Source organism: Chiloscyllium plagiosum, unplaced genomic scaffold, assembly GCF_037043375.1.
Source record: "Chiloscyllium plagiosum isolate Xiang-an unplaced genomic scaffold, Cpla_swu_hap1 HiC_scaffold_29, whole genome shotgun sequence".
Lineage (NCBI taxonomy): Eukaryota > Metazoa > Chordata > Chondrichthyes > Orectolobiformes > Hemiscylliidae > Chiloscyllium > Chiloscyllium plagiosum.
The window spans coordinates 39,025,392-39,169,570 of record NW_028270167.1 but is presented as its reverse complement, the minus strand read 5'-3'; the positions used below and the strand labels follow the sequence as shown (position 1 = coordinate 39,169,570).

The 144,179-nt window shown below is 41.5% G+C and overlaps 1 protein-coding gene across 7 annotated transcripts; it reads left to right on the top strand.

Moving 5' to 3' along the window:
- The first annotated feature begins 54,073 nt into the window (after positions 1 to 54,073).
- On the top strand, positions 54,074 to 133,717 carry fli1 (Fli-1 proto-oncogene, ETS transcription factor). Of its 7 annotated transcripts, XM_043676917.2 has the most exons (10): positions 54,082 to 54,402; positions 55,069 to 55,152; positions 61,083 to 61,288; positions 62,670 to 62,824; positions 63,258 to 63,461; positions 80,822 to 80,890; positions 113,344 to 113,406; positions 118,213 to 118,272; positions 118,971 to 119,018; positions 131,728 to 133,717. In XM_043676917.2, exons 2-10 carry the CDS (start codon positions 55,114 to 55,116, stop codon positions 132,255 to 132,257), a joined length of 1,374 nt encoding a protein of 457 aa, XP_043532852.1. In that variant the 5' UTR covers positions 54,082 to 54,402; positions 55,069 to 55,113; the 3' UTR covers positions 132,258 to 133,717. The 7 variants fall into 7 exon arrangements, with proteins under 7 accessions (XP_087832625.1, XP_043532852.1, XP_043532856.1 ...); XM_043676921.2 differs by lacking the exon at positions 54,082 to 54,402 and having other exon boundaries at positions 55,071 to 55,152; positions 61,083 to 61,391; XM_043676922.2 differs by lacking the exons at positions 54,082 to 54,402; positions 55,069 to 55,152 and adding an exon at positions 58,140 to 58,297 and having other exon boundaries at positions 61,083 to 61,391.
- The last annotated feature ends 10,462 nt before the right edge of the window (positions 133,718 to 144,179 follow it).

Below are 144,179 nucleotides of genomic sequence, written 5' to 3'. Positions count from 1 at the left end.
CGGAGGAAAAGGTGGGGGGTGGTGCCAGTGTAGCTGCGGAAGATGGACCGTTCAACATATCCGACGAAGAGGCAGGCATAGCTGGGGCCCATGCGGGTGCCCATGGCTAGTCCTTTGGTTTGGAGGAAGTGGGAGGATTGGAAAGAGAAGTTGTTCAGAGTGAGGACCAGTTCAGTCAGTCGAAGGAGGGTGTCAGTGGAAGGGTACTGGTTGGTTCGGCGGGAAAGGAAGAAGCGGACGGCTTTGAGGCCTTCGTGATGGGGGATGGAGGTGTACAGGGACTGGATGTCCATGGTGAAGATAAGGCTTTGGGGGCCGGGGAAGCGAACATCATGGAGGAGGTGGAGGGCGTGTGTGGTGTCCCGAACGTAGGTGGGGAGTTCTTGGACTAAGGGGGACAGGGCCGTGTCGAGGTATACAGAGATGAGTTCGGTGGGGCAGGAGCAGGCTGAGACAATGGGTTGGCCGGGGATGTCAGGTTTGTGAATTTTAGGCAGGAGGTAGAAACGGACGGTGCGGGGTTCTGGGTCTATGAGGTTGGAAGATGTGGATGGGAGATCCCCTGAGGTGATGAGGTTATGGATGGTCTGGGAGATGATGGTTTGGTGGTGGAAGGTCAAACCAGCAGAAAGGGAGGCGTGGTGGTAGTTTGGTGCACCACTCTTTACACCACTGAGACTAAACGCCAGCTCATGGACACCTCCTTCTACTGCCCCCTTGACCATGACCCCACCTCCCACCACCAAACCATCATCTCCCAGACCATCCATAACCCCATATTCCCAATTCCTTCGCCTCCGCCGCATCTGCTCCCAGGAGGACCAATTCCAATACCGATCAACCCAGATGGCCTCCTTCTTCAAAGACCGCAATTTCCCCTCCGACGTGGTTGACGATGCTCTCCACTGCATCTCCTCCACTTCCCGCTCCTCAGCCCTTGAACCCCGCCCCTCCAATCGCCACCAGGACAGAACCCCACTGATACTCACCTACCACCCCACCAACCTCCAGATACATCGTATCATCCTTCGTCATTTCCACCACCTCCAAACAGACCCCAACACCAAGGATATATTTCCCTCCCCTCCCCTATCAGCATTCCGGAAAGATCACTCCCTCTGTGACTCCCTCGTCAGGTCTACACCCCCCACCAACCCAACCTCCACTCCCGGCACCTTCCCCTGCAACCGCAAGAAATGCAAAACTTTCACCCACACCTCCCTCTTCATTTTCCTCCAAGGCCCCAAGGGATTCTTCCATATCTGTCACAAATTCACCTGCACCTCCACACACATCATTTACTGCATTCGCTGCACCCGATGTGGCCTCCTCTAAATTGGGGAGACAAGCTGCCTACTTGCGGAACGTTTCAGAGAACACCTTTGAGACACCCGGACCAACCAACCCAACCGCCCCGTGGCTGAACACTTTAACTCCCCCTCCCACTCCGCCAAGGACATGCAGGTCCTTGGCCTCCTCCATCACCAGACCATAGCAACACGACGCCTGGAGGAAGAGCGCCTCATCTTCCGCCTAGGAACCCTCCAACCACAAGGGATGAATGCAGATTTCTCCAGCTTCCACAGTTCCCCTCCCCCACCTTACCTCAGTCCCAACCCTCGGACACAGCACCGCCTTCTTGACCTGCAATCTTCTTCCCGACCTCTCCGCCCCACCCCCTCTCCGGCCTATCACCCTCACCTTAACCTCCTTCCACTTATCACATTCCCAACGCCCCTCCCCCAAGTCCCTCCTCCCTACCTTTTATCTTAGCCTGCTTGGAACACCTTCCTCATTCCTGAAGAAGGGCTTATGCCCGAAACGTTGATTTTCCTGCTCCTTGGATGCTGCCTGACCTGCTGCGCTTTTCCAGCAACACATTTTTCAGCGATGATCTCCAGCATCTGCAGCCCTCACTTTCTCATTCTGTCCTATGTTTATTTCATCAAACGTTTACACTCCTCTTCCTTAAAGGCTTCAGATTGTACAAATATGCATAAATCAGAGGGAATCCACAATTCTATAACTGACACTAACACACAGAGAACAGAGAGATCTACAATGTTACTGCTGTCAATAGCACACTGGAACTTGTTACGCTCCCAACTGATGACAATACTAGACAAGTCAGATCCTAGAGCGAAACTTGGCTTGACAGAACATCATTTCTATTTTCTTATTGTTTACTGTGTAGGTCAGTCATTTTGAACACATTTATAGGAAGCTTAAAAAGGATAAATGTTTATTGTACAAATAAAAAACATTAGCTCTCTCACAAAAAAACAGAAATTGCTGGGAAATGCAACAGGTCTGGCAGCATCTGTGGAGAGAAATCAGAGTTAACGTTTTGGGTTGAGTGACCCATCTTCAGAAGGGTCCTTTCTAAGGAAGTCACTCAACCTGGAACATTAACTCTGATTTCTCTCCACAGATGCTGCCAGTCTTGCTGAGCTTTTCCAGCAATTTCTGTTTGTTTCTGATTTACATCATCTGCAGTTCCATAAGTTTTTATAAACTATATTACACTGTGATAGAAAAATTGGAAATCAGAAAGAAAGATACCTCCTTTTTGTCGCAGCCATACTGTTATAGACACCCAAACCTCAGTGAAAAGTCTTTCCTGTTTCCACTCAATGTTTTTTTTTCTCGGTTCAGACTGCTTAAATTGGTTTCCTTTTAATAAATTCTTCTGCCTCCAGTCATTGTTATTGTTTTCATGTTTTTGTGTGAGGCCCTTAAAACAAACCATCAATTCAACTCAATATTGCATAAAACATTGAACATCGAACACAAAACATAGAACAATGCAACACAGTACAGGCCCTTCAGCCCTCAATGTGGTGCCGACCTTTTATCCTACTCTAAGTTTAAACTAACCTGAATACCTATATATAGCGTAGATTCCCTCAACTCATGTCTTTAATAACCTTCTAGTATGCCTTACCCCGTGGAGAACACTTTGCCCTACCTCCCCTCCCACCTAAGGCCTTCTGGAGCTTTCTTCACACCGGCCTCTGAGCTGCGTAGGCCAACTCCGTAGCACACACTGCTTGGAGACCACTAATAATAGCAGCTCTGCTGATATGGGGTTTTTCTTATGTAAGTTAAATCATATTTGACCAATTTGCTAGAGTTCTTTGATGATGTTACCAGTAAGTTATATAATGGCAATCCTGTAGATGTGGACTTCCAGAAGGCATTTAGAGTCATACAGTCATTGAGATGTATAGCACTTGAAACAGACTCTCCAGTCCAACTCGTCCAGGCTGACAAGCTTTCCTAAACTAATCTAGCCCCATTTGGCAGCTTTCAGCCCATATCCCTCTAAATCCTATTCACATATCCATACAGATGCCTTTTAAATGTTGTAACTGTACCAGCCTCCACGACTTCCTCTGGCAGTTCATTCCATTAACGCACCATGCTCTGCGTGAAAAATTTGTCCCTTATATCCATTTTAAATCTTTCCCCTCTCACCATAATTCAATGACCTCTAGTTTTGGACTCCTTCTTTATTTACCCTATCCATGCCCTTCATGATTTTATAAACCTCCATCAGGTCATCCTTCAGTGTTCAATGGTCCACATAAAATAGCCCCGGTCTATTCAGCCTCTCACTATAGCTCAAACCCTCCAAACAATCCTTGTAAATCTTTTCTGAACTCTTTCAAGTTTCACAATGTCCTTCCAGTAATAGAGAGAGCAGAATTGCATGCTGTGTTTCAACAATGGCTTAACCAATGTCCTGTACAGTTGCAACATGACTTACCAACTCCTGTACTCAATGCATTGACCAATAAAGGCAAGCATACCAAATTCCTTCTTCACTATCTTATCTACATGCAACTCCACTTTCAAGGAACCATGAACCTGCACTCCAAAGTCTCTTTGATCAGCAATACACCATTTACCATTAAGTGTATAAGTCCTGCTAAGATTTGCCTTTCCAAAATACAGCACCTCACATTTACCTAAATTAAACTCCATCTGTCACTTCTCAGCCCATTGGCCCATCTGATCAAGATCCCATTGTACTCTGAGGTAACCTTCTTCGCTGTCAACAACACCTCCAATTTTGGTGTCATTTGCAAACTTACTAACTATACCTCCTGTGTTCACATCCATATAATTTATATAAATGACAATGAAAAAGAATGGACCCAGCACCAATCCCAGCACCACTGGTCACAGGCCTCCAATCTGACAAGCAACCCTTCACCACCATCCTCTGTCTTCTACCTTGGAGCCGATTCTGCATCCAAATAGCTAGTTCTCCCTCTATTCTGTGCGATCTAACCTTGCCAGCCAGCCTACCATGAGAAACCTTGTTGGACATCTTACTGAAGTCCATATAGATCATGCCCACCTCTATGCCCTTATCAATTGTCTTTGTTACTTCTTCAAAAAACTCAACCAAGTTCATGAGATATGATTTCCCATGCACAAAGCCATGTTGACAATCCCTGATCAATCCTTACCTTTCCAAATATAAGTAAATCCTGTCCCTCAGGATTCCCTCCAACAACTTGCCCACCATCAGTGTCAGGCTCACCAGTCTATAGTTCCCTGGTTTTTCCTTACCGCGTTTCTTAAATAGTGGCACCACGTTAGCCAACCTCTAATCTTCTGGCATCTTATTTGATACAAATATCTCAGCAAGGGGCCTAGCAATCAGTTCCTGAGCTTCCCACAGAGTTCTAGGGTACCTGATCAGGTCCCGGGGATTTATCCACTTTTATGCATTTTAAGACATCCAGCACCTCCGCCTCTGTAATATGGACATTTTATGAGAGGTTGCTATTTATTTCACCACATTCTCTATTTTCCATATCCTTCTCCACGGAAATAAATATTGCAAAATACTCACTTAGTATCTCCCCCATCTTCAGCAATTCCACACATAGATGAATTTGCTGATCTTTAAGTGGCCTTATTCTCTCCCTAGTTACCCTTTTGAACTTAATATATTGATAGAATTCCTTTGGATTCTCCTTAACTTTATTTTCCAAAGCTATCTCATGTCCCCTTTTTGCCCTTCTGATTTCCCTCTTGAGTACTGCCTTTCTACTCATCTCGGGATTCACTCAATCTCTGCTCTCTATACCTGACATTGGCTTCCTTCTTATTCTTCACCAAAACCTCAATTTCTCTAGTCCAGCATTCTCCACACCTACCAGCCTTGCACTTCACCCTAACAGGAGTATACTGTCTCCAGACTGTCGTTATCTCATTTTTGAAGGCTTCTCATTTTCCAGCTGACCCTTTACCTGCGAACATTTGCCTCCAATCAGCTTTCGAAAGTTCTGGCCTGATAACATCAAAATTAGCTTTCCTCCAATTTAGGACTTCAACTTTTAGATCTGGTCTATCTTTTTCCATCACTATTTTAAAATTAATAGAATTATGTCCACTGGCCCCAAGGTGCTCCCCCACTGCCACCTCAAACACCTACCCTGCCTTTTTTTCCCAACGGTAGATCAAGTTTTGCACCTTCTCCAGTAGGTACATCCACATGCTGAATCAGAAACATTTTTGTACACACTTAACAATTTCCACTCCATCCAAGCCCTTAACACTATGGGAGTCCCAGTCTATGTTTGGAAAGTTAAAATCCTCCACCATTACCATCTTATTATTATTTGGAGATGCCGGTGTTGGACTGGGGTGTACAAAGTTAAAAATCACACAACACCAGGTTATAGTCCAACAGATTTAATTAAACCTGTTGGACTATAACCTGGTGTTGTGTGATTTTTAACTTTGTACATCTTATTATTCTTACAGATAACTGAGATTTCCTTACAAATTTGTTTCTCAATTTCCCACTGACTACTGGGGAGTCTATAGCACAATACCAATAAGGTGATCATCCCTTTCTTATTTCTCAGTTCCACCCAAATAACTTCCCTGGACATATTCCCAGGAATATCTGCCCTAAGTACAGCCATAATGTTATTCCTGAATCAAAAATGCCACTCCCCCTCGTCTCTTGCCCCCGTTTTTATCCTTCCTGTAGCATTTGTATCCTGGAACATGAAGCTGCCAGTCCTCCCATCCCTGAGCCATGTTTCTGTAATTGCTATGATATCCCAGTCCCACGTTGCTAACCATGCCCTGAGTTCACCTGCCTTCCCTGTTAGGCCTCTTGCATCAAAATAAATGCTGGTTAGGCTTCCTGAATTATAACAGATAGGTTCGGTGAATGGTCCAAACTTTGGCAGATGATGTTTAAAGATTGTGTGATGCCACCTGTTTTGTTCGAAAGAACAGAAAGGCAATTTATAACCTAAGTGGAGAGAAACGTGCAGGATGCTTCAGAGCAGAGGAATCTGGGTGCCCTTGAGGTGGATACTGGGACACTGAATATATTTAAGGTGGAAATACAGATTTTTAATGAGTAGCAGGTTGAAAGGTTATGGAGAGTGGGCAGAATAGTGGATTTGAGGCTGAGGTGAAATCAGCTATAACTGTATAAATGGTGGAGCAGGTTTGAGGGGCTGAATAGCCTACTCCTGCTCTTAGTTCTTCAGTTCCTACTGCTTGAGCCTGCTTCTGACTCATCTTATAAAAATCAGCCTCTCCAAGTGGCTTGCTGTTCATTTACTTGAAATGACATGGTTTCGCGTAAATGTTATTTTAAACTCAATGTTCAAAATTATTTTGACTTTTAAAACCCGCTTAGTTCTTCACAGAGTTAAAATAAATAAAACCTAACTTTTTCCTCTACTTTCGAACCAATTTCTCAATAATAGTCATGCAATATAAACTTTCAGAACAGACTGTAGGAAAATCCTCAACGTTTGCAAAAATATATCTACAGGAACTCCAGGAATCTGGATGTCCCTAACAAATCAACCTAGATTTCAAAAACTCTTTTATATTGGTAAATTCACAGGAGTGTTTTCAGACACATTTCAATACCAATTCACATTAAGGGATGTAAGGGCATGTGACCAAATGCATGCCAAATGTGCTATATTTTAAGTGGTGACCAGAGGAACTACAGATAGCGAGGCAGAGAGTTTTAGAGAGTCTTTGCCTAGATCAGGATATAGGACTAGGAACGCACAATTACTAACAATGGAATGAAGGAAACTGGGACATCAAGAAGTCTGAATTGGAAAATGAAAGAACTGATAGAAATATGATGAAGAGGTCACGAAGGGATTGAAAAATCCAGATGACAATTTTAAAACAGAGGCATTTCAGACAAGAAGCAAGTATAGGTCAGGGAGCACAGGTGAAAGAGGACCTGACACTAGTTAGGAAATGGCGAGTAAGTTCCTGGATGAACCCAAGTTAATGAGGAATAGTTGAAGGAACACAGATATAGATGATGGTTTCAGCAGCAGTTGAGCAATGGCATGCATAGAGACAGGTCATTTTACAAAGGTGGAAGTCAGTTGACTTAGCATTAGAGTGACTATAAAGCTGGATACCAAATGGTTCTTTCAGCCTCAGATGGTGGTCAGGATATGTGACACATTCCTCATGGAATTAGCCATGAAAGTGAAGTAAGGAAGCAGACAAATGCCTATGTTTTCAGACCTCTGCTTACCTGAAAACTACCACTTGATTTCATGTGGCTCAGGGAACTCACGGCCCGATGTCTTAATTTCTGCCCATCTGAAGCACAATCTCTCAACTGTCCCAGTGCCAGCACCATAAATAGATCCTTAGTACAGGTAACAATTCACTGGGAACAATCAGAAATGCCCCAGCGAGTGATGAGGAGAAAAGAAACTTGATCACTTCTGGTCCCAGGGCACCCATTTGGGAGCAATTACCCCGCACTGAATCTGAAGAGCGTGTACCAGGTTTTAATGTGCAGCCTTTCCATTTGACAAAGTAACCCTACCTGTGGTGTAATGACAGCTTCAATGATAAGAAGCTCTGAAGTGGCCGTGAATTGGCCTCAATGAGACTGAACCATGTTAGCACCTCCCTCACTGCTGACAAATTACTCTTCATATAATGGGGCTCCTGTGATAATGTGGTGGTGTACCAACTTCTGGAACAAAAGTTCCCAGTTCTAGTCCCATCTGTTCCAGAGGTGCACAATGACATCTCTGAACAGGTTAATTAGAAGATATCAACTGGCAATGACAGATTCCCATTAGTTTCACCATGGCCCACTTGGGGGACAGGAAATTCAAGCCAACATTAGTAATAACAGGAATACACTGAAATAAAATGGATCGTACCATTTTACCAAAAGCACAACCTCACAGCATGAAAGTATATCTGCATTACTGATGATAACATGACTGTACAGGAACTAAAGGGAAGTTATGATGTTACTGATTGCACTGTCATATAGCCACTAGAGGGAGCCTGGCAATGATACTTGCAACACAAACAGACGAATAGATAATATGAAAAGTTAGTGATGACTTGAACACACTGGAACTGGATCATTTCCCAAGTCATTCATGCAATGTGAGCACTGCTGACAAGTTTAACATCATTGTTTATCCCTAAGTGACCCTGGGAGCCAAATCATGAAGTGCTGCAGTCTGTGGGAGAATGTACCTCATAGATTTCCTACAGGTGTGGAAACAGGCCGTCCGGTCCAAATCAACCCTACGAAAAGCATCCCACCACCTACCCTATATTTCCCATGGCTAACCCACCTAGCCTTACCATCTCTGGACACTGTGGGCAATTTTGCATAGCCAATCCAACTAACGTACGCATCTTTGGACTGTGGGAGGAAACTCACATAGACATTGGAGAATGTGCAAACTTCACACAGACAGTTACCCGAAGGTGGAATCAAATCTGGATCCTTGGTGCTGGATCCTTGGTGCTGTGAGGCAGCAATGCTAATCACTGAGCCACTATGCCAATTAAATGTAGGGAGTTCTAGGATTTACATCCAGCAACAATGAAAAGATGACAGCATGTTTTCCGCTTAGAATGCATGTGACGTGAAGGGAATCTCGCAGGAGGTGCTGTTCCCAAATGTCTCCTTTCTTTGTTCTTTCTGAAAGTGCATTCAGGTTTTTGAAATATGCTGTTGAACAAACCTGAGTGAGTTACTTTAGTGAATCCTGTAGATCATGCACACTGCTTTCAATGTGCACCCGTGGTAGAGGGTGTGCATATTTAAGGTAGTGGTCGGGAACAATCAGTTGCTTTGTCCTAGGTGGTGCTGACTTTCTTCAGTGTTGTTGCAGCTGTCCTCAGGCTTGAAAGTGGTGTCAATTCCATTACAACCCTGTCTTGTGCCTTTAAGGTAATGGACAAGCTTTGAGGAATCAGAACAAGTTACTCACTGCAAAATACCTAACCTCTGTCTAAGCGTGTAGCACTAAAATGTAAGTGGCTGATCCAGTAAAGTTTCTGGTCAACAGTTATCTGCAGAATATTTCTGGTGAGGGATTCAACAGCGCTTTTGCCCTTGAATGTCAAGAAAATGGTCTTAACTTGTTGGAAAAGGCCACTGCCTGGCACGTGTATGAAACAAATGCTCCTCAACTGTTCAAGTCTGAATATTGTCCAGGTCTTGTGGCAAGTGAGCACAAACTGCTTCATTGTTTCACAACTCATGAATGGAGCTGAACACTTTCCAATCAGTGAACATTCCCACTTCTGACCTTATGATGAAGGTAGGGTCACTGATGAAGCAGCTGAAAATGTTTGGGCCTAGGATAATACCCTGTAAAACTTATGCAGTAGCATATTGGGACTAAGATGGATGTCCTCCAACAACTGCAACCATCTTCTTTTGTATTACCCCAGTCATTTGTACCCAATTCTAATTAACATTAATTTTGTGTGGTCTCCCTCATGCCACACTCTGCAAAATGCTGCATTAATTAAAAGTAGTCACTATCACCTCCCATCTGGAATTCTGCTCTTTTGCCCATGTTTGAACCAAGATTGTAATTAGATTTGTGAATACGTAGTTCTCATAAAGCCAGAATGGAGCATTGATGAATAGTTGCCACTTGATAATCTGTATCAATGATACTGTCCATTACATTGCAATTGCTTGAGTAGTAATTGACTGTATAGAATAAATTCTGCTTTTTGTTAATTTGACACACATAGGTAGTTTTCCACTTTCTCTGCTGGATGCCAGTGTTGCTGATTTACTGGAACAGCTTAATTAAAACATGACAGATTAAGGAGTTTGAGTCTTTATCTCTGCAGCTGGGATGTATTCAGAATGATCAGATGTAAAGTTTTAATAATGTCACTAACATCCAGGGACCAGAGGTAAGCTGAAATATTTAAACAAAAGTAGGTGTGTTTAATGATAATCAATTGTTCAGCACAGTTCAAGGCACCAAAGATATTTAATCTGCTCATGTCTATATGCAGCAAGACCTGGACAACCTGTTGATTTCTGTCCAGTATTGTAATTTAAACATTACAGAGATCCTCTGATCACTGCCTGTTGGTTCAGGTTTGGGCTTATGGACCAAGTGACTTTCTTCACTACCACATCAATACTCTGATAAGTAGCAAGTAACATTCCAGCCATACAAATGTCAGGCTATTACTGTTTCCAATAGATGATATTCAATAACACTCTGATGCCTGACAGCCCCACTATCAACATTTTGGGGGTAACCATTGGCTTGGCAATGGTATGGCAAAAACATTAAGTCAGTGGTGAGTAATTCACTTCTTGCTTGCCAACCATCTATAATGCACAAGATAGGACTCCGATAGAATATGCTCCATTTGCTTGGATGAGGACAGCTCCAGCAACATTAATAAATCTAAACACCTTCAAGGCGCAGCAGCCGACCTGTGTGGGCTGCTTTCAGCATTCACTCCATCCAACACTTTTAGTGTTCACTCCATTCACCACTAACATATGATGGAAGCAGAGTACACCATTAAAAGGATCTACTGTAGAAACTCACCAAGAATCCTTCAACAATACCCTCAAAACCCAATATCTCTACCACTTGGAAGGGCAAGGGTATCAAAAGCATGGGAACACTCCCATCTGTGAATTCCCCTCCATTCTGGCTTGGTAATATATTGCTTTTCCTTCACTTTCCCTGGGTAGAAATCCTTGGAAATCCTTTTTGAACAACACTAAACCACAGGAACTTCAGTCGTTCAAGAAGGCAGCTCACCAATATTTTCTCAGGTCCAATAAGGATGGGCAACACAACTTCACAAGGACAAGAGTTACTCTGCAATGTTTAAATAGGAGAAGGGCTCATTCCTGAAGAAGGGCTCATGCCCAAAACGTCGATTCTCCTGCTCCTTGGATGCTGCCTGACCTGCTGCACTTTTCCAGCAACACATTTTCAGCAATGTTTAAATAGGCACTAACAGGCAGAGATCAGACAGTCTCTGTGATGTTTAAAATGAAATAATGGACAGGGATCGACAGGAATCTATAGCACTTCAACAGACTGTAACAGATAGGACCCAGATAAATCTGTAATATGAATATACAAATACATGTGCAAACATACAAATTAGGAGCAGGAACAGGGCTCTCAGTACCTTGAGTCTGCTGATCTGATGGCAGATGTGATTACTGCACATTCCAAGTGAACATTCATCCTTTTGCTTATCAAGAATTTATCTCTGCCTTCAAAGTATTCAAAGACTCTGCTTCCATTGCCCTGTCAGAAAAGTGGTTCCAAAGACTCAGAAAAAAGTTTCTCCTCATCTCTGCCTTAAATAGCCAAACCCTTATTTTTAAGCTGTAACCCCTAATCCTAGATTCTCTCATAACAGGAAACTTCCTTTCCACGTCCACCCTGTCAAAATCTTATTTGTTTTAATCAAATCATGATTTACTCTTCTAACTCCCATTGGATACAAGCCTAATCATCCAATTTTTCTTCTAATGATAATGCCCCCATTCCTGGTATTAGACTGGAGAACCATCTCTGAACTGCTTCCAACACAGTTATATCTTTCCTTAAATAAGCTGATCCTTACTTTACACAGCACTCAATGTTTGGCCTCATCAGAGCCCTATATAACTGAAGTACAATCTCTCAACATTTGTATTCAATTACCCTCACAATAAACAATATTGTGTTTGTTTAGCAAACAGATACTGAGTAAATACTAAGGCTGCAAGATGACATCGATTAGAATGTGAATTTTGAAGATGCTGGATATTTATGAATGACAGAAAAGTAGCAAAAGATGAAGGGGTGGTTCTGTTAGTTAATGATGCATTTGCACAATGAAGAGTGATATGGAAACAGTTTGTGTTGATATGGAAACAGTTTGTGTTGAAATGAAAAATGATAAAGTCAAAAAGTCACTTAGAGGAGTAGAGTGCAGGTCCCCCAACAGTAAACGTGCTGAAGGAAGAAAAATGAGAGCTTTTTAGAAATAAATCATGGGTGATGTTAATCTCCATTTAGATTGAGAAGTCAGATACCCTAGAGGAGGAGTGCATAAAATGTTTTCAGAATAGTTTATTATAACATGTTCTAGAGCTGACCAGGGATCTGGCTGATGAGACCTGATACTTGGCAAATAGACAGGCTTAATTAATAAAGGCACATCCTAGAAGCAGCAACCATAGAATGATGGAATCTTACATTCAGTTTGAGGGAGAAAGGAGTTTATATATAAAAAAACAAGAAGTTATTGATGTATGAAAGCAGCGCTGGCTAAAGTAAATTGGCAAATTGGATTAAAGATGCAATGGCAAACATTTAATGGGATATTTTGGAATATATATAGAATATAGATATTTAAAACATAATTCTAAGGGATGGAGCCAGCAAATTAGTGTTTCTATTAATCTGTGTGGCTGTGCAGTCATGTACATGGAGATTCCAGGTGCACCAATTGACATGCTGAAGTATTGGCTTCCAGGTTCATAAACCACGGTCATGCATAGACCTTGGAATCCATACGGTGGAAAAAATGTTACAAAGTATGTAGCCTACTATCTGTAACCAACTAGAAATGCTTAAGGTTCTATCAAACTAAAAAAAAATTGGGCAAAAGACAGCTGGCAGGTCAGGAGATTGGAGAAATAATGAATAAAAAAATTAATAAGGAGGGAAAAATAGTGAACAAGTGAACAAGTGAAAACTAGCCAGAAATATAGAAGCAAATATTAATATTCTCTATGAACACTCACATAATTAGCAAGAGTTAGCAAGATGAGCATTTGTCCGATAGAAAGTAAGACTCAGGAGTTAATAATGGAAAATAAGGAAATGACAAATGAATTGAACAGGTATTTTACATCAATCCTTTCTACAGAGATTACAAGTAAAATTAATTAATTGGTTTATTGTCACAGGTACTGAGATACAGGGAAAAGCATTGTTTATGAGTGGTGCAAGCAGATCTTAGTAAGAACGATATACAGATCAGAAAGACTTAGACAGAGGCATACAGGTTACTTGCACAGGGTGTGTGCTAGGTGAGATCAGTGTTAGCAAGATCAGCTTAATGTGAGCCTAGACAGTTCATCATTCATCAGGTTAATAACAGATAGAAAGATGCTGTTCCTGAACCTATTGGTATGTTCTATAACTGTATCGTCTGCCTGACAGGAGATGTTGTAGGTGATCATCTGGGGGCAGCACGGTGGCTCAGTGGTTAGCACTGCTGCCTCACTGCACCAGCCTCGGGTGACTGTCTGTGTGGAGTTTGCACATTCTCCCCGAGTCTGCATGGGTTTCCTCCGGGTGCTCCGGTTTCCTCCCACAGTCCAAAGATGTGCAGGTCAGGTGAATTGGCCATGCTAAGTTGCCCATAGGTTAGGTGCGTTAGTCAGAGGGAAATGGGTCTGGGTGAGTTACTCTTCGGAGGGTTGGTGTGGACTTGTTGGGCCGCAGGGCGTATTTCCACACTATAGGGAATCTAAAAATAAATTACTGGGGTGCAATAGGTCTTTGATGAAGCTGACAGTCTTTCCACAGAAGCAAACCATGTAAATGGAGTCCATGGATAGAAGGTTGGCCTCTGTGATGGTCTGGGCTATGTACACCACCTTCTGTAGTTTCTTATGGTCCTAAGCAAAGCAATTGGCATACTAAGGCCATTATGCATGAGGAGATAATGGTGCGGCTGCAGATTTAGTGAGGGTCCTTAACCACATGCCAAATTTCCTGAGCTGTCTGAGGATGAAGAGGCGTTGTTTTGCCACCTTGACTGTTGCATCTTCATGAGAAGTCCAGGATAGATTGTCAGATATTGTTACTCCGAGGAGCCTGATGCTTTCCACCCTCTCGACCTCAGTTCAGTTGATGTAGATGGGGGCACATTGTCCTCTTTTCTTTCTAAATTAATTATCAGATCTTTAGTTTTGCTGACATTGAAAGAGAGATTGTTCTCATTGCACCACATCACCAAACCCCTTTCTATTTGCCTTCTGTGTTTTGTCTCGTTATTGTAAGATATCCTTCCCACTACTGTGGTGTCATCAGCGAACCTGTAGATGGTGTTTGTTTGGAATTTGTCAACACAGTGGTGGGTGTACAGGTGTACAGTAGGGGGCTAAAGACACATTCTTCGGGGGCTCCCGTTTTGAGTGTTATTGCACAGGAGGTGCAGTAAGATCCCAATGGCAACAATAAATCAGGAAATGGCAGGAAGGTGAGGAAAATCACAATCACTTAAACTGAAGAACTTCAGAACAGTTCTGAAGAAGGGTCACTGGACTCTAATCATTAACTCTGATTCTCTCTCCACAGATGCGGCCAGACCTGCTGAGTTTCTCCAGCACTTTCCGTTTTTGTTGTAGGTAGGAAAATAAATTGTGAAGAGGCTCCAAAAATATGTAGGTAGGTTAAGTGAGTGGACAAAGACGTGGTAAATTGAACATAGCATGGGAAAATGTAAAATTGTGCTTTTTGGCAGGAAGATTAAAATTGAATCATGTTATCTCAAAGGGAGAGTTTGCAGAGCTCTGATACACAGAAAGATCTGGTGTTCTCTTGAATGAATCACAAAACATTAGTATGCTGCTCCAGTTTGTAATTAGAGCAGAATGTTATTATATAATGGAACATTGTGGGCGGCATGGTAGCACAGTGGTTAGCACTGCTGCCTCACAGCGCCTGAGACCCGGGTTCAATTCCCACCTCAGGCGACTGACTGTGTGGAGTTTGCACGTTCTCCCCGTGTCAGCGTGGGTTTCCTCCGGGTGCTCTGGTTTCCTCCCACAGTCCAAAGATGTGCAGGTCAGGTAAATTGGCCACGCTTAATTGCCCGTAGTGTTAGGTAAGGGGTAAATGTAGGGGTATGGGTAGGTTGCGCTTCGGCGGGGCGGTGTGGACTTGTTGGGCCGAATGGCCTGTTTCCACACTGTAAGTAATCTAATCTAATATGAATTGGGAGCAGTATGCAGTTAAACACTTTGAGCCTGCTCCATCAATCAATGAGATCATGGCTGATTTGACTGCGAATTCATGCACATTCCCACCAACCCCTGATCATCTTTCAATCTCTTACTTAACAAGAATCTACCAATCACTGCCTCAGGAATGTTCTGTGCCTTGCTTGCTTTCCAGTCACATAAGAATCAGGGGAATCTAGCATACATAAACAGGCAGTTATACACAGAGGAGGAGCAGTAAAGAGAATCTGCATTGTTTCGAATGACAGTAAAACATCAGGATTACAGACAATCCAGTAACTCAGGCACACACAAACAGAGGAACAAGCTCCAATATACAAGGATCTGAGGGAAACTTACAATGTTACCCATACCTCCAACATAGTGGAGAAAAAGTGCTGTTACAGTTGGCACTGACACACAGGGACCAACGGATATCTTGAAAAATTGCCAATGGCATTAATTCACAAGAATTAAAAGAAATACTGATAATATTATAGGACCTAGATGGGAAGGATCTTGCCACATTGCTGAATTAAGTGCAATTCTACAATGTTACTGACGGTCCTATTGCAATGTTGTAATTCTACAACAGCATTTACAAAGGAATTGTGTAATCTTTCAATTTTATTGATATGCAAGGATTAGGTGTGATTCAAAAAAGTTACCGATGGTGCTAACATACAGGAAATAGATGGAAACACACAGTGACCAAAGGAAATTGCTAATGTCATGGATGGTATTAGCACAAACTGGTACCATATGAAATGTGAAATGTTATTTGTGGGACTTTATCATGTTTCTATTTATTATGGTCTTTTAAGAAAATACTATGAGGGATTAAGGTATTTATAAAACTATTCCCAACATGGTAAAATGCCATCTTTGCCTTCTGGTCGAGAATGAAAAAGAAGTGCTTGAAATTTCCTCTTTGTCATGGTCTGTCCCCATTCACCTTCTTTTTCTCCTTCAACATGACAAGGCAATTTGCAATTTAACCATGACAGGGCTGCCCTAAAACTGAAACCTACTTCTCCTCACTCCAATGAATGAGTAGTTTGTTGTGGATAAAAACTGATCTTACTGTAACATTCTCAGGAGCTTTGCAACTTGACGACTACTTAACAAAATAAGAAGAATATTTTCAGGTGGAAAGTTGGCTGCAGGGAGGGGACACGCTGGGTGAGAATAAATGGAGCGATTCATTGCCGCAGAAACTATTTATCAGGGAGCCTGAGGTCATTGATGGGTTCCTACTCACTGCACTCATTTCTGTTAATGAGCTTTTTTGGAAGTTCTTTCAGTTGCAACCACAAGACATACACTAGCTGGGTGAGGAAACAATGTCCCAATTAACTAGAAGGCCTTAACAGTTTCTAGCAGGGATTAAGTCCTACTAACTAACACACACACACACAAACATAAACACACACACACAGGGACTTAATTCTTGTGGCAATCTACTGCAAAGCCAAATTATGTAAAACACTGCTGGTGTTTATCATGATTTACACTTCTGACCAAAGGTTACAACTTTATTTTAAATAATGACTCTGGGATTAGACGGCATTGTTAGAGCAATATCTTTTGTCATTTTATGTGGTATCTAATGTGGTATTGGTGTTATCTGTAGGCCAGATCAAATAGATGCCTCTATCCTTCCTGAAGATCATTAATAACTGAGTTGGGTTTATCAAAAATTTGGAAGCTTTTGTAGTCAGTACTAATCCCCAAATTATCAGATTTATTGAATTCACTTTTCCATTGACTGTGTTGCTAAACCAGGACCATAACCCCTAGTGTACCTTACCCTACAGCTGCAGGCTGATCTTTAGCAGGTTCTGTTTGTGGTTTACATTATGCTGTTACACACATCTGCTGCCACTTTCAATCTCAAACACAAAAGGATCCAACTTTTATTTGGCCCCTTTCCTACATCAAACACTTTCTTCCAGGTGGTGACCCTTTAGGAAAATAACTTTTATTGGCCTCTTTAATACACAATCGAATAATCAGAGATTCACTCAGTAGGAAAGCAATGATTTTTAACTGTTCTACAAAATCCAGTTGGATGCAATTAGTTTAAAAGCCTTCAGTGAACTCCATTGTATTTCAAGCAAAAAGTTCTCCAATTTATTCTGAGCTCCGTTGGAATAAAGCACAGCACCAATGTTTGCTACCCTAACAATAATCTGAAATAGATTCACAAAATATCAGAATTATTGAAAATTCTGGAATCAGTTCCTTATGTGGCTTTAGAATTAAACAATGGCAAATTGCATAAGAATTCTTCAGGAGACAGTCTTACACCACCATAAGGTGATGGCATATGGTTTATAATTTAAATCATGAGTGAAGTGGGATTGTAAATTGCTCTGAGTGCACCTGCAGAATCTTGTTGATACTAGATTCTATGACAAAATGTATATTCGTTTCTGTCCTTCCCTTAACAAATCACAGCTGATCGAGAGCAGTATTACATCCACACTTCAGCCTCTCCTGACAGATGCAGTGTAATTTACATTCAACAGCATAACTGGGCATTTTCAGCAACGCCTGAAGATAGGTAGTGCAATATAATTGAATCTAAATTTCCTGGGAAGAGGATTAAGTGTACAATTTGAAATGCCTAGTAAAAGGTGAATATCATAAAAGAAATGAATATCAGGATTATTCCTCTGATTGGCTAAATTAGACAAAATATTTCAGAAAAGAAGTACAATTATGAAGTCTTTCTCTGTTTTTTCTCTCCCTATCTTTGCATTTTACTTTCTCTCTCTTGTGCTTTATGCATTATTTCTTCTATTTCAATCTCAATATTTTTCTATTTTTTTGTTCATTGACTCCTATTCTCTTTGGGTGTCTCAAGCTCTCCTTTTGTCATTCGCCAATTTCAGATTTTTCTTCCCGCTTATTTCTGTCTTTCTCTGTTTGATGTCCAGTGTCCCTTTCTTATTTTGTAGCTATGTTGTCTTCATTTCATCCTGCCCTGTCTCTTTCTCCATTTGCCCTTTTCTTTCAGTCCAACTACTTTAACACTTATGAAGTGGGTGAAAGGCTGTCTACTGGATCACAACAGACAAAGAGGGATTGATTCCTGGACTGATATTTCTGCTGGAATTGGCTTCAGGTCAGAAGTAAAAGTGATGTGTGCCTCTTGCCCGGGCACCCTCTGTATGTATCCGGTTCCATTTCCTGTGCACTGGCTGGTGGCTAAGGCTAAAGGCAAAAAAATGTCACGGATGGTCAGCTTGATGTGGTCAAATTACATGGGCTAGGGTCTTGCAGCTGGAAATAGAAACAGGAAATAAGGCACCAGGGGCTGGCCAGAGGCATCAAAATCTGCTAACTGATACCCTTAAACACGTGGATTGTAGGAAAGCAACATACCAGAACAGGTAAACACAGAGCCACTCCGAATTCAGACAGAAAATCAGTGTAACACCCAACTGGTGCTATTCTATAAAAACATTACTCAGCACAATTCAATCCGAGTAAAAAGCCAGTCATCGTTTACCTCAATCTCTACCCCAAATTCATAGGTAATCTGAATTAAACATAACCCCAATTTACAGACTGTGTCAATCAAATTATCTGCTAAATTCAAGGACAATCTAAATCAAAACTCCAAATCCAGAATAGTGTTCATCCAAATGATAACCTAATCCCCCAACCCTGGAAAAAACACAAAAATTTCAATCCAAAAATGCCTCAGACCGATGCAATATTCACGTATCATGAATGCAGTATTTTTTTTGTCTGAAACAATAAATCAGAGAATAGCAACCTCTTGGCAGAGAAAGTATAAGTTCCACTTTATGAATGTATCTTTGGACAGAATTTGGAATTTGCATGAGGTTTTGCCAGACTATACCTTTTGCTAATCCATCTTTTTCCAGATGCTGCTGGCCTACTGTGTTATTTCCACACCTTCTGTGCGAAGTTCAGATTTACAGTTTTATTTTGACTTCTGCTTTTGGAAATCTTCATAACATCTGTTGCAAAACATCCATCAATAAATCTGAACATTATGGATTACCAATGAGTTGGGAAAGAAAATGAATTGAATATCTCAGGATTTTTGTTGTTTTCATGCTAAAACATTAAAACGCAAGTAAGTTCTGTTTTTAGCATTTTTAAAAGATAAAAGAATTAATAATTTTAACATTCTTTATTAATTTGTGCTCACAGAAACATCTGGAGTGTATATTGTCTTGAAGTCATTGCCTGCCATGATGGCAGAGACAGAAACTCCCGCGATTATTAATAAGTATTCAGATATGACATGAGATTCCAAGGCTATGAAAGATATCCACCAAGCGCTGGAAATGGGGTTAGAGGAGTTAGGTGTTTGTTTTAGACTGGGCAGACTCAACAGGCCAACAATCCATTTTCTGTGCTGTAGTCCTCTATGACTCTGTAACACATGACATCTGAACCTTGCATATATTTCAGCCTTGTCTGTCATGTTAGGGTTAGATTTAAAATGAATAACACATAAGGAAATAAAACTAAGAATTAAAAATACTTGCAATCTGAAACAAAACGAGAAAGTGCTGGAGAAATTTGGCATTTCAGGCAACATCTGTGGAGAGAAATAAAGACTCATAAGGAAGGACTGCTGCTCCTTCTGTCCACAAATTCAGTGATTGTGGCTGTTCTTTTCACAACACTAAATCACTCTCAAAGCACAGGACAGTGGAGAGACCCATTTACCAACCCCACTGTCTCCCCAGTCTCTAAGTGACATCGTGTTCAGCTCAACAACCCAGGGTATAAAAAGTCCACAGACTGGACCCAGCCTGCGCCTCAGAGATAATTTCACTGTCGGCTTCTGAGAGCAATGCTGCAGATCACACAAGCCTCTGACACATTCTCCTCATTCCTCCACAGGCTACCTCTCCCCTTCGCTCTCACATCGCTATGTCTGCATTTCAGAACTACCCACACCATGCATGTACTCTGAGCCCTCTAATCCCAAACCTGCTGCCACTCCACACCAGCTCACACTTTTACCATTGGGTTTGAGTTTACCATGCTCCTTACTCCTCTCCCGTGCTCCTTTGCCCCTCCCAAACACTCTTAACCAACCCCCCCCATGCATTCCCTATAGCCCTTCTGCCTATTCCCAACCCCTTCCCACAATCTTTATCCCTTTTCTGCATGTTCCTTAATCCTTCTTGCATACTCCTCATCCCTTTCCAGACTCTCCTCACCCCCTCCCATACACCCCTTACCCCATATTCTCCTTATCCTCTCCTTGTGCTCCTTATCCTGCCGCAAGCCATTAAACCACTGTCTGAGACGGAATTTCAAGATAAGGGATTGGAGCAGGAAATGAAAGAATGGGGAATATTAGGCATCAACCACCTGTCCTCTTTGTACATTTTCTCTAGAGTTTTAAGAAGTATCCAGATAATCACTTCAAACACCATAACAGACAAGAGTACAGACCAAGTGCTGGGAGCTGGGACTAACGTAGAAAGGTGCTTGATAACTAATGCAGACGAGACAATATGACATATAAAACAGAAGCCTGTTCTGCCATTCAGTGAGATTATGGCTGATTTGATGTTCTTCAAATTCACTTTCCTGCCTTTTCCCCATAACCTTAGATTCCAACAATGATTAGTAATCTATCTCAGCCTTCAGTATACTTAATAAACAGCCTCGACAGCTCTCCCTGGTAAAGAATTTCACAGATTCACAACCCTCCGAAAGAAGAAATTTGTCTTCATTTCTGTCTTAAATGTGTGACACTTTAATCTGAGATTATGTCCCCAAGTTCCAGACTCTCCCACAAGGGGAAGCAACCTTTCAGTATTTACCCTGTCAACTCTCCTAAGAACCATATGTAGGAGCAAATTACTGCTGAAATCTGAACAGAACACAAAAAGTGCTGGAGATCACAGCAGGTCGGGCAGCATTGATGGAGAGAAAACAGGCTAATGTTCTGAGTCTAGATGTGAAGAGTCATTTAAACTTGAAACCTTAGCTTGCTTTCTCTCCATGGAAGCTGCCTGACCTGCTGTAATCTCCAGCATTTTTGCTTTCTTTCCTAAGAACCTTGTTGTTTCAAAAGGTCACCTTCATCTAAACTCCAATAAGCACAAACCCAACCCATTCAACTTCTCATCATAAGATCCTCCAGACCTGGGTTAGGCCAATGAACCTCTTCTGGACTGTCTCCAATGCCTGTATATGTTTCCTTAGATAGGGAGCCAAAACTCTTCACAATGAGAGGAACCTTGTTGTTGTGAGGACAGGGTGTAACAGTCTGGTATGCTCAAACAGATTGATGTTAAGGTGGAGGCTGAGCTGAAAATTTTGAAAAACGTGAGGATAGATAAATTCCCTGGGCCAGATGGGATATACCCAAGGTTTCTACAGGAAGAGAGGGAGGAGATTGCTGCACCTTTGGCAATGGTCTTTATGTTCTCACTGTCCACTGGAATAGTGCCAGATGATTGGAAGGTTGCAAATGTTATTCCCTTGTTCAAGAAAGGGAATAGCGATAACCCTGGGAATTACAGACCAGTCAGTTGTGGTGCGCAAATTGTTGGAGAGGATTCTGAGATACACGATTTCTGATTATTTGGAAAAGCATAGCTTGATTAGAGATAGTCAGCATGGCTTTGTGAGGTGCAGGTCATGCCTCACAAGCCTCACTGAATTCTTTGAGGATGTGACAAAATACATTGATGAAAGTAGAACAGTGAATGTAGTGTATGTGGATTTTAGCAAGACATTTGATAAGGTTCCCCATGGTAGTCTCATTTAGAAAGTAAAGTGGCATGGATGCAAGAAAATCTGGCTGTCTAGTTACTGAATTGGCTGGCTCAAAGAAGACAGATAATGGTGGTAGATGGTAAGTATTCAAACTGGAGCTTGGTAACCAGTGGTTACCAAGGGATTAGTTCTGGTACCTCTGCTCTTTGTGATTTTTATAAATGACTGAAATGTGGAAGTGGAAGGATGGGTTAGAAGGCTTGCCGATAACATGAAGGTTTGTCGAGTTGTGGATAGTGTGAAGGGCTGTTGTAGGTTGCAACGGGACATTGACAGGATGCAGAACTGGGCTGAGAAGTGGCAGATGAAGTTCAAACTAGAAAAGTGTGAAGTGATTCATTTTGGAAGGTCGAGTTTGAATGCAGATTACAGGGTTAAAGACAGGATTCTTGGCAATATGGAGGAACAGAGGGATCTTGGGTTCCATATCCATAGATCCCTTAAAGTTGCCACCCAAGTTGATAGGGTAGTTAAGAAGGCATATGGGTTTGCTTTCATTAGCCGGGGGATTGAGTTTAAGAATTGCGAGGTTACGCTGCAGCTCTACAAAGTCCTAGTCGTCTCATTATAGGAAGGATGTGGAAGCTTTAGAGAAGGTGCAGAGGAGATTTTGCCAGGATGCTACCTGGACTGGGGGGCCTGTCTTATGAAGAGAGGTTGAGGGAGCTAGGGATTTTCTTGTTGGACCGAAGGTTGAGAAGTGAATTTATAGAGCTGTACAAGATAATGAGAGGCATAGAGTGGAGAGCCAAGGCTTTTTCCCATAGTGGAAATGTCTATCATGAGGGGACATAATATTAAGGGCATTGGAGAAAGGTCTAGGGGAGATGTCAGAGGTAGGTTCCTTACACAGAGCGTGATGGATGTGTGGAATGCACTGCCAGCAGTGATAGTAGACTCAGATACATTAGGGATATTTAAGCGACACTTGGATAGGCACATAGATGATAGTAAAATGTAGGATAGGCAGGTTAGTCTGATCTTAGAGGAGGACAAAAGGTCAGCACAACATCAAGAGCTGAAGGACATGTAATGTGATGTTTTATGTTTTATGTTCTATTCCAGGTGAGGTCTGACTAGTGCCTTGTTAAGTTACTCAAAATGGGCTTAATAGCCTCTTTTGCTGTAAGACAGCAAGATTGGAGGACTCAGTCATAAGAATACTGCTTGAAAGATCGTGGAAGCACAGTCCTTGAACATTTGTAAGGCAGAGATAGATAGAATCTTGCTAAGTAAAAGGGTGAAAGATTATCAAGGGTAGGCAGGAAAATTGATTTAAGATTACAATCTGATTAGATATGATGTTATTGAATGGCGGAGCAAACTGGATAGGTTGAATGGTGTACTGATCCTCCTTGTCTGGGCATTTGAATGTGTAACTAGATATCAAATAGCTTATAATTTATTTGAAATAACTTTTGATTTTAGTAAGTGTTGCAATATAAAATTAGTTCCACCAAAGGATATGCTTGAGGATCTAGACACTGGATAAATAACAATCTTCCCTTTTGGGGTATTGGGTACAGTTCTGGTCACCCGGCTATAGGAATGATATTAGTAAGGGTGCAGAAAAATCTTACCAGGATGTTGCCAGGACTGGAGGATTTGTGTTACAAGGTGAAGCTGGATAGGTTGGGACTTTTTCACTGGAGCATAGGAGACTAAGGTGTGACCTTATGGAGGTTTATAAAACCATGAGGGGCATAGATAAGGTGAATAGCAAAGGTCTTTTCCCTAGGTTAGGGGGAGTTCAAAACTAGAGGGAATAGTTTTAAAGTGGTGGGAGAAAGATTTAAAAAAGATGTGAGGGGCAACTTTTTCAGACTGAAGGTGGTTTGAATGTGGAATTGACTACAAGAGGAAGTGGTAGATATGGATACAGTTACAATATTTATAAAACATTTGGACAGGTACATGAATAGGAAAGGTTTAAAGTGATATGAACTGAATGCAGGCAAATGAGACTAGTTTAGTTAGGGTCAGTATGGACGAATTGAACCGAACCATGTTCTATGACTCTATGACTCTATGACTCTATAAAAGCTTGTGAATTGAAAGAACTTATGTATCACCCACCTTGCAACCTGTAATTCTCCCCAATTCATAATGATGATTGCATTAGAACAGTCACTGCACAGAAGTAGGCCATTCAATCCAGAGTCTATGCTGACATTATGCTATACCATTCCTTGTTCTTTTTCCCAATCCCACAGGTGCTTACTTCAGGTGCTTACCCAATTCTCTTTTGAAGTCATAACTAAATGGGATTCCACCACCTGTAGAGCAGTTCATTGCAGATCCAAACCCGCAAGCCAGAGCGGCTGTCTATGTCAGCAGTTAATACCACCATGACTGCTGGTCATGTGGAGGGGTGAGAACATCCACACAGAAAAACCATGTGGAAGAAGACAAAATATCTCAAGGCAGTCCCCCAATAGCCCCAAGCTCAGAATGCCTTTACGTAGCTCCAAATGTGACAATCTCCCGCATGGCCCCAAACCTGAGAAACTCTGAACCCAAGTACCCACGTGGCCCCAAGTCACACATCTCTCCAGTGTGGTACTGAGTCAAATGAGTTCTAACATGGCCCTGAGCCCAACATACTCTCCCTCCCATGCTGCATATTGCTAAAGCTGACAGGACCATCACAAAACCATGGGACTCTGTTTCTGTTGTGCCCCAAATGATCCCAAGCCCAATGGGAGGAAATTAAGAGGAGGGAGGGGTGCAATAAATCCCTAATGAAATGAAGGTCTGCTTCACTCCTCAGCTTTCCCGAAAAAGGCACCTCTCCTTAACGGTGGAGGGAACAACATTAAAATCTGTCCCTTTGCCATTGAGGATGTGGCACTGCCTTACCTATCTTCTAACCCCTCCCTTAGAGATGGAGAATGTGAAGCCACCATTGAGAGCAGAGACAGGGCCTAAGCTGGGCGTGGTTCCTGAAACAGCACCCACTGATGGGTATCCTGATGTCCATGGGTGTTGCCTAGCCTGGCCTGGCAAAGGACTGTATCCACAACATCCCATCAACTGGGTCCCTGGGTGATGGTGCAGACAGGAATATCCCACATTGACTTCCTCCCAGAATTGTATGCTGAATATCTCTGGCTTATCAATCAGAGGATTTTTTTTCCAGATGGGAGAAGAGTGGAGGGAAAGTGTTGAGGGAGACCTGCATTTTAGTGCAGAAGGATGCACTCTGAGACCTGTGACTTGTTAGATTCAGGATGTATAAGTGAGGTTCGGAATCCGGTTCCTCAAGCTCAGCAGTTCTTTGAGCTTCTGGCTTACAACAGATTTCTTGTCAAAGGAATACATGATGAACAGTAGGACCTTGAGAAGCAACAAGGATCAGAAGCACATACATGGGTCCCTTCAGGTAGCAGGACAGATGGATAAATAGTTAAGAAGCCACTTGGGATACTTGGCTTTATTAGTTGAGGTATAGAGATTAAGAACAGGGAGGTAATGCCTGAAGTGTATAAGTTGTTGGTTACACCACAGCTACAGTATTGTGTGCAGTTCTGAAAATCATATTATAGGATAGATGTGATAGCACTGGAGAGGGTACAGCAGAGATTTACCAGGATGTTATTTGGGCTAGAGAGTTTTTTCTATGAAGAGAGATTGGATAGACTGGTGATACTTTCCTTGGAGCAGAGGAGGCTGATTGGGAACTTAATTGCGATGCAAAACTTGTAAGAGGCATAAATAGAAAGAGATATTTCCCCTTGTTGGAGAGATCAATGACCAGGGGACATAGATTTAATGTAGGGGGCAGGAGTTTTTGAGGAGATTAGATTACTCACAGTGTGGAAACAGGCCCTTCGGCCCAACAAGTCCACACCACCCACCCATCCAGACCCATTCCCCTACACCTAACACTACGGGCAATTTAGGATGGCCAATTCACCTAACCTGCATATTTTTGGACTGTGGGAGGAAACCGGAGCACTCGGAGGAAACCCACGCAGACACGGGGAGAATGTGCAAATTCCACACAGTCAGCCTAAAGTAGGAATGTGAACCTGTGTCTCTGGTGCTGTGAAGCAGCAGTGCTAACCACTGTGCCACCGTGATCTCAGACGTTTTGTTGAAGCATCTGCTTATAGAGTGGAAGGTTTCTATCTGCAATATGACAGAATTGTCTCCTTGCACACTACTTCTTTGCGTTTGTTAAAACTTCTCGCTTGTGACTCTGAACTGATATTCAGCATCATCTTTCATCAACTCTTGTTGGTTGTTCAAGGCACAAGTCAGAAGTACAATATAGTTGTATGGATAAATGCAGCTTCAGCAACACTGAAGAACTTTGACAGCAACCAGGACAAAGCAGCCCACTTACTGACATCCTATGCACCACTTAAACATTATGTGGCTTCACCACTGACACACAGTAGCCGCAGTGTGCACCATCTACAAGATGAACTGTGACAACTGACCAAGGTTCTTTTGATAGCAAACCCTGATCTTTTTTTTTAGATTACTTACAGTGTGGAAACAGGCCCTTCGGCCCAACAAGCCCACACCACCCCGCCGAAGCGCAACCCACCCATACCCCTACATTTACCCCATACCTAACACTACGGGCAATTTAGCATGGCCAATTCACCTGACCTGCACATCTTTGGACTGTGGGAGGAAACCGGAGCACCCGGAGGAAACCCACGCAGACACGGGGAGAACGTGCAAACTCCACACAGTCAGTCGCCTGAGGCGGGAATTGAACTCGGGTCTCTGGCGTTGTGAGGCAGCAGTGCTAACCACTGTGCCACCGTGCCGCCGTGCCACCGTGCCACCGTGCCGTACTATCTTTAAGGATAAGGACAGGAGATGCTTGTGAACATCACCCTTGGATGTTCCCCTCTAAGCCACACACCATCTGACTTGAAAATATATTGTTCTTTTTATGTTGTTGTTGGGTAAAACTTCTGGAGCTCCTTTCCTAATGGCACTATGGGTGTTCCTAAACTCCAAGGACTGGAGTGGTTCAAGAAGGCAACTCACCACCTTCTTCAAGGCAACTAGAATGTGGGAATAACTGCTGGCCCAGTCAGTGATGCCCACATCCCATGAACAAATGAAAAATAAATACGTGAGAGATAAAGCATTGGTTTCTTTCCTGGATCAGTAATAATGCGATACTCAAAATCTTTCAAAGCATCTAACCATCTCATCAAAATACTCTAGGTGCATCGTACAAAACCTTCCTTGTTTCTGATTAGACAATGCTTTGTCATAGATTTACTACCTTCAACCATCAGTTATGCATCTTTCACCTCATGGTTTACTGAGATAATCTGTAGCTCTTCAAAACGGCCTAACCCCAGGATAGCAGGACCATCTGTTTTAATGATATAGAACATTGTAGTTCAAGTCTTTTCCCTTGTGTGTCCCTTTCTTAAGTTATTCCTAGCTTTTGAATTTCAAAGTATTGATTTAAAACCTCACCTACATATTTTTGGCTCAATACACAGATTGCAACTTTCATCTCAAAAGGGCCCTACTCTTTCCAGTTATTCTCTTGCTTCAGATAAACTTTTAAAGTACCTTTAGATTATTCTTTATTTTCAGTGTTTTGTCACACTGTCGGCATGGTGGCTCAGTGATAGCATTGCTGCCCTACAGCACCTGGGACCTGGGTTCTATTCCTGCCTTGGGTGATTGACTGTGTGGCGATTGCACATTCTCACTGTGACTGTGTTTCCTCTGGCTGCTCTGGTTTCCTCCCACAGTCCAAAAATATGCTCTTCAGGAGAATTGGCCATGCTAAATTGCCTGCAGTGTTAGAGGCATTAGTCAGGGATAAATGGAGGGGAATGGGTCTGGGTGGGTTAGTCCTTGGAGGGTTGATGTGGACTTGATAGGCCAAAGGGCCTGTTTCCATACTATAGGGAATCTAATCTAAAATAAAACTCCTACTTTCTTTTTTCAAGTGTCCACCTGCACTTTCTAGACAGAAGGTGGTGGGAATCTAGAATTCATTGCCTATGAGGATGGTAGAGGTAGAATGCCACAGAACATTTAAGAAGTATTTATATGCCCATTTGTGATCCCAAGACAAAGAAGTCTCAGTGGCTCAGTGGTTAGCACTGCTGACTCACAGCACCAAAGACTCAGGATCGATTCTGCCACTGGGTGAAGTTTACATATTCTCCCTGAGTCTGTGTGGATTTCCTCCCTCACTCCAAAAATGTAAATGTAACTTGGATTGCCCACAGTGTGCAGGCTAGATGTATTAGCCATGGGAAATGTAGGGTTGGGGGGGGTGGAGGGGAGTTGTTTTGGAAGCTATTTGGAGGGCCTGCTTCCACACTGTAGGGACTCTATGATTCTAAGGCTAGGAGTCAAGTGCAGGTTAATAGGATGAGAATACTTAGGTGGTTATTGTTGACTGGCACAAACATGATGGGCTGAAGGGCCTTTTTCTGTGCTGTAGATCTCTCTGACTCTATGTCTCAAATCCAAAAGGTATCAAGACTCAAGTGGGAGCATTCCATTCCACTCTACTCCTTTCTTTCTAGATATATCCAATATGAATACTCACAAAATTCCCTTGGAGGACCTGTAGCAGGTCAGCCCTGATGCTTGATGATTCTCTGAGCTTCAAGGAGCTGACTGGCACCCTCAACCTACTCTTCAAAGGCACGTCTCCAGGGTTGGACAATCTGGCAATGGAATTCCTCGGACTATTCTTGGGAAATGACTGCATACATGTCCTGAAGGAATGTGATGAGAGAGATACCCTTCTCTTGATGCAGAGCTGTAATAGCTCTGCTGCCCTGGTGAGTAGAACTTCAATTGTTAGACTGGTGTCCAGTTTACCTCCTCAATGTGGATTTCTAACATCTTTGTTGGAGCATTTCCAGCTTGCTTTGTCATTATCCTGAACCACATGGTTCACTCAGATCAGTCCTCTCTATTGTCAGGCCAGCCTATTCACGGTAATATCATTAATAAATCATAGAACATAGAACGTAAAGCATATTAACATGAATATAGAACAGTACAGCACAGGACCAGACCCTGCAACCCACAATGTTGTGCCAAACATGATGCCAAATTACACTAATCCCTTCTGCCTGCTCATGGTCCATGTTTCTCCATGCCTTGCTTATTCATGTGCTTATCTAAAAGCCCCTTTAATGCCCCATCATCTCTGTATACTCTGGTCCATCATTGCCAGAGGACAGATCAGTTGAGCATCCTTGTCTCCCTTGATCAGGAAATGACATTTGTCACAGTGGGTCATGAATCTTTAGTCAGGACTTTGCAAGGTTTTTGGTTCAGGACACTGTTGCAGGTGAAATTTAAGGTATTCTTGGTGGCACCCCTTCACTTTTGGAGACCATCAGGCCTGCTCCCTATTCAGCCAGTTTTATTCAATTTACATGGAGCCACTCCTGTACCTCTTGCATAAATGTTTGACAGGACTTGTGTGGGCCAGATGTGGAAATGGTCCTTCCAACTTACACTAATGACCGTATGCCTCATGTTTATAAAATCAGCTGACCTGCAGGAAATGAGCAAGTGCGAAGGGCTCTACTCTATGCCTTCTTTCCAAGGATGAACCAGAATAAATGTGTCTGACTTCTGGTCAGACTCTGGCAACTAGACTCCCTGCTGGAGGTGTTTAGGTGCCTTACATGGAGTGCTTTTCGCCACCTGTATCTGTCGTTCATCTTTGCCCTGCCAAGGAAACAAGAGTGACCACTCACTGAGGAACTGAGTGTTAGGATTAGATGTTGATCTGAAACCACTTGATTGCAGTGTTAATTGGTCACTTTGGTCCTTTCCCTGGAATTTGTCATAAACATAGAGAGAAATTTTGTTTTTTGTTTCGAGGGCTTCTGAAACAACATGCAAATCTGGGTGAAATATGCTTAGGTTGGATGATCAGGCACTCTACTCCCAGATAGCAACCTTTCACCTTCACACAGATGGTAACCTCCCACCTTCACACCCAGCAGTGATATCTTTACATTGAGCCTCCTCTGAGGTGTGCATTTTTATTTATGACGTGCGGTTCTGATTATGGAGAGGGCGATTCCTCCAACATTTTTTTCAGGGGATTACTTGTTTTTAACCTAGATCTGATTAAGTTTCGTGACATGGTTGCCTTGTGTTGGAATTCTCTCCCACCTTGCAAATTGCGAGAAGGGAGACCCAACTCAGGAATAGGTTCCTCTGTCAAAGAGAGGTCTTCGGTGGCTAGCAGACAATAGAGCCTGGGAGGTCAGGGTTACCAGATACAGGGTATTTTGTATAGCAGAAGAGCAATTTGAATGTTACTGGCACAATTAACAGTCCGGCATTGGAACTGACCCTCCTTCATTGGAACTGAATTTGTCCCAGTTACCAAACCCTTAGTTTCCCACAGCCCAAAATCAGAGCCAGATCAAGGAAATTCTCTTTGTTCCCTTTGAACAGCATAGATATTCAGACAGGAGATACTACACATTCATGGAATTGTTAACCACTGGGAAATTGAACGCAATATCTGACTCAAGACTTGGCAGCATAGCACTCTGTGTCACTATCCAAAGGCAAAGTCTTTTGGCAGCAGAGTGGTTCAGTGGTTAACACTGCTGCATCACAGTGCCAGGGACCCAGGTTCGATTCCATGCTTGGGCAATTGTCTGTGTGGAATTTGCACATTTTCCCAGTGGGTTTCCTTCAGGCACTCCAGTTTTCTCCAACAGTCCAAAGATGTGTGGATCAGGTGGATTAGCCACCCAAAATGCAGAGATACTGGGATGGGGGCTGGAAATGGGTTGCTGTATGGAGGGTTGGTGTGGACTTGATAGGCTACTTCTATGCTATAAGGATTTTATGAAAGAGTTACAGATGATGAGACACCAAAGTCAATCTAGCAGATGGATTGATATCCAAAGGGAATCGCACCAGTGGCAGATGAGTCTAGACCAAGAAGTGGAAGGGAGAATCACAGATAAACTGCTTGAGAACTCAGACTTGACTTTCTATGAGAGTAGATCTAGAAGATATATAAATGGGCAATTTCAAACAACCTAGGCAGTTGTCAATCAGAATGAAGAGAATATCTGAAATGAAAGTTGAGAAGGAGCCCTATCAGTGCAGGTAGCCCTTACAGATGCCCTCAAGGCAGCTAGGGGCTGGAGAGTGAATATATATACTGATAGCTGGCATGTACTCAGGATAGTCCATGGCTATGACACGGCCCATGGAGTAGGAGAGAGTTCATCACCTCAGGAGGAAACACAGAGGCGTATGAATTAGTGGAACCAACTCAGGCACCTGCAGAGATGGGAATTATCAAAGTACAGGTGAATCAAAGTTGGAAAACCAGTAGCAAACGGGGAACATCCTTGCAGACATAACAGCCAAAGAGGGAGCTGAGAAAAAGGAATCACACATAGCCCAGGTTGTTGCATGTGTTCCAGAGGAGAAGAATGTTCAAAATTACAGAAAGGTATAGACACCAAGGAGAAGGTAAAATGGAGCAAAATAGGAGCTACTGGGGGAAAGATGGAATTTGAGTGACAGGTTGCTTTTGATATCCCCGAATTGTATTTAAAACGCACAGTTGAAACAGTATCAGGAACCAGACCCCAACAGACGGAGCAGTATGCTCAGGAAACTGTTTTAGAACTAATAGGGGCTGGCATTGGTGGGGGCGTAGCCATGTTATCTGCTCTTTCCTCTAAAGCCATCTTTAATTCTTTTCAATTTTGCAACCTCTCTTGCCATCTTTAACAATTTGTACATATAAGCCTCCAGTTGCATCTGCTTGAACGCTTGTTTTGGAATGGTGTCCATTATTTCAAGTTTCTACTGGGTCCACAGACCAAAATTTTACACTTCACTGCATTAAATTTGATTTCCCTTTCAACAATATATCTCTGTCGTCCTGAAGTCTATCATTATCTTTCTCACAGTTTACAATATTTCCAAGTTTTGTGTCAGCTGCAATTTTTGAAAATAACTGCCATTTGCACATATTAATCGAGATGAAAGAAAGCAATGTACTTACTGGAAAGCATCAGGGCTTCAAAATCAAGCAAAACTTATTTTTGTAGTTAGAATCTGTGATAACTATATGGATGACTTGGCATTTGGCTTGTACTGCCAGACTGGAATTCAGTAACTTGTATTAAAGTTACTTTGCATTAAACAAGCCACTCTATGATTCATATGGTCTGAATATACTGAATTCAACAGGATTCTACCTATACCCAGCACAGTAAATTCCAATATATATCCTCCTGAGCTACTCAGCATCATGGATACCACTTGTCATGTTTGATTCACTCCTCTTAAAATGAAGAAATGGCTAAAGACATTGGATATTGCAAAGGTAATGGGCCCTGACAACATTCCACCAATAGTACTGAAGTCTCAATGCTCCAGAAGAAGCCATGCCCTGCTGTTCCTGTATAGCTACAACACTGACATCTAACCAGCAATTTGGAAAACCGCCCACCTGTGTCATGTCCACAAAAAGCAGAACAAATCCAACCAAGTCAATTGCTGTGTCGTCATCGACAGTGAAATCAAGCTACAGTTTCTCAAAAATAATTTGCTCACAGATCCTCAATTTTGGCTCTGCCAGAGCCATTCATTTCCTGACCTCAGTACAACCTTAGTCCAAACTTGGACAGGAAAGCTTAGCTGCAGAGCTGAGGTGAGAGTGACCGTCCTTGACATCAAGGTAGCATTTGACTGAGTCTGGCATCAAGGCATACTAGCAGAACTGGCTACAATATCGAATCAGAAGGAAAACAAAATGCTCTGCTAATTGAAGTCATACCTAGCATAAAGAAAGATTATTGTGTTTTTCTGACCATCAAGCCTCAGCCCCAGGACACCATTATAGGAGTTTCTCAGAATATTGTCCTAGTTGCAACCATTTACAGCTATGACCATTATAAAATCAGAAGTGAGATCATTTACTGATGCTTGTACAATGTTTAGCAAAATTGGCAACTCCTCAAAACGTAAGCTAAGGCGACAAGTACTACCATCTGCAACAGCAAGGGCAAAGGTGCATGGGAATACCACCATATGCAATTGTCTCCAACTCGCACACTATCCTGAATTGGAACTAACTTGTCTTTCCTTCACTGACACCAGGTCAAAATTCCAAGCTCCTTTCCCAGCAACACTGTGGCTGTCTGCAGTTCAAGAAGAGAGCTTGCCACCATCTCCTCCAAGGCAATAAGAAATTTGCAATGAATGCTGGCTGAGACAACAGCACCCACATCCCATGTATAAAGAAAAAAAATTCTACTTGCATCTAGTGTGGTGAATTGCAGCAGGAATTCTGTCTTCTGCAGTAAGGATTCACCCGCATTCAGGTGATTAATTTAGCTGAGTTGAGACACTAAAATGCAACATGATATCACACGTCCAAACCGCTAAATATGACAAAATATTATGGGGCTATTAGATATTCAAGAATTGTGATCGTCCTGATAACGGTCTAGATTTGTGAGGCTTTACATCTGGCACAGTGATTCACACACCAAACCCTGCAACCTCTCCTTTTTTTCACAATATAGCATTGCACAGAAACTGAAACAAACCTAGAGGTTTTTCTTTAGTTTTGTACTTTGGACATACACACATAACAGGGTGATCTCTTCACCCAAATATTCTTCACACGGCATCTAAAAATACACCTGAAAATCTTCACTGATCGAATCTACTCCATCATTAATGTTGATCTTCTGCCTCAATTCCTACTTTCTCACCCAGTTCCCATTTTCATTGGTCCTTCAATTCTCTCAAAGATCAAAAATCTAGTAAGTCCACTTTAGATTAGATTAGATTACTTACAGTGTGGAAACAGGCCCTTCGGCCCAACAAGTCCACACCGACCCGCCGAAGCGTAACCCACCCATTCCCCTACATTTACCCCTTTACCTAACACTACGGGCAATTTAGCATGGCCATTTCACCTGACGTGCACATCTTTGTGACTGTGGGAGGAAACCGGAGCACCCGGAGGAAACCCACGCAGACACAGGGAGAATGTGCAAACTCCACACAGTCAGTCGCCTGAGTCGGGAATTGAACCCGGGTCTCTTGTGCTGTGAGGCAGCAGTGCTAACCACTGTGCCACCGTGCCACTTCTTTATCACTTTAGTTTGGTTTCAAGCAAATATTCTTTGCCAAAACTGAAGTAGAAGAAATTGGTTCCAGGTCTTCCTTACCTTTTGTTCCCAACACAGATTTGTTTATTTAGAATTATTCCTCTTTCCAATTCTAATGCCTCCATTTCTAACTTTCCTTTTTCACATTCTCTTTTGAATGTTTACTTTGATTTTTCTTATACTGTCCAACTTTTTTTGCTAACTTTCAGATGGAAGTAGTGTTGATTTTCCTTGAATATTGGCATAAACTTCCTTTTCTTCTTCAAGCTTCATGTACTGAGCCATTTGTCCAACAATTTCTTCCTTCTTAACTCTTGATCTGAAACTGGCCCCCATTTGTTTTGCAATGGCATTCAAGGTATCTTCTGTTGACTGATTAGAGGCATTCAGAGACAAGCCATCTCTCATCACAAAGGCTAACCATCAAAGCTGCACATGTTGATTCCCCAGTGAACACACTAAAAGTGAATATGAAATCTTATTTGTTTGAACTCTGCAAAGGTTCAGTGAACACATATCGTAGCCAATTCCAGATTAATGCTGGATCAGCTCCCAATTTTATTCTGATCTCTCTGGAGACCAACAGATTGAAAGAATCATACTTCAATTAAAGGCCAATGGACAAGATTTTACTTTTATTTCACTAATCAAAAAAAGAACAACTTAAGTTATCAGACAAATTTCAGTCAGTTTAAAGTATTTATTATATTTTAAATAGCAGCTAATAGATACAACAAGGATGGATCTCACAGATTTACTGGGGAATCCATGAAGAATATATGACACTACTTCCAGTCAAAGTACAGATCACTATTTCTGGGAAAACATCTGGTTCTTTACTATCTCTTTCCAAGTTTAAAAACCCTGGCCAAGACAGAACACCTCTAAGAATGCTTGTCTCCTTTTCTGCCAATGCAATAAAACAGAATTCTTCCCACAGTGATTTGTTTCTCCTCACAAGGTTTCTTGTGTACCTCCTTCTGTCTCTATCTGCTCTCTTTTCTGGTCTGCATATGTTTACTACTCATCTTCATCGTCCTGCTCCTCAGCCTGTAGCTCTCCTTTATATCTCACATCTAATCTGTATCTGCCAGTACATGGTTTATTTTAACTTCTTTACTTGTGGGTACTGCTTCCACATCAAGGGTTACCAGGTCTCAAGGACTAGCATTTCTTATCTTCTAAGAAAATTAGAATTAATCTTTTTACAAAATCTATAAGTTTTATTAAGTGTCCTTTTCAAATATTCTTAATAATAATTACACATTTCACAGAACTTGAGGAAAGTAATTTCATGTTCTAGTTTTCAGTCAAAGATCTTCAAAAGATATGCACTTAAATATCAGCATCCAACATATACATATCTGGATATCACTCAGCGAGCACCTAAACATATCCATTCTCAAAATATTACTCACATCACACTGAAATGTATACAACTCTAAATCATTCATTCAGCACTCCGATGTACAGAGTAACCTTGATTAGCCAAAAGACACGGGTGACGAGTATTTTGTTCGGTTAATCAAATGCGGAATAACATAGTTAGCCATGCATCAGGACCTTATGATCTTGTTCAGATAATCCAAAATTCACTTAATCAAATGCCGGATGATCAAGATTCCTCTATAATATATACTCTCTTGAAAATCACTTATTCACCTCTCAAATATATACACCCCTGAATATGAACTGGCACAGTACTCAACATGGTGGCACAGTGGTTAGCACTGCTGCCTCACAGCGCCAGAGATCCGGGTTCAATTCCCGCCTCAGGCGACTGACTGTGTGGAGTTTGCACGTTCTCCCCGTGTCTGCGTGGGTTTCCTCCGGGTGCTCCGGTTTCCTCCCACAGTCCAAAGATGTGCAGGGTAAGGTGAATTGGCCATACTAAATTGCCCATAGTGTTAGGTAAGGGGTAAATGTAGGGGTATGGGTGGGTTTCGCTTCGGCGGGTCGGTGTGGACTTGTTGGGCCGAAGGGCCTGTTTCCACACTGTAATCTAATCTAATCTAAAAAAAATCTATGCACTCAATATGGAAACATACAGCACTGGAACATATACACACCTGATTATATCATCACACAGCACCCAAATATACATTCACATGGTTATATGCACATGTAGCCCCAAACACATGCGCAACTGATTATACACTCAAACAGCACCCAGAAATGCATATTCATTTATGCATAATATTCATTGACATAGTGCACTCCCACAATATTCAAATATGAAAACAGACAAATAACAGTTTATAATCCCTATGTGATTCATAAACCAAAAGAAGCAAATTTCTTGAATGACAACTAACTGAAGAAATTTCTGGGCAAGATTCCACTTTTTGTAAGTTTAAGGTGGATTAGAATGAATTCAAATTAAAATTGAGTTACATAAACTATGCTGAAAATGTGTTGCTGGAAAAGCGCAGCAGGTCAGGCAGCATCCAGGGAACAGGAGAATCGAGGTTTCGGGCATAAGCCCTTCTTCAGGAATGTTCCCTGGATGCTGCCTGACCTGCTGCGCTTTTCCAGCAACACATTTTCAGCTCTGCTCTCCAGCATCTGCAGACCTCACTTTCTCCTTACATAAACTATGATCAGTGTGAACTATATACTGCACTTGGAATGGTGAATACAACAAATATCATTTCAGGGAAGAAGTAGACAGTTTACTCAAACTGTAAGGTCAGTTTTAGTTATTCAAAGCAAATTCTAATACTTTTTCATCTGGATCTCAGCTGCCAATTTTACATATTTAGCAGCATTCATGTAAACAGGGTTCTAGCGTGTAATTTTTTTGTATGGTTGCACACTTGCTTCCAAAGCAATCACAGCTCCCAGATCCTCTCTTCTCTTGGTCCCTCTGTTTTTGTGCCAGTGTGCCACATGGTCTCCATATTTTAATGCCCTCCTCATTGATGCTGCTTCCAGGTTGGGAGTCATCAAGTCATATGGATCAGTACTCATCATTGTACAAAAATTCATTAATGTTCTTTCTAAATGTTAAAAGATGCAGATTCTCTAAATGTTTTGAAGTAATTCCAAATTTTCTGTACCACTACTGCGTCTGTATTAAGGCTTTCATACTAATCTTTTGCTTGTGTTACTCTCCCTGGGGCAACCAGGCCCTATGGATATGATTTTGTGCTGAGATATTTACCTTGAATTTTCCGTTATACTTTGAGTCAAACGTTTTAAAACTCAATCATTTAAAAGTTCAGCATTCATGATAAATAATAAAACTGATGCATGGGCAACAGTCTTCAACTGGAATTGCTGAGTGGATGTTCCATCTTGTTCTCCTCCAGTGATCCCCAGAATCACAGATGCCTATCTTCAGCTACATCAATTCACTCCACATGAGTTCAAGAAATGGCTAATGGCACTGGGTACAGCAAAATCTATGGGCCTTGACAATATTCCAACAATAGTACTGATGACGTGTGTTTCAGAATTCATCATGCCCCTAAACAAGTTGCTCCAGTATAGCTACAGCATTGGCCTCTACTTGACAATGCCTAAGGATATTCTAAATGCAAAACGCAAAAGAAATCCAAACCAGTCAATTACAATCACATCAATCATTAGTAAAGTGATGAAAGATGTTACGAACAGTGCTTTCATGTAACACCTGATTAATAATAAACTGCTTATGCTCAATTTGGGTTCCATCAAACCACTCAGCATCTGATGTCATTACAACCTGAGCTCAGCCCTAGGCTTCACTTGATGAAGGTGTAGCGTTTCAAAAGCTTGTGATTTGGAATAAACCTGTTGGACTATAACATGGTGTTGTGTGACTTCTATCTTTATTACAGCCCTAGTTCAAAAGTGGACAAGTTGGGATAGCAGCTGTGTTACATATTGAATTCCAAAGAGTATACAAAAGTGATTGCCCTGTACATTTAACTGATGAGCCTCAGCAAAACTGGAGTCAGAGGAAAAACTCTCTGCTGATTGGAGTCAGACCTGGCATACAGCAAGATGGCTGTTATTGTTTGAGGTGAGCTATTTCAGCTCCAGGACATCTCCACAGGAGTTCCTCAGGTCAATGTTCTTGGCCCCACCATCTTCAACTGCTTCATCAATGACCTCCTCTCCATCATAAAATTAGAAGTAGGGATATTCTACTGATGATTGCATAATGTGCAGCATAATTTGTAACTCCTCAGATGCTGAAGTGTCCATGCCTAAATGCAACAAGATTTAGCCAACATACAGACTTGGGCTAATAAGTGGCAATAACATTCACAGAACACAAATGCCAGACAATGACTATCTCCAATGAGAAAGAATCTATCATCCCTTGACATTCAATAGTATCACCGTCATTGAATTGCCCACTTTCTACATCACAGGGGTTACCATTGACCAACACTGAACTCAAAAAGCTGTAAAAGTACTGTGGCTTGAAGAGCAGATCAGAAACTAGGAATTCTGCAGTAAGTAACTCACTTCCACACTCCCCAAAACGTATCAACCATCCAAAACACATAAGTGAAGAGTGTGATGGAATACTCCTAATTGCCTGGATGAGTGCAGCTTCAACAATATTCAAGGAGCTTGATACCATCCAGGACAAAACAGCCCACTTAATTGGCACACATCCACAAATATTCTATCCCTTTAACACCAATGTTCAGTAGTAGCAGTGTGTACTATCTATAAGATGTACCACAAATTTACCAAGATTGCTTAGACAGCACCTTCCAAATGCACAGACACTATCATCTGGAAGAACAAGGGCAGTAGGTACAAGAGAACACCAAAAATTGCAAGCTTCACTCCAAACCATTCACCATCCTCACTGGGAAAAAAAATGCTTGGAATTCCCTCCCTAACAGCATTGTGAATTCATCTATAGCAAATGTACTGCAGTAGTTCAAGAGGTAACTCATCATTACCTTCTCAAGGGCAACTAAGGATGGACAATAAATACTGGCTAGCCAGCAATACCCACATCCCATGAATTAATAAAAAAAGACATCACTCATACAACATCCAAACATTTACACGCCCATATATGCGCTCAGAGAATTTAAACAGATACATTTTGAAATAAACATTCACACAGCACACAGCCATATATGTCACCATCACGGAAAAAGGAATTTTCTCAGTGGCCTATGAGCTAAGAATTTCTGTGTTTATGTATACCAATCTGTTTTTTTTTTAGTTTGCAAGTTATTTGATTTAAAAATAACTTGCAGCAAAGCTTTAATCTTAGTAAATATAAAATTTAATTAATTGCAAAATTCTGCTGTAAAATAGTTGAGCAAAACATACAAATGAAGAATTCATAAACAAACTAAATATACGCAGGGATGAAATGAAAATAAGGGTTTAAAAATCGTTTAAAGACAATTCAATTCAAACCTTTAAAGGTATTGCTATAGGCTCATTGTTTGTATGTCGATGTCTGGACTAAGGAGTGTTCAGCAGGAGTGAAGGCTTGTGTGGTTGAATAGTCTGAATTTGCCTTTATGGATGGGCTCAGTAGGTACAATGGTTCAGGGGAGTAAGTGAAGTGCATTTTCCTTACTTCTTCTGCTGGTATGATACTTGAAAACTGCTTCATTTCATTTTCAACACAACAGGAGTGATTTCTGAATATTTTCCACTGCAAGTCCTGGTGACAAAAAGAAAAAACCTAATTTGCACATTCTGTTCTCAGTTAATTCTGTGAAGATTGTGGCTTGGAATTATCTTTACCTGTTCTGGATTTCCTAAGGCTTGTGCACATAATACTTATTCTCAGTCGGACCAACTCAACACGGCTGCTATCCCAATTTGGGGGAACCCAGGTCTGGAGCACAGTCTCATCCATTGCCTTTTAGCCAAAACAATTGACTTTTTAAATGTCTCAACCAGTAACTTAATAAGATACAAATGGCATAGTCACACCTCTAGAGAAACGATTACCAATGTGTTTCTGTTTACCCTTCTGGAATACAGTTTAAATTTCAAATGTCTGTTTTTAATCTTTCTTGAAGTAAGTATAGTTTGTCCTCCATCTGGCTGATTGCAATTGAATCCACAACAGAAGTCAGGTGAATTTTGGCAGCCTTCATTTTAATGCTTCTTATGTCAATTCAGAAAGAAGATTATAGTAAGTTACAAAATTTATCATATTATAATTGTTTGTGACAGTACAAACGTGAATGTCATTCATTCAAACATATGCTCATGAAAATATGCATTCACACAATTCCCAAACAGACAAATGAACACACAGCAGCAAAATATATGCAAATTAAAATATCCCTCACTCAGCATCTGAATATATATACACTCATACAGCACTCAAACATGTACACAATGGCATATATTCACATAATATGTAAACATATACAGACCCAAATATATACCAATACAGCACCCACATATACAAACCTAAATATAAACTCACACGACAGTAAAACACAGATACTGCTGGAAAAAAGTCACATAGAACAGGGCAATTACACAGTTTTATGAAGACTCACACCACATCCAACAACATAAACACCAAAACCTACATTCACACAGCTCCAAAATAGATGGTTATGGAACATATGCATTCACACTACACAAAATACATATATCTTGAATACACTCACAAAGCAACAAAACATATAAAATTAACTTTGAACATATATTAACAGAGTAGATACATATATATATATATATATCCAAATATGCAGTCAAATAGCACACAAACATAAATACCACCCAAATAAACATTCACACAGCACCCAAAGATATGCTCAGACACAACTGGGAAATACACTTCAAACACTTCCAAATATGCAGTCAAACATATATTACATAACACCAAACCATGTACCTATCCCTTAAAATTCACTCAAATATATTAATATGACACTCAAGCATGCACACTTGCCTGAGCACCAGCAAACATAAATTGTTTTGGGAACCTGGGATCAAATCACACAACAGATAGTAGAATTTGAATTTTCAATGAAAAAGTCTGGAATTAAGAGTCCAATGATGACCATGAATCCATTGTCAATTGATGGAAAATGCATCTGGTTCACTAACATTCTTTAAGGAAGGAAACCGTCCTCCTTTCTTGGTCTGGCCTACATGTGGCTCCAGACCCACAGCAATGTGGTTGACTCTTAAATGCCCTCTGCATAATTAAGGATGGGCAATAAATGCTGGCCTAGACAGTTAAGCCCTCGTCCCATGCATGAATTAGAAAAAAAATTGACTTGCACATATATTTAAATGAGGTATATATATTTTCACAACATTAAGGACATCCAGAATGGAATTTGAACTGGAGTTCATTGACGCAGAAGCAAAATATTTGTACATTAATATATATACTCATAGTACCCAAACATATGTATTCTTGAAGTACACCTGCACTGTACCAAAATACATGTCCAAACTCAAATCAACAAGAAAACACAAACCAGATTATATACTTACTCAGAATTAAAACTGAATATTTCAATCCCACAACACCAAGCGCACACAAGCCAAAATACTGTAAGCAAGCAAATAGAAGCTAAACATGCGTACAGTATGAAAGCATTTTCAAGATTATATGTGTTCAGAAGTGGTGCATATATGTTCAGGAGTGAGTTTGTTTGGGTATCACATCAGTGAATATTCACATGTATGTTTCCCATTTAAGGCTGTATGTATCTGGGTGTTCTTTTTCCAGAGGGGGAGGAGTGTGAGTGTATATTCAAAATATGTATTTGTTTTTTGATGTTGTGTGACCTTATACTCGATGTGTATCCAGTGATCTATAAATACTGTTGTTCTTTAACTAACATTTCCGTAACCAGAAAAACAAATTGAAGGGGAAGCTAGTTTTTAGAGTGAAACAATAATTGAAACACTATGGAACTACTAATTGGAACTCGTTCAATGTGATGTTTATACTGGTGCATTGTTCAAACAATGGGGGGAAGCTGCTTGTAAATGACCTAGTACCTGGGGGCTGTGTGTGATGTGTGATTTGCTGGCACCAAGTAACTGGTTGGTTTCTGCAGTTATGACAAGTTATGGATGCCAAAGGTTATCAGCCTGATAGCAACTATCTGATTACTTCCTGAGTAGCTAAATACCTTGTGGGTGTGAACAATGACATGAGAAGCTTTCAGACTTCTGAAAGGACAGGTTGTGAGTCTCCTTCTCTGCAAAGAAAAATCTGAAAACTGAAGAAAGTCAATTATTTTCTCTGAAGTTGCTGTAAGCTGTTGCCCTTAACCAGTCAACTTGTGTACCAATTGCCCTGTGCCCCCTGCAAAGAAGTGAAGAACCTGATGAAAAGAGATTGAAGAACATGCATTGGTTAGGTCACTGTTGGATGTATAGTTAGAGGTATAGTTAGTAAGTTTGCTGATGACAGCAAAATTGGTGGTGTAGTGGACAGCGAAGAAGGTTACCTCAGATTACAACAGGATCTTGATTACGTTGGCCAATGGGCTGAGTAGTGTCAGATGGAGTTTAATTTAGATAAATGTGAGATGCTGCATTTTGGGAAAGCAAATCTTAGCAGTACTTATACACTTAATGGTAACGTCCTAGGGAGTGTTGCTGAACCAAGAGACCTTGGAGTACAGGTTCATTGCTCCTTGAAAGTGGAGTCGCAGGTAGGTAGGACATTGAAGAAGGTGTTTGGTATGCTTTCCTTTATTGGTCAGAGTATTGAGTACAGGAGTTGGGAGGGCATGTTGTGGCTGTATATATTTCCCTCCCCACCCCTTTCCGCCTTCCGCAAAGACCGTTCCCTCCGTGGCTACCTGGTCAGGTCCACGCCCCCCTACAACCCACCCTCCCATTCTGGCACTTTCCCCTGCCACCGCAGGAACTGTAAAACCTGCGCCCACACCTCCTCCCTCACCTCTATCCAAGGCCCTAAAGGAGCCTTCCACATCCATCAAAGTTTTACTTGCACATCCACTAATATCATTTATTGTATCCGTTGCTCCCAATGCGGTCTCCTTTACATTGGGGAGACTGGGCGCCTCCTAGCAGAGCGCTTTAGTGAACATCTCCGGGACACCCGCACCAATCAACCACACTGCCCCGTGGCCCAACATTTCAACTCCCCCTCCCACTCTGCCGAGGACATGGAGGTCCTGGGCCTCCTTCACCGCCACTCCCTCATCACCAGGCGCCTGGAGGAAGAACGCCTCGTCTTCCGCCTCGGAACACTTCAACCCCAGGGCATCAATGTGGACTTCAACAGTTTCCTCATTTCCCCTTCCCCCACCTCACCCTAGTTCCAAACTTCCAGCTCAGCACCATCCCATGACTTGTCCGGACTTGTCCCATCTGCCTATCTCCTTTTCCACCTATCCACTCCACCCTCTCCTCCCTGACCTATCACCTTCATCCCCTCCCCCACTCACCCAATGTACTCTATGCTACTTTTTCCCCACCCCCACCCTCTAGCTTATCTCTCCACGCTTCAGGCTCACTGCCTTTATTCCTGATGAAGGGCTTTTGCCTGAAACGTCGATTTCGAAGCTCCTTGGATGCTGCCTGAACTGCTGTGCTCTTCCAACACCACTAATCCAGAATCTGGTTTCCAACATCTGCAGTCATTGTTTTTACCTCAGGACTTTGGTTAGGCCACTGTTGGAATATTGCATACAATTCTGGTCTCCTTCCTATCGGAAAGATGTTGTGAAATTTGAAAAGGTTAAGAAAATATTTACAAGGATGTTGCCAGGTTTGGAGGATTTGAGCTATAGGGAGAGATTGAATAGGCTAGGGCTATTTTCCCTGGAGCATCGGAGGCTGAGGGGTGACCTTATAGAGGTTAATAAAATCATGAGGGGAATAGATAGGATAAATAGACAAAGCCTTTTCCCGGGGGTTCAGGGAGTCCAGAACTAGAGGGCCAAGTGCTAGCAGGTGGGACTAGGTTGGGTTGGGATGTCTGGTCAGCATGGACAAGTTGGAGCGAAGGGTCTGCGTCCGTGCTGTACATCTCTATGACTCTATGATTCCATGAATCTATAATAGGAAGTCCTAGCTATACAAGAGGAACTCTGTGGACTAGTGCTCTTCAACTGTGCTTTCTGGTTTCTTTACCCCTTCTTCATAAAACCATTTTTCTTATTTGCTTCTGTCTGTCTAGTAGTATAAGAGCGATTTAAAGGAATCTGTAACTTTAACTAGTAGAGCCGTGTGTTGATAACTCATTGCTGTTATTTGTGATGAGAATTTACTTATTAACAGTAATTTCAAGCCAGGAAGCCTGAATTTAGATCTCATCTGCTGCAGAGAGTATAATAAAGGAATCAAAAGAAAATAAACATCATAAGAATCAAAAAAGTAGTAATCCTTAGGTTCTTTGCAGCACAGTATAGTGTCACCTCCACTGAGTTCAAGTCCCATCCTGCTTCCCTAGGTTTGTGGTACCATCTCCGAACAGGTTGTTTAGAAAATAACTAAACAGTAATCCTTGTTAAGCACATAAACCTGATCAGTATTTTCTGTTAATGAAATACAATATAACATATGAACAGGCACTTTGGCCCACCAAGAAATCCGAGGATCTGATTCCAACAGGCAAGTAAGTTGAGAATTGTGCAAGCTTTTATTAAATCATTAACTTTTGTGTTGAGCCCAAGTGTAATGGGGTTTGAGACTCTGCACTTTCTCAACTGAGTCACAGCATTACAATGAAACAGGCGCACCCATGATTATCTATATTGGCAGGTTCCAATGTCTGCATACTTACATGCATAAAAATATAAATCGAAGTAGGCTGCTGAACCCAACTAGAGCTTATTGCCATTTGTGCTATATGACAACAAATAGCATGAATCGCATTTATTTGCACTTTTCTCAGAGTTCTCCACATTCGTTTTCCACCATTTATTTATCTAACCTTATACGTTAATAAAGGTTCTGTCTTAACCATTAACTATAGAAATAAATTCCATTTCTTTAGAACTCTCTGAAAAGAATATTATCTTGCTCTCTGTGTAAAAATTTTACATTCAATCTCATATCAATGATCCTTTGGTCTAGAACAAACCACAACCTGTATCTAACAACTGAGACCTGACCTGTCATAATAATATTTAAATGAATCTCTGTATGATCTGTGTTTTTTAAATGAAAATGTACGATAACTATGTTTTCATATTCATTCCTGAGATGTGAGCATCACTGACTAGACCAGTATTTGTTGCCTGATTATCATTGAGAAAGTGGTGGTGAGCTGCAGACCACTTTGTGTTGGTGCAACCATAGTGCTGTTGGGAAGGAGGTTCTGTGTTTTGGACCCATCAACGCTGAAAGAACAGCAATGTCATTCTAAGTCAGGATAAAATGTGGCTCGGACAGGAACTGATATGCAATTGGTGTTTCCATGTGTCTGCTGCCCTTTTCCTTCTAGATATTAGACATTGCATGTTTGGAAGGTGGTGTCAAAGAAAATTTGTCTAATTGATTTAGTGCAATATGTAGGTGGTAAGACTACTGTCACTGTGTCTCAGTGGTGGAAGCAGTTAGTGCTTTAAAGAGTGTATAGGGTGCCAAAAAGCAGACTGGTTTGTCTTCAATAATGTCAATCTTCTGGAGTATTGTTGAAGCTGCACCCAATCAGTATCTCATCAATCTCCACAGTGTGTGTTCATTGATGGTGGACAGGCTTTGGGCAGTTAACAAATGAATTACTAGCTACAGAATTCCCAGCCTCTAATCTGATCTTGTGGTTGCAGTATTTTTATGGATGGTCCAGTTCTGGTTCCAGTCAATGGTAATCCCCAGGATGCTGATGGTGGAGATTCAATGATGGTAACACTGTTGGATATTGAGGGAAAATGCTTACATTCTCTCCTGTTACTACCACTGTAACTGTTACCACCTTTAGTACGACTGTTGTTACTGATAGTTACCGCTAACACTTGTATGGTGCGAATATTGCTTATAATTTATCAATCCAATGTGAAAATTGTCCAAGTCTTGCTATATATGAGCATGAACCACTTCATCATAAGCCATTCCTCCAACATACTGAAGATTGCAGTGTTCAGTACCATTCACAGTTCCTCAGATACTGAAGTTGAAAATAATTCCTCGTGGGACACTACTCTGAAGAATTCCTGCGGTGATGTCCTGGAGTGGGAAAACTAAGTTCCAATGAATAAAAATGTTTACTTTTATTTGATGTCCATCAGGGGATAATAAAGAGCTGTACATCTGCTATATACATGTGATATGTGTAGTATATAGCAAGCATATAAACATTGTGTGTAAGTGCACACATTCCTTCTTAATAATACTATGGTTGTGTTTCCACCACATAGACTACAGTGGTTCAAGAAGATGGCTCACCATCACCTTCTCTGAGTCATTTAACAAATGCAATGATTACCGGCAATATTCACATCTGAAAAGTGATTTTTTTATTTCAAAAGAACGGGTGACATAGGCAAATGTACATTAATATGAGTTGAGAATTATGAAAAAAATTGGAGAAGCCATCTCTCCAAAGCATATTTTGACAGCAATTGCTTTCACTGTGTTCTCTTACACATTTTCACAGTGTGAAGTTGTCGGAGTGATTTTGGAGGCTCATTGATACCCAACACTGAGCAGCATCAATGCTTCTTTCGTGATCAATGTGAGGTGGCACTTGAAATGGGAGCTTTCCGTTTCAGCGGCGAGAACGATCCGCGTGTGTTAGTTTCAGATCTCCAGCATCTGCATTTCTTTGATTTATTTGAGGTATTTTTTTTTTACCCTGCTGTCTTGGGACTGTCAGATTTATTGTACTCTGTCTCTGTTCGAAGCAGTATTGCGAAGTTAAGATTACATCTGGTGTTTTGGACATCACTGAGTAATTTGAAAAGACTTCTTTCTAGCGCGGAGTTGTTGATGACTCTGATGCTAACACTGACACTGGCTTTATTGGCGAAGTTCCAGTTATTGGCAGTCACTGCTTCGGCCGCGCATTTATCTGAGAGCTGCAGGCCCTCATTTGATATTAATAAAGTTAAAAAAATCACACAACACCAGGTTATAGCCCAACAGGTTTATTTGGAAGCACTAGGTATTAGGTACTTCCAAATTAATAGGTAACCTGATGAAGGAGCAGCGCTCAGAAAGCTAGTGCTTCCAAATAAATCTCTTGGTCTATAACTTTGATTTATAACTTTGTCCACCCCAGACCAACACCAGCACCATCACATCATGGCTACCGATCTTATTAAAAACCTAAAGAACTGCCGATGCTGTAAATCAGAAACAAAAACAGAAATTGCTGGGAAAACTCAGCAGGTCTGGCAACATCTGTGGAGAGAAATCAGAGTCAACCTTTTGGTTCCAGTGACCCTTCCTCTGTACTGATGGCAGCTAGGAAAAAGGTTATTTTTATGGCATTTTAATCAGGTTGTTGGTGTTGGCACTGCTGGGATTCTGAGCATCAGTCTGTAAACCCGGAACTCTAGCCTCGGCTCCAAACCAAAACTGCCTTTCATTGGGTTCGGATCCGGCATTTTAAAAATAAAGTGTATTCCGGAAATTAATGGAGATGCAAGCCAGACGTACTTTGCTCTTCGCGCGGTTTTGTATAAATCGGTTACTTTCTTTGACACAGTATTCAGACGAATGTCTGGAGGTTTTGATTAAATCCAGTCAGCGGCCTCCCTCTGCCGTTCTTTAATACACACATACACACAAAAAAACACGATTTGACCGAAAACGTTAGAAATTCTCCAATATAATCGGAGAATGATGGGAATGCTCGCAGGCAGCATCGGTAGCGAGAAAATAAAGTAGAATTAATTTCTCAGGCCGCTGACCTTTCAGCAGAAATAGTCTTGATTCCAACCTGTGCGTCTTCACTGCGAAATGAGAGCGAAGAGCTAGTACAGGTTAAAGAGAGGCGGCCGAATGGGCTGCAGCAGTGGGCTTAACCCAATCGGCCTCCTCTTAAAGATCATTTTAGCACAATTTAAATTTGAAACGAACATACCTCAATTGAAATTTTCCAAAACAAATGCGAACAAATTTCGTTTAGTTACAATGATGTGTCCTGTATATTTAGTTTTTGCATCAGCTCCACTAATCCCGGTTACTTGAAGATTCGTTGCAAATGATTTAGGGAATGGTTCCTAACAGTGGATTTGGCCTCAATTCTGTTTCACGAAGTATTTTCTCCTGAATCGTTCTCCTATATTTTACAAACAGGCTGCCTGGATGAATTTTCCAGCACCATACTCTAGATTCCGATCTCCAGCATCTACAGTCCTCACTTCTTCCGGTCTTGATGAGTGGTATTTCGACAATGCACTGTTGCTGCTTTATATTTTCAGTAACCTCTCTGTGTTTGATTTCTACTTTGTAAATTAGGTGTATTTTGATTCAGTGGAGGAGCAGGCTCTGAGAGAGTCTTCACTCCGACAACCTGCTCGATCTGCTCTTTCAATCACCTTGATCTGGGGAATGCAATACTCAACTTTACACATGTACCTACATATAGACTGAAAATTATCTTAAGAGTTAGGTGAAGAGTTGGGGGGGCGGGGGCAAATAGATTTACTGACTGGGAAAAGTATGGAGTTTTGATCCGTGTTAAAAGTATTATTCGTGTTATTAAACACAATGTCATGGCGTCATAAAGATGCAAGAGCACTGAAACAGACCCTTCGGTCCAACTCATCCATGCCGATTAGATAACGTAAGTTAGTCTAGTTCCATTTGCCAGCACTTGCCCCATATTCCTTTAATCCCTTCCTATTCATATACCCATCCCAAAGCCTTTTAAATGTTGTACCAGCCTCCACCACCTCCTCTGGCAGCTCATTCCATGCACGCATCACCATCTGCGTGAGAAGTTGCCCCGAGGGTTCCTTTTAAATCATTCCCCCCTCACATTAAACCTATGCCCTCTAGTTTTCGACTACCCTACCCTGGGAGAAGACCTTGGCTATTCACTTTATCCATGCCCCTCATGATTTTATAAACAATAGACAATAGGTGCAGGAGTAGGCCATTCTGCCCTTCGAGCCTGCACCACCATTCAATATGATCATGGCTGATCATCCTTAATCAGTATCCTGTTCCTGCCTTATCTCCATAACACTTGATTCCACAATCCTTGAGAGCTCTATCCAACGCTTTTTTAAATCAATCCAGAGACTGGGCCTCCACTGCCCTCTGGGGCAGAGCATTCCACACAGCCACCACTCTCTGGGTGAAGATGTCTCTCCTCAGCTCTGTCCTAAGTGGTCTACCCCGTAATTTTAAGCTGTGTCCTCTGGTTCAGCATTCACCCATCAGCGGAAACATGTTTCCTGCCTCCAGAGTGTCCAATCCTTTCATAATCTTATATGTCTCAATCAGATCCCTTCTCAGTCTTCTAAACTCAAGGGTATACAAGCCCAGTCACTCCAGTCTTTCAGTGTAAGGTAATCCCGCCATTCCAGGAATTGATCTTGTGAACCTACACTGCACTCCCTCAATAGCCAGAATGTCTTTCCTCAAATTTGGAGACCAGAACTGCACACAGTACTCCAGGTGTGGTCTCACCAGGGCCCTGTACAGCTGCAGAAGAACCTCTTTGCTTCTATACTCAATTCCTCTTGTTATGAAGGCCAGCATGCTATTAGCTGTCTTCACTGCCTGCTGTACCTGCATGCTTACCTTCATTGACTGGTGTACAATAACACCCAGATCTCTCTGTACTGCCCCTTTACCTAAATTGATTCCATTTAGGTAGTAATCTGCCTTCCTGTTCTTGCCACCAAAGTGGATAGCCATACATTTATCCACATTAAACTGCATCTGCCATGCATCTGACCACTCACCTAACTTGTCCAGGTCACCCTGTAATCTCCTAACATCCTCATCACATTTCACCCTGCCACCCAGCTTAGTATCATCAGCAAATTTGCAAATGTTATTACTAATACCATCTTCTATATCATTAACATATATTGTAAAAAGCTGCGGTCCCAGTACTGATCCCTGCGGTACCCCACTGGTCACTGACTGCCATTCCGAAATGGAGCCGTTTATCACTACTCTTTGTTTCCTATCAGCCAACCAACTTTCAATCCAAGTTAGTACTTTGCCCCCAATACCATGTGCCCTAATTTTGCTCACTAACCTCCTATGTGGGACTTTATCAAAAGCTTTCTGAAAGTCCAGATACACTACATCTAATGGATCTCCCTCGTCCATCTTCAGAGTTACATCCTCAAAAAATTCCAGAAGATTAGTCAAGCATGATTTCCCCTTCATAAATCCATGCTGACTCTGACTTATCCTGTTACTACTATGCAGATGTGTCGTAATTTCATCCTTTATAATAGACTCCAGCATCTTTCCCACCACTGAGATCAGACTAACTGGTCTATAATTTCCTGCTTTCTCTCTCCCACCTTTCTTAAAAAGTGGTACAACATTAGCCACCCTCCAATCAGCAGGAACTGATCCTGAATCTATCGAACTCTGGAAAATAATCACCAACGCATCCACGATTTCTCGAGCCACCTCCTTCAGTACCCTGGGATGTAAACCTCTATAAGGTCACCCCTCAGCCCCTGGCGCTCCAGGGAAAAAAGCTGGATGTAAGGAGCCCAAGTCCTACACCAGCAAATGATTCAGATGTTGGCAATGGATTGAGCAGGAAAGGACACTTGTAATGCAGTGGTAGTGTCCCTACCTACTTGCTAGAAGGCCCCGGTTTAAGTCCCACTTGTCCCAGAGGCGTCTTATAACAGGTTGATTAAGAAAATATCTGTATTGATCAGCACAACAGCATATTTCAGGAGGGTGTAAGTTGGTGAAAGGTGTAGCTCATTGAATGTTTTTCTCAGGCAGAAATAGTTTGATTCTTGACGAAGAATCAAAGAATCAAAGAATCATTGCAGGCGGGAATGCTGTAATCAGATCCGCCATGGTCTTCACAAATAAGGGAGCATGCAGCAGAGTCCAAGAGACCCCCATGCCTAACTCGACTTCAACTTAACACGAGTAAATGTGAACTAATGCATGTGGGGATAATGATATGAAGAGGCTGTATCATCAAAATGATTTTATTTGGATGGAAATCTGGTGATGCAAAATCATAAACCATTGGAGTTGACAAAGTGAGTTGATAATATAGTTACAAACGATTATAGGCCGTTTGGCTTAAGAAATAGGGCGCCAAATAATAAAACAAGGAAACCGTGCTTAATACTTACCAGTCATTGGTTAGACACATAAGATAATCAGAGGGTTAGATAAGGTGGACAGTGAGAGCCTTTTTCCTCGAATGGTGATGGCTAGCACGAGGGGGCATAGCTTTAAATTGAGGGGTGATAGATATAGGACAGATGTCAGAGGTAGTTTCGTTACTCAGAGTAGTAGGGCTGTGGAATGCACAGCCTGCAACACTAGTAGACTCGCCAACTTTAAGGGCATTAAGTGGTCATTGATTTAACATATGGATGAAAATGGAAAAGTGTAGGATACATAGGCTTCAGCTTGGTTCCACAGGTCGGCGCAAAATCGAGGGCCGAATGGCTGCACTGCGCTCTAATATTCTATATTTTAGACTGCGGTTGCAATATGTGTTCAGCTGGGTACCACAAATCCGGAAGGATGTCACTATCTCGGAAAGGTACAGGATACGGTTTTCAGGATGTAACCCGGGATAAAGGGTTTCAATTATATCCAGTAGTTGGAAAAAGTTTAAATCGTTCTCTTTCCAACTGGGGGGGGCGGGGGGGGGGGTGTTTAAGGGAAAGCGTTGTCGTTTTGGTAATGCAAGCAGGAAGAAACGGTTAACTTTCCAACTGGTATGCGAATGAAAAGTGCTTAGGTATTGTAAATGATTAGAAAAGTAACCAGATAGGAAATGAAAGGAAATTATTTCACACAAGTGTTGTGATCATCTGGAATGCCCTGACAGGAGATTAAAAATCGTAGGTACTTTCAAAAAGGGCAATGGGGCCTTGCATTTAAAGATATGCAGAGTTATGGGGAGCAGTTGGGTACGGGATTAATTTGGACAGATTTCAAAGCGCTAGCACACACACAGATATGCCGAATGGCCATTTTCTGTGCTTTAAGATTCTGTGATTCTATGATCCACACCGCCCTTCAAAATAGCGATGCCATTTCTGAAATTCCTCTTCCGCAAGTTCCAGGCCATATTTCTTGTTAACACGTGCATTTTCTTTTGTTTACATAAGACTCGAGTGTGCGGTAAATTGTGACTGAGAAGTCGTGCACCAGATGCTTTCTCTCAAATGCAACCATTCTTAAATCAACTATTTACTGAGCTCCCATCGAGTTTACAGTTTGGTGAATAATGGATCCTGTGCACTGGGGCTATGAAAGCGATGAAGTAGGAATCCCATTACTGAAGGACTCGCTTCCCTTCACTCAAGTTAAAGTGTTTGCGAGTTTTATGTCTCCAATTCTTTGCATTTTATTTATTCCAATTGTTGTCAGATTGTCACATCTTACAATTTGTTGGTTTGGTTCTCATTGCTTGTTTTCACCAGCCCCAGAACTCGGCGCTGCTCCATGCCACGGCCTTCACTCATTCTCAATCAACTTTCCATTCAGTTGCGTGAATGTGCGTGTTCTTGCGTTTATCTTCGTTTGCGTCCGTATATCTGTGTACGTTAGTGTGTGTGTGCGCGAGTCTGTATATACCCTTGAGTTTGCGTGTGTCCGTATGCGTTAGTGTGTATTTGTGTTTGTGTTTGTCTGCATCTGTACATCGGTGTTTGTGCGCCTGTATTGTTTGAGTGGCTGAGTTTGTGGCTGTATGCGTTTGCGTGTGCCTGCACATTTGTTTGTATTTGGCTGTATTTGCGTGGCTGTGTTTTTGAGTCTGTATGTGTCTTTGAGAGGCTGTATTTGTGTGAGACTGTACAAGCTTGTGTACTGTGTTTGTGTCTGTATGTGTTTATGTGTAGCTGCATTTGTATAGTTGCATATGTGTTTGTGTGTCTATGAGTGTTTGCATGGTCGTGTCTGTGACTGTATGTGTTTTGTGGTTGTGTTTGTGCGTCTGTACGTCTTTGTTTATGTGTTTGTGTTTTTGTGTGTCTCTATCTTTGACTGTGTCTGGCTGTGCTTATGTGGTTGTGTTTGTGTGTGACTGTATGTGTTTGAATGTGTGTATGTGTTGTGTGGTTGTTTGTGTCTGTGTGCCTGTGTGTGTATCTTTGTCTCTGTGTGCGCGTCGTTGTGCCGTGGCTGTAAACTACACCACCAAAAATCTAAAGGATTCGAATGATTCACTGTTAACATGCTGTGATTTTGGAAGAGTCAGACGTATATTCTTTCTCCCTCAATAATACTTCCTTACAATGTCACGAACTAGTTAACTTTGCGTTGCCCAGAAATGTAAATACCTTCATCAGTTCCGTTAGTATATAATTGAACGGTAGAGCTGAACGCAGACAGAGCGACCTGTCTGGCCCCTTTCACCCCGACTCGTTAGATGTTACTGTTCAGAGAAAACTGTTTCAATATGCTGCAGCCTGGGTCGCAGTGGGGGAGGGGAGACTGACGGAATTAAAAGTTTAGGTTGTCTTTTTTTGAAAAAGGATACATGTACCTTGAATAACTTAGTTTAAAAAAAGTTGGTATTTTCTGTTTTTAGTTTTGTTACTAAAGTTAGGGCTGGCTCTGTTAAAGTTAAGCCCTTAACTTCTCATTTGCTCCCCCCCCCCCCCCCCCCATTCATTTTAAATTAAAAGTTGGAGATTTGTGTTGAAGCTGCGGAGCTGGAGCTCCACTCAGCGTCGCTTCTTGGTTTAACTCCTTTTAAAAAAACAGTAAAATTAGGAGTTTCCTACTTCTCCGGGTTTATGGTGAAAATGTAAAACGGGGTGGGGGCAGTAATTCATGGGGACGGGTTTCGAATTCAGTTTGACACAGGAGGATTTCCATTTCACAGTAGTTAATTAGAATTCATCTCAGAAATTGATCAACTAAACCATGGCTTTTCTTTTTAAAAAAATGCTCTGTTAATAATAATTCCCCGAGGCTTTGCTGAACTCGGTCTGTCTGGAGTTTTGGAGGCACACAGCCCCCACTGTACCACAGTATGGACTTTCTTGTCAAGACTTGTACACAGCCAGTATTAGGCTAGCAATGGCCCGTTAACTAGTCTGTTTCGCTGAAATACTCCTGCGCCTGAGTGAAAGAAACCCAGAGTGCTTTTAACCGGCGTAAAGGGTGAGTATGTCTATTCTAGTGTTCTTTCTAAAGAGCCTAAATCGTGAAAAAAAACTGCTGGTGAAGAATTGGGTTTTTTTTAAAAAAAACCCAGCACGGAGCCATGAACAGTTGAAGCAAACTTAAAACGTGTTCGAGAATGAGAAGAGACTGACTCTCTCCGGTTAGCGGACACATCCAAATGAATGCTGGCAGAATACAAAGGTGAAGAGGGGAAAAAAATCAGAAGGAAAAAGGGGGGGGGGGGGGGGCAAATGAGAAGTTAAGGAGAGAACAGATGGGCGTGGAGGAAATTAGAGAGAAAGAGTGGTGAACAAAATTAACCCTGCAACAGATATACCGGGAAGGGAGGGAGCCTGGGGGACAGAGACAGTATCTGGAGGATAGATAGATAGACAGACTCACTAATGTAATACGCATTTGAAGAAGCAGTATTTAAACATTTCCTGAGAATCATCACTTGTAGGTGTGTCTGTGACGGATTGGGGGTAAAGTGATGTCCTATCTGAGTGATTTGGAATGCATTTTATGTCCGCTGTGTGCGGTTCAACATGGCCCGGCAGTCGACAGGAAATGTAGAGGGGTCAAGGTGTGGTGGCCTGGGTGAAAGGGGCACTAGCAAAACCCGCCTGCTGTATTCCTTCTCAAATGTGAGACTCCTTTTAGGACGTGGATCCAACCGGAGCGGGAGAGAGGGCAGCTTGAAGGAAGATGTTTCAGACTGTTCCGGACACCTCGTCTTACGTAAAGGTAAGAATGAGACAGCAGCGTTCCTGAAACGGCCTGAACTTCAAACCATTTAACATTGTTTTGTTGGAAGGAAGAATCGAAGAAAAAAAGGGAGCACCCTGGAAAATATTGTTGAAATTGTTCCTTCAGCTGTGTCTGAATTTCCACCTGTTTAACAGCAATAACCCTGTACAATTTCAGAGTGGTTTGCAATTTCAGAAACTGACTGAATCTGAAAAGCAAGACCCTGCCTGTTATTTAGTTAAATACGGGGGCGACTTTCAGTCCTTATCACTCACAATATCTTTGCTTATGTGATCCTTGCCGTTGTGATATCACTTGCTGGGAAAGCTACCCTCATCCCCAGGTATGGTGTAACTTCGAAAATGCTGGAATTGATTTAAAGAAAGATAGAATTGAACATTCTGACTAACAGAAATGTAATATTCCAAACTTCAAGTTCAATGGCGGATAGGAATTTGAAAGGAAAACGAATTTCTTATAACTTTATTTTGCACAGATTGATATTGCCTGGCAGCCCCACTTCAGGCCCAGTCACAGCATGTGTGAAATCAAATTAAGTAGACAGTCTACATAAATGAGTTTTGAATTGAGTATTCAACTCAGGAATGTGTTTAACGTGGATATGGACTGACTTTAAATCCGCTTCGGAAGTGCTGTAGTTGCTGCAAAGATTAGGAGAAAGGGGGTTTCAGCCATAGAGTAAGGCCCGCTCTGTGGTTTCTACAGTCACATGGCCGACGTCCCAAGCGTTTGTCTATAGATCGTATCTGGCCAATTCCAAACTGAACTATTCTTCCCTTCATCCTTTACTCCCTTCTTTTTGGGCAATCCATTTCTTCAGAGTCAGACCTTTTAGAAACGAGGAACTTTCCCCCTCCTGCACACCGCCCCCCTTGAGTCGACCAGACGGGAAAAAAATCCACCAGAGGTTAAAACAGCAGTGAAATAAATCATCTCGACTGAGAATAAGAATATTTGTAGCGTCCAATTCGTTAATGTAATTCGATCACCTGCATCTAATGCAGACACCTTGCAGTTTTTAAATATATATATATATCAATTTCATACAAGGTAAATATCTGCGGTAATTGAAGAAGTTTGTGTATTATTTTTAAGGTGAAAAACACGCAGTTGCAGTTGTGCAAGGGCCTGGGTCTATTCATTTCAGGTAGTGTTAACTGCTCACGATCAAAAGGAGAAGCTTTGACACCGAAGCTTAAGACGCACCTCGGTCCTATTAAAGAAGACCTTTCGAAAACATTGATGTCTCTGATATTCTGTGGCGTTATTAAATAGTGCAGTATGTAGACCTCGGGCTTGTACCTAACGCCCTTGAAATAGCATATTTTTTCACCCAGTCATAACGTTTGTGTTACTTCACAAAGGCTGGTTTTCAGACAGTCTCCAACCAAGGCGGAGAGGTCTGTGAACGTGGAACAATTCTCACTCTGTTCCTTGCTCTCTCACTTCCAGAGTTCAACCAAAGCTCACCAAGTGAGCAAGACTCCGCGAGAAAACGCCGTCCCCTTCTTTTTCCACGGGGCTGACATGGGGTAATGATCGGCCCTTTTATGACGATGCTCAGAACGAGACATCGATCTAATTGCAATCCCCAACATCTATTACTTTAGAAAGATAGCCATGTACAATATCAATGTTTAAACACTCAGACAAACCCCAAATCAGGCCAACAAGAAAGACTTTGCAGTTATATTATGTTTCATTCAAGCGCATCCAGGTCCTGGTTGCAGACTTGTTTTGCTAAGGTCAGCGGAGACTAGAAATTCTCCAATAAAAATAAATCTCAAATTAATTATGGCCTGGAGCAACGGCTCAGACAGTTTGCTTGTGTGTTCAGAGTTGCAGATACACCTCCCCGCCCTCCCACCCACTCCCCCAACATTTCGTAGGACCATTGTAATTGTGGGAATTTGCCCCTACCATTCCAAGGCTAAGTCAATAGGTTCGTTTTATTTGAATGTCTGAAATTGTCGTCATCTTCGCCCCTCCCGCCGCAAAGAAAAGTGAAATGAGATATTAAAGCTCACCGCCAGAGCTGCCTCATAAATTATGGGGGGGGGGGGGGGGGATCTTGTTGGTGGTTTGAACACGTTCTCCCCAGGCAATTTTCGTTTTGCTTTTAAATCCTTGAAAAAAGTGAAATACCAGGGACAACCTGAGAATCTGTTCTCCATTGTAAACAAACGTTGGGGTCTGTTCACTCGGCCTTCTGTTGCCCCCCCCCCCCCCCCACTCCCCAGCCCCGGTGACTGCATGGCCCAGGACTCGTCATTCTCGGGATTGAGGGATACAGCGACAGTGGGCTATAGCTGAAGCCGGGTAGGGAGAGGGCTATGCCGGGGGAGGGGGGGGGGGGGGGGGGTGCGAATGGGGCCCAGTGTACGGCCTCACGGGCGAGGGGGGAGAGAGCAGGAGGACAGGGACTCAACAGCTGACTTTCTGAAGAACATTCCGCCGCTGATCAGGGATGAGAATCTCCGTTACCTGCAAAGAAAGGCGCATTCATTAGTGAGCTGCAGCAACTCTGCAGAAGCAAGCCTTGGCATGGCCAGCACACCAATGTGAAGTGTATTTTTTTTTCTCTCTCTCTCTTTAAAATATTCTATTACTCTTATTGCAAACCGCCAGCCTCTTCCCCTCTCTCATTGACTCGCACTGAATAAATCCCACACTTAGACGTCCAGGTTGGAGACACGTTTAAAGTAACTGATTACTGTGAACCGGGGTTTTAGGAGACGGAGAGTTTTCCGCTAGAGACAGAGGGAAAGTGAAACTGCATACATCCAGGAGCGAGACCTGCAATTAGCGCTGAAAATAGCCCTCTCCCGATTGGTCAGTGCCTCACTGCGATCCGCTCAGGTTGGGATCTGCAGTTCCAGTGAAATGCTGCCTGGATTGATGAGAATCATTTCAGAGGCGGGGGGAATGGAGGGGGTGGGGGAGAGAGAGAGAGAGGACTGCGAGCTAAATTCGCCAAGTTAATCAAGACCGAACAATCGGATAAGGCAACTGAAGACTTGTAACGCGTTTTAATACAAAGCAAGAGCGAGACGTCTGGACTTGAAGGGCAGATTCCAAATAAATACATTTAAATAAAGTTTTTAAAAATTCACCTGAGCAGGTAAACCATTCATTCTGAATTATGCTGAGTACAATAAGACGTTCCTAAGCGTGTATTTTAAGTGCAGATGTAACAGTAATCCGCTGGGAGAATTGCTTAGCTTGGTGACTGGTTACCGGTAACTTTTCAAGGGGTTTGGGGAAAGGCTGTTGGCTGCTCGAGATGATGCTGTGGGGGGCCAGGATTGTTTCGTCTGACCTTCGTAAATAAATACATGTCAAAGTCTTCCTTAAATAGGGCGTAAGGGGATGGAGATAATCTGCCGATGGTACTCATCCAAGGGTAGCGTACGATTGCTAACTGACTCTGTAGCCAGTTGTAAACATAAGCGTTAGTGGTTTTATTTTACTCTGAAGTAACTGTGAATGTGTGTGTGTGTGTGTCTGAGGGTGAGGGGCGAACAGGAAAACGCATTGGAACCACGGAAAAGAGAAACGACTATTGTTTCTGTGTTTTTTTTTCTCTCCCTTATCTTGACGGCCAAAATATCCTGCTTTCAAAAAAAAATGTGTAATGAGCCCCCACCATTGGTTCAGCAGCTTCCTCCCGGGCGGCTGACTTCACTTCCCAGAATTGCCAATCTTTCATCCGGTTACCTCGCCTGTCCGAGTAAGAATTGTGGTTGTAATTACCTCCTGACCGTGTCATGTTTGCGATATTGTTCCGATTTGTGGAAAAGGGAAGAAATCGGGGGAAATGGACGGCACTATTAAGGTAAAGGGAAGGGGGTTGGGGCTCTGGGCTGGCTTGAAGAGCCTCCTGTCCTCGGGATGTTTTGTTTCTCGCTTTTCCTTCGGGGTGACGCCACTTTTTTTTTTCTTCACCTCATCCCCCCACCACCACCCCCGCCTCCCCGCCTCCCCTCTCCAACTGCCCCCACCCCAAGTTTCCAGCCCACCAACAGCAGCGCCATTCCGTCAGATTGTCTATCTCCTTTGGAAATGTCTTTTTCTTGGCCTGGGATATGGCAGAGGCAGAGGATTGTGGAGGGGTCACTGTGCTCAGTCCTGCAGGAGCTGTGAACATTTGCTTCTCGATTTGCGCCCGGGGCGGAGAGCTGGCTATCATTCACCCTGGGTTAGACCAGGAGAGTGAGGGGCTGCTCTCATTACAGAGGGGGGGGGGGGGGGGGACCTGCCACCGACCACGACCAACTGCGCAACGCCGGGTGGCACAGCGCCCAGCGGCTCTGAAGACCAATGCCAACCCCTACCCTCAGACGCGCGGAGACTGTGCCTTGGAGTGTCCAGTGTGACCAGCGATGTGTCCCCCTGAGGGAGAGCGGCCGCGCTGCGTGTGCGCGCCGCCCGCAGCTCATTGCTGCTCGGTCCGAAAAGAGACTTGCTGTCCCCGGGGCAGAGGGAGAGCCAATAAATAGGACTAGGCAGGAGGACCCCCCTTTCAAATCCAGTGTTACAGAGTGGCGAACGCTCAAGCGGAGAGAGAGAGAAGGGTGAGCGCTCCTCAGGGTCTTGCAACAAACAGTTTCAAGTGAAGGCTTGATTGATTCATAACTGAACTGTAGGTTCCTCAGCAAACCCCCTCCCTTATCGACCCAGCATACATTTCCGTTCTTTACACCCCTGTTTCCTGACAGATTTCCTTTTTCCTTAACACAATAAAGATGGAAAACTATCTGCTCTCCTCCCGCACTCCCTCTGATTTATGTTCACTTTGTCGGTGTTTATTTCGTGTTTCTCTCTCTCTCTCTCTCTCTCTCTGCCGTGCTAATTCTGAGCTGGAGCAGGGTTAGGCGCCTCTCTCCACTCCCTCCCCGCTCTGGCTCTACCCCTTTAGCCGAGCTCACAGAAGTTTGGTTTTGGCTTGGGTTTCTGAGCATTGGCAAGTGCAGAGTCACTGAGCAGACAAGCCTGCAGCAACACAGACAGTATGGGGAAAATACTTGCCAATGTCCTAGATTAGTCCGGGCCGCGGCGGATAGGAACTGCTCACTCCTATGTCAAACCGCTCGCGAACCTCTAGTAACCTTCCCGATCTGCTTCAGACTTTGCCTTAGTTTTGCTACACCCTTTGAATGCAAGATTGACACTCGCCAATGCTATAGCATTTTCTCTGTAACCTGTAGACATCCCGGTCACTTCCAGAGATGGATCGGGAGGTACCAGACTAGGGTTTCCAGCTCCTGGGGGACAGTATGTCCGAATATATTTGACATTCCTGTCCTTTCAGTTTTCATTGAGATAATATGGTTATTGGAAGTGCTCAGTTAATAAATGTTCCGTTAAAATTTGCTGAAAAAAGGCATTTGTTCGTACGTTTTACGTCTGTTATTGGGCAAGGCAATTCTCAAACATACCAATTGGTATTTCTTACGAATTGCCCTGATGGGCGCAAGCTTCGCCATAAGCTATCCTTTTCAGCAAACCCTGGGTTCCAAACGGTTATGGGTGTTTTGTTCACGGCCTGAGTTCTTAATGATGATTCTGCGACACCCATAAAAACGCACATTCACGTCGGCTCATCGGGATGTACACATTTATAACGTATCAGATAGTCCATTGTGTGGAGATGGATTTAAAACTGATGTGCAGGATATTGATGAACATTTTCTGAAGTGATTGCATTCTCATTGTTGAGGTTGAGGCCATTTTCAATAATTAATCTGTTGTCACAATCACATAACGGAGAGGGGGCGCTCTATCATGGTTGGATTGCCCCCTGAATCTCTGCCTCATGTTGGAGGGTTCACTATCTCGAGTTGGGATTACTGTCTGTACCTGCAACTTTCTGACCGTATGCCCTCTGATCTTTCTGCTGTTTTCAGGAAGCCCTGTCGGTTGTGAGTGACGATCAGTCCCTGTTTGACACCTCGTACGTGGCTGCACATCTCCCCAAAGCGGATATGACGGCTTCAGCTGCAGCCGACTATGGACAAACGCACAAAATCAATCCCTTGCCTCAACAAGAATGGATCAACCAGCCCGTCAGGGTTCATATCAAGAGGGAATACGACCATATTAACGGGTCCAGGTAACATCGGATCAGACAGCCTTTTCCAACAAAAGCAGATCCCACAGGCAGAGCGGGGCCATCAAACTGTCCATCTCCTGAATTCATCTCCACTCAACATGTGGTAATGTCCCACTGCCTCATTCGCCCAATATCATTTCTTAAGTACACACCACCCAAGAGTGTTTGTGTCAACTAAGCATACACTCACATGAAATTTACTTCAATTTGTAACAGAAAATTGCGTATGAATTCTCCCATTGTATTTCTAACAAGCTTGCACATAATATGTTTGCATGTGATTACATATTTATTGAGGAGAACAAACTCTACTAGACTTACAACCGGATCCGTACAGTCCCCAGCTGTGTGGCGTGATTCTGTTGGGAGGGCTGTGGGATTGGATTATGATCTGCTCATTGGGCTCCCAAAGAGACGGGTCGCTTCTCCGTCAGTAAACATAGAGGGCCTTGCGAGAAAACAAAACAGCAAGGCTAAGATGTCACCGCATCTTAACTTCTGTGTAAAATGCGTCATTTATTGCGGGGATTAGTCCATCTCTCGCTCTCTTGAAAAGCTTAGGGTGGGCCTTTCACACAACTGAGTGGATTTTTCAGCCACTTTCCAGATCGAGAGACACACGGAGACCAAACCGGGTGAGGAGAACCGGATGGCAGTGAGCCCGTTGGGTTTCCATGCGCGTCTCGATCTGTAAACTGGTCCAAAACTTTCGTCAGCTTTTATTGATTCCAGATCTTTTAGAAAATGAAATTCAAATCCTCAAATTGCAATGGGCAATTTGAACACACGTTCTCTAGATTCCTAGCCCAGTAATATAAACAGTCCCTACATTACTGTGTCCCGCCTCTGTAGGGCTGCACTCAGACATGTTAAAATCTCTGCCACATCTTGTCTCTTTTTGCTCTTTATTCCTCACTTTGCCTCCCTTCTCTTTGTCATCAGTCTCTGTTGAGCATTGGGTTACGTGCATGGGCCTGTGAAGTTGATTTTTTTTAGCCGAATACAACCAGTTTTTCATTTGGGTGATTGGAGTGGTGGGGGGGGGGGGGAGCATGAAAATTAAACGAAATCGATCCTTAGGAAATTTCATTCACATCTAACGCATGCAGGAAATCTTGCCCGTTTTCCTCTTATCGATGTATTATATTCATTTAAACAATGGGATAATCTACTGTTGACCGCTGTGTGCACACACAGATGTAATTAAAGTGAGTCACAAACCCTGGGAACAACTGCCCACGTTTTCAGAGGAAGTTCGTTCAGGGCGCTTGGTTGTACAGCGACCTGAGGATGTGAACGAATACGGAGAGCGAACTGCGGCACCTGTGTCGCTTTGTACCTTCCTGGCTCTGACATCTGTTTCCTTCTTCATCCCTGACAGGGACTCACCTGTAGACTGCAGCGTGGCCAAGTGCAATAAGCTGGTCAGTGGCACCGACACCAACCCCATGAGTTACGGTAATTACATGGACGAGAAGAACGGGCCACCGCCGCCTAACATGACCACCAACGAGCGGAGAGTGATCGTGCCGGCAGGTAACTACAGGGAAGGTAGCAAAGGTAGTCTCTCAGGCCAGATGGAGGCCTTCCCATCAATGGAGGTCTCTCAGAAGCTCCCTGCCCCCCTCCCCACCTTGCTCCCCTCCCCCCGCGTGCCCCCGTCTCAGTTTTGCTTTAATTACACCAAGGTGAAATATCAGTGATAAGACTCGACCACATCTCTATAGCTCACTGATTTTGATCCAATTATGCACTCAATTTCCATTACCAGAAATTAGCCGACTGGCTCGCATACATCTGGATTGAGTCAAGCGGCTGGTGGGAGCTAAGCTTCAGTATTAACTGCGTACAGAATCGGCACTGTCCCTTTAACGAGAACAACGTGTGGATTGGAGAGTTTAGTGTTGTGCAGTCGGTGCGGTTTGTGCAGGATTCTGGATGAGTTCTTTAAATGGCTGGTGTTTCGCAGATCCGACTCTTTGGAGCCAGGAACACGTCAGACAGTGGCTGGAGTGGGCCATCAAGGAATACGGGCTTTTGGAGATCGACACGGCCCTCTTTCACAACACGGACGGCAAGGAGCTCTGTAAAATGAACAAGGAAGACTTTCTCCGCCTGACCTCCCTCTACAATGCTGAAGTCCTGCTCTCACACCTAAATTACCTCAGGGAAAGTAAGTGTGGTTCCAGCTCTCACCATCAGCCTAACTAGAAGTGTCAGTGAGTCAGTGCTGCTTGTGTCGGTGTTATGAGTATCAAGATCCTACTGAAAGTGGTGGTAACTTATCCTGGATCTCATCAGTTGCAGTCAGAGTGTAATCGAGCAAGTCTTTTGTTGCCAATAGTTTACAAAATGATTGTATTCAACGAATTAGAAAGAAGGAAGCATTTCACGGACACGTCTTGTGTGGGCTCGTTCTGAAATGTCTGTAGCTTTCAAATGTGATGTTTTGCTAATGTCAGTACACGTTGCAAAATGTATTGAAGCTCGTGTCTGTGGATAAACCAATGGGTTTCGGTCTCATTCAGAAATTGAATCCTGGGATTATTGGACACTGTGGCGGCAGGGGGTACTATATATTTATTTCTTGGCCGTAAACCTGGATGCGTTTTTGTTCAAGACCAGGTGTGGGGTTCCAGTTACATCCAGTTTCATTGTTGCAATTTTTAAAATACGCAGCTTTTTATTTCCATCTGATTTATGAGGAACAGGGAGAAATTGATTACAACAACCGCTGGACTGTTAGATTTCTGTTCCAATAAGATAAACTAAAACAGCGCGGGCAAGAATTTCAGAAGTGCCGTTTATTTCTAAGGTGTCGCCGCTGTTAGCATGTGCGTTACACCCAGAGTAAGTTGATGCATATAATGATAAATGTCTATTATAAAACTGGCAATTTCTTTCAGTTAAATGCGATATCACAATTATAATTAGACGACTGGATTAGGGAATAACTTGATTCGTTATCCCGAGTCTTTGCAGACCCTTTTTCTGTAATAAACACGCCTCTCAAAGTCAGTCTCTTCCCGCTTACAGAGACCGTTCTGCCCATCGATTCTCCTTGCGGTTCAACTTGCTGACGGCTGACCCCTTATCTCGACACCCCACTTCCGTTCTCTCCCCATCCACCCCTACCGTGTAAAAAGACTTTTTATCCATTACTTAAGATGCCGAAATATCGAATATTGTATACTGTTTCTAGAAGTAAAGGATGTGGGTGGGGAGTAGTGCAAGCTCAGATTGCCCGGCAGTACCATTTGATTTGATTTATTAGTGTCACATGGACCTAGGTAACAGTGAAAAGGTGTTGTTTGGGTGCAGTACAGGCAGATCGTGTCATACAAAGTGCATCAGGGTAACGGAACAGAGCGAACATTTCCCGGTTCAACGCCTCAAGTTGGTTTCAGTAAATCGGAACTGTGTCAAGACAGCAGTCTCGGGGCGATTAGCAAATGAATTGGTTCCGTAATCTTTTGAGCGAACTGGCTGCAAGGATTTTGAAAACGCGGCTGATTTCAGTGTGGCTGGTGCTTTCTGCAAAGAATCGAACTCGAACAAAAGGGGCAGTTGTCCGGAGGTTGGTTTCAGTGGAGTTGGAACTGGCATTCATGGAATGAAAAGGGGGCAGGTTAGATTAGCTTCGATATTCTCGAGCTCCATCGTATGTATGTTATATATATATAATACATAATATGTATATATACATAAAATCCTGCTTGATTTTAGTTGGGCCTTCACTAGTCACTCTGGCTGCCCACTCTCTCCGTGCTGTAACTCCCTGGCCCACACAGTATAAGGTTATTGCCGACATGTGGTTAGTGTGTGAGCGCAGTGGGGCGTCATTCTGACCTGTACAATTCGATCCCAATGGATCTCACTCCATTTGTTGAGTTCGGGATGTTCTGGGGCTGAATCCACCTGAGCTTAAAACTCGACTTTTGAGTTTTGAAACGAGCACCACCAAAGGGAGAACCGATTCAACTCCAGGTGTGGAATATTCCTGTAAAGAGTGGGTTCCATTGTTGGTTCTGGCCGGATGGCACCCTCCCTGTGTGGGAGAGAGATGACCCAGCATTGCTGACTGAGGTTGCGAGTCGGCCGCTTGCTTAAAGGCATCTTGGGTCCGATTGTCCTGTAAAAGACTGTGCAGCGTCAGCTTGTTCTCCATATCAGACCGTGGAAACTTTATAACGATTAGCTTTGCGGGCTGGGGCTTTCTAATCGAACCGCAGCCCGTGATGTTGGGAATCGACATCACCTGAGGGCAGCCGGGTTGGAGATTCGTAAACCTTCCGTTCCTGTTCAGAAGAACTCTGAGCTGAACCGCTCTGCAGCGAGGCCTCCGCACTGAGGTTTGCCCCTGAGTCAATATCCCGTCCTTCTCAAGGTCTCTATAACGTTTGAAAACAAAACGTTTTTGGAGCTTTGGGATGTTTAAGATGTGAAATGTCTCTGACAAAATGGCTTGCCACGTAACTCCGGTTGCACGATGGCCCCCTTTAATATCACACTGGGGCAAGAGACAAGGGAGCAGAGATTAACGCCCGAATAATCGTAGGCATTTTCAAACTAAACCCAGATTTACTGAAATGCGTTTGGATTTTATTAACTGTTTAACCAGCGGACGAGGCAATTTTTTGGTTTAAGAAGGTTAATAAAACTACAAAACTTCCTTTCCCTATCCTCCTCCCCGCTCCAACACACAGAGCTATCAAACATACACAAGCAGGGAAACACCATTTATAATTGTACAAATTCGCACATGAACGCGCACTCTCATGGCGTTGATTAATCCCATTAAAGCGGCATTTAACATCTATCCCAATGAAATCTTCGAAATTATTGCAGAGGTTAAGGACAGAATGACATCGTAAATCCGTACAAAACCTTGCAAAATGTTAAACCAACATAAAACAACGATTTGAACCGCTTTACAAATATGATTCAAATATTCAGACGAACATTCAATGTCAGAAATTTGTTCCTAATTGTAACCCACGTTACAGACTCTCGGTTAGCTGACTGCATATAATTTAATCGATGCATCAGATTATTTGTAAAATTCCCAGTTCCTGTTTCCCTGCACGATGTTTTAACCTTATTCTGGCTGCTTAAACAAAACTTGGCGTCTTCTGTCCTGCTCCCGTAGCAGATTTCATTGCAATTTTAAGTGTAATATGAAATTTATTAATCTGAGAAATACTGAGAACCCCCCAGCTTTGCCGCCCTGTCTATCTTTGCAAAATATGGACTGGGATAATGTGCTGTGAACGGCAGGGAAGCAGAGGAGACAAGAGGAATGGGTGGGAAGGAAAATAATAAAGTAATAACAGGATTTCACTGAGGCTTTCAGGGTCACGGTCTGTTTCGGGCTTTTACTCCGGCCTTCTAGCTGAACATGAATGAGGGGGATAAAGGTTGCATAACAGAGTTGCAGCCTGCACGCACACACAGGGGATGCTGCCTGCGTTGTACGGAAACGATCTCACATATACAGTCCACATATTCTTCTTAAGCACTGCCTGTGCCTCAAACAGTTACAGGTCCACACTAACACTCCTTAACTCCAGTCTTTGGTTCTATTAATAAATGAAAGGCTGCTGTTTCTGCCAAACTGTGTCTCAGGTGTCCCAGTGTATAAGCGACTTTAAGTGAGACCAGCTGCTTACCCTCTCCTTTGTATTCACTGTAAAGGTAACTGTGTTTGGCGTTATTACTGGTGCCCCACGTTGGCTAAAGGCATTGACTCACGTCGATCCCTGAGGCAGAGTATTCATAAATTACAATGAAATCCCGTGCTTTTCGGGATTAAATATTTGCTGAAATGATACTTGATCTGAGGGTGAGAATTTGGCCTTTAATCCATGCAATTTCCTAATATATAAATAAAACAAAGTACTGCTCACACTGGAGATCTGAATCCCAAAACAGAAATAGCTGGAAAACCTTTCCAGTTCGAGCAGTATTGGTGGAGAGAGAGAGAAAAAAGTTAACATTTGGAGTCCAGTGACTCTTCTTCAGAATTGATAGCAGCTGGATGAGGTTGGTATTCATATTGATGATGGTGATGGGTAGGGAAGGGGGTGAGTAGAATACATGGAGACGGTGCCCACAGGAGAAAATGAGGAGAGGCAAACAAAGGGGTTGCTGGTGATAAACTGGGAGGGAGGGAAACACTGAATGGGTGCCAATGAGAATGTGGGTGGTTGGAAATGGGTTAGTTCTGCTGGAACCATCCCCCCCACCCCCCCACCCCCCCCCCCCCCCCCACCCACCCCCTTTCGGAATGGGACCCACAGCAATGAGGGAAAGGCAATGAATAGAGTGCAGAGTGTGCACGTTCAGAAATTGTTAAATTCAATATTGAGTTCTGAAAATTGTAAGATACCTAAGTGAAAAATTAACTGTTGTTCCTCCAGCTCATGTTGAGCTTTGCTGGAGCACTCCATTTATCTGGAGAAGCTCAATAGGTCTGGCAACATCTGTGAAGAGAAATCAGAGTTAATACTTCAGGTCTGATGATCCTTCCTTAATTCTGATCTCACATCACAGATGCTACCAGACTTACAGAACTTTTCCAGCAATTTCTGCTTTTGTTTCTGATTTACAGCATCTGCAGTTATAGAGACATAGAGATATACAGCATGAGAACAGACCCTTCGGTCCAATTCACCCATGCCAGCCAGGTATCCTAAATAAATCTAGTCCCATTTACCATCATTTGACCCATATCCCTCTAAATCATCCTATTCATATACCCATCCACTTCCTCTGACAGCTCATGCCATACACACACCTCCCTCTGCATGGAAGAAGTTACTCCTTAGGTCTCTTTTTCCCTCTCACATTAAGCATTTGCTGTCTAGGTTGGACTCCCCCACCCTGGGGAATGGACCTCCTTTGGTTTTCACTCCATTTATGATAAATCTCTTGACTTATCATCAGCAATCAGTTTGTTTGCCTTTGCTTTTCTCTCCCTTTCTGATTCTTTGTATTCTATTCTCTCCTTCCCTCACACCACTCCCTGTGATTAGCATAAACACCATCATTTACAGCTGCTATCAGTTCTGAAGAAGGGTCACTGCAGTAACTCTGTTTTTCTCTTGGCGGCACGGTGGCACAGTGGTTAGCACTGCTACCTCACAGCGCCAGAGACCCGGGTTCAATTCCCGACTCAGGCGACTGACTGTGTAGAGTTTGCATGTTCTCCCCGTGTCTGTGTGGGTTTGCTCCGGTTTCCTCCCACAGTCCAAAGATGTGCCGGTCAGGTGAATTGGCCATGCTACATTGCCCGTAGTGTTAGGTAAAGGGGTAAATGTGGGGGAATGGGTGGGTTGCGCTTCGGTGGGTTGATATGGACTTGTTGGGCTGAAGGGCCTGTTTCCACACTGTAAGTAATCTAATCTAATAGATGTTGTAAGACTTACTGAGGTTCTCCAATACTTATTGCTTTCATTTACAGTTGTTCCTGTGAGAAGTAGCTGGGATATGGTGTTAGGTTTCAGTTTACAGGTATTTAATATGATTGCAAATGGATGAACCTCTCTGTTTAATCCCAGATTACTTCCCTGATAAACCCTAAAGTCTCCACGGGTCTTCTGGGACAATTCCTTTTCAACTGCGTTCCCTAACCTGAAGGCTCTTTACCCTTACATCACAAAAAGGCTCAGCGAATATCATACTATCATCAATAGTTTCCATTGTAGTATGAAATATTTAAGTAAAATTCATTACTGTATAATCATACACTTATGAGAAGATCTAAGGTAAAAACACTGGGCCAGCCAATTCCTTAGGGTTCCAAGTAGGAGCTCTACTCAATAGAAAGAGCGTATTCCCTTTAAAACATAAAAAAAAAGCTCAGAAGAAAGAGGTTAATTCAGCAGGCCAGGATCATAACTTTTCACATCTGGTGCTGTTAACAATATTATTCTGCTTGTTTTTATTGAAAGTGTAATACAACAGAGGCTACTGTTTGGTTGGTTGATTTAATTTAAAGTGGTAGAGATTTTATAAAATTATTTTAATCAAAAAGTTAGGTATGGTATTGTTCAATTCAAAATGCGTCATAGAAGTATGTGGAATATTGAACCACAGAAATATGTCATTGAGGCAAAGCAGATCTGAGCCAAAGGTTTTGCTGCACAGCTGCTTCTTCCACTTCACCTCACCCTGACATCATATCCTTATATTTCATTTAGCTCTCATGAATTTCCTTAGTTCCTCCTTGCCATCACCAGGAAATGTTTTTGTTTACCTGGACATGATGTTCTTGCGATAAATATAACATGGTTATTGGGTGCTCCTTTCTCTCCCACAGAAAGACCTGCTTCTCTCAGTAAATTCTTATCCTCTAAACTGATGGCAGCTCCCAACCTCAAATCCATTTTGGAATGAAACTTATTACCGCCCGCACACTACAGCTCTTCCACAACTCCTCCTCACTTCAGCCATGCCAAATTTCCCTGGTAGTTGTTGACTCACATACTGTTTTAGATCCATTTTCAAAATCTGACAGAAAATATCCCAAAATCCTTTGGCTTTGACTCTCTCATGTACTTATCCTTCTAAGTCCACATATAGTTTAACACACAGTATAGTTCATTCATACTTCCATATTAGAAATATTTCAAATTATTAAATGAAGTGTAGATCAATACTCACACACCCATTGATTTTTTAGTACAAGGCATTATTGGGCGACAAATATTTATTGTAAGAGTATATAATACCTTATAAATTGCCACTGAATAAAGGAATTCCTACAATGTGGAGGCAGGTCATTCAGCTCATTGAGTCCACATTGACTCTCCGATAAGCATCCCACCCAGACCCATCCTCTACCATATCCCTGTAAGCCTGCATTTTTTCCATGGCCAATTCACCTAACATGCACATCTTTGGAAGAAAAGTATATAATTGATAAAGGAATGTCATGGTCATGAGGGCAACAAGAAAGTAGATTTCATTGTTTCAATGAGCTACTGAGGGCATGATGGTCTGAATGGTCTTTTCACATGCTGGCATGTACATTGTGATTTTTGTGTTATTGGTCAGTGAATATTTTGTTCCTTAAGTGTTAAAACCTTTTGTCTTTTTAAATAATTATTTCCCCACTTTGTTATTCATCATCACATTCCATTTTGCCTCCATTACGTTGCAAGTGAAAAAAAGGCAACCTTATTCTCTTAAAATAAATTCTTCAACAAATGATTACCAAGATGTGTCAATACTATTCCATTTTATAGACTGCAAACTAACATAGAAAAGATAATGAACATGTTGAAAGTTGACAGAATATGAAATTAAAATGCTATTTTTCAATCCCACTTTTCAATTGAAACAATAAATTCCCAATTTGAGGCTGATGCTGTCTAACCAAAAATCTTACTATACAATTCCAAGTAGCTAAGGTATGGCTCCATGAACACAGCCATTATAAACTAGGCCTCTGACCTGTCACCAGCCATGAACCTCCATACTTCATTCTATCTGGTATCACTTTCATCACTTTGTCACTTGGTCTCAAATCTACTCACCAGCTTGCATTTATTGAATCCATTCTCCTCTCCATATAAAATTCACTTTAGTCCACTCAGTGGTTCAGAGGAGGTTTATCACACTGATTCCAGGAAAGAATCGGTTGTCTTCTGAGGATAAGGTGGACAGGCTTGTCATATTTAGGCTTGTTCCTGAAGTTTAGAAGAATGAGGAGGGAGTTGTTTGAAGTGTGTAAAATTCTGAATGGTCTTAAGAAAGTGAATATGGAAAGGATGTTTGTTTTCTTCTAGGTTAGTACAGAAAGAGTTTTAAAATTAAGGATTGTCCTTTTGGACAAAGGCAAGAAGCTTTTCTCTCAGAAGGCTGTATGATTCTGAAACTCTCTGTCTCAGATGATGGTGGAAGTGGAGTCATTGAATATTTTTGAGGAGTAGGTAGTTAGATTCTTGTTAAGCAAGGGAATGGGGGTTATTGGAGGTAGATTGGAATATGGAATTCGTAAAGCAAATAGACCAACCATGATGATATTAAATAATGGAGCAGGCTTGAGGGATCAAATGATCAATTCCTACTCTTATTTTATATCTTCCTATGTACTCTTGGCCTGACAGTCCCCTTCTATTGACCATTTTGTGGTTGAACTTTGAGCTATTCAATGGTCTTAACTCTCTGCTGTTCATGGCTGCAACATGAGATTGTTGAAAAGAAACACATTGGAGTGTGGATGAGACATGCAAGTTGCTTGACTAAAATGTTTGAGCGATTCAATTCCAAATTATGCAATTTAAAGAGTGGAAGAATCAGGATCAGAGCCTTTCTATAAAGTAGAAAGGATATTAAGGGTTACAAACTAAATTCTAAATACAAATCGATATGGAAACCAAACCACTAACTCAGAATATTTTAAACCATTTTGAAGCTCTGGTTCAAATTTTACAATTATTTTTCATATTACCAAAGGTCAAATTTAATTATTCGTGTTTGTATTTTCATGTTTTGTCCTGGGTTAGACTTTCAATCTGATACCTCCTCCATTGCAAACACTCCATACGTCATCTTCATGTGTCGCCCGCCTTTGCCTTTCCCTCAACTCATCTGAAATTCTCATTCATGCCTTTGTTATGTTTAGAGTTTACTATTCCAGTGTTCTGGCTAGTATCATCACTGTGTATACTACATAAACTGTATGTTATCCAAAATTCTACCTCTTGTATCTTAACTGGTGTCAAGTTCACTTTGCCCTTCACTATTGTTCTTGCTGACCTATAACTGTTGCCAGTGCAGCAACACTTAAATTTTAACATTTTCTCCTGGTTTTCAATTCCCTCTGCAGTACTGCTAGGAAGTTTTGCCATTCTGTGGATAGCACTATGCCTTTGAATTAAAGGCTATGAGTTCACCTTCTATTCCAGGACCTGTTGGGAATGGATGAAATGCTGTACTTTGGTTGAACAGGTTTTCCAACACTTGTTACTATTTTTTCTGAAATTATCAGACTGCTTGGCCACCATCCAGAACTGGATAAACATAAATTTCCTTCAGTAAAACACTAAGAAAATCAAAACTATTGTCTTTTCTCCATGCTACAAGCTGCTCTTTAGTCACTGACTTTATTTCTGTCCTTGACAATTTTCTGAGCCTAAACCAGACTATTAAAAACCTTCAATTTATAAATTAGCCTCTGACCACATATCCACAGCATTGCTAACACTGCATATTTTCACCTTTGTAACATCCTTACAATCCGACCTTATCAGCTTGTCAGAATCCCTCCACCATTGTTATTACTTCTGAACATGACTATCCCAGTGCAATCCTTCCACATTCTATCCTTCCTAAAATTGATATCACTCCACATTCTGCTGTCTATATTCTTACTTCCATGAAATCTCATTCACCTATCACCTCTGTGGTCACAGATTAACCAATGCCTCAACACTCTCTCCTTTGTTTCCAAATCCTTTTGTGCCTTCAACACGTTCTGTTGTGGTTATCTCCTCCAGCCTCACAGGCCTTCAAGATAGCTGTGTTCCTTTAATTCAGTCCAAAAACTCTTTACTTCTCTTTTCAACCAAGCTTTTAATAATTTGCCAAAAAATCTACAGCTGTGAATGAGTGTTATGACACACTTAAGATCATAATACATAGGAGCAGAAATTAGGCCATTCTGCCCATCAAGTCTGCGCTGCCGTTCAATCATGGCTGATAAGTTTCTCAACGCCATTGTCCCGCTTTCTCTCCATAACCCTGAATGCCCTTGATAATCAAGAACCTCTCTATCTCAGTCTTCAGTTTACTCAATGACCTGGCCTCTACAGCCTTCTGTGGCAGTGAATTACACTTAGGATCTTTTATTACATTAAGGATACTCTATAAATGGATACTATTTAAATTGTTGTTTCGAACAGAGTTTCTTAGAAAGTCTCCTGGTGTGCTTCAAAAGTCCTCTTCAAACATCCAATAAGAAGTGAACACCAAAATGTGACATCTTTTAAGCAGTCGTCTGAATTCTTTGCAATGACATGTTTATTCTTGGTCAGCTAATTGCTATTTTCAGATGTCATTAAATGAAGTGTTTTGGGAGCTGGTTCTTTAAGAAGTGTCCGTAAGCATTTCAATTATCTACCAGTCTTTTAATGAATCTCTCGGATTGGTGCTGGCTTGAATTCTTTTACAATGATGGCACAAAAGGGTCTTGCACTGAAAATAGAGTAACCCTTCATTGCAGCCCAAGGTGCCACCTCTTCCTTTTTGATTTAGCGTTATTGTCATGTGCACTCATTCCAGAAGTACCGGGGTACAGTGAAAAGTGTACAATGTCGTCACATTATGTACGAAGATAGCTAGGTGCAAAACTTAGTTTCAAGTAGTAACATAGAGAAACCAAGCTGTAAGTAAAGCATTATCATTGTTTTTGATACAAGCAGATAAATAACCAAATAAAGATTCTTTTCAACTATTGTTGTATAGAATTGATGAGTGTAGTACTGGCAGATACACTTCCTGATTTTTATTTATTGGTGCCTAAAGTATTTGGCCAAAATGGCCTTTATAATTTCTTAGTACATTGCTTATGGTTCATTGCAGGTTATGGTCCAATTCAGTGTGTGTTCTAAATGGGGACAAATATAAATCAGAGGTAGCAAGAGACTTGGGATTTATAAAGTATTTTGTTAGAGATGCTCTCAGAGATAATGCAATAAGTGTGTGTTTTTAATGCAAAAATAATAGATTAGATCGACTGGAAAGTAAATTAATATGTTCAGGAGGGCAGGGAATTCAGGGCCAGCATTACATCAGGACTGAGGCATACCTTATGAGAAAAAAAGAGAAATTGCTGGAAAATGTCAGCAGGTCTGGCAGCATCTGTGAAGAGAAATCAGAGTTAATGTTTCGGGTTGAGTTCAGAGGAACGGTCACTCGACCGGAAACCCTAATTCTGATTTCTCTTCACAGATGCTGCCAGACCTGCTGAGCTTTTCCAGAAGTTTTGTTTTTGTTTCTGATTTACAGCATCCACAATTCTTTTGGTTTTTATTCGGCATATCTTATAAGTGTATTTTTTAAAATTTAGCAAGGTCTCTGCCAACTAAATGGTACATGTCTCTACATCACCTCATGAGCTACAGGGCAGGGAAAGGGGCTGAAACAAACAAAAAGGGTCTCTGGACTGAAAATACTAACTGTGTTTTCTCTCCGCAGATGCTTTCAGACCTGTTGAGTTTCTCTAGCATTTTCTGTTTTTGTTTGTTTCAGATGGCCAACATCCACAGTTCTTACTTTTATTACGGAAGGGGCAGACTTACCCAAAGTTGCTCAGAACAACTTTCCCCCTTTTTGGTAGCCTGCTGATAGTCTACTTAGTGCACTCTACTTAGTGCATGACCACTTGGAAGCAACTTTACAAAGGATGTTTTCAAAATGTTGTGAACCGAGTGCATTCTAATGAAAAAAAAAACACAAAGCCAAATCAATAAACAGAAGGTCAGATTGATAAATAAATGAACCATGGACTTGAAAGAATTTTCTTTTCAGACATTTCGATTTTATGTATTGATTTATGAACACGTGAGTCACACTCCCCCTTCTGGTCAAATGTAGGAGTTAGATTGGAAAATCCACAACAGGGAATTCAGACTTCATGTCTTGAAGCCATTTTACCATCCACTGGGAAGTGAGTCTAGACAAACTGAATCTTCCATCTGCAGCAGGCAAGTATTCATATTTGGAACTGAAGCAGTGGGTGAGGCACATTTAATCTCTGGATTGTTCCATTCACAGATTTTAATGCTCTGTAAGTATTCCAGATACAGCCCAGCAGACTCCCTATGTTTCACCTTTACTCCATGTAGCTCACTTCAAGACAATCAGTCCAAAGTAGCATTGGTCAGTGTCTGGTTTCTTACCCGTGGTTGCTGTGTGATTTAGGTTGAAAATTAGGATGTCACAGTGAACTACATAAGAAAAATATTTTTAAAAACTGTAGTGTGTGAACAAAGAATTACACTTTAACTGAATGTATTGTCAGTTAGATTCCCAAGACCCTGAAACATTGACATCATATGAAACAAAGCCCATTCCAGCCAGAACTATAACTCTACTGCATAAATAACTCTTCATTGTGATTGTAATAGACTAACAGAAGAGTTGAATCTCGTGACTTTTGTAATAGATTCTAATCTTCCTGCAACTGAATTAACTGTAAATGATGCATCGTGGAGGTGTAATGATGTGCAGGGAACTGTGAGGATCTCAGTTTTACATGGAGTTTCTGACAGTTTTAGCCTTAGGAGTGTTTGATATATTATGGCTGTCCACTAGGGCAAGGTGATGATGAACAAAACAACATTTCTCTACAGTATAAATTCAAGAGTGGTTAGAGGAGCAAATGCGTCTGTTGACCATGTTTGGTGATTAGTTTTGTCAGTTGGATTTTGCATTAGGTGGGATCAAGCAGACCAGCTATGTTAGGTGATAGCAGAAATGATGTTTGGTTCTCTGTGTCGTGATAGTAACAGTTATTGTGATCTTTTCAGAACTTCAGTTCAGGAGAACATAGTTTTCTTTGTTTATGAAATGATGCATTTATTTTAACGTTCTTTTATTGTGGGGAAGGACATGTTAAAACATTTTGGGTGGGTATGTGTGTCTGTCATTCCTATGTGTTTATGATGAAATATTATTATGAAATAAGATAGAAATATTGAAAGCATACAAAATAAGAGCAGGAGTAGATCATGTCGCTCTTTGGGCCTGTTTTGTCATTATTAGCATCAAAGGTGAGCATCCAACTCAGTTCCCTGGTTGCCTTTTCTCCCAATATACTTTGATCCCTTTTGCCCTAAATATTATATCAAACTCATTCTTGAAAATATTCAATGTTTTGGTCCCAATGTTCTGTGGTAGAGAATTCACAGGGTCATCACTCTCAGGGTGAAGAAATTTCTCCTCAGCTCAGTTCTAAATTATCTACACCTTATCCTTAACCTGGTTCTGATTTCCTGAGTCATTGCGATCCCTCTTCCTGTGTTTACCCTGTCTAATCCTGCTAGAATGTTATATATTTATGTGAGATTATGCCTCATCCTTCTCATCTCGAATGAGTATAATCTTAACTGATCCTGTCTCTTTTCGTACGTCAGTCCTGCCATCCCAGAAATCAATCTGGTAAACCTTGTTACACTCTTTCCAAAGCCAAAATATCCTTTCTCAGATAAGGAGACCAAAACTGCACATAATATTCCAGGTATGATCTCAATAAGGCCCTGTACAATTGCAGCAAGACATCCTTGCTCCAGTACTCGAATCCTCTCACTATGAAGACCATGTACCATTTGCCTTCTTCATTGCCTACTTCACCAGAATGCTTAACTGGTGATTAAGGACACCCAGGTATCCTCTTTTCCAGATTTATGATGATTCAAATAATAATCCAGCTTCTGATTTTATTACCAAAGTGAATAATTTAATATTAACCTGCTCAGTGCAAATTAATTGACCCAGTGGTAACTCTCATATTGGCTGTGTTCCCTCATTTTAACTCGTATAAGAAAAAGTATCCTAATTTTATCATACTCTGTAATACTCAGTAAGCCTGATTTACAAAGAAACAATTTAGTTCAAAAAATAAATAGGACACTTGTTTGGGATTTGAGAGGTAGGGATTGTTTAAATTGGTGTAAACAGGTTTCTTTCTTGGAGTGGTAATTTGTCAGATGTTTTTGCTGGACTGATACAACAAGGACATACAGGTCCAGCCAACATGGAACTGAAAGCGATTTGAATGAAGACTGAACAACAATACAAAGAAATTGAAGAGAAGTCTCTAGCTATATAAAAATCTGTTTGCTAATCAACTTGTTTAGAGATGTTGGGACCCAACTCTGGAACAGGTAGGACTTGAACCTAGGCCTCCTGGCTCAAAGGTAGAGATACTACTACTGCACTGCACAAGCCTTATGTTTAGACTCATTCATTTCTTTGGTAGTCCTCTCAATTCAGAATTGGAGGATTAGTAGGTTCATGCGATAATCTAGAACAGAATCTATGCTGACAGATTTCCAAAAGGCCTTTGACAGGGCGGGGGGCATGTAAGAGACAGTTAAATAAGATGAGTCATGGTGTTAGGGACAAGTGACTGGCATGGATAGAGGATTGGCTGACCAGCAGAAGGCAGACAGTGCGGATAAAGGGATCTTTTTCAGGATGGCAGCAGGTAACTAATGGAGTTCTGCTGTAATTGGTGTTGGAAGCATAACTATTCACGTTATATGTAATGACCTAGATAAGGGAACTGAAGGCATTGTTGCTCAATTTGCAGATGATGCAAAGATAGATAGAGAGACAGGTAGTGTTGAGGAAGTGGAGAGTCTGCAGAAGGACCTACAGTGTCTGGCGAGGAGAGTGAGCAAGAAAGTGGCAGATAGAACACAATATGGGAAAGTGTGAGGTTATTCACATTGGTAGGAAGAATAGATGTGTAGACTATTTTCTAAATAGGGGAAGGCTTCGAAATTTGAAGAATAAAATGACTTGGAAGACCTGGTTCAGGATTCCCTTAAGGTTAACATGCAGGTTCAGTCGGCAGTTAAGAAACCAAATGCAATAATAGCATTCATTTCAAGAGGGCTATAATAAAGAGCTGTACTGCTGAGGCTGTTTAAGACTGGCCAGACCATATTTTGAATATTGTGAGCTGCTTGGGTATCTAAGGAAGGATGTGCTGGCATTGGAGAGAGTGCAGAGGGGGTTTACAAGATCCTGGGGACAAAGGGCTTGTCAAAGAAAGAGTGGTTGAGACCTTCAGAAAGATTGGGAACAGGGTGAGACCAGTCTCATTGAAACTTACAGAACACTGAGAGGCCTGAATAGACTGGATGTGAAGAAGATGTGTCCACTTGTAGGAGACACTAAGACCCAGGGGCCCAGCCTCAGACTGAAGTGATGACCCTTGAGAACTGAGATGAGGAGAAAATCAAGGGTTGTGGGGAGAAGGCAGGAGAATGGGGTTGGGGAGCTATGATCAAATATTGAAGCAGACTCGATGGACCAAATGGCCTAATTCTGCTCCTTTATCTTATGGCTTATGGTTTTATAGATTGACAGATCAATGCAAGAAAGTGCTACATTGTTGGAAATGTTGCTTTGCAAATTAAATGCGAAACTCTGCCTCTTTGCTCACATGTCTGTAAAAGGTTCCATACCACTACATGGAGCAAATCACAGAGTTTTTCCAATGGCTCCATTTACAAGGCACCCTTATCCCATATCAGTAAGAGCAATGGGTAGGAAGAGGTTGAAATTGATTCTTGTCAGTGGCAATTACTTGGTTGGATATTAGATCCTCAGCACAGTTCATATAATCAGGGTTTTTCTGGTGCAGTGGTAATATACAAAACCTTTGAGCATGGAAACTTAGGGTTAAGCCTCACTAGTTTCTGAGATGTGTGTCATAACCTCTCTGAACTCATCAGTTCAAACTCACCGTGGGCGGCACGGTGGCACAGTGGTTAGCACTGCTGCCTCACAGCGCCAGAGACCCGGGTTCAATTCCCGCCTCAGGCATCTGACTGTGTGTGGAGTTCTCCCCGTGTCTGCATGGGTTTCCTCCGGGTGCTCCGGTTTCCTCCCACAGTCCAAAGATGTGCAGGTCAGGTGAATTGGCCATGCTAAATTGCCCGTAGTATTAGGTAAGGGGTAAATGTAGGGGTATGGGTGGGTTGCGCTTCGGCGGGGCGGTGTGGACTTGTTGGGCCGAAGGGCCTGTTTCCACATTGTAAGTAATCTAATCTAATCTGTAAAAATAATATCTAAACAAATCCTCAGTCCATTCTATGACAGGCAATTTTTTAGTTCATTGACTTGAACCAAACAGGCCATGGATCAGTTCTAGAATCCCTACAGTGTGAAAACAAGCCCTTCAGCCCAACAAGTCCACAATGACCTTTCAAAGAGTAACCCACCTAGACCCATTCCCCTACCCTATCACTCTACACTTACCCATGACTAATGCACCTAACATGCACATCCATGAACACTATGGTAATTTAGCATAGCCAATCCACCTAAACTACACATCTTTGGATAGTGGGAGGAAGCCCCCACAGATATGGGGAGAATGTACAAACTCTACACAGACAGTCGCCTGAGGGTGGAGTCGAACCCAGGTCCCTGGTGCTGTGAGGCAGCAATGCTAACCACTGAGCCACCATGTCACCCAGTTGAGCTGAGTGTGTTTTTATTTATTTCTGATGTCAAAATTTAAACTGAATTCAAAGCCTCAAATGGATCAAATGATGATCAAATAGGTTATTAGTCCTGAATGACGTTATCTCACTACTGTACTCAATTAATGGCCCACACCTGGATCATGGCGCCAAAGTGCAAATTCGGGAGAGAACACCACCTCAGTCAATGTCCCACTGGTCATGAAATCCCACTGGTACTTCTGTCAGACCTATCTGCACAAAAGCCTTTCTACATCTAACCCTGCCAGCTTCCTCATCCTTTCTCTTTCTTTTGTGTATTCTTGTGTATGTTTATTACAGTCTTCCTTATTGTACGTTGATTTATAAATCAAATAAATAGTACAAGATTGCAGCTGTGGCTCAATAGGCATAACTCTTGGTTCTAAGTCAAGTCATAGAGTCATAGAGATGTACAGCATGAAAACAGACCCTTCGGTCCAACCTGTCCATGCTGACCAGACATCCCAACCCAATCCAGTCCCACCTGCCAGCACCCAGGCCATATCCCACCAAACTCCTCCCACTCATACACCCATCCAAATGCTCTCCAAATGTTACAATTGTATCAGCCTCCACCACTTCCTCCGGCAGCCCACTCCACACACGCACCACCCCACCACGCGAAAAAGCTGCCCCTTAACTTAATAATGTGTGAAACAGGCTATCAATTTGCTATGGACTAATTTTATGAGAATAGACTAACTTCACCCAATAATAGATTGTTTGTATGATATTCCTTTTCTGCAAAATATTTATGGAAGTGACTGTTAAGTGTGTGTTGGATAAGTAATTCCTTGGCTCTGAAGCATTTTGTGACGTCTGAAGTAAGTGTGGGATGCTCTATTAATACAGCTTGTTTATTTTCATCTTATAACCATCATTTTTAGGATAACATTGGTTTGCATAAACCATCAAATCATAGGTACATTAGATTTAGTCTCGTAGGTGAGGTATATCATGTTACATTCTTGCCATTGTAATTCTGACTTGACATTTCTAATGCATGTTGATCAGATGAAATTACTTTAATTAATATTTTTGAGGTTTTAAAGAAAGTCAGATATACAGCTTTGTGGTTTTATTTTGTCATCTGTTGAAGCACTGATATAATTTTGATCTCTGTCAGCCATTACTCATGTTGTATCAGCTAAGATACTCTTGATTTGCAAACACTGTGAAGTGGTTACTTGGTTGTGGGCTGCCCAGGATTATACTGTTATCAATATTCATTCTGTTGTTTGTTTGTTGTAGATCTTTAATTGACTGGTTGCAATATCTTCCATAGGTAGCTCTCCATTAAGCTATTCCACGTCATCTCACACTGACCAATCAGCACGTCTCCCAGGCAAAGAAGGTTAGTTGAATTCGCTTCATTTAAATATTTTTATTTGTGATTTGGAAATACAGCTGAAACAATCTTCTGGTTATTAAGGAGAATGCAGTATTACTATGTTAAAGATGATGTGCAATGTTTCATCAATGTCCATATGTTGCTTTGTCCAAATAAATTACCAGTTAAAGGAAACTTCAGCAGAGAGTTGAAGGCACATGGCCGCTTCCTTTGTTTCTTCTCATTGTGATTAAGTTATAGATTCACTAGGTTTGATCTTCAACCAAGCACCACAGCAGTTAGCCTGCAAGAGTTAACTCTGAAACCTTTGCATAGTTCTACCCACTGGGAAATAAATGATTATCTCTGGATATAGTTAGTCAGTTCTAGTTGTTGTTTCAGTTGTTCAAGTCAGTTAATTGTGTCTTTACTGTTGACAACCATGTGGTACAAGTAGGCCTGAAAGTTCTTCGGAAGCATTCATATCTCTGAACAAGTGTAATGCTGTTAACCAGCTTAATGTTCCTTAGTTAGCATGTAAGAAGCTACTTCTCATTATTTCAATATGTGTCTCTTCTATCGAACATTGTTTATTTGTTAGTCATTCACCACTTTATACTAGTAAACCCCATGTCGGCAGTAACAAAGAAGATGCATAGCAGAACCAGGTGCCATCTGCGAGCATTTCCGAGAGCAGCTATTACTCCAAGTTGGTGCTGCTGGGACAAGGTTGTCAGTCATCCAATTGACTGGCAACTCTTTAAGTGGGTAGATCTCCTCCCAAGATGGGAGCAGTGCTCCTGCCTTAAAGCAGTTGATACTGCTGCCAGTAGTAAATTACTGTGGAATTGTGAGATAGTTCCTCCTTGGGGGGAGGTGGAACGATAACATTTTGTAAAATTAAGTCTACGGAGTCATTATGATACTGAAAAATGTCATTGCACTCATGTCTAGTCAGTACCATTTTCCTGCATGTATCCAATTTCCTTTCAAAATAATTAAACGTCTCCACAATGAAAGAGAGATTGGATTTAAGGGTAGAGAAAAATATGGACAACATGGAAAGAAAAAAAGACAATGATATTTTTAACACTTCCAACAAAAAATCAAAAGGAATGAGACTCCACATTTTCCATTCTACAGAAGTTGAATTGAAATATTATCGATCATGTCTTAAGTGGTCTTTAGACTGAAATGGTCAAGACTTAATTTTCTGCAGTTAACATAGTTTGTATCTATAGTGTAAAAATGCAGCAGCTTCATGAATTCATAGCAAGATACTTTCTTCACTCCAGCAACTTTTGGGTAATCTGAATTAAAATTATAAAGTGCCACAGAAATTCAGCAGGTCTGGCATCAAGTATGGCGAGAGAAAGAGAGTTAGTATTCTGAGTTCAAAGTGATTTTTCTGCTTTCTCCAGCACTTTTTGTTCTTATTTCAGATCTCCAGTATCTACAGTACTTTGCTTTTAGTTTCAGATATTTGTGTGTTGCCTCACATCAGCCTTCACCAAAATTTGCTGTGCCATCTTCACATAAACAATAGTGAGACAATAGTGAGGACTTCACTGTTTCACAGCTTCATTGTTACCTTGACTGCAAATTCTGAACCATCATTGTTGAGAATACAAGACCTGGAAGTAAGCACAGAAATAAAAAGATGGAGCTCCCCTTAATGGTTAAATCAGGAAATGTACTATCCCATGGTAGCTTAACCACATGGAGCAGGTTAGTCTCTGGGTCAATCTGCTGGTCTCTGATAAGTTTGCAAATCTTCAGCAGAAGGCAAACCAACATTTTAAACATACCTGAAGCTCCTCTGAGCGAAACTAGCTAATTCATCCAGCCTCATTCCTTAAGAAGGGCTTATGCCCGAAACATCGATTCTCCTGCTCCTCGGATGCTGTGTTTTTCCAGCACCACATTTTTCAACTCTGGTCTCCAGCATCTGCAGTCCTCACTTTCTCCTAATTCATTCAGGTTTCCCATTTCTGATCACTAATCAATGACTCTTGCTCTAAAGCAGTCTTAGTAATTGGAGTGTGATTCTCCCCATGTAGAGTAACCTGACTTGCTGGATCCATATGTGACAAATTCTCACTGCACAAAGCATTAAAGGATCCAGGCATTAGAACAATCATTGGGCTAGGAAAACTGGATATTAAGAGACAATGGGACTTCTACTCTGATTGACAATAAAGTCTTGAAGATAATAGTCACTTCTGCTTTAAATACCCACATTATGAAAATGCTAGAACATCTCAGGACTCCCTCTGAAAAATACTGAAGGACTGTATATTACTGAACTTCTCCCATCTCAGTGGTGTAAAACTGAAGCTGGAGCCAACAACAAAGCTTAGATAATTGTGCTTTCAGTTGCCTGCTTCTATGATACATTTAATCAGAATGTGGCACGCTTTGGGTTTGAGTATCGCATAAAAACAGCAAGAGTCACTGGGGATGTAAATTCAGATTTACTCAACACTAACCAGTAAACAGCTTTAAATAGAGTTCCCCTCCCAAAACAGATAAATACTGGAATGTGGTCCCAAAGGATATCCCACCCAACTCTTAAGTCAATGTTTCTGAGATTGTTAAGATTCAGATCATAAACATCTAAACATAGTCAGTAGTTAGGATCCTCATATAGTGAGTAATTTGCTCATGTGATTATTATTTCTCCTCTGCTGTTACAGTAAAGTTGTTAAACCTCCACATTTGTCCTGGAGTCTTGAGGATTAATTTCTTACAAACTACTGAGGAAAGTAATACGGGCATTAAAAATAGAATATTTTCTTGCATTTTAGTGGAACATTTTTGTCTATTAGTTATAGAAATGAGAGTTAAAACCTGTTTGACTGGGTGGGATGCCAATGACAGGCAGATTGTGTGATGAAATCTCTAGAAGTATGTCCAGTCAGTGTTAGCAATGTTTAGTTATAGCAATACTGTAGATCTGATGTTCAGGATTTTTGATTGTAGCATTGAAGGAACCAACTAGAACTTCTTCCTTGCATATCATTCCACACATACTGTGTCAGTTGGAACTTTATCCCCTGATCAGTATGTCTATGAGAGGGCTGAGGTCAGTCTGCAACTCGTGACAATGTTCCAATGCATTTGAATGAGGTATATTGTCACTGGCCCATGACCACCAGAAAGCAAAACAATGTGATGCTCATATTCAGCATCTGGAATGGACCACACCCCTCTTCTTGCAGAATGTACTGACTAATGTTTGGGTTTGGTTCCATGGGTGTGTTTAGATCTTGGTATCTCGTGTCAACTGGTCATTTTTCTCATGTGAATCATGAATTGATGCAGCACAGAAGAAGACTTTGCAGCCAATCTTGTTCTTATTGGCTCTATGAAAGAGTCAATGAGGCATAGAGTCATATAGCATGGAAACAGACCAACCAGTCCATGCCGACCATTATCCCAAACTAAACAAGTCTCACCTTATTGCTCTTGGCCCACATTCCTCCAAATATTACATTTCTTATTCATGTAGCTATCATACTCTTCCTCCTACCATTGATAATGTTTTAACTTTTAAAATCTGTTGCTAAAGTTGTTCCCATCAACTAATCAATCATTAAGATGGGACAACCCAGATCTTAATTCCCCAGATTTAATGTTCCCCAACATTCCCCTTCCCAACTCAGTTTTGGAAGAATCTTCTTATTCCCTTGTTTGGCACCACCCACCTTAGCACCTTAGTGATTTAATCTATTCTCTATAACAAAGAGGTGGCACATAGTAGTTCAGTTACCCAGTGCGAAATCAGCACCCACTGCATTATAAAACATAGTACAGGAACAACACTGTACGACTGCACAGAGAAGTTGGCCACTGAGTCATACAGGAGAAAGTGAGGTCTGCAGATGCTGGAGATCAGAGCTGGAAATGTGTTGCTGGAAAAGCGCAGCAGGTCAGGCAGCATCCAGGGAACAGGAGAATCGACGTTTCGGGCATAAGCCCTTCTTCAGGAAGAAGGGCTTATGCCCGAAACGTCGATTCTCCTGTTCCCTGGATGCTGCCTGACCTGCTGCGCTTTTCCAGCAACACATTTCCAGCACTGAGTCATACAGACAGGACATTGAGTGACAGAGAGATAGACCAGTGAGTGACAGAGAGGTAGGATACTGACTATCAGATGAACAAATGAACAAACAGGAGAATAATTAACAAAAGAATGTGACCCTATGCCATGGATATATGGGTGCTGAATCACAGAGAGGTGAAATATGAGGCATTGAGACAGGATAGTGAGCCATTGGCTCATTGGCCTGTAATATTTTTTAATACATTCATAGGAAATGGGCAGGATGAGTAACACCAACATTTTATGCTCATCCCTAATTAGTCTTGAGAAGCTGATGCTGAGCTAATGTCTTGCAGTGCATGGAAAGGTTATTGCAGTTGGGGGAGTGGGAATAGGGATTGCAGGAGTCGGAAAGGGAGGAATGCCCACAGTGCTGATCAGAAGGAAGTTCCAATATTTTGATATAATTACAATTGAGGAACATGCAATATCATTCAAAGTTAGGATATTTGATCCCAAGCACAATTTAGGTCTGATCTCTGCCAACTTACGAACAGAGGAACAAAGGAGACCTTTCAGCCCTTCGCGCATCCCCTGCCTTTCAATAAGATTGTGGCTGATCTGAATTTAACCTCAATTCTGCAGACAGTTGTCAATATTTCATCCCTTTGGTAATCAAAAATCTATCTATTTCAGCCTTAAAAATATTTAAAGGTTTTGCATATGCTGTCTTTTGAGAAAGGGCATTTTTAAGGGTCACAACCATCTGAGAGAAAAGAAAATGTATTCTCATCTCTGTTTAAAGATGAAACCCCTCATTTGCAAAGTATGACCCCTAATTCTAGATTCTCCCACAAGAGGAGACATCCTTTCGATATCCACATGATCAAATCCCAACAGGATCTTAATTGTTTCAATTAAGTCACATTTGATTCTTCTAATCTTTAGAGGATACAGGTTTATCATAATTACTCTTTCCTCATAAGCCAACCCTGCACATTCCAAGTATTAGTCTATAAAACTATCTCTGAACTGCTTCAAATGCATAAGTATGGACCGTTACTGTAAACGATTCTCCAGATGCAGTTTTACCAATGTCCTGTATAACGGAAACATAACTTCCCTATTTTTGCATTCAATTTCCCTCTCACTAAATTATAACATTCGATAAGCTTTCCTGATTACTGGTTGGACCTGAAAACTAACCTTCCATGATTCATGCACTAGGACATGAAGGAGCTCCAGGAGGGTTTTATTGAGCAGTTAATAGACCAACTCGGGAAGGGGCCATATTGGAATGATGTTGGAGAATGAGCCCAGCCAGGTGGTTGAAGTTTCAGTTGGGAATTATTTTTGAAATAGGGATCACAATTCCATAGGTTTTAGACAATGACGAGAGTGATCCTAAAGGAATTGTGCTAAATTAGGGGAAGACCAACAATAGCAAAATTCGGCAGGAGCTGGGGAATGTAGATTGGGAGCAGCTGTTTGAGGATAAATCCACATTTGTTATATGGGAGGCTTTTCAAGAGAGGTTAATTCGTGTGCAGGACCGACATGTTGCTGTGAAAATGAGGGATAGAAATGGCAAGATAAGGGAACCATGGATGACAGGTGAAATTGTGTGACCAGCTAAGAGGAAAAAGGAAGCATATGTAAGGTCTTGGTGAGTGAAAATGGACAAAACTTTGGAAGAAAATCGGGAAAGTAGGACCAAACAGAAATGAGGAATTAAGAGGGCGAACAGGGGTCATGAAATATCTTTAGCTAACAGGGTTAAGGAAAATCCCAAAGCCTTTTATTCGTAAATAAGGAGCAAGAGGGTAACTAGAGAAAAAGTTGGCCCACTCAAGGACAAAGGAGGGAAGTTATGCTGGAAATCAGAAAAAATAGGTGAGATTCTTAATGAGTACATTGCATCGGTATTCACCAAGGAGAGGGACAGGGATGTTGAGGTTAGGGATAGATATTTGATTATTCGAGGTCAGGTCAGCATAAGGAGGGAGGAAGTATTGGATATTCAAAAAGGCATTAATGTGAACTCGTCTCCAGGTCCGGATAGGATCTATCTCAGGTTACTGAGGGAAACAAGAGAAGAAATAGCTGGGACCTTAACAGATATCTTTGTAGCATCCTTGAACACGGGTGAAGTCCCGCGGGCTGGTGAATTGCTAATGTTGTCCCCTTGTTTAAGAATGGTAGCAGGAATAATCCAGGTAATTATAGATCAGTGGGCCTGACGCCAGTGGTAGGGAAGCTGATGGAGAAGATAGTGAGGGATAAGATCTATTTACATTTGGAAGAAAATGGGTTTATCAGTGATAGGCAGCATGGCTTTGTGCAGGGAAGGTCATGTCTTACCAACTTAATAGAACTTTAGTTCTCTTTTTATTTTTTTCTGCCAAAATAGATAATTTCACAATTGCATACATTGTAATTCATTTGCCAGATCTTTACCCGATCTCTTAACCTACCTTAACCTGACAAGACGTGCATTTGTGTTAATGATGTGCTTCCTACAAGCAGAGGACCTTGAGTCAATGACATTGACAGCTGTTATCCAGCCTGTGGTTAGCAGGAAGCACTGATTATAAACAGGTCACCTGTTGACCCAAACACAAAGTTTTGGAAACAAAACAGAATTTTAGAAAGCCTTAAAAAAGTCTTCAGCTTATCTCGGCTACACAAGGTTAGAACTGGCAGCATAGGCCGTAGACCAATACGGATGACATATGTTATTGCAAAACTCTCGTCTGATGCTGTCCTGTGAGTTGTAGTAAAGAGTTCAACAGTACTGGATGCCTATGTCTAGGAAGGATATTGTGCGTCTTAGAGGTATTAAACCCTTAGACAAAAATGTTGAGCCTTTCCTTTTTCTCGAAAGCACTCCACAGCGAAATGGAAAAGGCATTACTAGCTTATTGTCTTTGGTACTGAACTCTAACACCCAGGTGTGGGTTCAAATGCAGCCATGGCAAGTTGTGATATCAATAAAGTTGGTAAATTATGGGCCTGAAGTAGAAACTAAACAACAGAAGTTGCTTTTTTTTTACAGTTCCAGAAACCCCAACCAGTTCAGAAATGGGCCAATGCTCCCACCTTGTCTGATTTGGTGCACACGTGATTCCAGACACTTGGCAACACTCTTTTGATAGTACGTTCCAAAGCCACAACACCTAGACCTAGGAAGACAAAGACAACAGATACATAGAAGTACCAGTCCTTCAAAGTCACACATCATCCTGACCGGGAATTATATCGCCGTTCCTTCACTGTCATTGGGGCTATGTCCTGGAACTCCCTTCCAAATAGCATCTGTCACCGTTTCTAGTGCACTCATATTCCAGGAAAGCATAAAGAAAATGTTCCACTGCAAGCATTTAACTCTTGGTATATCTCCTGGTGAGCCATTCATGCACAAAAATAATTTCTTGAATTTCAGAACAGTTATGACAAGTAATTGCTGAGTAAACAGCAGTGTGTTGGCAGCATGACCACCCAGCACATTGAAAGAGCAGGCCCAGAACCATTTTCCCAGTGTAACAGGAAAGAAGTAATGGATCTGCTGTTTCCCATACCTCCTGAGCAAGTAAGCAATAAAGGGCAGAACTCAAATCATGGGTATTGTACTTTTTCACAGATAAGTTAGAAGCTTATAAACTTGGGTCTGTATTGATTGGAGTATAGAAGAATGAGAGGGAATCACATTAAATGGCATAACTAGGGCTGGACAGAGATTGTGTTTCCCCTGGCTAGTGATTGGGGGTGAGGGGATCATTGATTCAGGATGCAGTGGAAAGCCATTTCGTACTGAGATGAAGAGAAACATCACCAATCAGATGTTGTCCATCTATGGAATTTTCTACCACAGAAAGTTGTACAGGCAAGGTCACTGAATATATTTAACAAAGAAATAGATTTCCAGACAATATCGGTGTTAAGAAGCAGCCAGAACATGGCAATGAAATAGAGCATCAACCATAACCATATTTAATAGTGGAGAGTGTTCAAAGGCAGAATGGCCTATATTTTCTATGTTCCCATGCTTCTGTATTTTACAATAACCAGCAACAAAAATAACATAAAATGGAGTCTATCCTGTGTTAAGCTGAAGTACTGTACATTATTGCTGGAAATGAATTTACAAGCTCACATAATCTTGATTTGGTTAGATTCCCTACAGTATGGAAAAAAGCCCTTTGGCCCAACAAGTCTACACCAACCCTCTGAAGAGTAACCCACCAGACCTATTCCCCTATCCTATATTTACCTCCAAATAATGCACCTAAAAATTTGGGCAATTTAGCATGACCAATTCACCTGACCTGCACATCTTTGGATTGTGGGAGGAAACCAGACCAACCAGTGGAAACCCACACAGCCATGGGGAGAATGTGCAAACTCCACACAGTCACCTCAGACAGCAATTGAACACAGGTCCTTGGCACTGTGAAGCAGTAATGCTAACCACTGAGCCACCGTACTGCACATTGGCGATTAGTAAAGCCCACAAAAATATTCATCAACTATATAGACTGGACCTTTTCACTGTGCTGCAGTACCTTCACTGGGATGTGAGAAGGAATCTCACTTTTATGTAGAAAAAAAGCTAAGTCACAGTTCTGAAAATATGGGAGTGACTTTAAGGAGATTCAGACTTATAGGCCCATAACATTTTCCATAATACTGTAAGTTATAGATGGGGGAACTGTCACTGAATGAACTTTAGGTTCAATAACCATAATAATAATAAACGTTTGCTCAATATATATGTTAAATTTCAGTCTCAGCTGCAGAACAATTTTCTCATAATGTCAGAGACTGTACCAACTTAAGATTGATTGGATGACAGGCCTCACTAAAATGTACAACCTTAAAAACCCAGTATTCCATGTTGTTGATGTAAGAGAGTTGTCATGTGCATGGTTCAAGTATCGTTGCACTTGTGGTACTCCAGTCATCTCCTGAATATGTCATCAATGGCTCAGCAGTAACACATTTGTTTCCATGCCACAGGTTGTAGGTACATCATGCAGCTGAGGGGATGCTACCTTGTGAGAGATGCCATCTTTCAGAGGAAATGTTAGATTGGCGACCTGTCTTCTCTCTCAGGTGGATACAAAAATTCCATAAAATTAATGCACAAAAGAGCAGGGGCTTCTCCTCAATGTCCTGGCCAGAAAAAAACCCATTAAGGCAGATTATGTGTCCTTTAGCACGGTTTTTGTGTGGGGCTTGTGGCAATATGTAAATTGGCTACTATTTTCTTTGATTACAACATGCATAACTAAAGTATGAAAAAGACCATAAATTAGTTTGGGATGTAATGAGATTGTAAAACAACAATGTCAGTCTCTATCTGCCTGCTACCTATTTCCCTACATATCTATCCATCCAACTATTTATCGACACAGATAATAGAGACAAAGGGGAAACATAAGAAAGGCAACCTCCTGTTGATTATTACTGCCTGAATTCTACTGGTTGATGAATCCTTCATATTGAACATAACTTGGAAGAAGCATGGACACAAAATGTACTCTGGGTGGTGGTCTTCCATGTCCATTAGGGAGAGCCATTCAGTTGCACCAGCTTGACTGAACTGGCCAAATGGTGAAGGATAGAGCTGCCAGACTGGATGTGGAGCAAGTAGTGACCGAATAAACTGGAAGGAAAAGCTATTTGACCTAAGTATCCTTACTTTCCATGACACTGTTGGTAGGAGTGATCACTGTGCAGTGTGAACAAAATACTGTCTTCACACTGAGGCACTACCAATGTGCAAAATGAATCATGGTTATAATAGATCTGGCAGATCACAACTAGTCATTCAGTGGGCACTGTTGGCTGCAGCAGAATTGTATTCAACTACAGTCTATAACATAAAAAAAAAGAGCTGTGGATGGTGTAAATCAGAAATGAAAATAGAAATTGCTGGAAAAGCTCAGCAGATCTCGCAGCATCTGTGGAGAGTTAACATTTTGGGTTGAGTGACTCTTCCTCAGTTCTCAATGATGAAGGTACAACATGGGACTACATCCGTATTGAACAATGGAGCCACATGCTGTAGTCAGAGCTCATTGAACTTATAACCAATGGATCAGAACAAAGTTCTGAGGTTGAGTTACATTCACTCATCAATGGTAAGTTGTTGCAGTTCAGACTGTCTTCTAAATCCATAATTTGTACCAACTGGAAGGAATAAGGCAGCAGATACATGAGAATAGTGCCACTTTCAAATCCTCCTCCAGTAATCTTTCATGGAACAATATTGCTATTTATTGGCTATCACTTGGCCAATATCCTGGAACTGCTTAACAGCATTGTGGGTTTATTTACACCACACAGACCGCAGGGTTTCAAGAAGCTAACTGCTCAAGGGCAGTTGGGAACTACCAAAATACGGCCTTACCATTGAAATTCATTCCTCAAGAGCATAACAAAATTTCAATATTTTGAACCATATTATGTCTTTATTTTTAGAGAGCCAGATTTATGAATAAGTTAAGCTCTCATCCACTAATGTTGCCAGTCATAATGTCTCGGTTGATAACTTAATTGAGGTGGTGATCTGTTCACCTTCTGTAGAGTCTGATTTTATGCTTCAGTGTCAAGAGACAGAGAATTTCCTGCGATGAGATCACAAGTGGGACTTGCCAACAGTGAGTGTCTTCTGTATGAAATTTCACGCCTTGTTCATGAGGTCATAGGAGCAGAACTCAACAACGTCATTGGAAAGGGAAATACAGTACAAAATGTCTGTTCCCAGGCTGTCTCTCAGCAGCTGTTTGGAAATGTGCAGCTAGACAGTAAGTAAGGCACTCTCATGACTCTGCCTGAAGAAGTGACAGTTTGACATTGAAATGTAGGGTGAATCCTCACTGCCAAGGTTTCATGTTCCCAGAATGAAACCAAAATGCTCCAGAATGAAAATTCCATTTCTTCATTTGGAACACAGGTTTTCACATTTTGGAATTGCTTTTTCCAAATAAGGAATTCAGTTTGGAGGAAGTGAGGACTGTAGATGCTGGAGATCAGAGCTTAAAAATGTGTTGCTGGAAAAGCGCAGCAGGTCAGGCAGCATATGCCCGAAACGTCGATTCTCCTGTTCCTTTGATGTTGCCTGACCTGCTGCACTTTTCCAGCAACGAATTCAGTTTCCCAATTAAAATTTAAAATGATAGAAGCGCTCAGGCAGTAATATGCATTGCTGCATGCCTCAGAAAACTTCTCAGACCTAAAAGTGTTGCCTTGATTCACTATTAATACAAATAGCAACTTAACACCATGTAGAAACAGACTGATGAATAGGTTGATGTAACTCGTCTATGCATTTGGTTGACATAAACTGAAGCCAATTTAAATAAATGATGAAGGGTGAATGAAGAAGTTTTAAGAAAACACATCTACTTAGTGCTTCATGGAGAAATTAAGATCATAAACCCTGTATATACATTTAACAGTGTGTGCGATCACATTTTCCCCTACCAGACTGCCTATCACACTTTCCTCAAATGCTCATGCTTACTCATATCCACATTTACTCCAGTGTAGGCAAATTCTGCTCATGACCGGTTAATTCTAACACAACAGTGTCTTTCAAACTTTCACAAAAGTGCCTCCTGGCATTTTCTTGAGTTGCTCCTGTATTTCTGTTCCCTCCTGTCCTCTCACTCTTTTCTAACTTCCTCGCTATTACTGCAATTATACAAGATTATACCATGTAATTTTTTTTGAAGGTTACTCTTACCTTGCTCTTAAGCTCTGATATTCAACTTTATGCAAAAAAAAACAAATTGTATGTGCCTACAATCTGAAAATAAGATAATTTCCTTCTCTGGTCCCCAATCACTTGTTGTCTTGAATTCTGGTTCCTTGCCATCTAGTCATGTTTTAACTGATACTCATTTTTCTTTCAAGTTGTCTTTTTTATAAACTGATCAAGCTTTCGGAGTTTTGACCAGTGTCACAGTTCACTCACATACTTGCTACAAATGTCAATCTTTTTGTTAATGGCTGGAATTAACATTATATCTCCAATAATATTGTAAGCTTCTTCCTCCCCTACACACTGCAGAATGCTCCCCAGAATACTCTTGCTCCAAATTCAATGTTTTCCTTCACCCTGACAGCAAGCAGTGAATATATATTTTTTTGCTTTATCAACCTTACTACATCTATAACCTCAAGGTAACAACTATTTCCTCATCTCTGCAGTTGCTTTCCTTCCTCCTGACTGTTTACTCATACGTGACAATTTCACTTACTGCAGCACTGTCTCCAATATGATGGAAATGTCTCATTAGTTACAGAAGAGTTTCATTATTGCGTACTATTTCATTATTACAAAACAAACCTTTTTACAGAACAGTCCTACTTATTACAGAATAGAATCCTGTTACAACACAGTCTATCTTCCTACAGTGCAGTCTAATTTATTACAGAACAGCCAAATTTACTGAAGAACATTCAATCTTATTGCAAAACAGCCTAATTTATTACTCAACAGCCTCACTTATATTACATTGCACTCTCAATTACTGCAATGCAATCTCACAAATGTTATAATCTTAAAGGGATGGGGAGCAGGAAGGCCAAGGGGTGGCACAGCTAAATCTTTGAAGACACCAGAATATGTTAAAATAAAAGGATCTTTGGCTTCAGAATCAAATGTTTAAGTTCAACAGCAAGGCAGTATTGCGTACAGATTGACTCCTTACCAAAGAGCAGATATGCTGAACCAAGAGAGTGTGATATGAATGTTCACAGGACTGATTTCTGGCCTGAGGAAAATGTACAATGAAGCAAGATTAAATAGACTAGGCTTATATTCCTGAGAATATACAAGTTTGAAAAGTGATCTCGATGAAACATATGCATTTATATAAGGGCCTTGATAGGGTAGGTGTCGGGAAGATGTTTCCCTGGACTCAGGTGTCCAGAGCTGGGCATCAATTTTGAGAATACGTTTTGACTATTTGGGGCTGATATGAGGATGCACTTCTTTCCTCAAACGTTTGTGAAGCTTTGAATTCTCTCCCATTGAGAGCTATGGATTCTCACATGTTGGGTGTAAGGCAGAGATTGTACAAAGGGAATTTAAGGATATGGGGAGAATGCTAGAAGGTGTCATTGAGGGTTCTTCCTGAATGACAGTCTCACACAGTTGGCTAAATGGCCTGTCTCTGCTTCTGTTTCTTATGCGCTCATGTTCCAAATCTTTCTAAGTCAATGTTTCAAATCCAACTGATGCAGTGTCTAAATCTACTTTATAAAACACATTGTTTATATTCCATGCTGTAGGGATTCTATGATTGTTCTCAAAAGATTGGGCAGCACAGTGGCTCAGTGGTTAGCAAGGCTGCCTTGCCAGGGACCTGGGTTTGATTCTTGTCCTGGGCAACTGTTTGAGTGGAGCTTGCATGTTCTCCCTGTGTCTGCATGGGTTTCCTCCTGGTGCTCTGGTTTCCTCCCACAGTCCAAAGGTGTGCTGGTTAGGTCAATTGGCTCTGCTAAGTTGCCCATAGTGTCCATGGACATGTAGTCTAGGTGGATTAGTCATGGGAAATACAGAGTTACAGTGATAGGGTAAGGGGAGTGGGACTGGGTGGGATACTCTTCGAAGAGTTGGTGTGGACTCAATGGGCTGAATGGTCTGCATCTCACATTCTAACTTGGAGAACTGCTCCTTTGGAAAAATGCTAAAGCTTTCCAAAAAGCATGAAATAGATTGACTGGATTCACACCCTTAGTTGGATGCAAACCTTAGTTTAACAGGCAGACTACAGCAGCTTCCAGAAGGAACAAAAACCAGTAAAAGTCATGAATGATACACACTAATCCACTCCTCATACACTTTAGATTGGAACTGCAGTATAACCACTATATTACAACTCAAGTTTTATTTTGACTGTACTTTCATTCTGGGTTGGTGTTCTTCTCCCTAAAGTAGACAGTTGAGGAGAAGTTCCAATTCTGAAGTATTTCCAAAGAGTAGAAGAAGTCATGGAGTCATAGACTCACAGAGGTGTACAGCATGAAAACAGACCCTTCGGTCCAACTTGTCCATACTGATAGATATCCTAACCTAATCTAGTCCCATTTGCCAGCACTTGGCCCATTTCCTGCTAAACCCTTCCTACTCATATAGCCATCCAGATGCCTTTTAAATGCTGCAATTGTACCAGCCTCTACTACTTCCTCTGGCAGCTCAATCCATACATGCACAACCCTCTGTGTGAAAAAGTTGCCCCTTAGGTCCCTTTTATATCTTTCCCCTCTCACCTTAAACCTATGCCTTCTAGTTCTAGACTCCCTCACCTTAGGGAAATGACTTTCTCTATTTAATCTATCCATGCCCCTCAAAATTTTATAAACCTTTATAAGGTCACCCCTCAACCTCTGATTTTCCAGGGAAAACAGCCCTAACCTATTCAGCCTCTCCCTGTAGCTCAAATCCTCCAACCCTAGCAATATCATTGTAAATCTTTTCTGAAACCTTTCATGTTTTACAACATCCTTCAGATGGGAAGGAGACCAGAATTGCACACAATATTCCAAAAGTGGCCTAACCAAAGTTCTGTACAGCCGCAATATGACCTCCCAACTCCTGTACTCAATACTCTGACTCATAAAGGGAGGCATACCAAATGCCATCTTCACTATCCTATCAACCTGCAACTCTGCTTTCAAGGAACTATGAATCTGCACTCCAAGGTCTTTTTGTTCAGCAACACTTCCTAGAAACTTGCTATTAAGTGTATAAGTCCTGCTAAGATTTGCTTTTCCAAAAGGCAGCACCTCGCATTTACCTAAATTAAATTCCATCTGCCACTCTTCAGCCCATTGGCCCATTTGATCAAATTGGACTCTGAGGTAACCTTCTTCGCTGTCCACTACACCTCCAAATTTGCTGTGCAAACTTACTAACTATATCTCCTGTGTTCACATCCAAATCATTTATATAAATCACGAAAAGTAGTGGACCCAGCACCAATCCTTGTGACACTCCAGTAGTCACAGGCCTCCAGTCTGAAAAACAACTCTCCACCACCACCTTCCATTTTTTATCTTCGAGCTGATTCTGTTTCCAGATAGTTAGTGTTCCCTGTATTCCATGAGATCTAACCTTGCTAACCAGTCTCCCATAGGGAACCTTATCGAATGCCTTACTGAAGTCCATATAGGTCAGTTCCCCTGCTCTGCCCTCATCAATCCTCTTTGTTACTTCTTCAAAAAACTCAATCAAGTTTGTGAGACATGATTTTCCATCCACAAAGCCATGTTGACGATCCCTAATCAGTCCTTGCCATTCCAAATATGTGTAAGTTCTGTCCCTCAGGATTCCCTCCAACAACTTGCCCACCACTGACATCAGGCTCACCGGTCTATAGTTCTTTGGCTTGTATTTAACACCTTTCTTAAATAGTAGCACCACGCTAACCAACCTCCAGTCATCTGGCATCTCACCTGTGACTATTGATGATACAAATATCTCAGCAAAGGGCCCAGCAATCACTTCTCTAGCTTCCCACAGAATTCTAGGCTATATCTGATCAGGTCCTGGGGATTTATACACCTTTGTGTATCTCAAGACATCCAGCACTTCTCCTCTGTAATATGGTCATTTTTCAAGACGTCACCATCTAGTTCCCCACATTCTATATCTTCATGTCCTTCTCCAAGGTAACACTGTGCAAAATATTCATTTAGTATCTCCCCATCTCCTCCGGCTCCACCCAAGGCCGCTTTGCCGATCTTTGAAGGGCCCTATTCTCTCCCTAGTTACGCTTTTGTCCTTAATGTATTTGTAAAATCCTTTTGGATTCTCCTTAACCATATTTGCCAAAGCAATCTCATGTCCCCTTTTTGCCCATCCTGATTTCCCTCGTAAGTATACTCTTACTGCCTTTGCACTCTTCTAAGGATTCATGCAATCTCTGTCGAGACCTGACATAGACTTCCTTTTTTTTTTCTTAACCAAAACCTCAATTTCTCTCGTCATCCAGTTTTTCCTGTACTTACCAGCCTTTCTTTTCATCCTAACTGGAATATACTGTCTCTGAATTCTCGTTATCTCATTTCTGAAGGTTTCTTATTTTCCAACCATCCCTTTACCTGTGAATATCTGCCCCAGTCAGCTTTTGGATGTTCTTGCCTAATCCCATCAAAATTAGCCTTCCTCCAATTTTGAACTTCAACTGTTAGATCCAGTCTATTTTTTTCCATCACTATTTTAAAGCCAGTAGAATTATGGTCGCTGGCCCCAAAGTGTTCCCCCCATGCCACCTGCCCTGTCTTATTTCCGAAGAGTAGTCAAGATTCACACTTCTCTAGTAGGTACATCTCCATTGGTACAAATGACATGGGTAGAAATAAGGATGAGGTCCTGCAGAGAGATTACAGAGAGATAGGAATAAAGTTAAAAACCGGAACCTCGCTGGTGGTAATCTCCAGATTACTTCCAATGCCATGCGCTAGTAGGGGTAAGAACAGGAGGATATGGCAGATGAATGCATAGTGAAAGAATTGATGCAGCTGTCATGGATTCAGATTTTTAGATTTTTGGGATCTTAGCTGGGGCAGAAGTGACGTGTTCAAAGAGGACAGGTGGCACCTGAGCTGGAGGAGGACCAGTATCTCGACAGCCAGGTGTACTCGTACTGCAAGGGAGGGTTTAAACTATATTGGCAGGGGTTAGGATCCACAACACAGGGGAGGCAAGTGTGAGGCTGGATGGAGATGGAGTAATCAGAAACAGTAAGTTGAGGAGACAGGTCAGGCCAGAACATAACACAGAGCATGGAATGCCTGTGAGATTAAGTTGCATCTATTTCAATTCAAGAGGGCTGACAGGTGAGGCTGATGACCTCAGGACGTGGATAGATACATGGGATTGGGATTTTATAACATTGCAGAAACATGGCTAAGGGAGGGACAGGACTGGCAACTTAATGTGCCAGGGTATAGGTGCGTTCGGCGGGACAGAGGAGGTGGAAGGAGGGGAGGGGAGTTGCATTTTTGATTAAAGCGCGTATAGTACAGTAGTTTGAGATGAAGTAACTGAAGGATCATCCAGTGAGGCTTTGTGGGTGGAGCGAAGAAATAAGAAGGGTATGGTGGCATTATTCAGGCTGTACAAAAGGACCCCAAATAGTCAACAGGAAGTAGAGGAATAAATATGCGGGGAGATTGGGAAGACTTGCTGGAGGAAAATGGCTGTCATAGTAGGGGATTTTAATTTTCCTAAGTTGTCTGGGACTACCAAAATGTTAAGGGCTTAGATAGGATGGAATTTGTAAAGTGCATTCAGGAAAGTTTCCTCAAGCAGTTTCTAGAGGGTCCAACTCAGGAAGGGACAAAACTCGATGTACTCATGTGAAATAGTGCAGGACAGGTGACTGAGGTGACAGTGGGGGAGCACTTTGGGACCAGTGACCGTAGTTCCATTAATTTTAAAATAATTATGGTCCATAGATTCATGTTTTAAACTGGGGCAAGGAGAATTTTGATGGAATTAGACAGGAACTTCCAGAGATTGATTGGAGTAGCTTGTTTCCAGGTGAAGGGACCTCTAGCAAGTGTGAAGCTTTTAAAAGTGAGGTATTGGGAGTTCAAGGTCTGTATGTTCCTGTGAGGGTGATGGGCAAGGTTGGCAGGAAAAGGGAACCCTGGATGACAAGAGATATTGAGACTTTGACCAGAAAAAAGGAGGAGGTGTGGCTCAGGTACAGGCAGCTGGGATCAACGTAAATCCTGGAGGTATACAGGGAATGCAGGAGTTTACTGAAGAAGGAAATCAGGAGGATAAAAAGGGGCCGAGAAGATTAGGGTGAATCCAAAGAGGTACTTTAAGTATATTAAAGAAAAAAGAATAACTTGAGAGAGAATACCACATCTCAAAGACCAAAGTGGACATGTTTGTGTAGAACTGCAGGAGATTGGCAAGGTTCTCAATGAATATTTCTCCTCTGTGTTTACCATGGAAAAAGACACGAAAACATGAAAACTTGGGAACTTAGTGGTGATATATTGGGGACAGGCCATATCACAGTAAAGGAGGTGTTGGATGTATTAGAATATGTGAAGGTAGATAAATCTCCTGGTCCTGACCAGGTATATCCAAGAACACTGCAAGAGGCCAGAGAAGGAATTGCAGGGGCCCTAGCTGATATTTTTGCATCATCGTTAGCCACGGGTAAGGTCCTGGAAGACTTGAGGATAGCAAATGTTGTGCCCTTATTCAAGAAGGGCTACAAAGAAAAACCTGGGAACTCTAGACTAGTAAGTTTAACATCTGTGATAGGTAAGTTACTTGAGAAGATACTGAGGGATACAATATACATACATTTATAAGATAGGGTTTGTTTAGGAATAGTCAGCATGGCTTTGTGAGTAGGAGATCATGCCTCACAAATTTGTTAGTTATTTGATGAAGTGACCAGGAGGGTTAACGTGGATAGGATGGTAGACGTGGTTCTATGGATTTCAGTAAGGCCTTTGATAAGGTTCCACATGGTAGGCTGTTCTGGAAGGTTAGATTGCATGGAATCCAGAGCGAGATAGCAAATTGGATACACAATTGGCTTGATGGTAAAAAGCAGAGATTAATAGTAGAAGGATGCTATTGTATTGGAGACCTGTGACTAGTGGAGTGCCTCAGCTCTTGGTGCAGGGTCTATTGCTGTTTGTTATCTATATGAATGATTTGGATGAGAATGTACAATCATAATTAGTAAGCTTGCAGATGGCACTGAGTTAGGCAATATTGTGGGCAGTGAGGAAATTGCAGCAGGACCTTAATCAACTGGGGAACTGGGATGAGAATTGGCAAATGGAGTTTAATATCGATAAGTGTGAGGTCTTGCATTTTGGAAAGTCAAATCAAGGTAGGAGTTTCATGATGAATGATAGGGCCTTAAGGAGTGTATGGAACAGAGGGATCTTGGAGATCAGGTTCATAGTTCTCTGAAAGTGGAGTCACAGGTAGACAAGGCAGCGAAGAAGGCTTTTGACACACTGGCCTTCATCAGTTAGGACATTGTGCAGAGGTTGGGAAGTTATGTTGCAGTTATACAGGATGTTGGTGATGCCACATTTGGAGTACTGTGTTTAGTTTTGGTCACCTTGTTATAGGAAGAATGTTATTAAACTGGAAAGAGTGCAGAAGAAATTTACAAGGATGTTGCCAGGACGCAATGGTCTGAGTTATAGGGAGAGGTGTGACAAGCTAGGACATTTTTCTTTTGAGCATAGGAACCTGAGGGGGGAACCTTATAGAGGTGTATAAAATCATGAGAGTCATGATTTGGAGATACCAGGGTTGGACTGGGGTGTACAAAGCTACAAATCACACAACACCCTGTTATAGTCCAACAAGTTTAATTGGAAGCACTAGCTTTTGGAGCACTGCTCCTTCATCAGGTGGTTGTGACAAGGAGCGGCGCTCTGAAAGCTTGTGCTTCCAATTAAACCTGTAGGACTATAACCTGGTGTTCTGGTGTTGTGTGATTTGTAACTAAGATCAGGAGAGGCATGGATAGAATGAATGCACTCAGTCTTTGTCCCAGGGTTGGGGAATTGAGACTTAGAGGGGAAAGAATAAAAAGGAACTTGAGGGGCAACGTTTTTACGCAGAATGCATATGGAATGAGCTACCAGCAGAAGTTAGATTAGATTATAGTGTGGAAACAGGCCCTTCGGCCCAACAAGTCCACACTGACCCGCCGAAGCGCAACCCACCCATACCCCTACATTTACCTCTTACCTAGCACTATGGGCAATTTAACATGGCCAATTCACCTGACCTGCACATCTTTGGACTGTGGGAGGAAACCGGAGTACCCGGAGGAAATCCACGCAGACACGGGGAGAATGTGCAAACTCCACACAGTCAGTCGCCTGAGGTGGGAATTGAACCCGGGTCTCTGGCGCTGTGAGGCAGCAGTGCTAACCACTGTGCCACCCACAAGTTATTGAGGGGGGTACAGTAACAACTTTTAAAAAAGCATTTGAACAAATACATGGATAGGAGAGGGTCAGAAACATATGGCCAGCTGCAGGGAAATGGGGTTAGTGTGGATGGACATTTTGGTCGATATGGTCCAGTTTGGACCAAAGGCCTACTCCTGCATTGATGATTCTATGAGAGAACAAGGAGCACTTTGAATCAGAGGCAAGGATGTAGGGCAAAAGAAGGGGAGGGGACAGAATTTCTTTTCTCTCTGAGAGAGCTGCTGTGATCTGGAATGCACTTCAATGAAAAATTGCTGGAAGAAGATTCAGTAACAACATTAACATTGAACTAGATAATTAGTTGAAGGGGAACAGGTTTGAAAACTATAACAAGGGAATAGGTGGATGTAGATGTTTCAAAGAGATAGCACGAATACAGTGGCAGAAAGGCCTATGAATATTGCGAGAGGAGACTCGGCATAGTCCTAGAATTAAATATGGGGCATTTCCGCGATGGGCGGGGGTTGGGAGTTATTTCTGGACTTGTCAGCACATTGTGACTTATCAAAAAAAGAAACAATTTCAAGAGAGAGGTTGGGAAAAGATTCTGAAATTGCGCCGGAAATGTGAGTGGAAATAGAATTCTCGTTCAGTTACCAGGGGAGGAGGCTGGTGTGCAGGGGTAATCTGCCAGTGCGGCTGTTTTGAGAGATGAGTCTTTGAACTGACATGGACCAGTCTCTCAAGGCGGCTTGTTGAACGCAGTCTGGAGTGGCGAATGCAGGTGCGGTATTGTGCCATCGGTAAAGTGCACTCTCCATCTCGCTTCCATTCAGCTGCCCCTCGCCTCTACCTGAATTCTAAACTAAAAGGTGCATTGCTGAGACAAAAGCTCATCAGAACCCAACCCGTGATGCTTTAATGGGGCTGCCCGCCCTCTTTTATTTTTCCAAGTGGAAGCTGAACAAATAGCCCATCAGGAACAGAGCTGGTGGGAGGTGGGTGCTTGGCCTGACTCACTGTCAGACAGGTGCACAAAATAAAAAAAACATTCTGCCGCATTCATTACTGATAGGGAGAAAATAAAACAAAAAGAAACAAAAATCTCTCTTTGTCGTCTTAATTAATCTGAGAGTGTTGCTGCTGGAATAACTGCCAGTCTCACCCAGGCTGGTCTAGCAATCAGGTTCTGACCTGCTCTCTAATAGCAACAGAGCCTTCGAGTCAGCTTTTCGCTGTTGATCTGTACACACTGTTTTAAATAGGTTTGATCAAGTGGTCAGCGGCCAGCACTTTGTGTCTGTTAGAGGTTTAGGATCCGCGAGAATTGGGCGAGGCTGCTCTTTCCCTGTAATCCCTGGAGGTTACATTTTTTTAAACTCTCATTTTTCCAAAACGACGTGATATTTCAGTGGGAGCCCGTTTCTCAATCCTGACGAAGGCTGAGCTTTGTTTAACCACCCTGACCTAGTATTGGACTCAGTGTACTCACTGAGACAGGGACCAGTGTGGAAATCCAGCAGAAACACTCACATTTCATACCCAACCAGCACACAGATCTGGCTTGCCTCAGTACTCTTTGATCTGAGTAGAATATGTTCAGACAACATAATTGTACATCATAGGCAATGTCTCTAACCAAGTAGTAAATACTAGCAGACTTCTTGTGACATTATTTGGACCCAAATGCAGAAGGATTGGTTTTCCCAGAGACTTTATTGCCTTAGCCCAGAACTCAGACTGTGTCTTGTTTCACCAGAACTGCTCCCCTCCATTTCATAGAATTCCCTACAGTGTGGCTACAGGCCATTCAGCCCATTGAGTCCACACAACCCTGAAGAGCATCCCACTCAGACCCAACCCTATTCCTGCATTTCCCATGGCGAGTCCACCTAACCTGTACATCTTTGGACTGTGGAAGAAACTGGAGCTCCTGGAAGAAACCTATACAGACACAGGGACAATGTGCAAACTCCATACAGTTGCCTGAGGGTGGAATTGAACCCAGGTTCCTGATACTGTGAGGCAGCACTGCTCGCCATGGAGCCACCATGCTGCCCTTGGGTCAGGTTCTTTGAAGTTGTCTTCATAGACAATTCCCTGGGACCAAGGATAAATATCCACTGCTCTGGAGTTGTGGGTCCTGGGTTAACTATACTGTTTGATGCTGGATCCACCCTGCAGCAGGTGGGGTTTGGAGAGGTGGTTGGGTGGATTTTGATACTTCCTTCTATTGTTTGCATGTGGGCCAGTACCATACATTTGAGGTTGTTGGTATCATCGCAATGTTTCTTTTCCAATCTGGGGTGATCTTGGGCGAGAGATTCTTTTGAAGCAGGGAGAGTATTGCGTTTGTTTCAGGGATGCTTTGAGAAACCCCTTTCTCTGCGCTCTTGGTAACCTCATGCCTTAATGGAGTTCAGAAGTGTTAGTTTTGGAAATCTTGTGTCAGACATGTGAAAAGATGTGACAGACCCAATGTAGCTGATTGATGGTAATATTTTGGAGTCCAATACTTTGAAGAAATTATTATAACGTAGGAAACAGAACTGCAACCTTGCATAGCAAAGTTCCACATTGACCAAGTGATAATGACTAAGTGGAATGCTGATTGAATGATGAATATTGGCCACAGCATGGGGCTTACTCCCTGTTGTTCTTTGAAATAGTGTTTTATTTACTTCTACCTGAGGGGGTACATGAGGATTCTGGCTTCAAGTCAAAGGTACACCTCCAACCAGTAGCATAACTCTCTCAGTGCTACGTTACAGATTGATGTTGTGCTGTAACATGCTCAGTTCCCTGTGCTCATTCATTGATCCGTAGATCCATAGTTTTATACAGGACTGAAAAGGCCCTTTGGCCTATTGAGTTTGCACCAACATAACTACCACTAAAAGTATGCTAATCCCAACTTCCTGTGCTTGTCCCATACTCTTGAATGTTATGATATTTGACCTATACTGGCTGCTGACAAAAATTCTCATTTTTGTTTTTAAATGTCTCAAGGCTTCAGCCTTCCCTATCTCTGTCAGCCCAATAACCCTCTTAGACACTTATTGAATTTTGACCTCTTGACTCCAAGATATTACTGCCAATCAACTGCATTGGGCCGGTCACATCTTTTCACATGTTGGTGCAGACTTGATAGGCGCAGGGCCTTTTCAGTGCTGTATAAATCTGTGGCTCTATAAATCTGTGTATGAGCATAGGGAACTGAGCATGTTACGGCACAACATCAACCCTGAAGCAGTGCTGCTATATGTTGGAGGTGCATCTTTGATTTGAAGTCCAGAGTCCTTCCACTCAGGTGGAAGTAAAAGAAAACACTATTTTAGTTGCTCTAACCTCGGGGGCATCTCTTCAGCTGTCCCCTTCCATTCTTTTGCCCTACGTCCTTGCCTTTGATTCTAAGTGCTCCTTGTTGTCTCATAGAGTCATAAAGTCTTACAATACAGTTTGGCCCAAACTGGTTCATGCTGACCAAAATGTCCATCCACACTAACCCCACTTCCCTGCAGTTGGCCCGTGCCTTTCTAATCCTTTCCTATCCATGTATTTGTTCAAATGCCTTTTAAGCGTTGTTAATGTATCTACCTCAATAACTTCCGCTGATAGCTCATTCCATATGCTCCCTGAAACTCTCTGCAAACCAGCTTCTGACCATCAACCCCAATATGTGGCTCAGTGTCAAACATTTCTTTGTTATTTTTCACTGAAGTACCCAGCAATGTTTTACTGTTATCAGTGCTACATAAATAAAAGTCATTGTTATTGGTCAGATTTGTTACTACTAGTTGTTCCCTGTGATCACTTTTATCAAATCTTGAAAATTTACACCAGGAATGTCACTAACCTTCTAGAAATTTATAAATTCATGAGGGGCATGGATGGGGTGACATTCCTCAGGGTAGGGGAGTCCAAAACTAGAGGGCATAGGTTTAAGGTGAGAAGGGAAGGATTTAAAAGGGGCCTCAGGGGCAACTTGTTCACACAGAGGTTAGTGCAAGTTTGAAATGAGCTGCCAGAAGAAGTGGTGGAGGCTGGTACAATTAAGGCATTTGGATGGGTATACAAATAGGAAGGGCTTAAGAGAGACATGGACCAAATGTGGCAAATGGGACTAGATTAATGTAGGATATCTGGTTGACATGGATGAGTTCATGTTGTACATCTCTATGATTCTGTAACTACACAAGAGCCATTCAGCACTGACACTGATATAACAATTATTGAATAACCTTGATATGGGACACTGCAGCTTCTGTACCAGTTCTGAATTGGTACCAACTAGTTCTGGACAAAGCGAGGCAAAAATACAATGTGAGTCTGATAGCTGAACATCTTCAAAAGACATTAGAGCCACTTGCGTGTGAGATAGTTTCCTAGAAGGGTTCTCGCATCATGGACTTTGTACTGTGCAGAGATTAATTCCAGTTGGGTATATAGCCAAATCTGAGAAGTGTTTGGGTGGTCTGTTGATTTTCAAGGGCACTAACTTCAGAGTTTTTTTAATTTGATGAGATAGTGGGCACACCCTCCTGCACACTCATAATGTTTAGAAGAAGGAGCAATATCTGCGTGCTAACATACATTTAAAGAATGTAATCTGCTAGGCAAGGATAACAGAGCTAGTTTAAACTGCATTTGTCAAAAGCTATATTAACTTGTGTTGATAAGTGTGGTACAACTGCAGTCAAAGATGTACAATTATCAAACTATTGTGGATTTTCCAAAATGTGTGCCTGACAGGAAAAATTCTGCTTGTAGCTCAAATACATTATAGAGTCCCTTTGGGTCTCTGATATATTCTCTCTTTTCAGTTAAAAGTATCCTCTGCTGTGGGCACAAGGCTGACATTTATGATTCATCTTTCATTATCCTACGAGTATGTCATAGAGCATAGAAACAGACCCTTTGGTCCAACTTGTCCATGCTGACCAAGTCTTGCTATCATGGGTCAGTTCAGAATCAATAATTGGAATCACACCAGGGCAGGGTTTGGTTTCAAAAGGAAACACCGCTTTTTTTAATATAGATTCAGTTCTTTTAAAATAGAAAAAAAACAAATTTATATCCTCATGATTTGAATTTATACTCTTTGGGATATCAATCCACTAAACACAAGGCTAAGCCACAATCTACAGTTCTCAAGATTTAAAGAGTATGAATTTCATTTTATAACAGTTGAGCTTATTCCAGCTCCAAAATAACTCAGAAACCCAGGACACGCTTGTCTTTCTATACACTGAAGTTGTATTGTGTGTGACAAGGTGAGGCAGTAAATCTTGCGAACTTAAACTGGGGAGAAGTGGTGATAGATTTTTTATGGGGAGGGCGTGAGAGGGGATTGCAGACAGGAGACAAAGCACAGTGGCAGGAACTCAACTCGGCTCTGCTCTCGATTTTGTGTTTTGTCTGGTTTGAACACTCGACTGCAAACTTACGCCATGTAAAAAAAAACTAGTGCGAGAGGGGAAAACAAAGAGGGAGCTGTGCTCTAGCCCACAGTTCAGGAAGTGCAACGCTTCGGGGACCGCTGGAGCTCATGAAACTTGCCCAATTCGCTGAGCGGGGGCTGGGGGATAGATGTCTTTCCCCGGGCACTCTCCACAGTGATTACAGTGCGAATGACAGACGATTCTGTTCAACATCAGAAGACAACACCGAGATATTTTAGAGTTGATTTCGCTGCCCAATAAAACAAACTGAAATGTATTAAACAAAATAATTTATTATCCCCCTTTCCGTCCAAGGTAGACTCGATTACAGTAGACATTTGCTTGAATGAAATGCTTCAAATATCCGTTTTCATTAGTTGATTCTTACTGAGTAATTTTATCTAATTTGTTGGAATGTTTATATTTATTCAGTCTATATAATTATATAGAAGAGTTTGAAGAAGTTGATTAATTTGTAAACATCTTAATTACACGAGAAATATTCTCTTTCTGTTATAACGAACAGTTTTTCCGGAATGTAAAACAAATGCAAAGAAAAACAATTCATCTTTAGAGGGGGCGGGGGGCGAGATGGATTTCTTTTCTTTAACGAATAACGATCTGGTTTGGGCTCTCTGGCTTGGCGCCCAATAATTATGCAATTGTGGCTCTGTACATACACTAACGGCGTGTTTACAGTGAAATGATTAAATCCTGGCCATTTCCTAAGTCCTGTTTGTGTATTGCTTCTTGTAGTCTGGCTACCAACTAATTATTTAAACTCGTGACCTCGCCTCTTCTTGGCCGGTGTACAACACACTCACACAAACCCTCAGCCAGCAAATTCGAACAACGTCCCCTTCCAGCTCCATTTAACTTTTCCACATTTAAATAATTCTTTTGAAAGGCCAGTTTGCTTTGGAAAGCTGCGCCACATTCCGTGCCTTCATTTATACAGCTGACCTTAAACTTTCTTTTTGGGAATAAAACAAATTTAAACATTCACAAATAATCATGCGGAGCTACTTTAAATACTGACCTAACAACAGCCCCTCAGTCAACGAGGTGACTCAAGTCGTGAAAGCGCAGTATTTTACAGCATTCAATTAAGGACTCCTGCACTGTTGTCAGGTTTGTAATTCTCACAACGCAATGCTTATTTTATGGCCATTCAGTCCATTTTAGCTGTCTGTCTCTTTTAGCATGTTATCCAAATAGTTTCACCTCCCTGCTATTGCATTTTGTTTTCAAGTATATATCCAATATCTGTTTGGAACTAACTGCTGAAACTGCTTCAGCATTACATTTCCAAACATCGCAACCAACTACATTTTTAAAAAAAATCTCATCTCCCTCTGGTTCCAATAAACCCCACCTGAGCAGCACTTCTGATCCCTTCAGTGTCTCCGTATCGTTAGACTGCTTGGACCACATCCAGTATTGGATGAGCAGAAATTTCCATCAATTAAATATTGGGAAGAATGAAGCCTTTAATCCCCACCACAAACTCAGTTCCCTAGTCTCCAGTTCCAGCCTTCTCCCTGGCAACTGTCTGAGACTCAACCAGACTGTTCACAATCTTGGTGTCAGACGTAAGCTATATGTGAGTTTCCAAACATAGGTATGCACCATTGCTAAGATGGCCTATGTTCACTTAACCTGCTGCCATTCACCCTGCATCAGCCCATCTGCTGCTTAGACACTCATCCATGTTTGGTTAACTCCAGCTCATGACTAACTGCGGTCAGCCTTTTTAAACTCAAGGTCATTCAGAACTCTGTAGCTCATTTCTGAACTTGCACTGTGTCCTTTTTACCCATTACACTGGATGTGTTGATCTCCATTGGTTCCCAGTTATGCAATGTCTTAGTTTGAAAATTCTCGTTTTTGTTTTCAAATTTCTCCATAGATTAGATTCCCTACAGTGTGGAAACAGGCCCTTCGGCCCAGCAAGTCCACACCGACCCTCCAAAGAGCAACCCACCCATACCCATTCCCTTACATTTTACCCCTGCACCTAACACTACAGACAATTTAGCATCGCCAATTCACCTAACCTGTACACCTTTGGGAGGAAACCGGAGCACCCGGAGGAAACCCACGCAGACACGGGGAGAATGTGCAAACTCCACACAGACAGTTGTGGGGATTGAACCTGGGTCCCTGGAGCTGTGAGGCAGCAGTGCTAACCACTGAGCCACCGTGCCACCCAACTCTGTAATTTCCTTCAAGCCACAGCAGCCAAATTGCCTGTTCCCCTCAAATTCCCTTTGACCATTCCAGATTTTGTTCATTTCTCTATTGGTATGCCTTCATCTACGTCAAAGAGTGTGGTGCTGGAAAAGCACAGCCAGTCAGGCAGCATCCGAGAATCAGGAGAATTGACGTTTGGGCATAAAGCCTTCATCAGCAATGAGGCTTGTGGGCCAAGGGAGCTAAGAGGTAAATGGCGGAGAGTGGGTGCGGATCTGGGGGAAGGAAGCTGGGAATGCAATGGTAGATGAAGGAGGGGCTGAAAGTGATAGGTCAAAGAGGAGGATGGAGCAGATAGGTGGGAAGGATGATGGACAGGTAAGACAGGTTGAGAGGGCGGTGCCAAGTTGGAGGGTTGGGTCTCAGATAAGGTGAGGGAAGGGGAAATGGGGAAACTGGTGAAATCCACATTGGGAAGGTGTGCGCACGGGTTTTGCACTTCTTGCGGTAGCAAGGGAAGGTACCAAGAGCGGAGGATAGGTTGGTGGGGTGGTGGGGGGGGGGAGGGGGAGCGTGGACCTGACAAGGGAGTCGCTGAGGGAATGGTCTCTCTAAAACGCAGATGGGGTGGGGAGGGAAATATATCTCTGGATGTGGGGTCTGCTTCTAGCTGGTGGAAATGGTGGTGCAAAGTATCCAGAGATTGGTGGGTGGAAGGTGAAAGCGGGTGTTGGGGGGGGAGAGAGGGTTTCTGTCTTGTAGGGTTTGGAGGGATGGGGTTTGAGGGCAGAGGTGTGGGATGTTGAGGAGATGAGCTGGAGGACCTCGTCGACCATGTGGGAGGGTAAATTGCAGTCTTTGAGGAAAGTTGCTATCTGGAATGTTCTGTGGTGGAATTGGTCTTCCTGGGAGCAGATGCAGCAGAAATGGAGGAATTGGGATAAGGGCTAATGTTTTTATAAGTGGCAGGGTGGGAGGAGGTGCAGTCCAAGTAGCTGTGGGAGTCAGTGAGTTTGTAGTGGATATCCGTGTTGAGTTAGTCACCGGAAATGAAGATGGAGAGATCCAGGAAGGGGAGGAAGGTGTCTTGAGATGGTACAGGTAAACTTATGGTCAGGGTGGAATGTGTTTGTGACATTGATGAACTGTTCAACCTCCTCGTGAGAGCACGAGGTAGCGCCGATACAGTCATCAACGTAGCAGAGGAAAAGATGGAGACTAGTGCCGGTGTAGCTGTGAAAATGGACTGTTCCACGTTGACAAAGAGGCAGGTATAGCTGGGGACCATGTGGATGCCCATGGCTACCCCTTTGGTTTGGAGGAAATGGGAGGATTGGAAGGAGAACGTGTTGAGGGTGAGGACCAGTTCAGCCAGTTGAACGAGAGTGTCAGTGGAAGGGTACTGATTGGGTCGACATGACAGGAAGAAATGTTGGCGTTGGAGCCCTTTGTCATGGTGGATAGATGTGTACAGTGACTGGTTGTCCATGCTGAAAATAAGGCGCTGGGAGCCGGGGAAACAAATGTCATGGAGGAGGTGGAGAGCATGGATGGTGTCCCGAATGTAGGTGTGGCATTCCTCGACTAAGGGGGACAGGACAGTGTCAAGGTATGCCGAGATAAGTTGGGTGAGGCAGGAACAGGCTGAGACAATGGGTCGACCTGGGCAGTCAGGTCTGTAAATTTTGGGTAGGAGGTAGAGTTGCGGGGTTCTCGAACTCTGAGATTGGAGACTGTGGATGGGAGATCCCCAGAGGTGATGAGGTTGTGGATGGTTTGGGAGATGATGGTTTGGTGATGGGAGGTGAGGTCGTGGTTGAGGGGGCAGTAGGTTGCCTTCATCTACCTAGTATCAAAGCTCTGGAATTAGAAACATCGAAAATAAGTGCAAGAGTGGGCCCTTCGAGCCTGCACCAGCCTTCAACATGATCATGGCTGATCATCCAATTTCAGTATCCCATTCCTACTTTCTCTCCATTTTACTCGATCACGTTGGTCATAAGGTCCATATCCAGCTCCCTCTTGAATATATTTGGGACTGGCCCCAACACCATTCTGTGGAAGAGAATTCCACAGGTTCACAACTCTCAGTAAAAAAAAAGTCTTCCTCATCTCAGTCCTGAATGGCTTAACCCTTACTCATAAAACTGTTATCTTTAGTTCTGGATGTTCCTAGCATCAGGAACATTCTTACCACATCTAGCCTGTCCAGTTCCATCAGGATTGGATAGGTTCTTTGAGATCCCCACTCATTCTTCTAAATTACAGCAAGCACAAGCCCAGGCAATCCAATCTTTCTTAAAATGACACTCCTGCCATCCTGGGAATCGGTTTGGTGAACCTTCGCTGGACTCCCTCAATAGAAAGTATGTCTTTCTTCAGACAAGGAGACCAAATGTCACACAATTCTTTCCCCAAACTTGTCCATTTGACTTTCTCACTTTTAAATAACTCTTTAAACAAATGTCATCCTCCCTAATATCGCTCCCATGTTTCTGACTTTTCATTGTATTTCACATAATACTTTTCTTCACCTGACGAAGGGGCAACACTCTGAAAGGTTGTGATTTCAAATAAACAATAACCTGGTGTTGGACTATATCTTGGTGTTATCTGATTTCTGACTTTGCCAACCCCAGTCCAACACTAATACCTCCACATCTGGACTAGATTAACTTAAGGCATCTAGTTGGACAGAAGGGTCTGTTTCCATGCTGTACAGCTCTATGATTCTATGACTCTATGTAACAGGAGCAACAGGGAAATTGGGGCCAGTAGTACATTTCCACAGTCAATGAGATTTTAACTTACAAAAAAAAGTTCGAAAGGAGAAGAAAGTAGCACAAATTGGCTTTCAAATCAAAAACAGAAAGTAAAATGAAGCAATTGATATGATAATGGCAGAGTTAAGTGGGAGTGAAAGAAAGGGACAGAAAAGAAAATTAAGAGAAAACGTTTTAATGATGTTTGCTTTATGTGGAAATTATATTGAACATTTGAAATTGTTCGCTTCCTGTGTCACAAAACGTTAGACCATATTATTATCACATGTTCAAATTGTATAATATTGAATTGACTGTGACAAAGTTAATGGGTTATTAATATGTAATTTAAATTCTTAAAAATAATGTTGAAGTGAGGGTGAGGTACTACTTGAATAACAATAAGTACCCAGCAGCAAAATCAAACATAAGGCCTGGAGATTTGTAATTTGAGGCAAATCTCTGAATCCATTGAATTTGCTGGCTGAGTTACACATTGGTAATAGTGAACATTGCTTGCTCACCATTGTTTGTGCAGCAAGATCTAGCAAACTTAAGTGACAATGATATTAAAAATAGAATTAATTCTTCCTGGAAAATGATGATTGGCACTGATGTTAATGGAATGGGTGTGTGCAGCTATGATAATTAACGTCTCCCTGTTTTCAGCAAAGTCAATGTTGTAAAGAAGAAAAACTCCCAACAAAGTGGCACAAATAATGAGATAGTTGTACACTTTAGAAATACCTTTTTTGTTTGCACTGGTTACGTGTACTTACATATAGATGTGCCACTACAGGACAGTCTGGCCCAATGAGTTTAGGTGTGCAGTAACATACCAGTCATTGTGACAACATGCCTATCAGTGGTCACACTCAGGCTGGTCATTGCCATTATCAGATCAACTGCTCATTCTTCAAACAGCCTGTATCCAAGCTAGAAGATTTCACTTACCTGTGGAAGAGTTATCAACTTCTTGTCCTACTGTCAGAAATAAACTGCAGTGTGCTCCTTCTTATTGAATATCTGTCTGAAAACAGGTCCAACCTATATTACCACAATTAGAGCAAGGAGGCAGACACCAGATCCAAACTGAACCCCCATTCTATTTGATAGTGGGTGCTGGAAAAGCACAGCAGGTCAGGCAACATCCGAGAAGTAGAGGAATCTTCATCAGGGCTCTTGCCCAAAACATCGATTCTCCTGCTCCTCGGATGCTGCCTGACCTGCTGTGCTTTTCCAGCACCCCACTCTCGACTCCAATCTCCAGCATCTGCAGTCCTCACTTTCTCTCCATTCTACTTGCACCATGCTGATCCTCACGGACCATCCAAGGATCTGAGCTGTTGTGACAACACACACATTTATGTACATTTTATAACCTGGAGCTATGGATAGTGATGGTGGAGGCTACAGTTACTTTCTATCACAAGGATGGAATCTCTCCCATTCTTACGGCCTGCAATTGATGTATACTAGAAGGATTTAAAGTTGATATTCAACTGTTTGTCTATGCTACAAGTACACCTTCTTTGGTTCTCAAATCCTGGAGTGGGACTTAAACCTGGAGATTCTGGCTCAGAGTTAGGGATGCTACCCACTGCACCACAAGATCTCCTGTGCAGTGCATTTGAAGGAGGGAAACCCAATTGTTACCAAGTTCTGAGTATTTGCCTGTTGTATGTTGCAGAATTTTTAAAGAAAATGTGGTTTTGTCGTTCTTTTCATTCTTCCCCAGTGCATTACAAAACCAAGTTTTGAAATGTAATCGTTGCTGTTATGTAGGAAGTTGAACAAAACATTGTGCACACCAAAGGTCATGAATGAGGTAACTGCGTGGATAATCTGTTGTGGTATTTTCCAGTTTCACAATTCATATATGATTTGATGACCTACTGATTCCAGTTAACCCTGTTTAGTTTTTGTGCAGGTCCAGAGTTGCAGTGCTATAGTATTGACACATTTACATTAAGCAGTAGCCTCATTAATTCTGTTGGACTGTTGGAATATTATGATCTGATCTTGTTGGTACAGGATTAATAAATTATTGGCTTACTAGACCCTGTCTTTTGTTTCTTTTAGATGCATCATATGACACTGGCAGGAGATCTGGATGGGGCAATAATATGAACAATGTGACAAAAAGTAAGTACCATTAAATACATTTAAAAATAAAACTAAGTACAAGTATCAATAGAACAGAGCATCAGTAAGTTTGAGCAAAGTTTAATGGTGGATTTTTGAATGCAGACCTGCAGTTGGGAATTATAAGCATTCAGAAAATCCCAGAGATGAACGTATAGCATTCTGGAATTTGAGGTTTGCAATGGGGCCTCTCTTTCAGCAATTTTGAAAAGTAGTCTCAAAATGAATATTCGTGAAGAGAGACCAATCTTGGGTTGTAGAGATTTATGAAAGGCTTCAGATAAGTAAAGACCTTTGACCTGAAACCCTGAGAAAAATATATTTGAGTTAGAAATGGTGCAGTGAATCTTGATTTCAATGCAATAAGGATACAAGAGAAGGAAACAGGAGATTTTTCTGGCTCCATGTCTGTATGAACTGGGCATCACATATGTTGGACATTTTCACAGCGTTATATTGCAGATCTGTGAAAAATCCATAGAACTCTAATGCGTACAATGCCAGTGTGATCCAACGATACAGATCCAGGAAACTGTCTCCCGATCGGTGGAGATGGTACAGTATATTTCCATTTATGAGAAAGAATAAAGAGACGTTGAGAGATGTATTGGATGCTGTTATCATTTCTGAATTATTGGATGAAATTTAATCCAGTCCAATAGGAAGGAAGCCTGGCTGTCAGGCCCTGAATTAGTTCACACAAGATGTCACTCAGTCCTCCAGCTCCTATAAAACCTTTGGCAAGAACAATGGAAAGGTAGAAATTAGGAGCAGGAGTTGACCATTTGGCCCATTGCACCTGCTACGCCATTCAGTATAATCATGGCTGATCACTTAATACAATAACCGATTCCTGCTTTTACCCCATACCCTTTCAACCATTTAGTCCCATGTGCTATATCCAAATCCTTTTTGAAATCATACGGTTTTGGCCTGACCGACTTTCTGTAGCAGAGAATTCCACAGTCTCACCACTCTGTGGATGAAGACATTTCTCCTCATGTCAGTCCGAAATGGCCTACCCTGTATCCTTAGACTGGTTCTGGACTCTCCAATCATCAGGAACATTTTTTATATTCACTCATGGGATGCGGACATCACTCCCTGGGCCAGCATTTTTATTGTCTGTCCCTAATTGCCCTTGAGAAGGTGGTGGCACACTGCCTTCCAGAACTGCTGCAGTCCACATGCTGAGGTTTGATCCAATGCCGTTACAGAGGGAATTCTAGGATTCCTGCATTTGGTCCATCGTGTACTGTTAGGATTTTATAAGCATCTATGAGATCCCTTAAGGGCAGCACGGTGGCTCAGTGGTTAGCACTGCTGACTCACAGCACTAGGGTCTCAGGTTTGATTCTAGCCTAGGGTAACTGTCTGTGTGGAGTTTGGATATTGTCCCCATGCCTGTATGGATTTCCTCCCACAGTCTAAAGATGTGCAGGTCAGGTGAATTGGCCATGTTAAATTTCCCATAGTGTGTTAGGTGCATTAGTCAGAGGGAAATGGGTCTAGGTGGGTTACTGTTCGGAGAGTCGGTGTGGACTGGTTTGGTGGAAGGGCCTGTTTCCACACTGTAGGGAATCTAATCTTAAAAAAAATCCCTCACTTTATTATCCAAACTCTGGTAAATATAATCCTAACCAAATCAACCTCTCTTTTTATGTCAGTTCTGTCACATGAGAGATAAATCTAGTAAACCTTTGCTGTACTCCCACAATAGCAAGCATATTCTTCCTCAGCTAAGGAGAACGAACCACACATGATAGTCTCAGTGTGATCTCACCAAAGCCCTGTAATTGCTGGAAAAACTCAGTACGTCTGGCAGCATCTGTAGAGAGAAATCAGAGATAGTATTTTGGGTCTGGCGACCCTTCCTCAGAACTGTATAATTGCAGCAGGACATCCTTGTTCCTGTAGGAGGGGATAGAGGCCATGTTAATGTGTACAACTTGCTTACTTAAAGTGTGGCCAATTAGACTTACAAACGAGACACGTGGCACCAATTATCCCTGAACCTATCGAACTTACTGGTGGCTCAGGAATTAAATGGGAACTACATGGCCTTTTGTATACCTCCTGAAAGGCATCCAGAAAATCTTGTCACCTTTGCCTGTGACTTCATTGGAGGCAGAAGTCCTTTATTTATGGGAATGTATCACTGAGGAGATGATCTGTGCTGAGAAAAGTGGCATGTATCACACTCAGGATTCTTTCATGTCTTCCCTCTGATCGCCTGTCCCTCCTCAAGTTGATGAGCTGTGTATAGTGTGGGAAACAGAGTGTAGCGTGGGAAATATAAGTTTCATTTTGGAAAGGAGAACAAAAGAATAGAGTATTATTTAAGTGGAAAAAAACTGCCAAAAGCTGCAATACAGTGGGATTTGGGGGGTACTTGTGCACAATACACAGAGAGCTATCATACATGCATCAGATAATGAGGAAGGCTAACACCAGCACTTATTTCAGGGGGCTTTGCAGTTCAAGAGTCAGGACGTTTTCCTGCAACTGTACAAGGTGCAGGTGAAGCCCCTTCTGGAGGACCGTGAGCAGTTTTGGTCCCCCGCTTGAAGGAAAGATATCATTTCTGGAGACAGTTCAGAGGAAGTTGGCTAGCATGATCCCTGGCATGGATGGATTGTATTGTTAATCAAGACTAAACAGGGTGGGACTCTATTCACTGAAGTTTCAAAATAAGAGTTGATCTCACTGTAGCACACAGGATTCTTAAGTGGCTTGATGGGGTCAATGGTGCAAGGATGTTTCCCCTCAGGGAAGTGTCGGGGGCCAGGGAGCATAGTCTCAGAATAAAGGAGATAAGATGAGGAGGAATTTCTTCTCTCAGCAGGTTGTAAGTCTTTGGAATGTCTTGCCACAAAGAGCCATCAGGGCAGAGCCCTTGTGTATATTTAAGGCTGAGATTATTGATCACTATGGAAATCAAGAGTTATGGGGAAAGGGAAAGAAAGTGAATATGAAGAATGTCGGATCAGTCATGGCAGAGCAGACCTGAGGGGCAGAATGGCCACTATCCTGTTCCTATTTCTCAAGGTCTATTGGCTGTCCCCACATGACTGTCTTCTCACTCCAATCACCTGTGAGTGACCATCTGACCAGCAGCTTTTGGGATTGATCTTCCCCTCCCCTGGGTTCTGAATCCTTGGGTGGATCTGACACTAGGTCAGTGAAATGCCACACAGGTACTAAAATTTAGCGGGCTTCAGAAGTAGTTAGAGGTTCCTGCCAGTTCCCCAACCAATTGGCAATGAAACCAATTTAATATCAGTGACATTAAATCTCAACCAATAACTTTAAACTCATTTAATTGCTGTAGGAGTTTGTCGAATTTATAGCCATTTTCATTTTCAGTAAGTGCTGTAATTACTTTAAAAATAAGAATTGAATGAATAAGAGTCAATCAACCTTCAATACTCCCAAACTGAGCACTGGCATATTATAGTCCTCTTCTATCAGCTCTCTTTTATGTTCCTTTTTCTCTTAACTGTGTATTTCATTGCGATCAATTTTAATTGAGATAGCTGATGATATATTGACATTCAAATTGTTTTGATGCTGCGTTTGCTACTCTTTTCTCCCAAGAACAGCTTACACTGGGTGCAATTTCACCCATGCCAGTAGCTCTCAAGTATTTTGCCCAAATTACCATTCTTTAAGAGTTGAGCTCCAATTTAATATTTAATTATGTGAAACATTAGAATCAAGTGTGGTCCAGTCCACACTTATACACTTATGTTATGATGTCATAGAGTCATAGAGATGTGCGGCACGGAAACAGACCCTTCACTCCAATTCCTTTGGGCCGACCAGATATCCTACATTAGTCTCGTGCCATTTTCCAGCATTTGGCACATATCCCTCTAAACTATTCCTAATCATTTACCCATCCTTTTAAATGTTGTAATTGTACCACCTTCCACCTACTCCTCTGGCAGCTCATTCCATATACGCACCACCCTCTACATGAAAAAGTTACCTCTTAGTTCCCTTTAAAATTGTTACCCTCTCATCTTAAATCTATGTTCTTCTGCTCTTAGACTCCCCAGCCCTGGGGTAAAGACCTTGGCTACTCACCATATCCATTCCCCTCATGATTTTATAAACCTATATAAGGTCACCCCTCAGCTTCTGATGCTCATGGGAATATAGCCCTAGCCTATTCAGCTCAAACCCTTCAGTCCTGGCAGCATCCTTGTATATCTTTTCTGAACCCTTGCAAGTTTTGAACATCTTTCCGAAGAAGCTTGAAGGCCAATTACAGCATTTCCTCTATTGTCAAATGATCCATCACAGACAGATCAATGACAGGTCCTTTTCCATCAATATGGCTCTGAGATCCAGTGTCAGTTCATTAATTTCTGAACCATAAAGTGTGTTATCTGGTTTCAAATCTTCGTGGTTGAGAAACACATGCTTGTCAAAGTTCAGAGCATGGTTAGTTTTTACTATGAGCACTGAAAACACTATTTGAACGAATGTTTTCCAAAGGTTGGATGATAAAAGGTTCCTCAGTCCCTCCTCTCTTCCATAATGCCAATTCCATGACAGTCTGTTCTGAGGAAGAGTCACTTGAACCAAAATGTTAATTCTGATTCTCTTCACAAATGCTGCCAGACCTGCTGAGCTCTTCCAGAAATTTCTATTTTTGTCTCCTATTTATTGAACTGTTTTTCAGAAAAATCGTGTTTTCTGACCACTTTCAACCTTACTGACAAATGTTACTCATCCTCTGTTCAGAGAAGTGCTTCTATACATAATGCTTTGAATTAGTTTATGAATCTATTTTTTCAGCTTCTCCTGGAGCAACGCAAAGTGTGAATAAAAGCTCAGAACAACCTCGACCCCAACCAGGTAATAGTGAAGAGTAAAAGAAAGAGTGTGATGGCCTTGCAGAATGTTCTGTCAGTGTAGAAATGGAAAGAAATAGGAAGAAGATCTAAGCTAATGTAGGACACTAATTGAGTGTTCTTCCTTTATTTTCACTCTCCTTCCACATCCCTAAAAGATCTTCACCTTTCCTGGGCACTTTTCCTAAGCCTAAACTTCAACTCCATCATTTCAATCTTCATAGCACTAGCCCTGGATGGGCTGATGTATAAAGCAAGAACTTATTGCTTATATCTAAAACTGAGGAGTTGGCTGTGTGCATATGAAATCAGATTTGTTCCACACAGGGCTATTGACTGAACATATACTGGAATAGGAAACTAAATGTGTGTCTGGTGATCTGGTGTTCAAAACTTCCTGCAATCTGCTCCAAAACTGGATCAGTAAACTGACTGGGTAGTATCAGTGACTCTCTGGTGTAATTGTCACTTACCAGTCCGGTACATTTTCTGAGGCGATTGCACAACCATGGGCAGAGGCCAGCGTGAGCTAGAGGGCGGGTCTGAAACAGAGGAAATTTGATACTTTTCTGACGCTTTCTATTTAGATGAATGCTTGTTGTAGAATTCCAACATTTGATTTGAATGTTCTTTTAATTTAAATCCATTTTTATTTAGTTTTCCATTCTGGTGAATACTGAGGAGAGTGCTTCTGTATTTCAGATCCATATCAAATTCTAGGACCCACCAGCAGCCGGTTAGCCAATCCAGGTAAGACGATGAATCAATAAAAGGGCGATTATCTGCGAAAGATATATAGAACTATGCTGGAGTGTACCAGCATATTTGTACTGAATTAACAAAAGAAAACTGATTTGCAACGTCACCAGAAACATTGAGCAATGGACATATGTTTATTGACTTAGAGGCACAGGCTGATTAGCTGCTATTTACTTTCTGCTATTTATGTCAAAACAATCATCAAAAAATTCCATAACTTGGCAAAGGAACAAAGGGACAATGATCCTCAGTACTTCTCAGTTTTTTATTTAACAATCATATGTAGAAGACATTTAGAGAAAGTGATTTTACAGATGCTTCATAGCAGAGCAACATATCTTGAAAGCTGAAAAGACATTTCGGGCTCCACTGACTGTGTTGAGTTATTATCTATTTTGCTTATAATAGCACAGGTAATGAATTATATTGTGGTGGAGCTTTTCAATGTGGCACTATATATACATATTACTGTGCAGTATGTTACACCATGTGGCAGTATGAAAGTGTAATATATTGTAGTGTGGTGCAGTGCACTGTGTACAATCATTGAATTATTTAACACAAGAGATAACCTTTCTGCCTACTCTGGATATTTGAAGGAGGTACTCAGTTTGTCTCATTTCCCAACTCATCCCTTCCCCTTTAATGCAATGCTTGAGGGAGTCTTCTGGATGAGATCCAGAAAGAAGAGGTCCTGTCTGCTTTCCAAAGTGCCATACAAGATTTCACTTGTTGTTTTGAAAAATATGGGAATATCGTTCCTCAATGTCCAGTTCAGTATTTGCACCTCAAATAAAATAATCTTGTCATGATCACATTGTGGTTTATGGAATCTTGCTGCACACAACTTGACTGCTATGTTTCTTACACCCATGTCTACTTGGACATAATGCAATTTGGAATGTTTTGAGTTGGGAAGGGCACTATATAAATATATACCTTTCTTAGTCGCCCTCCAAATATTTCCACTTCAAATATGCATATAATTGCTTTTGAAAGTTACTCCCACTCTTTCAGGTAACACATTTCAGATCAAAACAACTTGCTATAAAAATACAACTTCTATTCTCCATCTGAATTATTTGCCAATTATTTTAAATCTGTGCCTCGTTCTGACTGAAGCCTTACCTCATTATTCGTATGTTATTTAATGTAGTGTAGTTTATGAATATAGTCTGTATTTTAATGTAGTTCACTAATCACAGTGTAGTTGATCATTACGTTCCATCTCCATAACAGGAAACTCTGAGATTCCCTCTCTAAACCTTTCAAAAGTTCTACTCTCCTCCTTTAAAATGCTTCTTAAAATCTACCAGTTTGACTAAACTCAAGTCTTGAGACTCACAAACAGTAAGGCTTTGAGAAAGCTCAGGCTCGTCCTGGTAAGTAGCAAGTAACATTCCATCATAAAAATACCAAGCAGAGATCAATTTCCTACAAGAGAGAATCTAACTAACTTCCCTCAATGTTCAAAGACGTTATGGTTATTGAACCCTCAGTCCAAGAACCAGAATAGGATCAGAAGGGCTTTTGCCCGAAACGTCGATTTCGCTGCTCCTTGGATGCTGCCTGAACTGCTGTGCTCTTCCAGCACCACTAATCCATATAAATACTCAGTTCCACGAGAGCAGATCAGATGCTGGGAATTCTGGGAAAAGTAATTCACCTCCGAGCTCTTTAAAACTTGTCCATATCCACAAGGCACACTTCAGGAGTGTGACATAATCCTCTCTACCTGCTTGGATGAATGAAACTCCAAAAACACACAAGAGGCTCTTCACATTTCCGAACAAGGCATCCTGCTAGATTAATATCATATCCAGCACCTGAGAAATTCACTCCCTCTACCACAGTGCACTGTCCTCCATCTACAGTCTGCACTGCAGAAAGTTGCCAATACTCTTTTGACAGCACCTTTCAAACTGACAATCTCTGTCATCTAGAAAGACAGATGCTTGTGGAAGGCCATTGTGATTTCTCCTTCAAGCAGCAGATCATTGACTTGCAACGATTCTCCACTGGCAATCATTCAAAATTCTGGAATTCTTTCCTTATTGGTGCTGTGGTGTATCTACATCAGCAGCAGCTTAGGAAGTCAGCTCAATGGCACATTCCAATGGAATGGATAATTAATATCAGCCTGGCCAATAATACCCATGTCCAATGAACTGAAAAAGAAAAAAGAATCATGTCAGATGTGCTGGTAACACGGATTTGCTGAAAGAAAATTATGGTTTCTAAATGTACGGTATTGATTTTTAAGTGTTGCAGTGGTAATGTCAGAAATCCAGAGCATCAATATACTGGGACATAGTTTTGGACTCTGCCTTGGCAGACGAAATTTGAGTTCAATTTTTAAAAAAAATCTGAACTTAAAAACATGAATCTAATGACAACCATGTGACCCATTTGATTCACTAATATCCTTTCGGAGAGGAATCTCCCATCCTTGCCTAGTCCTGCCTACATATGCCTCCAAACCGACGGCAATGTAGCTGACTCTTAGCTGTCATCTGTAATGGCCTAGTAAGCATCCTAGTTCAAAGTAACTAAGGGAGACATAATAAATGCTGTTCCAACCAGTGAAGCCTATACTCCGCCAATGAATAAAAAATAACACATTTATAGAGCACTTTAATACTGCATATGTTATCACTCTGACTGTATTTTATTGTGTCTCAGTTTATTACCATTTGGTACAATAAGTGCGAAAGAGAATCCATTCATTGCAAAGTAGTATCATTTGTTTCATTGTGGTGTATTTAAGGTTTTATTTATCCATTTATGGAACCCTTTCTGGCAAGGTCAGAATTGTTGACCATCCGTAATTGCTTTTGGATTGAGTGGCTATTTCTGAGGGCAGCTATGAGTCACTCACATTGATGTGGGTCTGGAGTCAAATGTAGGCCAGACCACGTAAGGATAGTAAATTTCCTGTCCAGAAGGGAATTAAGGCATTAATAAGCCAGGCAAATTATTGTAAGAGTTATAATAATTGTCACCAACACCGTTGCTGAAGTTATCTTTATGAGTCAGAATTATTATTGCATTTAAATATCACCAGTTTTTGTGGTTGGATTTGAGTCTATGTTCCTGGATTATTATTGTGGGCCTCTGGATGATTAGTCTCATGGCTTTGCCACTATGCTATTGTCTCCGCCACCCCTCTTAGCTCCATTACAGTGTGGTACTGTGGTTCATTCTTCAGTTTATTACAGTACTATGCAATATGTTACTGTAGACCAGATTATTACACTGTTCGATTACATCCCTGGATTTATTACAGAAGGGGACTTACTTCATTCTGTGTCTGTCTTCATAGAATGGTACAATATTTTACTGAGGTTCAGTTTGTTATTGTGAGTCAATTTATTACCATGTCATTCAAAATGTTTTTGTGGTTCAGTAAAATGTGATGAACTATATTATTGTGTGCTCGTTTATTAAATTGTGGTAAAATGCTTTATTTCGCTGATTGTCAATAGCTGAAGCAATATTTTACTAAAACAGTGAGCTACACTATTTTTGTGCTGCAATTTATTGCAGTGTGATACAATGCCCTATTGTAGTTCAGTTTGTTGCAATGTAGTGTGATATTTTATTGTGGTTCAGTTTAATTCAGTATGGTAGAACAATCTGTTCAGTTGCTTACAATGTGTTACAGTAACTTAGGTTAGTATATTTCAGTGCCTTTGTGTGGTTCATTTTATTAAAGTTTGATACAATATTATATTCAGTTTATCAAAGTGTGGTACTGTACCTTATTGAAAAATAACAGTCTATTATTTTTACAATATCATACATTATTTATTTTTGGTCCAACTTTCATCAATATAGTACACAACTTTATTGTATTGTTTTTTATAGTTTGGAGTTCAGTATTCCATTGTGATTTAGTTTGTTGTAGTTTGCATTATTTTGTGGTTCTGTTTATGAGATAATGTTTTATTATTCCATTAATTTTTGTGTGATTTAGTATTTTGTGGTGCAGTTTCTTAAATTGTCATTGAGATTATGACATGGTAAAGGAATATCAATACACAATGGTGAAATTTTCAATAGTAGTTGAGTTTATTACCTTCTGGTGTAGTATTTTGCAATTCTGTTGATTATAGTGTGGTACAGTACTTCATTGTGATGTAGTTCATTACAGTATGGTACAGCAGGTTATTAAGGTTCAAATCTAACAGTATACTAGTGTCCTATAATAGTCCAGCGCTTTGCAATATTCAGTATTATTCAGTTTATTTCAGGTATACAGTGTGCTATTGTAGTGCAGTATATTACAGTGTCGCATGGTATTTTATTGTGTTTAATTTTATTACAAGTTGGTAAAATACACTATTGCGATTCAGTTGTTACAATGTGTTACAGCAGCTTTTATTTGGGTCATCTTATTATAGTATGTTCCAGTATTTTAGTCGGCATCAGTTTATTGCACTGTGCTGTAGTAGATCACTGTCATTTTGCTTTTAAAACACAGAAAATTCTTTATTTCGGATTTGAGGTGTTACAGTTTTTTTTACAGAATTTTATGTTTATTATATTGAAGTTGAATAATTACTGCCATTTATTTTATTACTGGGTAGAATAATATTTAGTTTATTTCATTGTGGTTCAACTTATTATGCTGTGGTGAAATATTTTATTGTGAGTAGGTTATTGCAGCTTGTTAGATTATTTTGTCATCATTTAGTTCATTACAGTGTAATACTGCATTTGTTTGGTTTATTACAAAATAGTTGCCTATTTTATCATGGTTCAGTTCATTAAAATGTGGTACAGTACTTTATTGTGCTGTTTATTGCAGTGAAATGCTGTCGTTTATTATTACAATGTGTTGCTGTATTTTTTATGGTGCAGTTTTTGCAGTGTACTGGTGTCCTGTTGTGCTTCATTGTATTGCAGTTATTATATTGTTCAGTTCATTACAGGGTGGTACAGTATTTATGGTAGTTAAATTTATTAATATTTATTAAAACAATATTTATTTGTTTAATAAGTTGATTATATTGTGCTACAGTGATTTAATATGATTTATTTTTAATGCATTGCAGTTAACTATTTTAGAATGGTTCAGTTCAAGTGAGACACTATATTATTTACTTTGTATGGTCTGGTACAATATTTCATACTGACTACATTGCAGAGTATTGTGTATTAATGTGGTTCTTTTCATTAGTGTGGTTTGAGTACTTCAGTATCATCTAGCTCATTACAGTTTGAAAATATTTTATTTTGTAATTTCTTTTAGTAGGATTGAATTTATTGAACTTATTACTATCTAATATGGAATTTTTGTGGATTAGTTTATCACAGTGTAGCTGAATATTTTGTTGTAACTCAGTTTACTACAATATTGTACAGTATTTTAGTGCAGTTCTATGTATTACAATGCATATGTTATTGTTGTTCAGCTTGGTAGAATATTTAAATGCAGGTCAATTTATAACATTGTTTTTCCTTAAATTTGTAATAATGTGGGATAATATTTATTTACAGCTTAGTCCATTTAGTATGATCCAAAAGTTTAGCATGGTGTTTGTCTGAACCACATTGTGATCCAGTAGTTTATTGTGCAGCACTTTGCATACTGTACAGCACTGTGATATTTGTGGTTCAGTATCTTATAAAGTGTTATTGTATTTTAGAGTTGGTCAATTTATCAGTACGGATTGCAGTATTTTAAATATGTGCAGAGTCACACCTACAGTGTTAGACAGGATAAAAATTGTAACTGTATGTAACCTCACTCACTGGTCTAGAAATATGCAGGAAACTGAATAAAAGCCATACCAAAATAAAAATTAATTGGATAATTTTATTCTGACGTTGTTTTGGAAACAAGTTCAGGGGATCACTCTTGCCCTGATTAATGTCATGCAGTACTCAAGCTCCATCTTCACCAGACACAGGTATTGCCCTTTCTTGAAGGAAATTAACATTTTTTTTTGCCAGAACTGACTGGCTTTTTTTATAGGTGCATCATTCTCCAAAAAAAGTCTACTCCTTATATCTATCCAATGTCTCAACTTAAATGGTGGAGGATTGTGACCCGATTGTTTGTTATAACCTTTAGCAGCTCAGCGTAAATGTAACTTAGTGTTTCATTATCGAATGAATCTCTTTCAAATCAACTCTTTTTTCAAGTGGACAGTTCAAACCATACAGGATTGTGACTCTGTTATCTATTATAAACTGAAGCAAGTTAAATCAAGTGTAACATACTAGGTTGCCATCTTATGATTCTCTTTTAAAGCACCTTTCAAGGTGACAGTTCCAGCCCTGGGTCCATCTTGATAGCAGGATTTTTCAAACTGTCAATCTGATCCATCCTTTAATCTCCTTGACATTTTTTCACTAAACCTGAATATCACACATCATATGTGGACTCAAAACTAGACAGAGTGGCTGGTATTTTGTTGGCTGACAGGCATCTTGCTCACTGACTTGAGAGCAAGTGGAAGGTCACCTTCAGGTTGGCAGTTGAGGTATTAATTGACAGCTGTCCGTCTTTCCTTTGATCAAGGACTTGAGTGATAGGTATCCCACCCACTGAGAGCTACTTGACAATCAAAGGCTTGCTGTTCTTCATTGGATGGAGCCAGGGGAAGCATCGGCTGATAAGGATGGAGGTAATAGGTCAGAGGGTAGGGTGGAACGAATAGGTAGGAAGGGAGATTGGCAGGTAGGAGAGGTCATGAGGACAGTGCTGAGCTGGAAGGTTGGAACTGGGGTAAGGTGTGGGGAGGGGAAATGAGGAAACTGGTGAAGTCCACATTGATGCCCTGGGGTTGAAATGTTCCGAGGTGGAAGATGAGGTGTTCTTCCTCCAGACGTCGGGTGGTGAGGGAGTGGCGGTGGAGGAGGCCCAGGATCTGCATGTCCTCGGCAGAGTGGGAGGGCGAGTTGAAATGTTGGGTCACGGGGCAGTGTTGACTGGTGCGGGTGTCCCGGAGATGTTCCCTGAAGTGCTCTGCAAGGAGGCGTCCAGTCTCCCCAGTGTAGAAGAAACCGCATCGAAGCAACGGATACAATAAATCACATTGGTGGATGTGCAGGTAAAACTTTGATGGATGTGGAATGCTCCTTTGGGTGAGGAGGAGGTGTGGGTGCAGGTTTTGCAATTCCTGTGGTGGCAGGGGAGGGTGCCGGGAGGGGAGGGTGATTTGTTGGGGGGCATGGACCTGACCAAGAACATCACATCTCCCCAATGCTCAGGATCACAGAAAGACCCAAAATCAGAGATGAGTGAAGATGGTTGGGATTGATGTCAGAAGCAAGGGGAAGGATAAGAGCTAGATTACAGTTGATAGCCTCTAATATCAAAAATCTTCACTCTTATTCCAAACTGCACCAAAAGCTATAGTCAAGGATATGTGACAGAAATTCCCTTTTATTGTAGTCATGAAGGCATTGTACAATATCTTTCTCAATTTAAGTAGTCAGATTTTGCCTCCTGCATGATTCCATTAAATATCTTCCCTATTACTGACATCCAATTAATGGGTTAAAAACAATGATTGCAGATGCTGGAAACAAGATTCTGGATTAGTGGTGCTGGAAGAGCACAGCAGTTCAGGCAGCATCCAAGGAGCAGCGAAATCGACGTTTCGGGCAAAAGCCCTTCATCCTGATGAAGATCTTTTGCCTGAAATGTCGATTTCGCTGCTCCTTGGATGCTGCCTGAACTGCTATGGTCTTCCAGCACCACTGATCCAGAATCAAATTAATGGGCCGATAGTTAAGTAAATACATTTTATCTCTTTCTGTTAAAAAGTGTGGACAACATTAATCATCTTCCAATCTAAAAGCCACATTCCATTGTGCTATTAAAGATTACACAGCACCTGCCTTACTTCCATGAGGACCCTCAGGTGGATATCCTTTGGCCAGTTATCCCATCTATAGTGAATTTCCTAATTTTATGACAATGTGGTGCATTATTTTAGAGTTGTTCACTTTATTACTGCAGTCACATTAATGTGATTCATTTTATTATTGTGTAATACAATTTATTATGTGGGTCGGTTTAGAACAGTGTGCAAAAAATCCAATCATTTTTAAAATTTAGTTCAGTATGTTAGTTCGAGTACTGCAGTTTATCACAATATTTTCCAGCTTTTACTTTATTGTGGTGTAGTACTACAGTTTGGCTCAGTTTGTCATAGAATAGTATGGTATGTTATTTTGTTACACTTTACTTCAATGTTGAAAGTATTTCAATATGAAGTTGTTCATTATTGTTTGGTGCCATGTTTTATTATAGTGCTCAGTTTATCAGAAAGGTGAAACTTTAGTGTTCAGTTTTTCCAGTTTGCTACAATATATTAATCTGTTTCAGTTTTTCCAGTGTGGTATAGTATTTTTGTGGGCTACAGCATTTTAGCAAGGTGCTTTTTATCATAATGTGAGATAATCTCTAATGTGGTGTCCTTTATTACTGTATGGTACATTAATTTAGAAAGTTTTAGTTCAACACAATGTGGTTTATCTTTTGAACATGATGCAGTTTATCGCTGAATAGTTCAGTATGTCAGTCTGTTTTATACACTTAAAGTGTGAGAACGGAGGAATTTCTTGTCAAAAGGAAGAAGGCAGCTTACGTAAGGTGGAGGAAGCAAGGATCTAGCACAGCTTTAGAGGATAATAGGCTAGCGAGAAAGGAACTCAGAATTGGACTGAGGAGAGCCAGGAGGGGGCACGAGAAAGGCTTAGCAATAAGGCTTAGGGAGAACCCAGAGGCATTTTACTCATACGTGAGGAATAAGAGAATGATCAGGGAGAAGGTAGGGCCGATCAGGGATAGCGGAGGGAACTTGTGCGTGGAGTCTGAGCAGATAGGGGAAGCCCTAAATAAGTTGTTTGCTTCGGTTTTCACCAAGGAAAGGGAACTTGATATAAATGAAAACTTAGAGGAACTGGGATACAGCCTTGACCAGATCAAGACTGATGAAGTTGATGTGCGAGAAATTTTGGAAATATTAAAATTGCTAAGTCCCCAGGGCCAGAGCAGATTTATCCTAGGCTGCTCCGGGAAGCAACAAAGAAGGTTGCTGTGGCTGCTGGTGAGGATATTTGCCTCCTCCCTCTTCACAGGAGTCATACCGGAGGATTGGAAGGAGGCAAATGTTGTTCCTCTTTTCAAGAAGGGTAATGAGGAAATCCCTGGCAATTACAAACCAGTCAGTCTTACGTCTGTGGTCAGCAAAGCTTTGGAAAGAACTCTGAGGGATAGGATTTATGACTATTTGACAAAGCATAGTGTGATGAAAGGCAGTCAGCATGGCTTTGTGAGGGGAAGGTCATGCTCACAAATCTTATTGAGTTCTTTGAGGAGGTGTCAAGACAGGTCGATGATGGTCGAGCAGTGGATGTGGTGTATATGGACTTCAGCAAGGCATTTAATAGGGTTCCCCATGGTAGGCTCATTCATAAAATTAGAAAGTATGGGATACAGAGAGATTTGGCTATCTGGATTCAGAATTGGCTGGCAGACAGAAGGTTGTAGATGGAAAGTATTCTGCCTGGAGGTCAATGTTGAATGGGGTCCCGTAGGGCTATGTTCTTGGGCCTCTGCTCTTTGTAGTTTTTATAAATTACTTGGATGAGGAGATTGAGGGGCGGGTTAGTAAATTTGTAGATGACACAAAGGTCGGAGGTGTCGTCGATAGTATAGAGGGCTACTGTAGGCTGCAGCGCGACATAGACAGGATGCAGAGCTGGGCTGAGAAATAGCAGATGGAGTTCAACCTGGATAAATGCGAAGTAATGCATTTTGGAAGGTCGAACTCAAATGCTGAATATAGGATTAAAGACAGGATTCTTGGCAGTGTGGAGGAACAGAGAGATCTGAATGTGCAAGTACATAGATCCCTCAAAGTTGCCACCCAGGTAGATAGGGTTGTAAAGAAAGCATATGGTGTTTTGGCTTTCAATAACAGGGGGATCAAGTTTAAGAGCCATGAGGTTTTGCTGCAGCTCTCCAAGTCCCTGGTGAGACCACACTTGGAATATTGTGTCCAGTTCTGGTCGCCCTACTATAGGTAAGAAACAGAGGCTTTGGAGAGGGTGAAAAGAAGGTTTACCAGGATGCTGCCTGGACTGGAGGGCTTGCCTTATGAAGAAAGATTGAATAAGCTCGGACTTTTTTCTCTGTAGAGAAGGAGGAAGAGAGGAGACCTGATCGAGGTGTACAGAATAATGAGTGGAATAGATAGAATCAATAGCCAGAGACGTTTCCCCAGGACAGGATTGACTGGTATGAGAAGTCATAGTTTTAAGATATTAGGAGGAAGGTATAAAGGAGACACCAAAGGTAGGTTCTTTAAGCAAAGAGTTGTGAATGCATGGAATGCGTTGCCAGCTGTGGTGGTGGAAGCAGAGTCATTGTGGACATTTAAGCAACTGCTAGACATGCACATGGATAGCAGTGAGTTGAGGGGTGCGTAGGTTAAGTTACTATATTTTACATTAGGATTAAATCTTGGCACAACATCGTGGGCCAAAGGACCTGTTCTATGCTGTACTTTTCTATGTTCTATGTTCTATATTATGTTTCAGCACTGTTCAGTTTTTCACAATATGCTGCAACTTTTCTTTCCATCTGTCATTAGATGCCACAAATAGGCAAAATGACCGTGATGTTGCTGATAGGGTGCACAGCACGTTAATGCATTCAAGTTTACTTTATTCAATAGGTAATCCCAAAGTTGCACAAGTGACACAAAAACCTCTTCCTACAACCTCACTCACTGGTCAGATCAGTACCTTCATTATCCCAAGGAATTCTCCTTATAATTCAAATCACCTTGCTATTTTTAATTGCTACATAGTTACATGGTTGTTGGTCTTTTGATTTTTTTAGAGCTTCCTTTCAGAATCTACTAAAAAAGATAGATTTCCAGAAGATGTCATTGTTTGTACATGTACTTTGCCTGCTCTGAGGTGGAATTGTGGATGTTGCTCGTATGTCCAGCTTTTCAGTTTCAACAGAATTCACGGTAGCCAAGTCAGCAGCTGACCCAGATTGACATCAGAACCAATAGACACTTTAGATTGTTCAGACCCAGCTCTTGACTGACACATCCACTGATGGATTTGACTCTGCTGTCAGCAACCAAATGACCTCCTGTGTTGTCACAATTCTGTGAATTACAAAACCATTGCAGACCCCATGTCATACCAATAATTCAATCAATTCATCAAATCATTGGCAGTTGAATGTAGATATTTAATATATCTGCACTCAGGATATTACTATAAAGAAGTTCTGTTCTGACATGGCAGAAAACTGCGAATAGTAGATTAGGAAGACAATATCATAAGACATAGAAGCAGAAGGAGGCCATTCTGGTCATTGAGTCTTCTCCACAATTCGATGAGATTATAGCTGACCCGATAACCCACGACTCCACTTTCCTGCCTTTTCCCCATAACCCTCAATTCCCTTACTGATTAGAAAGCTGTCTATCTCAGCCTTGAATGTGCTTGAATGATCCAGCCTCAACAGCATTCTGTTGTGAAGAATTCCACAGATTCACCACTCTCTGAGAGAATAAATTTCTCTTCATCTGTGTTTTGAATGTGTGACCCCTTATTCTGAGATAATGGCCTCTATTGTAGATTCTCCCACAAGGGAAACAACCCTTCTGCATATACCCTGTCAAGCCCCCTGAGAATCTTAACATGTTTCAATAAGATCATCTCTCATTCTTTTATAATAAAATGAGTACAGGCCTGGATCTACTCAACCTCTCCCCAGCTCTGTCCTCTGTGTATAGGAATTGGGAAAACATGTTGAGGTTGTACAGGGCATTGTTGAGGCCTCTTCTGGAGTATGGTGTCCAGTTCTGGACGCCCTGTTATAGGAAAGATATTATTAAGCTGGATAGTGTTCAGAAAAGGTTTACCAGGATGTTGCCAAGTATGTAAGGTTTGAGTTATAAAGAAGGACTGGATAGGCTGAGTCTTTTTTTTTACTGGAGATTTGGAGGTTGAGAGGTGGCCTTATAGGAGTTTATAAAATCATGAGGGATTTCAATAGGGTTATGGTAAGTGCCTTTTTCAGAGGATGGGGGACTTCAAGAATAGAAGGCATATTTTTAAGGTGAGAGGAGAGAGATTTTAAAAAGGCATAAGGGGAAAACCTTTTACACAGAGGGTGGTTTATATGTAGAATGAGCTTCCTGAGGAAGTGGTGGATGTGGATACAATTACAACAAGACATTTGCGTAAGTACGTGAATAAGAAAGGTTTTGGGGGAAATATGGGCCAGGAGCAGGCAGGTGGGACTAGTTTAGTTTGGAATTATGATCAGCATGGGCTGGTTTGCCTGAAGGGTCTGCTTCCATGCTGTATGACTCTATGACCGTATAAGACAATCCCTCCATGCCTGATATCAGCCAAGTGGACCATCATTAGACTGTGATCAGGATCCCAAACTGGTCTCTGCAGGTTTACCCTAGCATACCTTGGGTGTTAGCAGTGGGAAGGTAGCAGCTCTAAGCAGCAATTTTGTAAGGCTCAATTCAACTATTGGTAGTGTAATAACTTATAGAATTATTAGGAAAGTTTTGATTTCTCCATGCACCACAGAATTTGATGTCCATATTTTGAATGTTGCAAAGTGTGAATTTGCTGTTTGCATATTATCAATGAGTGGCAAAAGCCTTACCCCAAAACTCTCATTTTCTTTCAGGAAGTGGACAAATACAACTTTGGCAGTTCCTCCTCGAGTTGTTGTCTGACAGTTCCAATGCCAACTGCATCACTTGGGAGGGAACCAATGGCGAGTTTAAAATGACAGATCCAGATGAAGTGGCGCGGCGCTGGGGAGAGAGGAAAAGCAAACCGAACATGAACTATGACAAGCTGAGCAGAGCTCTGCGCTATTATTACGACAAAAACATCATGACCAAGGTTCATGGCAAACGTTATGCATACAAATTTGACTTCCATGGCATTGCACAGGCTCTCCAACCACATCCAACAGAGTCTTCTATGTATAAGTATCCTTCAGACCTATCCTACATGTCCGCTTATCATGCACATCCACAGAAGATGAACTTTGTATCCCCTCATCCCACCTCTATGCCAGTGACGTCTTCTAGCTTCTTTGGAGCAACCTCACCATACTGGAGTTCTCCTACGGCGGGCATTTACCCCAATCCAAATGTGCCTCGTCATCCTAACACACATGTTCCCTCTCACTTGGGCAGCTATTACTAGCATTAACCTTTATTTCTCCTTGCTTGCGAACTTAAGTGAATCCATACCCAATATTGGAACTCTTGGGATCATGGAATTTCATTTGGCCTTGGAACATTAATATGTGCCAGAACTGTTACTAAACTGGATTTATGTCCATTCCTGAATCATTAGCTAGCTATGGACATTTTGCCACCTCTAAAGTCTCCAATCAGTAATCTGTTGTCTCAAAGTGAACATTGACCAAGTGTACACATTGTAATAGTTTTGTACATCAGCAGATTTGTAACCATTTTGACCAACTATCAATGATCTTCCATGAAGCAAGAGCAAATATTAGACATTTGCAACAATTAAGAGCTTGTAACTAATTATTGACATTTGCCAGTTACAGATGTTGTTCCTTTGATCATCATTTAGCAACACTGGATTACTAAGCAGTCCTACAATGTATCCACAGAGTAAAATGACTGTGGATCTGCCAACAAATTTCCAGTTGGAAGACCAGTTGTGGGCATTTGACTAGTTTCAGGACTACTGGAACTGAACTTTCTCCCAGCTTCTATTTTACTGATGATGCTTTTTTCCAGAAAGGACATCTGTTGAACAGGGATGTCTCCTCAATGAAATGAACTGAAAGAAAGGGCACATCTGTTGGAACATCTAACCTGACAAACAGTGTTAACAAGTGAAGAACATTGCTACAAAGAGCTGTGTTTTGTCCTTAGGAATACTAAAGAAAATTTGATTACACAGGATACGCGAACGCTGTGCGTTTGTAAGAATTCAATGTTGGATCAACCACGCATCCTCGTATAAAGCAAGTTACTGTATAAATTATGCAGAAAATGACAAATCCTTTAAGTTACAGTATTACACGAGTTGACCTCGGTCACAGATGCAGTTTTACTATCAAATCCATTTTGACAAAATATAGTCATTTTGTAGCCTGTAGACCTTCTATCTGTACATTTGGCTCTGCCTTTTTACTGAGTAAAGGGACACATAGGGTAGTAATTGTTGAGAAAACTTTATTCCTATAAAGTGTTACTAATGACAAAAGCACTGATACAGCTATTTTCTATAAGATGCAAATGGCTGGAAGCAATTTATTCCCTAGTTCTTAGAGCTTTTGGACTTTTAAAATATAGCATTATTAAATAATCACCGACGCGATTTTCCCATTAAAATGGGACATCGTCTACTATATATGCAAATAGTTCTTGATGATGATTATGTAACTTTACAATTAATCCCTTGCAGCATATTAAGTATTAAACCAAAACACTTATACAAGGGCTACTTCTGACTTAAAATTAACTGCCATGAACTATTTCCTCAGACAGATGTTTCTGTTATTACATGCATGCATTTTTACATGAAAAAGAACTGTGTACTATTGAAGAAATGGCATGTGTAACAGTTTCTTACACTATGTAAAATGTTTAATAAACAGTGGCAATAGGGAGTGCCTTAACAAATCCCTCTCACTGACAGCAACTTGTTACTGATGTAACCCAAATTCCAATTCTAAAGTGTGAAGAGCTTAGAGCACCTCATTTTCCTATTCCTGTTGTTCTCATTCTCTCTCAACATATTTTTCTAATTTTCCAACACTGCACCCAAAACCTAAACCTACGCTAATTTGAATAGACAAAGGCACCAACATTAGTCAAAGGATTAAAAGCCTAATTTGCAAGTTGAATATCTGTATATACCTTGTATTGTAAAAGGGTAAGTTGAACATACTATGCTAGAAAAGGCAATTAATGCATATAAACCTGTTTCTGTGATATTGTAAGAAACAGATTAATATCTGTTCAAAGAACACAGATTGCAATTTATTTGAAAGCAATAGCTGCTGTTATAAAACCATTTTGATGTTGATATCTCAACAACTTGCATTTAATACACTGAAATATTGCAACGCATTGAACAGGAGCCTAATCATATTTTTTTAAAAATTGACACTGAGCCAAAGAAAGAATTATTAGGACAGCTTGCATAGGGTCATATTACAGAGAGACATAAAGTGGGAAAGAAAGTTAGAGAGGCAGAGAGGTTCAGAAAGAGAAGTTCAGTGTTTATGGCCTATGCAGCTAGAAGTATAGTGGCCAATGGCGTGGCCAGCATAGATCAGATTTGGAGGAAGTCAGTGGTCTTGGAAGTTTCTAGGGCTAGAGAAGATTTCTGAGTTGGGGGAATAGAGTATGTAGACATATTCAACATACATTCTTAGTTCTACTTGTTGTACCTTGTTTTCTGTTTGTACTTTTTCTTTTTCACAGCTTTACCAAACTTGAGTGCTTTCCAGATATGGAGACATAGCTATCTAGACATTCAGAGCTATAATGTATACATTGATAAAACAATAAGCTCCATTGTTAAACAAGGGTTTCTTCTATCTTAGTTCACCCTTCCTTGTTTTCAATGTCTTGGTTCATTCCTCCAATCTCCAACCCGGGGAATGGGAGAAATTCTCGGACAGGCAGTCATGATGAAGCTTTAGAGAACCTCCACTGGTACACTGTCTCTTAATTCTGGGCGCTGCAGGACTTGAAAGCATTTTAAGGAATGTGTAAAACATGGTGAGATTAGTTCCAGGGATGAGAGACTGCAGTTTCATGAATGGATTAGAGAATCCAGGGTTGGTTCTGCTCAAAATACAGAAGACTGAGACAAGATTTGATAAATGTGTTGAATGTCATGAAAAACTATTATGAAATAATATGGATGGATATGAACCATTCACATTGGTAAAGGGGTTGAGAGCCAGAGAAAAGTAATCTAAGGTGGTTGGAAAATGGCAGTGACATGGGAAAGCTATTTTACACAAGACTGGTTAGGATTTGGAATGCACTGTAGAGGAGTTGAATTCAACAGTGGCTTTTGAATAGAATTAGATAAGCATGAGAAGAGAAATCATTTGCAGTGTTACTGGGAAAGGACAGGGGAATGGGGTGAACTGAATCATTCTTACAGAGAGATTGGAAGGACTGCAAAGGCGCATGTGGTGCTGTAATTACGATTTTAGAAATCACTGCCATATTGGATATATGGTTTCATACTTAATCTGCCCTCAATCCCCAACCAGGGGAATGGTGAGACAAAATGAATACAAATAAACCAGTTCAGATTTAAATTATATTTTACAGACTTGTCCTTAGTCTCATAAGAAATAAGTGCAACTCATGAAGATTAGGACAAGCAATTAAGCCACTGAAGAAAGATCACCTAGAGTGGGTTCCTGTCTATTATCTCTCACTTTTGTAAGACAACAAACTTTGAACCCTGTCCGCTCACTTGGACCACCCGGGTCCTGCAAATGGGGATTTTATGAACAAAGAACCAATATACTCTTTTCTTCAAAAAAAAGTCGTTGTGGTATTCCAACATGAGGAATAAGAAGAGAACTATTAAACACCTCCTCAGAAAATTGTAACAAAATATAAATTCATCCAAAATTCTTATTGTTGATTGTCACCCAGGGAAACCACTGCTGGGAATATGTGTGGACATGAGTTCAGGTCAGGATCATGTTTGCCTGTGATAGGTCCATCACTGATCAGCTTCTAATTCTCATTGCTTAGGTTTACACCAGAAACATACTCATTTGGGTAAGTCACAAAAATGAGATACTGAATGCAGCTTGACTGTACATAGAGCATGGCATGACAAAGCCAAAACGAAACAGGAATTTGGATGAAAATAGATCTAAAATGGGGGGAGGATGGCAAAGAGTTAAATGAAAATGGAGGAATCAGGTAACTTTAAAAATAAATAATGCACAAGTGGACCAAGAATAGGGTTGAAATACCCAAGCCTGAGACCAAAACACCAGAAGGTGTCTCAATTCTCATTGACTGTTCATTCATGATGAATATTTAACTTTTCTTTTTAAGGTTGGTTTAAAGGGAACTTCTCATTTTTAATTTCAGTATCAAAATGCAGAAAATCAGGGTGAGAAAAGTTGAATAAAAAGTAAAAGTATAAAAATATGAAAAGTTCTCTTTTTATTTTGAAATACAAGATATCAAGCAGGTGGGGATCAAGGCATGGTTCCTGTAAGGTGATAATCCACAATTCACAGATCCAAGTGAATGGTATAACTGAAAGTGCCTGACAGGATCAAAACAATCACCAGGTTTGCACCTTTCCGTTAAACTGTGGTTTGGTGCATCATTAACAGTGAATAAGACAACACATCCATTCATCAATTTACAAAACAAAACATGTTCCATAAATGTCAGTTTCTATTTTCCTTTATAAAACACATCAAATATTTGCAAGATATAAAATCATCTCACCTAGTCATAACCATACCTACCATTTGAGTATTGACTCATTCCTTTCTTGATCCTGAAGGTTAGATTTTTCTCTTCCCTTATCAAAGAAAGAAATTAAGTAACTATTTCCACTTCGGAGGATGGGTCACTAGACTTGAAATATTAACTCTGTTATCTCGCAACTGATGCTGCCAGACCTGCTGAGTTTCTCAAGCAATTTTTGTTTTTGCTTCAGATCTCCAGCATGCACAGTCCTTGTTTGATTTTAGGAGTAGCTATTTAATGCCTGTGATTTCTTGTGTTTGAGTGCCCTATCAAATACATTTTGTTTGTTATGTATTTAAAAAATTAATTGTTACTCCAAGACATTCTTAGTAACCTTCCATTCAATATTATTTTTAGGCATTGTTCCTATTTCAACTTGCTTCTGTCTGTCTTTGAGATTGATCCCAGATGAACATATGGATGCGGAGCAGAAATGAAACAGTCGCTTAACTTCTCAAAGCTGTACTGATAATTATTTTTAAAAAGGACTGATTAATCCCCTGCCTATATTTTGAGACCCAACTATTTATTCACATTCTGATTCATTCCATTCTATTACGTCAGAAAGACCTTAGTTATTCTTTAATCTCTTTCCTTTTGACCAAACATTAATTTTGGTTGTTGCATTACCGAGCACCTTTTCAACTATTTTCTTATGGTCTCATGGTGATCATGTGGCCCAATGGACTTCAGTGTGGTTTATGGTGTTTTCAGAAGATTGGTGCTGCAATTACTTTGAGTATAAAAGTTGGCAAGTCATGTTAGAGCTCCTCCACATTTGGAGCATTATGTACAGTTCTGGTCACCATACTATAAGAAGAATGTGCAGGCTTTGAAATGGCTGCCAAAGAGGTTGCTATAGACGAGACCGAACCCCCTCAAAATATTTCAAGAAGGTAACCTACACGCTAATTTTTCACATTTTAAAGGCAGATGTGAAGTGGATATTCCAGGAGTGATATAACTGGTTAAACCACTTGACTTTAAGCAAAACAGAATTGATATAAACACTACAGTTGAAACACGAGCACAAGGAAACAGAATTTAGAATAACATAGTTATTTGAAAACTCAATTGACTCGATATAGCAACTTAACTAAAGAGCTGTTCCAATTCCCATAGCATCCCATAAGCACACTCGTTGCCAAAAGGTCAATTCAAACTCCAGTTTTTCAGGCATTAGGAAACAACTTCCAAAGAGCTTTCAGAGAGAAAGCCAGTCAGGAACCGTCTGCTGAAGCTTGGAATCTTTCTGCACAACAGCACTTTCTCTGTTACAACAAAAAGAAACTAGAAAACACCTGGGAGAACTGACCACTCCTCTGGGACTGTGAAACCTGACACTTGTCCAGACATTTTGGCACCTCTGCCTTTATGACCTCTCTTGAAAAATACATGGACAATATAACCTTGTTAAAGGGGCAGCGTTGTCACAATGTTTACAGCATGTTGCCTGGATTGGAATGTATTATGAGGACAGGTTGGATAAACCACCCTCAAGCTCTGAAAGCTTGTAATTCCAAATAAATTATAAGCTGGAGCCATGTGACTTCTCACAGTGCCAGGGATCTGGGTTCGTTTCTAGCCTTGGGGAACTGTCTGTGTTAAGTTTGCACATTCTCCCCCTGTCAGTGTGGGTTTCCTCTGGGTGCTCTGGTTTCCTCACACAATCCAAAGATGTGCAGGTTAGGTGCATTAGTCATGGGAAATGCAGGGCTACAGGGATAGGGTAAGGGTTGGGTCTAGGTGGGGTGCTGTTTGGAGAGTCGATGGGCTGAATGTCCTGCTTCCACACTGTAGGGATTATATGAAACTTGGATTGTTTTTGTTGGAGCATCGGAGGCTGAGGGGTGACCTGATAGAAGTATATCCAGTTATGAGAGATATGGATAGGATGGATACTCAGAGTCTTTTTCCCAAAGTGGAAATGTCCTGTATGAGGAGGTGTAGATTCAAGGTGAGAGTGAAAAGTTTAAAGGACATGCACATGGAATTTTCTTTACAGAGCGTGGTGGGTGCTTGGAGGGGGTGCTGCCAGAGGAGGTGGTGAGCAGATAAGATAGCAACACTTTAGAAGCATTTAAACAGACACACAAATAGGCAAGGAATAGAGGGATATGGACAATGTGCAAGTGGATGGGATTAGTTTAGAATAGCATCATAGTGGATACAGACATGATGGGTCAAAGGGTCTGTTCCTATGCTGTACTGTTCTGTGTTCCATATTCTGCTGTAGATCCCTCAAGCATATTTGCACTCCAATTATTCCTAAACTCTTTGATGCATTTAATGTTGCGAGACACAATATGATGAAGTCCATCTTCTTCTCTTTCTACTATGCTAGAAATTACATGATATCATGATAATATTGAGGTTTGCTGACACAATCGTGGAGATATACAGCATGGAATCCAACCATTCGATCCAACTTGTCCGTGCCAACCAGATATGCTAAATTAATCCAGTCCCATTTGGCCCATATCCCTCCAAACCCTTCTGATTCATACACCCATCCAGATGCCAGATGAATGTTGTAATTGTACTAGCCTCCACTACTTCATCTGGCCGCTCATTCTAAATGCACACCACCCTCGGCATGAATATGTTGCCCCTTGGTCCATTTTAAATCTTTCCTTTCTCACCTTAAACCTGTGACCTTCAGTTTTGGACTCCCCCTACCCGGGGAAAAGACCTTCTCTATTTACCCTATCCATGCCCCTCCTGATTTTATGAATATCTATAAGGTCACCTCTCAGCCTCTGAAGGTCCAGGGAAAATATCCCCAGAATATTCAGCCTCTCCCTTGAGGTCAAACCTCATAACAATTGATGGCTATCAATTATTCTACATTAGAACACTGTATGACATGAGGAAAAACGCATTTTGCATTTGCTCCTAGGTTTTATTTTTAAATTTATTTGAATTTTTACATTCATTTATCAGTAAAATGGCTATTACTGTGTTGTAAATTTTAATTTAGGAGCAAGTCCAAAAAGTTGTAATCTCCAGTTATATTTCAAGTGGAAATAGGATAATAGGATCAGCAACTATGTTTTGATCTCTGAGTTACTCTTATAAACTTTCATTTGGGAACAGCTCATATGAATAGTTCTTCAGATCTGAAATAGGAATAGTCTATTTTTCAGGCACCCCTGAGTTTAATGGTGATGTTGTGATACAGATAGTCAGTGGTCAATGATCCACAACTTCCAAAGCTTTACTGTTTTCTTTCACATCCTGTTATAAAGTGGTTTTGTGTAATTGTACAAAATCTGCAGGAACAAGAAAAGAAATACTGTTGTTTCCTTTATATGTCCCACTATGGCACAGTGCTATCTGTACATTTTTGTATGCCTTTGCATCATATAAAGCATAACAATGAACATTCTTTTAAAGTAGTGTAAAGCCAATGGGTAAGTACAGCAGTCACATACACAGTACAATTGTGCAGAGTTCAGCTCATTCCATGCACTGTCTGCAAATTAGTGGATGACTGGAAAGAAGTTTTGCAGGTCCATTTTGGTTAACTCTTCAAACGTGCATCTATTATAACAGCAACATGCATTTACATTCTGCTTTTTGTATAAATATAAACAAATGCACTTCGCAGAGGCATGCACAGAAAGAAATGAACTCAGGTGTAATGAGGAATCCAGCAAACCGGGCAAATGTCAGTGAAGTCAGGGAAATGGTTGAGCCGGATGCATTGCAGTTATATGATATAGGCAGAGTTTGAGTACAGGTGATGGCTTTTCTCTTGCCAATGTTAAGTTTGAAGTAACTGTGGGTCATCCATGACTGGATTGGACAAGGAGTCTCTTTTTCTGTTCATTCACAGGCTGTGGATATCACTCATTTATCATTGCAAACATGCTTGTGAGTCACCTTCTTGAGCTGCTGCAATTCATGAGGTAAAAATACATTGATGATGCTGTTTGGATTGGGCAAGGGCAGAGGTGGAATACCAGGATTCTAACTCAGCGAAATTGAACAAATGCCACATATTTCCAGATCCTCATCAGAGTTTCTTCCATGCTTTGTGACTTTGAGGACACTTGCAGGTGGTGGTGTTCCCAAATGTCTGCTGCTTTTGTCTTTTTTTAGCTAGTATCATGTTAATGATAATGATCAAATAATCACTCATTGGGGATTGAATAATTCCATGGATTAATGTATTTAAAACAGTAAATCACATTCTAATTAATAAAGCAGATATTGTAATGCATTAACTGATTTCTGTGTGAGTAGCTTGCAAATCCACAGCAGACTGACTGGATGCAAAATCACAACATTGTATGTACTTGGCATATAAACTCCTTAAACGTGAGTCTCTTAATGGCAAGGTACACGTGCAACAGCCCCCTCCTTTCCAAAAGGAAGTTTAAGTTTGTAACACTTCTTCCATATAAATGGTATAGATTTCAATGAGCTCTAACAACTCAAGATTGTGTATCCAAGTGATGCTTTGAGTTATCAGCAGAATTGTACTCAAACATAATCTCTAATCTCATGGCCTGATATTTCTATGACTCTACTCTTTGTTATTTTTGGCTGACAGCTTCAGTGTTTAGTTGCTGTCAATAAGCATCAAGGACCTGAAGAGAGAGCTAAGAGCAGCAAGGAGGGGACATGAAAGGTCCTTAGTTGGTAGGATTAGGGAAAATCCTAAGGCTTTCTATAGGTATGTCAGGAATAAAAGAATGACTAGGGTAGGAATAGGTCCAGTCAAGGATAGTAGTGGGAAGTTGCGTGTGGAGGCTGAAGAGATTGGGGAGACACTGAATGAATACTTTTCATCAGTATTCACTCAGGAACAGGACATTGTTGCCGATGTGAATACTGAGTCACAATTAAGTAGAATGAATGGCTTTGAGGTATGTAGGGAAGAGGTGTTGGAAATTCTGGAAAGGGTGAAAATAGATAAGTCCCCTGGGCCTGATGGTATTTATCCTAGGATTCTCTGGGAAGCAAGGGAGGAGATTGCAGAGCCATTGGCCTTGATTTTTATGTCTTCGTTGTCTACAGGAGTAGTGCCAGAAGACTGGAGGCTAGCAAATGTGGTTCCCATGTTCAAGAAGGGGAGTAGGGATAACCCTAGTAACTATAGGCCGCTGAGTCTCACTTCTGTTGTGGGCAAAGTCTTAGAGAGAATTGTAAGGGATAGGATTTATGAACATCTGGATAGGAATAATATGATCAAGGATAGTCAGCATGGTTTTGTGAAGGGCAGATCGTGCCTCACAAACCTTATTGAATTCTTTGAGAAGGTGACTAAGGAGGTGGACGACGGGAAAGTGGTAGATGTGGTGTATATGGATTTTTGTAAGGTGTTTGATAAGGTTCCCCATGGTAGACTACTGCAAAAAATACGGAGGTATGGCATTGAGGGTGAGTTGGAGGTTTGGATTAGGAATTGGCTGGCTGGAAGAAGACAGAGGGTAGTAGTTGATGGTAAAGGTTCATCTTGGAGTGCCGTTACTAGTGGTGTTCCGCAAGGATCTGTTTTGGGACCATTGCTGTTTGTCATTTTTATAAATGACCTGGAGGAGGGGCTAGAAGGTTGGGTGAGCAAGTTTGCAGATGATATGAAAGTCGGAGGAGTTGTTGACAATGAGGAAGGATGTGGCAGGTTACAGCGGGATATAGATAAGCTGCAGAACTGGGCAGAAAGGTGGCAAATGGAGTTCAATGTAACTAAGTGTGAGGTGATTCACTTTGGTAAGAGTAACAAAAAGATGGGGTACTGGGCTAATGGTCAGATACTTGGTAGTGTGGATGAGCAGAGGGATCTTGGTGTCCATGTACACAGATCTTTGAAAGTTGCCACCCAGGTAAATAGTGCGGTGAAGAAGGCATATGGCGTGCTGGCTTTTATTGGTAGAGGAATTGAGTTCCGGAGTCCTGAGATCATGTTGCAGTTGTATAAGACTCTGGTGCAGCCGCATCTGGAGTATGTGTGCAGTTTTGGTCGCCACACTATAGGAAGGATGTGGAGGCACTGGAACGGGTGCAGAGGAGGTTTACCAGGATGTTGCCTGGTATGGTAGAAAGATCGTATGAGGAAAGGCTGAGGCACTTGGGGTTGTTTTCATTGGAGAAAAGAAGGTTTAGGGGTGACTTGATAGAGGTGTACAAGATGATTAGGGGTTTAGATAGGGTTGACCGTGAGAACCTTTTTCCACGTATGGAGTCAGCTATTATGAGGGGGCATAGCTTTAAATTAAGGGGTGGTAGGACAGATGTTAGGGGTAGGTTCTTTACTCAGCGAGTCGTGAGTTAATGGAATGCCCTGCCAGTAGCAGTGGTGGACTCTCCCTCTTTATGGGCATTTAAGCGGGCATTGGATAGGCATATGGAGGATAGTGGGCTAGTGTAGGTTAGGTGGGCTTGGATCGGCGCAACATCGAGGGCCAAAGGGCCTGTACTGCGCTGTATTCTATCATCACACAATCATTATCAGAATTCCTTCCTCACTCTGTGTTAATGATTGATGCATCATACATTAGTCTGAGCTGGTCTCTAGTCCCTTGTAAATCAGCTCCATGATTGGTCATGGTGTCATATGACCTGGGCTTGTTGGCTGTCTCAGAAAACTTTCTGGTATCCAGATACTTGTGACTGGGTTTCTCATTTCCTGGTCTGTCTGGTTGGTAATTGTAATAGTTCCCTACCTTCTTGTTGGAGGTTTCTGTTATCTGTTATTGCTATCTGTTTCATTCTCCTCACTCTTTGAAAAGGAAAGTCCTGTGCCTCTTCTATTCTCGATGTGGAGATTCCAGTGTTGGACTGGGGTGTACAAAGTTAAAAATCACATAATGCTAGGTTATAGTCCAACAGGTTTAATTGGAAGTAAAGCTTTTGGCGCACTGCTCCTTCATCAGGTAGCTAGTGGGACAGGACTATAGGACACAGAATTTATAATAAAAGATCAAAGTGTCATAAACTGATATGATGTATTGAATAAACCTACATTTTTGTTAAGTTTTTAATCATTTAGAATGGGAATGCATGTTTCAATTCATCATATGTAAATCCCAGAATTTCTTTCAAGTCGTATTCCTGAGATAACTTCAGGGTTTATAAAAAGAAGGCGACATCTTAGCTTCCCCGGTCCCCAACGCCTTATTTTCACCATGGACATCCAGTCCCTGTACACCTCCAGCCCCCATCACGAAGGACTCAAAGCCCTCCGCTTCTTCCTTTCCCACCGTACCGACCAGTACCCTTCCACTGACACCCTCCTTCGACTGACTGAACTGGTCGTCACCCTGAACAACTTCTCTTTCCAATCCTCCCACTTCCTCCAAACGAAAGGAGTAGCCATGGGCACCCGCATGGGCCCCAGCTATGCCTGCCTCTTCGTAGGATATGTGGAACAGTCCATCTTCCGCAACTACACTGGCCCCACCCCCCACCTTTTCCTCCGCTACATCGATGACTGTATCGGTGCCGCCTCGTGCTCCCACGAGGAGGTTGAACAGTTCATCCACTTCACCAACACCTTCCACCCCGACCTCAAATTCACCTGGACACTCTCAGATTCCTCCCTCCCCTTCCTCGACCTTTCTATTTCTATCTCAGGCGACCGAATCAACACGGACATCTACTACAA

Excerpts from the sequence above, each read along its gene's own strand:
- fli1 (XM_043676917.2), top strand. The coding sequence starts at position 55,114 with ATGTTTCAGACTGTTCCGGACACCTCGTCTTACGTAAAG. Across the intron at positions 55,153-61,082 it reads ACACCTCGTCTTACGTAAAG|GAAGCCCTGTCGGTTGTGAG; the intron begins GTAAGAATGAGA and ends TGCTGTTTTCAG. Across the intron at positions 63,462-80,821 it reads CCTAAATTACCTCAGGGAAA|GTAGCTCTCCATTAAGCTAT; the intron begins GTAAGTGTGGTT and ends TATCTTCCATAG.